The 144,179-nt window shown below is 38.1% G+C and overlaps 2 protein-coding genes, 1 long non-coding RNA gene and 1 pseudogene across 5 annotated transcripts; 3 read left to right on the top strand and 1 right to left on the bottom strand.

Moving 5' to 3' along the window:
- The first annotated feature begins 59,965 nt into the window (after positions 1–59,965).
- Prop1 (PROP paired-like homeobox 1) lies at positions 59,966–62,545 on the top strand. Its single transcript, XM_027953322.1, has 3 exons — positions 59,966–60,074; positions 61,245–61,477; positions 62,207–62,545. The coding sequence occupies exons 1-3, from the start codon at positions 59,966–59,968 to the stop codon at positions 62,543–62,545; spliced, it is 681 nt and encodes a 226-aa protein (XP_027809123.1).
- Positions 62,546–72,735: 10,190 nt separating this feature from the next.
- On the bottom strand, positions 72,736–116,594 carry LOC114106412 (uncharacterized). 2 transcript variants are annotated; one of them, XR_011707563.1, is made up of 3 exons: positions 116,393–116,594; positions 74,310–74,450; positions 72,736–73,116 (listed from the first exon to the last, which is right to left on the bottom strand). It is a non-coding gene; the product is annotated as an uncharacterized lncRNA (long non-coding RNA). The 2 variants fall into 2 exon arrangements; XR_003585186.2 differs by lacking the exon at positions 116,393–116,594 and adding an exon at positions 81,808–81,893.
- On the top strand, positions 81,809–141,959 carry LOC114106410 (zinc finger protein ZFP2). Of its 2 annotated transcripts, XM_027953327.3 has the most exons (6): positions 81,809–81,974; positions 82,714–82,796; positions 85,996–86,122; positions 87,003–87,098; positions 96,303–97,809; positions 140,074–141,959. In XM_027953327.3, exons 2-6 carry the CDS (start codon positions 82,764–82,766, stop codon positions 141,116–141,118), a joined length of 2,808 nt encoding a protein of 935 aa, XP_027809128.2. In that variant the 5' UTR covers positions 81,809–81,974; positions 82,714–82,763; the 3' UTR covers positions 141,119–141,959. The 2 variants fall into 2 exon arrangements, with proteins under 2 accessions (XP_027809128.2, XP_034491074.2); XM_034635183.2 differs by lacking the exons at positions 81,809–81,974; positions 82,714–82,796; positions 85,996–86,122; positions 87,003–87,098; positions 96,303–97,809 and adding an exon at positions 134,006–134,088 and having other exon boundaries at positions 139,668–141,959.
- Positions 102,328–103,670, top strand: LOC139705810 (small ribosomal subunit protein eS6 pseudogene; annotated as a pseudogene).
- Positions 141,960–144,179: the final 2,220 nt, after the last annotated feature.

Below are 144,179 nucleotides of genomic sequence, written 5' to 3'. Positions count from 1 at the left end.
ATCTATGTAATAAAACAAACTCTTCTCAATATTAAGAATCAAACAGATTCTTACATAATATAACATAATAATAATATAATAAAATAAAATAAATAATACTAGATGACTTCAACCCAACTTTTTCACCACTACATAGATCATCCAGGCTTCAAAACTAAAAAGTTCAATTAATCAAATGGATGTAGCAGACATCTATAGCCCATTTAATTAATCAATGACTGAATTCATTTTTTCAGCAGTGCATGAACTATTTAGTTGGTATTTTATGTAACAAAGTATATCTTAGATACAATAGATAATTCCTTGCATCCTATCAGATCATAATACAATAAAATTAGAAATGAATGACAGGATAAAAAATAGAATCCTCTCCAATATCTGAAGACTAATTCAAATTTGAATGACAAATGGATAATAGAAGAAATCTGGGGAGAAATTAAAACACTTCTATAAATAAATGAAAATAGTTATACAAATCTTAGGAACGTGATCTTTGCCTCTTTCTTAAATGTCATTCTACAAAGTTTGCATATGTTGTTCTCTGAGTCTATATGAATGTTAGCTAACATAATATAACATTACATTTAAAATATGAATCAAAGAAAGGCTGAGAGAGCTTTTAACTTTCCTTATGTGTGGAAAAGTGGCAAGAGCTTTCATGTGTCACAATATTAATCTTCTCATCACTCTCTGAATTTTGTAGCAGGTAAAACTGGATAATTACAGGAGATCATCTACTGCTTGATTCTTCCGTTGCAAGCTCTTATTGGTATTCTCAAGTGTGGGTGTGTTTGTGTGTTTACTTCATTACAATCGACCCCTACAAATTAATCTGCATGAGAAAATTCTGTCCTATTGACATAACTTTTAAATCACAATGAGTGCAAAATATCCCCAGAATATTCTCTCATTTTGTGGGTAGCAACCTTTATTAATATACAACCAAAATATCCCTCATCAATTCTGAAGAAAATAATAAAATGCACAATACAAAATTACTTTAATGTAGACTTTTTCTTTTGTGTGAGTTTATTTTTGTTTGTAATATCCAATAAAGTCTTTAATGATATCTGAAAACATGAAAATAGCAAATTTTAAAAAGCTTTGTTTTGAACAAAATATTTTTTGCTGGTGGTGGGAGTGGGGAGAGTTGGAGAAGATGTGGAAGTATAGAAATGGAACATGCTGCTGGTGATGCATCTGAGAAAAATTAGAAAAAAATTTTTGCATAAATACATTGATGATGAAATGAATCACATATATGCAGGCAGTGGTTCTCAGACTGTAGCATACATGAGAACTTCCTCACAAGAGATTGCTGGGCCTCATACCCAAAATGTGTGGTTCCGTAGGCTAGAGGTTTTGTCAGAAATTGGCATACTAATAAGTCTCTAGACAATTATTAATAAGTCTCTAGGTATATGATCACAATTTGAAAGTGAAAGGGTTGAGAAATGAAACTTAGGTTTCTCTTTAGCCAGAATAAGCCCTATGAATGAGATAGTTAAATTTCATTATGATATAGATGAGAAAATCAAGCCTCATGAAGTTAAATAATATATCTAATGTTTAATATCTAGAGAACAACAAATTGAAAGCTAGAACCTTTTCTTGTTGACATTATCATTTTGTTGAAATATTTCCATTTGTGTGGAGAGTGTTTTCTTTTATGGATCAACTGATTTTGGCATAATAGCCATATACTATAGAAATATATTGATAAAAATACAATAAGTGTGATCTGAGAGTTTAAAACAAATGCTCACTGGTATATTATGAGTAAACAGAACTGTATCTACTAAAACGTTGCTTCTTAATAAATAGTTGACAATGAAATGAGTGAAGAATGAACTGTTACTGTTTTTGCTGTTCATTCAACTCAAAATTGTTTTGTTTTGTTGGTACTAGGGATTGAACTCAGGGGTGCTCAAACACTGAGCTACATCCCCTTCCCTTTTTAATACTTTATTTTAGAGACAGGGTCTTGCTGAACTGCTTATGGCCTTGCTAAATTGCTGAGGCTGGCTTTGAATTCACAATCCTCCTGCCTCAGCCTCCCGAGCTGGGATTTTAAGCATGCACCACCATGCCTGACAACTCAAATATTCAAAGGCTTACTCTGGGCAAGAATTTATGCTATGAAGTAGATATGCCACTGATATAGCAAGAAACTGTCCCAGCGGGAACAAAGTTAACTTCAAACATGTCTATATAAAATGGATATTACCTCAGAATATCCCTTTCTACCCTCTATACTAAATTGTAGTGAGTTCATTTTACTGAACCTCTACTATGGTCTGAGAGATTTTATCTCCCTCAAATCCATTATGTTAAAATTCTAGCCACCAAGGTGATGGCATTAAGAGGTGAGAGCTTTGGGGAACTGATTAAGGAGTAAATGAGGAGCCTTCACAACTGGGTTTACTGCTCTTATCAAAGAGATCCAAGAGAAAACAAGTCCTCACTAGACACCAAAGCTTCCAGGTCCTTGATCTTGGACTCCAAGCCCCCATTATTTTGGGAAATAAATTCTGTTGTTTGTAAGTCAGTGGCATATTGTTATAGCCAAATGGACTAAAATAATCTCAGGTGTATGTTAGTTGGAAGGCTTTTTAATCCGTGTGACAGAAACTGAACCCTTGCTCCACTCAACAAAGAAATGTAAGGATAGAAACATTTTCAGAAGGAGACTCAACATGGCCGTGGGAGGGGAGGCAGCACATTCAGTACCTCCTCAGCCATGCAGACAGAGAGACACATCAGAATATTCGGATTCTATCTGCTGAGAAACTCCCAGCAAAATTCCGCTGAAGTGAGACCTAGCTGGGGAATTTGGGATTATTTCAGGTGACAGCTTGCCCCAGACAGGCGAATCTCGGCCACCCTGTGCGGAGGTCTGGGCTGCCGCTGCCTGGCGACCAGCACAGAAGGAGGCATTTCAGCTCTGCTGGATAACGTGTGAGGCGTAGAGACCCTATGAAGAGGTTGCTAACCAAGCCTTCATGAAACAGCGGACCAGAAATGAAACTGAGACTGGGACAGACCAGAGACAGGCAAGACCCACCCCTCCCATCCGACACTCCAGCAAGGAGTCTGGGGCCCGCCATAACAGAGAGCTGACGTCCCCAGAGTTCGTTGGACGGGATCCCTTCCCAGCAGAATCGGCTTTAGCAGGTGTGTGACTCCCATCCCCACCAGATACATACAGCTGGGAAACCTCAAAAATCTTGCCCCAGAGCTCTGTGGGCATGATTGTAGGGGCCAAGGGAAGCAGAGGGGACTCCCGACCCCTAACTCCCCCTACCATCAGCAGCATGGGCGAGACTGTAGAGGCCGAGGGAAGCAGAGGGGACTCCCGACCCCCAACTCCCCCTACCACCAGCAGCAAAACCCAAGGCCTTAGCTGCCAGTTCCTGGGGCGTGGCCACCGAAGGGGTCTGGACAAATTAAATTGACAGTGTGAGCGGGGCCTGGCTGGCTGGCTGGCAGGAGGAAGGGGGGGAGGGGCCGGAGAAGAGAAATGGCTCTGGACTAATGGGATTGGAGAGATGCCCAGTAGGGGAAGAGGAGCCGCCTTACAGGGATTGCTGCTGGCACATAGAGGGCAGAAGCTCAGCTCAGAGGGCACAGCTCTGCCTACTGGAATAGAAGAAAATAGAACTCTAAGACTTCATTTATCTTTTTTTTTCCCTTTTCAATATTTATTGTTGTTTCCATTTTCCTTTATTCTACCTATCTTTCTCTCCCTCTTTCTCTCTAAGGACTCCTTCCTTCCCCTTACCCCTAACTGTCATCCCAAGCATTACGACTTTCATTACATGTAATTTTCTAAATGTAAATAGGTGAATGTTCCAAGGCTGTCTATAGGGCTCCTAAGTACCTAGCTATTACCAAATACCCTGATTCATTCACCTGTTAATACCCCCCTTCAGAAGAGCAATCTTCCATAGTAGGCAAGACATACTAACCTTCATACCATCATAGCACCCAACCTAAATATAAAGTCCTAAGACCAAACAACAGATCACTTCATGCCTACAGAATCCATAAGCCATTTATGAATCAAATGAATCAGCTTTAAATTACAATAAAGCACAACATCTCTAGACATAGTCTCCCACCACAAAAGAGATACAACAGAGATATACAAAACCAAAACAAATTCATAGGAGAAAACAGAAACACAGCAATTAAACAGAGTTGTAAAGTAACATGAACACCATGAAAAAACAAGGGAAAAAAGTATTACAAACAATGCAGGACAAACTTAAATTTACAGGAGAACCTAGAGGCATCAGAAAAATGGACAGAGAAAGAACTCGAGAAATACCTGACTCAGATGGAATGGAATCTTAAAGAAGTCATTAGACAGCAAGTCAAAACAATGAAAGAATACTTTGAAAATGAATTACATAAGCAGATTCAAGAAGCAAAAAATGAACTCTACCAGGAGATAGAGATTTTAAAAAATCAAACAGTAAACCTAGAAATGCAGGAAACCATAAACCAAATCAAAAACTCAAATGAGAATATTACAAATAGACTAGATCAAATAGAAGTCAGAACATCAGATAATGAAGACAAAGTTTATCAACTCGAAAAGAGTACAGTCAACGCAGAAAGGCTGGTAAGAAACCACAAGCAAAACATCCAAGAGATATGGGATGTCATAAAAAAAACAAACTTAAGAGTCATTGGAATAGAAGAAGGTATAGAGGTCCAAACCAAAGGAATGGGCAATTTGTTGAATGAAAAAAATCTTAGAAAACTTTCCAGAAATGAAAGATGGAATGGATTGCCAAATTCTGGAAGCCTATAGGACCCCAAACATACAAAACTGTAATAGACCAACTCCAAGACACATTATTATGAAGCTATCCAATATACAGAACAAGGAGAGAATATTAAAAACTACAAGAGAAAGGAGGCAGATTACATTCAGTGGTAAACCAATTAGGTTAATGGCTGGTTTTTCATCACAGACGTTGAAAGAGAGAAGATCCTGGAACAACATATTTCAAACGCTGAAAAATAATGTATTCCAACCAAGAATATTGTATCCAGCAAAATTAAGCTTCAGGTTTGATAATGACATTAAAATATTTCACAATAAACAAAAGTTAAAAGAATTCGCAGCCAGAAAACCAGCACTGCAAAGCATTTTGAGCAAAACACTGCAAGAAGAGGAAATGAAAAACAGCACCCAAAACTAACAGTTGGAGGTAACTGAGTAAAGGGGGGGGGAATAACCAAAGAGGAAAAACTAGCCTAATTAAAATAAATAAATAAATAAACATGACTGGAAGTACAAACCATGTATCAATAGTAACCCTAAACGTTAATGGCTTAAACTCACCAATCAAGCCATATAGGCTAGTAACTTGGATTAAAAAAAACAGATCCAACAATATCCTGCCTTCAGGAGACTCATCTGACAGGAAAAGACATACACAGGCTGAAGGTGAAAGGTTGGGGAAAATCATACTACTCATATGGTCCTCAGAAGAAAGCAGGAGTAGCCATAATCATATCGAATAAAATCAACTTCAAATCTAAGTTAATCAAAAGGGATAAAGAAGGACACTATATACTGTTAAAAGGAACCATTCACCAACAAGACATAACAATTATCAATATGTATGCACCAAATAATGGTGCTGCAACATTCATAAAACAAACTCTCCTCAAGTTCAAGAATCAAATAGACCACAACACAATAATTATGGGTGACTTCAACACACCGCTCTCACCATTGGACAGATCCTCCAAACAAAAGTTGAATAAAGAAACTATAGAACTCAATAACACAATCAATAACCTAGACTTAACCAACATATATAGAATATATCAACCATCATCAAGTGGATATACGTTCTTCTCAGGAGCACATGGATCCTTCTCAAAGATAGACCATATATTATCCCATAGGGCAACTCTTAGTAAATATAAAGGTGTGGAGATAATACCATGCATATTATCTGATCATAATGGAATGAAACTGGAAACCAATGATAAAAGAAGGAAGGAAAAATCCTGCATCACCTGGAAAATGAACAATATGTTACTGAATGATCAATGGGTCACAGAAGACATAAAGGAGGAAATCAAAAAATTCTTAGAGATGAATGAAAATACAGACACAACATATTTGAATCTATGGGACACAATGAAAGAAGTTTTAAGAGGGAAATTCATTGCTTGGAGTTCATTCCTCAAAAAAAGAAAAAACAAACAAATAAATGAGCTCACACTTCATCTCAAAACCCTAGAAAAGGACGAGCAAAACAACAGCAAATGTAGCAGAAGGCAAGAAATAATTAAAATCAGAGCTGAAATCAATGAAATTGAAACAAAAGAAACCATGGAAAAAATTGACAAAACTAAAAGTTGGTTCTTTGAAAAAATAAAAAAGATCGACAGACCCTTAGCCATGCTAACGAAGAGAAGAAGAGAGAGAACTCAAATTACTAACATATGGGATGAAAAAGGCAATATCACAATGGACACTACAAAAATACAGAAGACAATTAGAAATTATTTTGAAACCCTATATTCCAATAAAATAGAAGATAGTGAAGATATCTATAAATTTCGTAAGTCATATGATTTGCCCAGATTGAGTCAGGAAGCTACACACAATTTAAACAGACCAATAACAAAGGAGGAAATAGAAGAAGCCATCAAAAGACTACCAACAAAGAAAAGCCCTGGACAGGATGTGTATACAGCAGAGTTTTACAAGACCTTTAAAGAAGAGTTAATACCAATACTTTTCAAGTTATTTCAGGAAACAGAAAAAGAAGGAGCTCTTCCAAATTCATTCTATGAGGCCAACATCACCCTTATCCCGAAACCAGACAAAGACACTTCAAAGAAAGAAAACTACAGACCAATATCTCTAATGAACCTAAATGCAAAAATCCACAATAAAATTCTGGCAAATTGGATACAAAAGCATATCAAAAAAAATTGTGCACCATGATCAAGTAGGATTCATCTCTGGGATGCAAGGCTGGTTCAATATACAGAAATCAATAAATGTTATTCACCACATCAATAGACTTAAAGATAAGAACCATATGATCATCTCAATAGACACAGAAAAAGCATTCGACAAAGTACAGCTTCCCTTTATGTTCAAAACACTAAAAAAAATAGGGATAACAGAAACTTACCTCAACATTGTAAAAGCTATCTATGCTAAGCCTCAGGATAGCATCATTCTAAATGGAGAAAAACTGAAGGCATTCCCTCTAAAATCTGGAACAAGACAGGAATGCCCTCTCTCACTACTTCTATTCAATATAGTTCTTGAAATACTGGCCGGAGCAATTAGACAGACAAAAGAAATTAATGGCATAAAAATAGGAAAAGAAGAACTTAAATTATCACTATTTGTAGAGGACATGATCCTATACCTAGAAGATCCAAAAGGGTCTACAAAGAAACTACTAGAGCTAATAAATGAATTCAGCAAAGTGACAGAATATAAAATCAACACAAATAAATCAAAGGCATTTCTGTATATCAGTGACAAATCTTCTGAAATGGAAATGAGGACAACCACCCCATTCACAATATCCTCAAAAAAAATAAAATACTTGGGAATCAACCTAACAAAAGAGGTGAAAATTTATACAATGAAAACTACAGAACCCTAAAGAGAGAAATAGAAGAAGATCTTAGAAGATGGAAAAATATACCCTGTTCATGGATAGGCAGAACTAACATCATCAAAATGGCAATTTTACCAAAAGTTCTCTATAGGTTTAATACAATGCCAATCAAAATCCCAACGGCATTTCTTGTAGAAATAGATAAAGCAAACATGAAATTCATATGGAAAAATAAAAGACCCAGAATAGCAAAAGCAATTCTAAGCAGGAAGAGTGAATCAGGCGGTATAGCGATACCAGACTTCAAACTATACTACAGAGAAATAGTAACAAAAACAGCATGGTACTGGTACCAAAACAGGCAGGTAGACCAATGGTACAGAATAGAAGACACAGAGACCAATCCACAAAATTACAACTATCTTATATTTGACAAAGGTACTAAAAGCATGCAATGGAGAAAGATAGCATCTTCAACAAATGGTGCTGGGAAAACTGGAAATCCATATGCAACAAAATGAATCTGAATCCCTTTCTCTTGCCATGCACAAAAGTTAACTCAAAATGGATCAAGAAGCTGGATATCAAAACAGAGACTCTGCGTCTGATAGAAGAAAAATTTGGCTCTGATCTACATACTGTGGGGTCAGGCTTCAAATTCCTTAATAAGACACCCATAGCACAAGAATTAAAAACAAGAATCAACAAATGGGACTCACTCAAACTAAAAAGTTTTTTCTCAGCAATAGAAACAATAAGAGAAGTAAATAGGGAGCCTACATCATGGGAACAAATTTTTACTCCTCACACTTCAGATAGAGCCATAATATCCAGAGTATTCAAAGAACTCAAAAAAATAAACAATAAGAAAACAAATAACCCAATCAATAAATGGGCCAAGGACCTGAACAGACACTTCTCAGAGGAGGACATACAAAAAATCAACAAGTACATGAAAAAATGCTCACCATCTCTAGCAGTCAGAGAAATGCAAATCAAAACCACCCTAAGATACCATCTCACTCCAGTAAGATTGGCAGCCATTATGAAGTCAAACAACAAGTGCTGGCGAGGATGTGGGGAAAAGGGTACACTTGTTCCTTGCTGGTGGGACTGCAAATTGGTGTGGCCAATTTGAAAAGCAGTATGGAGATTCCTTGGAAAGCTGTGAATGGAACCACCATTTGACCCAGCTATCCCCCTTCTCGGACTATTCCCTAAAGACCTTAAAAGAGCATACTATAGGGATACTGCTACATCGATGTTCATAGCAGCACAATTCACAATAGCTAGACTGTGGAACCAACCTAGATGCCCTTCAATAGATGAATGGTTAAAAAAAATGTAGCATTTATACACAATGGAGAATTACTCAGCACTAAAAAATGACAAAATCATGGCATTTGCAGGGAAATGGATGGTACTAGAGCAGATTACGCTAAGTGAAGCTAGCCAATCCCTAAAAAACAAATGCCAAATTCATCTTTGATATAAGGAGAGCAACTAAGAACACAGCAGGGAGGAAGAGCATGAGAAGAAGATTAACATTAAACAGGGACGAGAGGTGGGAGGGAAAGGGAGAGAGAAGGAAAATTTCATGGAAATGGAAGGAGACCCTCATCGTTATACAAAATTACATATAAGAGGAAGTGAGGGAAAGTGGAAAAAAAACAAGGGAGAAAAATGAAGTACAGTAGATGGGGTAGAGAGAGAAGATAGGAGGGGAGGGGAGATAATAGAGGATAGGAAAGGCAGCAGAATACAACAGAAACTAATATGGCAGTATGTAAAAACGTGGATGTGTAACTGATGTGATTCTGCAATCTGTATACGGGGGAAAAATGGGAATTCATAACCCACTTGAACCAAATGTATGAAATATGATATGTCAAGAGCTTTGTAATGTTTTGAACAACTAATAATAATAAAAAAAATTTTCAAGTACAATTTGGAGCCAGAAATTCTAGAACTATCAGAACTATTTTTTTCTCAGTATATCCCATCTCCTTTTTGAGGATTGAGCAGTTGAACCCTGGTCACTGGTGAGTGCAAGCTTACATTTTCACAACTTTGCAACTAGCAAAAAGGTGATCACAACAAGCAGCCAGGAGAGGATTTTGATTGACCTAGCATGGGTCATAGACATGCACTTCAGCCCATTACTGTGATGTGTTGGTAGGGTGAAAAGCTGCTGCTCTAGGTGTAATTTTTTTTTAATCATAGAGGCCATTTATTTTATATACCCTGATTTTCCAGAAGGTGGCAGTAGAATGATGTATTCTACCAAAATCAGCACATGATAATTCTCTGATAGATGGAAACACATTTTTAATAATTAACACCATTTTCAATATTTCACAGAGAAATATATCATATGAATTATCAGTGGTCCTATTTGGGTTCATAACCAATGATAAGGCAATGGAGTGATTCACCCCACTTGGATCAAATTTCCTACCCATGTGACCAGCTATTTCCCTAAAGAAGATATTTTCTCCTGAGAAAATAAAAACATTATATATTCACTGTGTAGTCTTTAGTTTGGATTATATGTCTTAATTTTGTGTCACACTCATAGATTGAATTTTGAAATTCTGTAAGCTATATTTGCTCAAGTTTTTAAATTGCCATTCAATGTATTCATGCCGAGTGCCAAAAATGCATTATCCATTTTAACCTTATGATCAAGTCCCCACTGTCAAGACCTCCTGCAGCTCAGTGTTCTGCTGAACTGCCTCACCACTTGTGCTTGCCATGCTCAATTACTCTCTTTCACTCAAATTTTGATTTCCCACTCTTGTTGAAATCCTGAGGCCCAATCCCAACATGGAAGTCCTGTACCTCTCATTTTGAACTATTGGAATAGGTGGTGAGTGAACCTTGGACTTTCAATATTGCAAGACTCTCAGATAATCAGCATGGCAGGGTAGACAAAAGCTGTATTTCTTGTTATTCTGTGACCTACGATTCTAGCAGTGGGAATATGGCTGTTCAGCAAGATGGGCATAAGAGAGATTTCACTAAAAATCAATATTGGAGAGTCAGAGTGCCTTAGGGACTTAGAAATTTGGGTTCTTTAAATGAAGGCAAAAGACAACATTGGAGTCACATTGGTAGTAGTCACAGTGGCAATAGCAGTAGCGATGATGCTACAACAGGAATTGAGGAAAACCACTGTTAAGCACAAAAGACAGACAATATCAAAAACCCTGAAATTGAAGGGACAGGCTGCACTAAGCTGATCCACAGACTGTTTTACACATAGAGAGTGCCCAGTGTTCCCAACTGTTTATGGAGAGTCAATGCAGGAGTCATCTTGAGGCAAGAATGCTTCAACGGCAACTATGGAATTGGGAGATCTGAACTGGGTCTAACACAAGGTCTGCCTGGCAGGCACCTGCCCTATGACCCAGACTGTATCTAACAAAATGAGAGCAAAACAGGCATGGAGAGTATTTTACCCAGGTGAATACAAGTCAGAGAGAGATGAAGGAAGACCAGCTCCCTTCCTCCTTTATGTCTGGTGGCTCACAGGACCAGCTGAAGTGGGCCAGGAATTTGAACATGTGGGTGTGATTACACTCAGGAACCAAGCCTGGGGAACCTGGAAAGCAAGTGTCCACAGGTAGTAGAAAGGAGTCAAAGATTTAATCCTACACCCCAAAAGTGGAACTTTGGGGAGACTCCTGGGGTATACTCTCCCAGTGGAGATGGGCAAATGCCAGACTGTACAGGTGTGTTGATCTAATCCCACCAAACAAAGCACCTGGGTTCTGACTAGACCTAAGCACCACCTACAGAAATTCCACCTACAGGAAATCCTCCCACAGAACTCTGCAGTGGCCCCACCCTAAAAGTGCATCAATCTAGTCTGTGCAAACAAAACTCCAAATTTTTTATCTCATCCTAACTCATACTGCCAAGAAAAGAAGCTGAAAATTTTTGAACTCCAACTGGCAACTGGGTGAGCAACATAAAAAGAGGAAGGTTTTAAAAACCCATGGCCTCTACTGTCATGATCAGTACATACCTCAAGAAGAAATTGAAAGAAAGATAGTTGGACATTGACAGTGAACATATATCCTTAGTGACTATCTTAACCATCTTGATGGAAAAAATTTCTTAATTTTTCATCAAGAATCTCCTTTTTTCTTATCTCTCCCTCTCCCACCCACCCCCCGTGTGTGTGTGTGTGTGTGTGTGCATGCGTGCGCGCATGCACGCACTTTTGATTAGTATATTTGGGTACATTTTGTATAGCTTTTCATTTCTGTTTCTCTTCCTTTTCTCTCTTTTCTTTTGCTATTAACCAAATTCTATTTTCTCTTTCACTCTTCCTTTAATTTCTTACTTCTATTTTCCTCTCCTCCCAAATAACCATCACATCCTACATCTCTTCTGCATTATTTCTATTCAAAACTTTTGAAATTGTAAACTCTTTTCTACAAACCTAGCTCACTTTTTTCTTAATTATCTCTATTCTTAACATCTTCTAGCATGAGTTAGTTTATATAACACCTGCCCCACCATTAACGCTGTTGCAAATATTTTTTTAAAGAGAGAGAATTTTTAATATTTATTTTTCAGTTTTCGGTGGACACAACATCATTGTTTGTATGTGGTGCTGAAGATCAAACCCAGGCGGCATGCATGCCAGGCGAGCACGCTACCACTTGAGCCACATCCCCAGCCCCAGCTGTTGCAAATATTAATACTGTGTCATTATGCCATAGATGACACCTATTGTTTGATTTAATGCCAAATAAAACACATAATGACTTACTGTTTTAACTGATGAAAATTTCTGACCCTACCATTTCTGTTTATTATGCCAATTATCATTGTAGATGTCATAGTAGGAACTAAGTATTTAATTTAATGCTGTATGTTGTTTGCACTGGTTGTAGCTATTATTTTTCTCCCCCTAATCTTAGAGGTACTGGAAATTTATGGGAACATTACAAGTCCATAGGGTAGAATCTCTGCTACTTCCAACACAAACTGGTAAATGTGTAGACACAGAAAAAATATGAAAAGGCAAGGGAACAATCCACCACAAACAGTCCATGAACACAAACTGACTTCATTGACACCACAGTGGAGGAAATGTCAGAGAAGGAATTTAGAAAGTTTATAGTTAAACTGTTCTATGCAGAAAAAGATGTTGTACAGAGTCATAGCAGAGATAAAATACAAAAAGTGAAATATCACTTCAATAAGGAGCTAGAAATCCTGAAAAAGAATCAATTTGAAATCCTCAAAAAATGAAGAAATAAGTAAACCAAGTTAAAAATTCCATGGAAAGCATCACCAACAGACTATAACATGTAGAAGGTAGATTTTCAGGCACTGAAGACAAAATGTATAATATTAAAAATAATGTTGACTATAGAGAAAAGATTTTTTAGAGACTATGAAAAGAATATTCAAGAAATATGGGATATCATTAAAAGGCCAAATCTGAGATTCATCAAGATAGATGAAGGCTCTGAACTACAAATTAAAGGAATGAACAAACTTTACAATGAAATACTATTAGAAAATTTTCCAAACTTTAAGAATCAAATGAAAACCAAATACTGGAGGCATGCAGGACTCCAAATATACAAAATTACAACAGAACATCATGGCAGAAGACTATGTTGGAAGAAAGCAGCTTGCATGATGATCAGAAAGGACAGAGAGAGAGAGACAGAGAGACAGAGAGAGAGAGATCTCCAGATACAAAATATACACCCCAAAATGTATGCTCCAATGATCCACCTCCTCCAGCCACACCCTACCCACCTTCAGTTACCACTCACTTAATGTCATCATGAGATTAATTCACTGATTAGGTTAAGACTCTGATAATCCAATCATTTTTCCTCTAAATGTTTTTAATTGCCTCACATATGAGCTTTTGGGGCCCATATAACATCCAAACCATAACATCTAGTGAGTACTTGAGAGCTCTATGTGATGCTAAAATGTGAGTTATCAGACACCCTATCAGTCTGAGTGGGTTGATCTTGATAAAGGCATGGTTTTTCACAATAATTCTACTATTCTATTGACATGTGGCTTGAACTTTGTATCCCTTTTTTATCAAAAGACCTTTCATCGTTCACCTCCTTGGAGTATCTAGCAATGATTTTCTCCCATTCTGTAGGTTTTCACCCACATTTTTAATTGTTTACTTTGCTGTGAAGAGGTGTTTTTAATTTCTGAGCTTTAGGCATTCTATGGAGAAAGTTGTTGCCTGTGTCTATATGCTGGAGTGTTGGCCCTGTTTTCTTCTAGGAGTAAATACTTTCTGGTCTAATTCCTAGGTCTTCAATACATGTTGAGTTGATTTTTGTGCAGAGTGAAATTATAGGGATCCAGTTTCATTCTTTTTCATATGCATTAGCAGTTTTTCTAGCACCATTTGTTTAAGAGGCTGTCTTTTCTCCAGTGTATGCTTTTGGCACTTTTGTCAAGGATCAAAAGACCCCATGGGTATGGATTTGTCTCTGTGACTTCTATTCTACACCATTACTCTACATGTCTGTTTTGGGATCATGCAATTTTTGTTAGTATAGCTCTGTAGTATAAATATAAATTCAGTAATTATGTTGCCTCCAACAAAAAAATAATCTGGTGAGGTTGGGCAGGTAGTGGGTCTGGCATGGCTGAGCTAATGGAAACTCAGATAAATAAAACTTTTTCTTGTTTTAATAAGAAGAAAGGAAAACAAATGCATTCATTAGGTCTCTTACAGTCTCTTCCTTAAAACATCAGAAACTTTTGCAATTTACCTATTATTAAGAAATGTGCTTACAAAAGGAGGTACTTGGCCAAAAATGAAAAACTATGCAAAATTTTCCAAACTTTTTTCACAGATTAATATTATTTTATTTTGCTCTTATCATGAACTAGTGATTTTGTATAACTAATACATATTAAAATTGAAATTCAAAAGTTATTAAAAACTAATAATTTGAAAATTTAATAGTGATTATTTTTAAAAATTTTTTGTTTTATGACAATAGATTGCATTCATGCACTTTGATATGTCATACATAGATGGGATATAATTGCATTTTTCTGAGTGTAATGTCTGTTTCATTCTATTATCTTTCCTATCCCCACATCTCTTCCCTTCCCCTCCCATCACTTCCCTCCACCTAATCTAAGGTAACACTATTCTTCCCTAGTGCCCCCACCTTATTGTGAGTTATCATTTGCATATTAGAGAAAATAGTTAACCTTTGGCTTTGTGGTATTGATTTATTTCTCTATTCTCAACATGAGTTAGATATTATCCCAGAGGAATATCATACTTCTCTTTGTCTATAAATAGAAGGCCAAATGGGTATCAGAATCAGACCCATTCAATATATACCTAAAATAAGTTGCTTTATTGAATAACAATTATACATCAATAAAGCTCATAAAGGTATCATGTGTTAAGAAGGAAAGATAAAAAGTGAAACAGAATTTATTCTTCAAAAATTAAATAATTACTAATTCCCACACTGTTGTACTTCTACCTGCATTCCAAGATGATTCTGGTCAAGGTTTCCCTGTGTTCTAACACTGAAATTTGGGTTTATTTTATTTCTTGACATTTACATTTATTTTTGAGTTGGCTATATTACATATTTAAGTTGTTAATATATTTTTTGTCAGAAGCTATAATTATTACTTTGTTGCATTCTTTGATTTTTCTTTTTAAAGATGTTTTCTTTGGCCAGGTGCAGTGGTGCATACCTGGAATTCCAGCTGCTTGAGAGTCTGAGGCAGGAGTTTCATGAGTTCAAAGCCAGCCTCAACAGCATGCTGAGGCCCTAAGCAATTTAGCAAGATCCGTCTCAAAATAAAACATGAAAGGGGCTAGAGATGTGGTTCAGTGGTTAAGCACCCCTGAGTTAAATTTCTGATACAAAAATGTGTCAAATTATATGTTTTTCTTTTCTTCAACTTACTTTATCTAAAATTATTTATCAAATGTTAAGATCTATGCTTCCTTATATTTCAGATTCTTATTAGGTTACTTATTCAGTTATGCACTTGTTTAGTATCTCTATTTTCCAGATCTACAAACTCTCCAAATTCTTTTATTCATGTTGACCAGTCATCCTGTCTTGCATTTATTCATTATTAAATTTGTTTACCTGAGTTTTTAGCATGAAACATTCTTTTGAAATTGCCGTTTCATTTCTTTTTTTTCTTTTTTTTATTAGTTGCTCAAAAAAATTACAATGATCTTGACATATCATACATTTGATTCAAATGGGGTACGTAATCTTATTTTTCCACATGTACAGATTGCAGGATCACATTGGTTATACAGGCCATGTTTATACATAGGGCCATACTAGTGTCTATTGTATTCTGCTACCCTTCCTATGCCCCCTCCCCTCCCCACCCCTCCCATCACCTGTTTCTACCCAATCTACTGTGACATGTTTCTCTCTATATATCTTTTTCCCCCTCACCCCATCTTATATGTAATTGTGCATAACAATGAGGGTCTCCTACCATCTTCCATGCAATTCCCCTTCTCTCTCCCATTCCCATGCACCTCTCATCCCTATTTAAAGGTAATCTTCTTCTCATGCTCTTCCTCCCTGCTCTGTTTTGAGTCACCCCCTTATATCAAAGAAGACACTTTGCATTTGTTGTTTAGGGATTGGCTAGCTTCACTTAGCATAATCTGCTCTAATGCCATCCATTTCCCTGCAAATGTCATAATTTTGTTATTTTTTAGTGCTGAGTAATATTCCATTGTGTATAAATGCCACATTTTTTTATCCATTCATCTATTGAAGGGCATCTGGGTTGGTTCCACAGTCTAGCTATTGTGAATTGTGCTGCTATGAACATTGATGTAGCTGTGTCCCTGTTGTATGCTCATTTTAGGTCTTTTGGGTATAGTCCAAGAAGGGGAAGAGCTGGGTCAAATGGTGGTTCCATTCCCAGCTTCCCAAGGAATCTCCATACTGCTTTCCAAATTGGCTGAACCAATTTGCAGTCCCACCAGCAATGTACAAGTGAACCCTTTTCCCCACATCCTCACCAGCTCTTGTTATTGTTTGACTTCATAATGGCTGCCATTCATACTGGAGTGAGATGGTATCTTAGAGTGGTTTTAATTTGCATTTCTCTGATTGCTAGAGATGGTGAGCATTTTTTAATGTATTTATTGATTGATTGTATATCCTCCTCTGAGAAGTGTCTGTTCAGATCCTTGGCCCATTTGTTGATTGGGTTATTTGTTTTCTTGTTGTTTAATTTTTTGAGTTCTTTGTATACTCTGAAGATTAGAGCTCTATCTGAAGTGTGAGGGGTAAATATTTGTTCCCAAGATGTAGGCTTCCTATTTGCCTCTCTTATTATTTCTCTTGCTGAGAAAAAACTTTTTAGTTTGAGTATGTCCCATTTGTTGATTCTTGATTTTAACTCTTGTGCTATAGGTGTTCTGTTAAGGAATTTGGAGCCTGACCCCATGAGATGGAGATTAGGGCCAACTTTTTCTTCTATTAGATGCAGAGTTTCTGGTTTGATTCCTAGCTCCTTGATCCATTTTGAGTTAACTTTTGTGCAAGGTGAGAGAAAGGGATTCAATTTCATTTTGTTGCATATGGATTTCCAGTTCTCCCAGCACCATTTGTTTAAGATGCTATCCTTTCTCCACTGCATGCATTTGGCATCTTTGTCTAATATAAGGTAGTTGTAATTTTGTGGATTGGCTCTGTGTCCTCTATTCTGTACCATTGGTCTACCTGCCTGTTTTGGTACCAGTACCATGATATTTTTGTTACTATTGCTCTGTAGTATAGTTTAAAATCTGGTATCGCTCTACTGCCTGTTTCACTCTTCCTGCTTAGAATTGCTTTTGCTATTCTGGGTCTTTTATTTTTCCAGATGAATTTCATGATTGCTTTTTCTATTTCTGTGAGGAATGCCATTGGGATTTTGATTGGCATTGCATTAAACCTATAGAGTACTTTTGGAAATATGGCCATTTTAATGATATTAGTTCTGCCTATCCAGGAACAAGGTATATTATGTCACAGAGCATCTCTTAGAAATTATAAAGGAGTAGAGATAATACCATGCATCTTATCTGATCATAATGGAATGAAACTGGAAAGAAGGAAGGAAAAATCCTAAATCCTGTATCATTTTTAGAATGAACAATATGTTACTGAATGATCAATGGGTTACAGAAGACATCAAGGAGGAAATTTAAAAATTCTTAGAGATAAATGAAAACACAGACACAACATATCAGAATCTATGGGACAAAATGAAAGCAGTTCTAAGAGGAAAATTCATTGCTTGGAGTTCATTCCTCAAAAAAAGAAAAAAACAACAAATAAATGACCTCACACTTCATCTCAAAACCCTAGAAAAAGAAGAGCAAAACAACAGCAAAAGTAGTAGAAGGCAAGAAATAATTAAAATCAGAGCTGAAATCAATGAAACTGAAACAAAAGAAACAATTGAAAAAATAGACAAAACTAAAAGTTGGTTCTTTGAAAAAATAAATAAGATAGACAGACCCTTAGCAATGCTAAAGAAGAGAAGAAGAGAGAGAACTCAAATTACTAGCATACGGGATGAAAAAGGCAATATCACAACAGACACAACAGAAATACAGAAGATAATTTGAAATTATTTTGAAACATTATACTCCAATAAAATAGAAGATAGTGAAGGCATTGATAAATTTCTTAAGTCATATGATCTGCCCAGATTGAGTCAGGAGGATATACACAACCTAAACAGACCAATATCAATTGAGGAAATAGAAAAAGCCATCAAAAGACTACCAACCAAGAAAAGCCCAGGACTGGATGGGTATACAGCAGAGTTTTACAAAACCTTTAAAGAAGAACTAATACCAATACTTTTCAAGCTATTTCAGGAAATAGAAAAAGAGAGAGAACTTCCAAATTCATTCTACGAGGCCAACATCACCCTGATTCCTAAACCAGACAAAGACACTTCAAAGAAAGAAAACTACAGACCAATATCTCTAATGAACATAGATGCAAAAATCCTCAATAAAATTCTGGCAAATCGGATACAAAAACATATCAAAAAGATCGTCCATCATGATCAAGTAGGATTCATCCCTGGGATGCAAGGCTGATTCAATATATGGAAATCAATAAATGTTATTCACCACATCAATAGACTTAAAGATAAGAACCATATGATCATCTCGATAGACGCAGAAAAAGCATTTGACAAAGTACAGCATCCCTTTATTTTCAAAACACTAGAAAAACTAGGGATAACAGGAACATACCTCAACATTGTAAAAGCTATCTATGATAAGCCTCAGGCTAGCATCATTCTTAATGGAGAAAAATTGAAGGCATTCCCTCTAAAATCTGGAACAAGACAGGGATGCCCTCTCTCACCATTTCTATTCAACATAGTTCTCGAAACACTGGCCAGAGCAATTAGACAGATGAAAGAAATTAAAGGCAGAAAGATAGGAAAAGAAGAACTTAAATTATCACTATTTGTGGATGACATGATCCTACACCTAGGAGACCCAAAAGGGTCTACCAAGTAACTATTAGACCTAGTAAATGAATTCAGCAAAGTGGCAGGATATAAAATCAACACGCATAAATCAAAGGTATTCCTGTATATCAGTGACAAATCCTCTGAAATGGTAATGAGAACAACCACCCCATTCACAATATCCTCAAAAAAAATAAAATAAAATACTTGGGAATCAACCTAAAAAAAGAGGTGAAAGAACTATACAACGAAAACTACAGAACCATTTCATTTCTTGTGATAATGTTTAAGTAACATTTTGTTTCTTTCATGCTGTTCTGTCCTAATCAATATGTGTTATCATTGCTGTGTAATTCATTCCAAATTTTTGCTCAATTTCAGGTTTCCACACTCATACTACTGTATTTTACTAAGCTGAATTCTCTCTGAAACTTTGTGATTTATTTTGGAAGAGCAGGATGAAGAAAGAACCCTTTCCTCTGACCATGCCCTTCCCCAAATGTAAGCCTATTAATCCCTGGAACCTATGAATATGTGACCTTGCAAAGACTTTGCAGATATAATGAAGTCAAGGATTTTGAATAGGAAGATTTTCCAGGATCATCTGGGTACAGTGAAGGTCATCATAATGGCCTTTATGACAGGCAGCTAAGAAAGTGTCTATCAGAGTGGAGCTGTGACCACAGAAGTGTATGTTGGACTGATGCCCGTTGAAGATGAAGAACATGAACAACAGCTAAGGATTGCGGCCAGCTCTGGAACCTACAATGGAAAATGGAAATATTATCAAGTTGAGCATCCAGACAGGATCAGTCCTGCTGACACCTTGATTTAAGTCCTCAAGCCCCTCAAGAAATTAGAATTTTGGATTTTGACCTCAAGAAATACAGGATAATACATATATGTTTTAAGCAAAAAGAATTGATAATTTTTTTATAAAAGCAGTAGGAAACTAACACAATAAGAACAACTGTTTCCCATGGACATAAGCATTAGTCATATTTGAGGTAAAATATTATTTTTTGCCCTGTTAAAAATTATAGATTATTGTGTTAATAATACCCTTAGTATTGTGTAGCAGCCTGTTCATGAAAAAACTTGGGATTATTTGATTGAGTTGTGCTTTCTTTTGATTCCTGATCACTGGTCCCTCCTGATGCTCCTTCATATGGCATATTTTACTCAGCTTTACATCTATAGTTAGTAATGAATTTCATTTCAGTTACCCACCAAATTTTTGTATTCATTCTTTTTAAAGTTGGAGGCTTAAAATACAAACCCCCCCAAAAAAAATAATAAAATAAAATACAAAACCCCCAAAGAAGAAGAATTCTAGGGATACCATCCTTGCAAATCTCCTGTTATAAACTGAGATTATAAAGTAGTGGGTTATTTTCTTGTTTCATAAAATGTTTCCATATCCTTCTCCAATATTGCCACATAAATCAACATTTTAGTTCAGACAGATTCCTTATTGGGTTTTATTCAAATAATCATTTGGTATAGTTTTACATTCCCATTTTTACCAATTTGATACATGCAAAATAGTATCTTATTTTAGCATTTACATTTTAAAATAGCTTAAAAAGCTGTAATATTACTGATAATTGTGCCTCTTATTCAGTGGTAAGTAGGAGAACTTCCATAGGAAGGAGACTAAGGAGGTAATGGAGGCTAGGCAATGGTAATTATTAATACTAAGGGTAAAAACATGGACTCTTAAAGACACAGGGCATTGCAAAATGGATGGGAGGTAAAATAGAGCTTCCTCAGAGCTCAAACACTATATAGAACTTTGATGTTTTCAGAAGACAGACTGGGTTCAAGGACAGAATCCTGTAGAATAAAAAATATGGGCTTGACAAGAATAGAATTCCTGACAAAGACTAGGTCTGGTGAAGCTGGTGTTGTCTTCTTCCTGCCAATGCAGAAGTGATGAGGAGAGTGGCAGAAGAATGAGTCTGGCTGAAAAGATAAAGGAGACTGTGCCAGCAGGAGGGGACATTCAATAACTGCTAGGGGTGTATGAATGGATGGAATGTTCTCAAACCCACACCTATATTCCAGCATGCTTATCACCTAGGATTCTACCTAATGTAAATAGTACTAATGAGATATAGCTTTCACTTTTTCAATGAATCAAGCATGGCAATAAGCCTGAATCTCTCTCACCATTGGGGAGATTAAGTAATGCAGTGTCTACAGCTGCAAAGAAGAATTTCATATTGTCTGTAATTTTGATATAAAGTGCAATCTATGAAAGGTCAATTTAATGATAAAATTTCCACTGTATAAAAAGTATCACCTTAGATGATGGCCTTTAACAATGCTGCAGTACTGTGAATACTGCATGGGTCATTGGACAGTGTGATGTCATCAATAGGTCATAATACACCATTGAGGCCTTAGTGATAACTGGTCTCATAACAGCCCTAATGCTGTACTGAGCAGTGCTCAGGACAGTAATTCAGTCTTGCTCCATTTTGTATTTGTTCTTCAGGTACAGATACGATTCTTTGTCATCATCAGCTAACTTTTGGAGAGTTGAGCTTCTGAGAGAAAGTTACCTGATCTGAGTTACCCCCCAAAGATTTGCACCATGAAGAAAAGGGAAATATCTGCAAAATGCATTCATCTCTCAGCCTGCAAAGAAGTCAAGGAGTATGTGTTGCATCTCTTGGCCTAATTATAACTGCAAACTGCCTTCTAAAAAGGAAGAAAGGAGGATTTCTAGTTAGGAGGAGAAGGGGGATGAGGGGAATAAAAAGAGCAAAAGAAGGTACTGAAGGATGGAGAAAGGGAGAAAGTGTGTTTTTCTGGTTTCTGAGATTTTCCAGAGGACCCAGGTTTTCTGGGAGTAAAGGAAATATGTAGATGATCCAAGTATTATCTCTGTGGTTTTGAGCCCAGGCCACCTAGACAGAGACACCATACACATCAATTTTCTTTCATTAGATTTCTTCCTAATTAAATTAGGGAAATAGTGTTTACATTTTTCTAATAGTAATTTTTCTTTTTAATGAGGATTAAAGTGGCTATTATAAATAAGGGAAATATTGAAAGAAAATTAAACACTTTAAAACTAGTTGTACGGGAATGCATATAAAGTCATATAGAATTTATATACTCAGGAGTAAAAATTGTTTTGTTTCAGACTATAAGATAGAAGTGTAGAGATTCTAAGTGAAATGTAAAGAGAAAATGACATAAACAAACTCTGTTTAACCATGATGACTAAAGTGAGATAAGATTTGACTATTTATAGGAAATGAGATAGTGGTGGCAAATATATAGATTGACTGTGAACAAATTGCTCCTATGGAATAGGACCATTTTTAGTGGTGGTAAGGGAAAAATAGGAACCAAAGCATAATTCCAAATTGTGGTTCATATTTCTAAGGACAACCTTATATTCTTAACAAAATTTTCTAAGGATAATCTGATATTTTTAATGAAGTTTTAGGTTTGTGTGTTTTCTTAATGGTCACTTGGAGAGACCTGGAGAGGGAAGTTGTAGTCAGAGATCTTCAATAAAATCAGTATGTATTCAAGATGCTACTGAGTACAATCTGAGACAAACCAAGCGCATACACCTATTTATATCTGTGTGTATAGTGGATACACACATATCAAACACATAAATAGGCTAGGAGAATATATATATTTACATCTACCATAATCATCCACTTATTGTATACCAAGTGAGATTATTTACCTCTCAAAAACATTTTACACTATGACTTCCTAAGAGCAGCCAGGTAATAGTAACTACTATGAGGAATATCCTTCTTATTTAAATAGTGATTCAGAGCATGAAGCAGGTGGAAATGATAACTGTCCTACATGGTATAATTTATCATTCATATACCAGGATGGAAGAAAACTTTTTCATCATGAGCGTAGAGCTTTCTAGGCAATCTTGGATAACCAACATCCCAGTCAGCTATAAAAGAAAGAGCAAGGAGAAATGTTGGATTCTATATGGCCATGCCTTGCCATGACACATGTGACTTCCACTCATTTCCAGTTGTAGAAAGCTCAATCATATGATCAGAGCTAAGTATAAGGAAGCTTGATAAATATAACACCATAGTATGCCCAGGTTGACAGAAGAAATATAGCAGTCTCTGTTCCAGAACAAATGACACATGCAAACACAGTCATCCATAGCATGCATTAACACAATGAATATTGCTCTATATTTAAAATATTTAGTAATAGGAATTGCCATGTTTCTGTTCTCTCAACTAAAAGGCTCAGGGGTCACCCCCAGTTGAACTGGGCTACTTGGTCTGCACAAAATAACCACACAAAAGACACAAATGCCTTTTTTATTGGGGTCTCTGTGATGGCTCCTCTGACCTTAAGGGTCCACAGGGGGGGAGAGAGAGAGAGAGAGAGAGAGAGAGAGAGAGAGAGAGAGAGAGCGAGCATGCGCTGACCCCTTTTATTGAGGAGAAGCTATTCAAAAGAGGCAAGGGGTCAGGTTTCAGGGGGCTGAGTCTATCTTTATGATGTCCACCATCAGCAGGTTGACATCTGGGTAGGCCACACCCAAGGGCACAGTAAGAGAAGGGGACACAAGGCACTTCCATGGAAGATTCTACCCTAAACAGGGCAAGGGGTTATATTACAAAGGAACAGGTGAGCATAGCTCCACCCATGGGGCTGTAGCAAGACACACCCAGACACAAAAACACAAATCACTCGAACCCTAGAAGAGTGGGGCAGTCTAGTAGCCCGGGTGCCTGATGCCACATCACCCAGCAGGGGAGTTAAGTTAGTTACATGCGAGGTTGGTCTCCCACAAGGAATCAGTTTGATATCCATGTACATGGAAACCATAAATGTTCAATGAGAATTTCACATAGTTGACTTTTACTGTATGCTTAAGGATAGATAAATAAACATGAACACCAAACAAGAACCACATTTCTTACATGTACATATTTTTTCAGGCATGTTGAATCTACAGAAAGTTGTTTGGAACTGTGGAGAAGAGGTGGACTAAAAAGACAAGATTAATATAAAAAACTATTAACATCTATGAACAATATGACAGCATGAGCCAGCAGAACAAATGTTGGATTGTTAGAAGGGTGTGAACAGTTTCAAACAGGCTCATAGTAGAAGGATCCTCAATAGCTGAACTTGACACACTCAATCCAAGAACACACCACATTCATGTATTTTCATAGATAATACCATCATGATTAATTCTTCGTAGTCCCATCTCCACTCCCTACCCTCATATCTCAACTTCCAACAAACTATCACATTCACATGAATTCTCAATGTTCAATTTTGGCTTCTATCCTAAATCCAAAAATAATTACTTTGATTTCTAAATGACCCTAAAGTTGTTGACTCTTTTGTTGTTGTTGTTGTTGTTGTTGTTTGCTTGTTTGTTTTTAATTTGTAAGAGAAATACAACATTTATACTTTGTTTCTGGTTCCTTTCACCCATTATATGTGAAAGCCTCATCCATGTCATGGTGAGTCTAACTTGTTCATTCTTATTACTACACATATTACATGAATAAAAATGAATGACTCATGTACTTCACATAGACCTGTGTTTTTTAAGCTAATGTGATTTGGTTACACGTTGGTTTTTACATCCTGATATTCTTTGTTCCCTTAGATATCAAAAATAATGTAGTGCAGGCTTTCTAGTTGTAAATTCTTTTAACTTTTGCTTATCATGGAAGGTTTTTATTTCATCATCAAATCCAAAGCTTAATTTTGCTGTATATAAGATTCTTGGTTGGCATCCATTTTCTTTCAAGGCTTGTTATATATTGTTTCACGATCTCCTGGCTTTGAGGGTCTATGTTGAAGAATCTGCTGAGATACGAATTGGTCTCCCCCTCTATGTAATCTGATTCCTCACTCTGTGGCTTTTAATATTTTCTCCTTATTCCTTATGCTAGGCATTTTCAATATAATGTGACTTGGTGTATATCTATTGTAATTTTGCACATTTGGTTTCTTGTTAAGCCTCTTTTATTTGGTTTTCAAATTCGTTCTTCATGCTTGAGAAATTTTCTGATATCATCTCATTGAAGAGATTGTGCATTCCTTTGGTTTGAAAATCTGTGCCTTCCTATCTATCCCAATAACCCTTATATTTGGTCTTTTGATGCTGTCCCATAATACTTGGATGTTCTGTTCATGGTTTCTAACTTGCTTCACTATGTGATCAACTTTATTTTCCAGATTGTATACTTTGTCTTCATTATCTGACATTCTTTCTCCAAAGTTATCTAGTCTGTTGGTTATGCTTTCTATTAAGTTTTTTATTTGATTTATTGTATCCTTCATTTCAAGGATTTCTAGGGATTTTTTCAGGGTCTCTATCTCTCTCTTGAAGTAATATTTTGCTACCTGTATTTGCTCTCTTATTTCATTGTTGGATAATCAATTTTTGCTTGTATTTGCTCATTTAGATCACTCTTTAATTCACAGATCATTTCAATTATGAACCTTCTCTGACATTTCATCAACTTCGCTGTCCATGGGTTCTGTTATTATAGTGTCCTGGTTTGTTTGGGGCACTTTCCTCCTTTGTTTTTTCATGTTGTCTATGTGTCTTCCTTTTTTGCAGCATGGATTTGAGATATTACAGTTTCTACCCTATATTCTTATAGTACCCATGCAGATTGTCTGTACTTCACCTTGATGTTGAGCTTCCAGGCCCTGCTGTCATCCCTCAATGAATGCTACTGCATCCTGGATCTGGGACCTGGATAAGGTGGAATGGGTGGATCTGGGCCACTGGACTTAACCTCCCTTGGTAGTCTGCTGGTTGGAAGGGGTGGTCCTGCACAAGAGTCTAGGCTCTGTTGGGTATCTTCCCCAATGTGAGGAGGAGTGGACTGGGCCTGCTGTGCACCTGGGTCCAGCACAGGCGGGTGTGGGTGGATCTGAGCTTGATCTTGGCTCCTGCAGTAGTCCACTGGTCAGAAGTGGTGAGTGTATGCCCTGCTGGGGAAGGGGTGAACAGGCCTGCTGTGTGTCTGGGCCCTACAGAGGACAGTGTGGGTGGACCTGGGCCTGACTTTAATATTTAAATATGATTTCTATAGCTGGGCATGGTGGCTCATGCCTATAATCCCAGAAGCTCAGGAGGCCGAAGCAGGAGAATCATGAGAAGAAAGCCATCCTTAGCAAATTAAGGAGGCTGTAGGCAACTCCTGAAGATCCCATCTCTAAATATAAAAAGTGCTGGGGATGGCCTCAGTAGTTAAGTACCTCTGGGTTCAATGCCTGTTATGAAAAATATGTATATTTCAAATAATATTTTGTCTCTTTTCTTCACCTCACTTTATCTAAATTTGTTTATCAAATATTAAATTTTACACTTCTATTTCTTTCAGATTCCAATTAGGTTATTTTTCATGATACATGACTAAAGTAGTCAGGGTTACTCCAGGTGAACTGGGCTCCCATGAAATAATGACACATAAGACATCCCTTTGGGTGTCATCCAGAATTATGGGACAGCATCAAAAGACCAAATATAAGAACCAAAAATCCCTTTGGGTTCTGTGATGGACCCTCTGACCCAGCTCCCACAAAGAAGGCAAGGCAGGCAAGAAAGAGAGGTAGCATGCCTTGAACTCAGGTTTTATTAATAGGGGGAGCTAATCCATGGAACATTTTATCCAAAAAAGGGCAAAAGGGTAGGATTATAACAAACAGATAGGTGTAATTCAACTCCATTGGGTTATGCCCACTCCCAGAGCTGCTCCTTTCTTATGGAGCAGAGGTAAAGTCCACTTGCATTTCAGGGTGCAATACCAGTCCAGTACCTTTTTACTCAGGACTTAAAGGTGTGTGCATAGCTCTTGTTCAGAGTGCCCCTGACAGTTTTTTATTCAGTTATGCACTTGTTAAGCATCTCTATTTTGCAGAGCTCCAAATTCTTTTATTCACATTGACCTGTCATCCTGTCTTGGAATTCTTCCTTAATGAATCTGTTTGCCTGAGTTTTATAGCAAAAAAACATTGTTTTGTAATGACCATTTCATTCCTTGTGTTAATGTTTAATTTTCAAGTGATATTTCTTTTATTCTGTTTGTTTTATACAATGTATTTATGTCATTGCTGTGTCAAGTCATTCCAACCTTTTGCTTAATTTCAGATTTCCACTCATACTACTATATTTTACTGTAGGTTAATTCTCTCTGAAACCTTGTAATTTTTATCTTGGTATACCAGGATGAAGAAGGAAACCTTCTCCTCTGAAACTACTCTCCAAATATAAACCTCCTAATTCCTGGAACATATGAATATATGACCTTACATGGAAAAAAAGACTGCAAATGAAGTCAAGTATTTTGAATGGGAAGATTTTCCTGGATCATCTGGGTCCAGTCAAGGTCTTCCTGATGGCTTTTATGAGAGGCAGTTAAGAAGGTACAATCAAGGGGGAGCTGCAACCATGGAAGCAGATGTTGGACTGATGCCTGTTGAAGATGAAGAATGTGAATGACAGCTAAAAATTGCAGCTAAAAATAGAAATATCCCCAGGTTGACCTTCCAGACAGGAACAGTCCTGCTAACACTCTTTAGACCTAAAGCCTCATAGTGGGTTTCTGACCTCAGGAACAAGAAGATGTTAAGTGATGAAATGTTGTTTACTTTCTATGAAATCAGTAAGAAACTAACACAATAAGAACAACCTTACCCATGGACCTGGGCCTATGTGAGTCATTTACTTCAAGGTCGAATTTTTTGTCCTGTTTTTAAAAAAAATTATAAATTATTGACTTAATAATACCCTTATTGTTATGTATCACCATGTTCATGAAGGCACTTATGATTATTTCACTGAGTTATACTCTCTTTTTGATTCCTGATCACTGGTCCCATCCTGATGATCATTTGCATGGCATATTTTACTCACCTTGAACTCTATCCTTACTAATAAATTCCAAAATTTTTTTCATTTTTTTAGTTGAAGGTTTAAAATCCAAAGCCCCAAAAGAAAACATAATGGTAGGGACATCATCCTATAAATCTCCCTTTATAAAGTGAGATTATAAAGTATTAGATTACTTACTTTTCTTCTTTTATGAAATGTTGCTTATTATTCTCCAATATGGCCACATAAGTTAATATTTTAGTTCATGAAGATTCCTCAGTAGGTTGTATCCAGATAATCATTTGATAGTTTTACCCTCCCATTTTTACCAATTTAATACATGCAAGATATTATCTGTTCTGTGCTTTTACATTTTAATAGCTTAAGAAGATGAAATTTTATTGATAAATGTGCCTTTAATTCAGTGGCCACGTTAAATAAAACATTCAGAGGAATGAGCCTGTTGAGGTAAAGGAGAATAAAGGAGGCTGGGCCATGGTAATTATCAACTAAGAGTAAAAACATATGAACAATAAAAGACAAGGCACATTCCAAAGTGGGTGGGAGATAAAGCAATGTTCCTCAGAACTCCAACTCTGTAGAAGACCTAGATGTTTGTAGAAGACAGACTGGACTCATGTACAGAATCCAGTAGAGTGAGAAATATGAGCTTGACCAGAAGAGAGTTCCTGACAAAGACTAAGCATGGTGAAGCTGGGGTTATCTTCTTCCTGCCAATGTGCACGTGGTGGGATAAAGTGGCAGAAGATATGAGCATGAGTCTGGCTGTGAAGATACCGGAGACTGTTGACAGCAGCAGAGAAAATTCAATAACCAGTAGGCATATATGAACATATGAGATGTTCTCAGACCCACACCTACATTCCAACATGCCTAGGCTCCTACATAATGTAAATAGTACTTATGAGATATAACTTTACATTTTCCATGAATCAAGCATGGTGCTAAGCCTGACCTTTGTGGTACTGCTATATCCTCACCACTGGGGAGATTGAGTAATGCCATGTCCATAGATATATAGAAGAATTTCCTTTATTTAATCCATATTGTCTCTAATTTTTGTATAAAGTCTAATTTTCAATAAAGTTTAATGCATGAAAGTTCAAGTTAACAATAGAATTTCATCTGTATAAAAGGTATCACTTTAGATGATGGCCTTTAGTGATGTTACAGTACTGTGAATATTGGCTGGGTCATTTGTGCTGATGTCATCAGTAGGTCATAATACCCTGCTGAGGCCTTAGTGATAACCAGTCTCACAACAATCCTGATGTGCTTAATTATCATCTACTAACTTTTGGAGAGTTGAACTTCTGCGAGAAAGTTACCTTACAACCCTTCAAACTGTTGTATCATGAAGAAAAGGCAAAACATGAAATATCTGGAAAATTCACTCATCTCTCAGCCTGAAAAGAAGTTAATGGTATGTATTGGTTGGTATCTTCTCTGGACCTAATCAACCAGAAACTGCCTTCTAAAAAGGAAGAAGGAAGGATTTATAATTATTGGAAAAGGAGGGGAAGAGACAGGAATAAAAAGAGCAAGAGAAGAGGGAGGAAGGGAGAAAAAGGTGTTTTTCTACTTCCTGAGGTCTTGCTGAGGGTTCAGGTTGACAGAGTAAAGAAAATATTCAGATGAATCAGGTCTTGTCTCTGAGGCTTTGGGCCCAGACCACCTACACAAAGTCAATGTGTATCTGTCCATTTCCTTTCATTATACTTCTTCCTAGATAAATTGGGGAAATAAATAATGTTATAAATTTTCTAATAGTGATATTTCCTTTAATCTGTATTAGAATAATATATATTACATGCTTGTATAATTATATCAAAATGGATTCTATTGTCATGTACAACTAAAAAGAATAAATAGTTTTAAAAAATGAGGATGAAAGTGGCTCCTAGAAGTGAATGAAGGAAACACTGAAAGAAAATTAAGCCTTTAAAACTGGTTGTACTGGGATGCATATGAAGTCATATAGAACTTATGTACTTTAGATAGAAATGTGGGGATCCTATGTAGAATATTAAAAAAAAAGACAAACACTGTTTAACTATGGTGACTAAATTTAGATAATATTTGGCTCTGTGAGAAATGAGGTAGTGATAGTAAACATAAAGATTAATAGTAGACAGATCCAAGATGGCAGAGTACAGGAGATACCCTTTCTGGCTGCTCTGTGCATGAATCTGAGAAAGCAGTCAAACAGCTTCTCCACAGGGTCTTGCCTTGACGAAATACAACATCTCAGAGCATGTGACAGGACCCCATACAGTGGATTTTCACAGAATCAATGAGAGTGGCAAATACCTCGCAGAATGCAGAGTCTTTGTCCACAGACAAGACTCCAGACTCCAGTCCCAAAGCCCACAGTTTGAACACTCATGTGGCTCTCAAGCCACAGAGCAGAAGCACCAAATCAGCACCTCTGCAAAGCTGCAGAACACCAGACTACACTCCGCTCCCATGCAGGGCACCAGACAGAGTTCTGGCCACAGCACAAGGAAATCTCAGCTCCCCCCACCTCATCAGACACCGCAACACGGGAAACAGATGGACTCCATCTTGGAAAACTTGTGGGCATGGCTATCAGCATGGATATGCGACTAAACAGGTACCTGGTTTCCAATTCCCCCTCCCCCCGCAGCTGTGATAACTCAGTGCAGTGTCTATCCAACACAAAAACAGCTCTCAGTTGAACAGGAGCACAGTGCGACCAGGGTGCTGCCCACCTGGAGTGAACCAAGGGCTGAGAGCAAAAGGTCCCGCATTTGAGACCTAATAAGCAAGAGAGGGGAGGGGGTTAAAAACCAGGAGCAACACAAAGAGACCAAGGTTAGGGAGGCTCCAGGCAGGAGCTCAAGCCTTCTCACACTGGTTACCTCCACCACCCTGAGGGCAGAGACTCAAGCTTGGAATAGACAACTCCACCTACTGGAAGAGAAGAAAACAGAATTCTAAGAGCATTTTTCTTTTTTGTTGTTTTGTTTTTGTTTTGTTTTGTTTGTCCTCTTTTCATCCATTTTATCCTCTTTCTTTCTCCTCAACCCTTCCCCCTCTGGTTCTCACAACCCCAACATATGTGAAACCAGTAAATTTGCATGAAATAGAACTTTAAGAACTGAGTCACCAGAATAATATTATATAGAGGAATTGCATAAGCCCCCCACACTTTTTTCTTTTTTTTACTTTTCTTTCTCTCTCTTTTTTCTCTTTTTATTTTTCTTTCTCCCTCTCTTCCTCTTTCAACCTCCTAATTTTTACTATTTTTACTTTGTGTAATTTTCTAAATACATATATGTGTTTGCTTTTATGCATTCTACTGTACTCCCACAAACTTGTCTATGCTAAATTACCTCCTTCTATTCTCCTACTAACCCTCTACATTAGAGTTCTCCTCCAAAGTTGCTAAGATATATTAACCCTATACCCTCACATCTTTCCACCTAAACATAATGTCCTACACCCAACCCCAAGTTCCTATCTGCCACCAGAAACTGTACACCTTTTATGAAACTACTGACATATTTTAAATAATAAATGAATCCAAAATTTCTAGACAGAGACTAACTATAAATGTCATAATAACAAAAATTTGCTCATAGGTGATGTATTGTTAATATTGAGAACTGTTAACATTGTCCTTCCCTACAAAGAAGAGATCTTGAAACTACACAAGAGCACTACAAATCTATAGGGTAAAAACAATAACACCTCAGTCCCACAGAGCTGGAAGGAAATATGAGCAACATGAAAAGACAAGGAAAGAAAGTACCACAAATAATTCAAGACAACATATCAGAAGAATGAACATCTACAGCAGAAAAAATGACAGATAAAGATTTCAGGATATACATGAATCAGACGTTTGGGAATCTCAAAGAGGACATTAGACAACAAATACAAACAGTGAAAGATCACTTTGACAATGAGTTACATAAACAAATCCAAGAAGCAAAAGATTACCTCTACAGGGAGATAGAGGTTAAAAAAAACCATAAATCCTTGAAGTGAAATAATAAACCAAATTAAAAGCTCAAATGAGAGTATCACCAGCAGAGTAGACTACATAGAAGATAGGACATCAGACAATGAGGACAAAGTATATCATCTTGAAAAGAACGTAGACAGCACAGCGAGACTGATAAGAAACCACAAGCAGAACATCCAAGAAATATGGGATAGCATAAAAAGACCAAATTTAAGAGTTATTGGGATAGAGGAAGGCATAGAGGTCCAAACCAAAGGAATGCACAAACTGTTCAATGAAATAATATCAGAAAACTCTCCAGAGATGAAGAATGAAATAGAAATCTAAATCCAAGAAGCCTAGAGATGCCAAATGTGCAAAATCACAACAGACCCACACCAAGACATATGATAATGAAAATGCCCAACATACAGAAAAAGGAGAGAATTTTAAAAGCCACAATAGAAAGAAATATTACATATATGGGTAAACCAATTAGGATAATGGCAGATTGTTCAACACAAACCCTGAAAGCTAGAAGATCCTGAAACAACATATTTCAAACTCTCAAAGATAATTGGTTCCAAAGAAGAATCTTGTATCCAGGAAAATTAAGCTTCAAATTCGAAGATTAAATTTAAAAAAAAAAAAAACCTTCCATGATAAATAAAAGTTAAAAGAATTTACAGCTAGAAAACTGACACAAAAACTTCCTTGGCAAAATATTTCATGAAGAGGAAATTATAAACAACAATGAAAACAAGCAGAGGGAGGTAGTACACTAAAAGAAAAACTAATCAAAGAGGAAAACCAAGTAAAGTTAAATAACAAAAATAAACAAATATGGCTGGAAATAAAAAACACATCTCAATAGTAACACTAAATGTTTTTTATTGCTTGTTCAAAATATTACAAAGCTCTTGACATATCATATTTCATACATTAGATTCAAGTGGGTTATGAACTCCCATTTTTACCCCAAATACAGATTGCAGAATCACATCGGTTACACATCCACATTTTTACATAATACCATATTAGTAACTGTTGTATTCTGCTACCTTTCCTATCCTCTACTATCCCCCCTCCCCTCCCCTCCCATCTTCTCTCTCTACCCGATCTGCTGTAATTTAATTCTCTCCCTTGTTTTTTTTTTCCCTTTCCCCTCACAACCTCTTATATGTAATTTTGTATAACACTGAGGGTCTCCTTCCATTTCCATGCAATTTCCCTTTTCTCTCCCTTTCCCTCCCACCTCATGTCTCTGTTTAATGTTAATCTTTTCCTCCTGCTCTTTCTCACTGCTCTGTTCTTAGTTGCTCTCATTATATCAAAGAAGACATTTGGCATGGAATGGCTAGCTTCACTTAGCATAATCTGCTCTAATGCCATCCATTTCCCTGCAAATTCCATGATTTTGTCATTTTTTAGTGCTGCGTAATACTTCATTGTGTATAAATGCCACATTTTTTAATCCATTCATCTATTGAGGGGCATCTAGGTTGGTTCCACAGTCTAGCTATTGTGAATTCTGCTGCTATGAACATTGATGTGGCAGTATCCCTATAGTACGCTCTTTTAAGGTCTTCAGGGAATAGTCCAAGAAGGGCGATAGCTGGGTCAAATGGTGGTTCCATTCCCATCTTTCCCAGGAATCTCCATACTGCTGTCCAAATTGGCCGCACCAATTTGCAGACCCATCAGCAATGTACAAGTATACCCTTTTCCCCACATCCTCGCCAGCACTTGTTGTTGTTTGACTTCATAATGGCTGCCAATCTTACTGGAGTGAGATGGTATCTTAGGGTGGTTTTGATTTGCATTTCTCTGACTGCTAGAGATGGTGAGCATTTTTTCATGTACTTGTTGATTGATTGTATGTCCTCCTCTGAGAAGTGTCTGTTCAGGTCCTTGGCCCATTTGTTGATGGGGTTATTTGTTATCTTATTATTTAATTTTTGAGTTTTTTGTATATTCTGGATATTAGGGCTCAATCTGAAGTGTGAGGAGTAAAAATTTGTTCCCATGATGTAGGCTCCCTATTTACTTCTCTTATTGTTTCTCTTGCTGAGAAAAAAACTTTTTAGTTTAAGTAAGTCCCGTTTGTTGATTCTTGTTATTAACTCTTGTGCTATGGGTGTCCTATTAAGGAATTTGGAGCCCGACCCCACAATATGTAGATCAGAGCCAACTTTTTCTTCTATCAGACGCAGAGTCTTTGATTTGATATCAAGCTCCTTGATCCATTTTGAGTTAACTTTTGTGCATGGTGAGAGAAGGGGATTCAGTTTCATTTTGTTGCATATGGATTTCCAGTTTTCCCAGCACCATTTGTTGAAGATGCTATCCTTCCTCCATTGCATGCTTTTAGCCCCTTTATCAAATATAAGATAGTTGTAACTTTGTGGATTGGTCTCTGTGTCCTCTATTCTGGACCATTGGTCCACCCGCCTGTTTTGATACCAGTACCATGCTGTTTTTGTTACTATTGCTCTGTAGTATAGTTTGAAATCTGGTATCGCTATACTGCCTGATTCACACTTCCTGCTTAGAGTTGCTTTTGCTATTCTGGGTCTTTTATTTTTCCATATGAATTTCATTATTGCTTTATCTATTTCTACAAGAAATGCCATTGGGATTTTGATTGGCATTGCATTAAACCTATAGAGAACTTTTGGTAATATCGTCATTTTGTTGATGTTAGTTCTGCCTATCCATGAACAGGGTATATTTTTCCATCTTCTAAGATCTTCTTCTATTTCTCTCTTTAAGGTTCTGTAGTTTTCATTGTATAAATCTTTCACCTCTTTTGTTAGGTTGATTCCCAAGTATTTTATTTTTTTTTGAGGATATTGTGAATGGGGTGTTTTTCCTCATTTCCGTTTCAGAAGTTTTGTCACTGATATACAGAAATGCCTTTGATTTATGCGTGTTCATTTTATATCCTGCCACTTTTCTGAATTCATTTATTAGTTCTAGTAGTTTCTTTGTAGACCCTTTTGGGTCTTCTAGGTATAGAATCTCATGTCATCCGCAAATAGTGATAATTTAAGTTCTTCTTTTCCTATTTTTATGCCTTTAATTTCTTTTGTCTGTCTAATTGCTCTGGCCAGAGTTTTGAGAACTATATTGAATAGAAGTGGTGATAGAGGGCATCCCTGTCTTGTTCCAGATTTTAGAGGGAATGCCTTCAGTTTTTCTCCATTTAGAATGATGCTAGCCTGAGGCTTAGCATATATAGCTTTTATAATGTTGAGGTAAGTTCCTGTTATCCCTAGTTTTTCTAGTGTTTTGAACATAAAGGGATGCTGTACTTTGTCGAATGCTTTTTCTGCATCTATCAAGATGATCATGTGGTTCTTATCATTAAGTCTATTGATGTGGTGAATAATATTTATTGATTTCCATACATTGAACCAGCCTTGCATCCCAGGGATGAATCCTACTTGATCATGGTGCACAATTTTTTTGATATGCTTTTGTATTCGTTTCGCCAGGATTTTATTGAGGATTTTTGCATCTAGGTTCATTAGAGATATTGGTCTGTAGTTTTCTTTCTTTGAAGTGTCTTTGTCTGGTTTCAGGATCAGGGTGATGTTGGCCTCATAGAATGAATTTGGAAGAGCTCCTTCTTTTTCTATTTCTTGAAATAACTTGAAAAGTATTGGTATTAATTCTTCTTTGAAGAATTAAAGAAGAGGAATTAAAATACAGCTCCCAAAACTCTGCTGTATAACCATCCGGTCCAGGGCTTTTCTTGGTTGGTAGTCTTTTGAGGGCTTCTTCTATTTCCTCCTTTGTTATTGGTCTGTTTAAATTGTGTGTAGCTTCCTGACTCAATCTGGGCAAATCATGTGACTTAAGAAATTTATTGATATCTTCACTATCTTCTATTTTATTGGAATATGGGGTTTCAAAATAATCTCTAATTATCTTCTGTATTTCTGTAGTGTCCATTGTGATTTTACCTTTTTCATCCCGTATGTTAGTAATTTGAGTTCTCTCTCTTCTTCTCTTCGTTAGCATGGCTAAGGGTCTGTCAATCTTATTTATTTTTTCAAAGAACCAACTTTTAGTTTTATCAATTTTTCAATGGTTTTTTTGTTTCAATTTCATTGATTTCTGCTCTGATTTTAATTATTTCTTGTCTTCTACTACATTTGCTGTTGTTTTGCTCTTCCTTTTCTAGGGTTTTGAGATGAAATGTGAGTTCATTTATTTGTTGGTTTTTCCTTTTTTTGAGGAATGAACTCCAGGAAATGAATTTCCCTCTTAAAACTGCTTTCATTGTGTCCCATAGATTCAAATATGTTGTGTCTGTATTGTTGTTTATCTCTAAGAATTTTTTGATTTCCTCCTTTATATCTTCTGTAACCCATTGATCATTCAGTAACATATTGTTCATTTTCCAGGTGATGCAGGATTTTTCCTTCCTTCTTTTATCATTGATTTCCAGTTTCATTCCATTATGATCAGATAAGATTCATGGTATTATCTCCACACCTTTGTATTTACTAAGAGTTGCCCTATGGCATAATATATGGTCTATCTTTGAGTAGGATCAATGTGTTGCTGAGAAGAACATGTATCCACTTGATGATGGTTGATATATTCTATATATGTCGGTTAAGTCTAGGTTATTGATTGTGTTATTGAGTTCTATAGTTTCTTTATTCAGCTTTTGTCTGGAGGATCTGTCTAATGGAGAGAGCAGTGTGTTGAAGTCACCCATAATTATTGTGTTGTGGTCTATTTGACTCTTGAACTTGAAGAGAGTTTGTTTTATGAACGTTGCAGCACCATTGTTTGGTTTATACATATTGATAATTGTTATGTCTTGTTGGTGAATGGTTCCTTTTAACAGTATATAGTGTCCTTCTTTATCCCTTTTGATTAACTTAGGTTTGAAGTTGATTTTATTCGATATGAGTGTGGTCACTCCTGCTTGCTTCCGAGGGCCATGTGAGTGGTATGATTTTTCCCAACCTTTCACCTTCAGCCTGTGTATGTCTTTTCCTATCATATGAGCCTCCTGGAGGCAGCATATTGTTGGATCTGTTTTTTTTAATCCAGGTTACTAGCCTATGTCTCTTGATTGGTGAATTTAAGCCATTAACATTTAGGGTTACTATTGATAAATAGTTTGTACTTCCAGTCATGTTTATTTATTTATTTATTTTATTTTGGCTAGTTTTTCCTCTTTGGTTATTTTTCTCCCCCTTTACTGAGATACCTCCCACTGTTAGTTTTGGGAGCTGTATTTCAATTCCTCTTCTTGTAGTATTTTTCTCAAAATGCCTTGCAGTGCTGGTTTTCTGGCTGCGAATTCTTTTAATTTTTGTTTATCCTGAAATATTTTAATTTCATTGTCAAATCTGAAGCTTAATTTTGCTGGATACAGTATTCTTGGTTGGAATCCTTTATTTTTCAGTGTTTGAAATACGTTGTTCCAGGATCTCCTCGCTTTCAAAGTCTGTGATGAAAAATCAGCCATTAACCTAATTGTTTTACCCCTGAATGTAATCTGCCTCCTTTCTCTTGTAGCTTTTAATATTCTCTTCTTGTTCTGTATGTTGGATATCTTCATAATTATGTGTCTTGGAGTTGGTCTATTACAGTTTTGTACATTTGGGGTCCTGTAGGCTTCCAGGATTTGGCAATCCATTCCATCTTTCATATCTTGGAAGTTTTCTAAGATTATTTCATTCAACAGATTGTTCATTCCTTTGGTTTGAATCTCTATACCTTCTTCTATCCCAATGACTCTCAACTTTGGTTTTTTTTATGACATCCCGTATGTCTTGTATGGATTGCTCATGATTTTTTAACATCTTTTCTGCATTGACTATATTCTTTTCGAGTTGATAAACTTTGTCTTCATTATCTGATGTTCTGACTTCTATTTGATCTAGTCTGTTTGTAATATTCTCATTTGAGTTTTTAATTTGGTTTATGGTTTCCTGCATTTCTAGGATTACTGTTTGATTTTTTTTTAATCTCTATCTCTTCGTAGAGTTCCTTCTTTGCAATTTGAATTTGCTTATGCAATTCGTTTTCAAAGTATTCTTTCATTATTTCGACTTGCTGTCTCATGACTTCTCTAAGATTCCATTCCATCTGAGTCAGGTATGCCTTGAGTTCTTTCTCTGTCCATTTTTCTGATGCCTCTAGGTTCTCCTGTAGATTTAAATTGTCCTGCATTGTTTGTATTCCTTTTTTGCCTTGTTTTTTCATGGTGTTCACGTTACTTTCTAACTCTGTTTAACTGCTGTGTTTCTGTTTTCTCCTATAAATTTGTTTTTGTTTTGTATATCTCTGTGGTCTCTCCTTTGTGGTGAGAGACTATACATAAAAATGTTGGGCTTTATTGTACTTTAAAGCTGCTTCATTCAATTCATACAAGGCTTCCAGGTTCTATATACATATAGTGATTTGTTGTTTGGTCTTAGGACTTTATGTTTAGGTTAGGTGCTATGATGGTATGAGGGTTAGTATGTCTTGGCTACTTTGGAAGGTTGCTCTACTGAAGGGGGATATTAACAGGCGATTGGATCAGGGTGTTTGGTAATAGCTAGTTATTTAGGAGCCCTATAGACAATCTCGAAACATTCACCTATTTGCATTTAGACAATTACACATAATGGAAGACGTAATGCTTGGGATGAAAGTTGGGGGATAGGTGAAGGAAGGTGCTCTTAAAAAGAAAGAAGGAGAGAGAGACAGATAGAATAGAGGAGAATGGAAAGAACAATAAAACTTGAAAAGGGAAAGAAAGAAAGAAGGAAAAGGGGAGAAAATAAAATTAAAAAATAAAAAATAAATTTTAAAAAAATGAGGTCTTAGAGATCCATTTTCTTCTCTTCCAGTAGGCGGAGCTGTGCCCTCCGAGCTGAGCTTCTGCAGTCTATGTGCCGACAGCAATCCCTGTAGGGCGGCTCCTGGGAGTCTCTGAATCCTGTTAGTCCAGAGCTGTTTCACTTCTCCGGCCCTTCCCCCCTTCCTCCTGCCAGCCAGCCAGGTCCTGCTCACCGGAGGCGGTTCCCCAAGGATCTGGTTACACTTGCAGCCCCACCACGTGCCCTATTTCCCAAACAACTGAGTACTCTCTCTGTCATTCATCTAAGCCCCAGTGCTGTGGAGCAGTGATCTGGGAACCAACAATTTAGTTTTTCCAGACCCCTTTGGTGGGCACGCCCTCGGAAACTGGCGGCTAAGACCTTGGGTATTGCCGCTGGTGGTAAGGGGAGTTGGGGATCGAGAATCCCCTCTGCTTCCCTCGGCCCCTACCGTCACATCCACGCCACTGGTGGTAGGGGGAGTTGGGGGTCAGAAGTGCCCTCTGCTTCCCTCTGCCCCTACCTTCACGCCCACTCCATTGGCAGTTGGGGGAGTTGGGGGTGGGGAGTCTTCTCTGCTTCCCTCTGCCTCTACAGTCACACCCATGGAGAGATTTTTGAGGTTTCCCAGCTGTTTGTATCTGGTGGTGGTGGGAGTCACACACCTGCTAAAGTGGATTCCGCTGGGAAGGAATCTCATCGGCCAAACTCTGGTGACGTCACCTCTCTGCTATGGCAGACCCCAGGCTCCTTGCCGGAGTGTCCGAAGGGAAGGGGTGGGGCTGGCTTGTCTCTGGTCTGACCCAATCTCCGTTGGTTTTGGTTCCCGGTTAGCTATTTCATGAAGTCTTGGTTAGAGTCCCTTCGCTGTGCCTGCTGAGCTGCGCCTCGGAGGCCATTCGCTGAGCTGCGTGGGTGGCAGTCGTTCGCAGAGCCGGGCAGGCGAAGTCAAGGATTTTGAATGGAAGTATTATCTGAGTTAGTCAAGGTTATCCCAATGGTCTTTGTGAGAGAAAGCTGAGAGGGTGCCAGTCAGAGTGGAGCTGTAACCACAAAAGCAGATATTGTACTGATGCTTTCTGAATATGAAAAAAGTGAACCATAGCTAACGACTGCACCTTCATTTTATGCTCTAAGCCCCACTCAGGACTTTTGACCTCCAGAACTATGAGATAATGCATTAATATTTTATGCCATGAAACTCTGTTAATTTTCTTGGGTTTTTTTATTGATTTAAAAAAATGACAGCAGAATACATTACAATTCTTATTACACATATACAGCACAATTTTTCATATCTCTGGTTGTAAATAAGTGTGTTGACACCAATTTGTGTCTTCATACATGTACTTTGGATAATGATGTCTATCACATTCCATGATCCTTGCTAACCCCCTGCCCCCTCCTTTTCCCTCCCACCCTTCTGCCCTACCTAGAGTTTGTCTATTCCTCCCATGCTCCCCCTCCCTACCCCACTATGAATCAGCCTCCTTATATCAGAGAAAACATTTGGCATTTGTTCTTTGGGGATTGGCTGACTTAGCATTATCTTCTCTAACACCATCCACTAACTTGCAAATGCCATGATTTTATTCTCTTTTATTGCTGAGTAAAATTCCATTGTGTATATATGCCACATTTTTTATTCATTCATCTACTAGAATTCATAATAGCTAATTCACAATAGCTAAACTGTGAAGCCAAACTAGAAGGGCATCTAGTTTGGCTCCACAGTTTAGCTATTGTGAATTGTGCTGCTATAAACATTGATGTGGCTGTGTTCCTGTAATATGCTGATTTTTAAGTCCTTTAGGTATAGACCGAGGAGAAGAATAGCTGGGTCAAATTGATGGTTCCATTCCCAGATTTCCAAGGAATCTTCATACTGCTCTCCATATTGGCCACACCAATTTGCAGTCCCACCAGCAATGTATGAGTGTACCTTTTTCCCCACATCCTCACCAACACTTATTGATGTTTCTCTTTATAATAGCTGCCATTCTGACTGGAGTGAGATAATATCTTACAATAGTTTTGATTTGCATTTCTCTAATTGCTAGAGATGATGAACATTTTTTCACATATTTGTTGACTGATTGTATAGCCTCTTCTGAGAAGTGTCTGTTCAGGTCCTTGGCCCATTTGTTGATTGGTTTTTTTTTTTTTTTTTTTTTTTTTTTTTTTTTTTTTTGGTGCTTAGCTTAATTCACAATAGCTAAACTGTGGAGCCAACTTAGATGCCCTTCACTAGATGAATGAATAAAAAAGTGTAGCATATATACACAATGGAATTTTAGTCAGCAATAAAAGAGAATAAAATCATGGCATTTGCAAGTAAGTGGATTGCGTTGGAAAAGACAATGTTAAGTGAAGTTAGCCAATCCCCCAAAAACAAATGCCACATGTTTTCTATAATATAAGGAGGCTGACTCATAGTGTGGTAGGGAGGGGGAGCATGGGAGGAATAGACAAACTCTATATAGGGCAGAGGGGTGGGAGGGAAAAGGAGAGGGAAGGGGATTAGCAAGGATGGTGGAATGTGGTAGACATCATTATCCAAAGTACATGTATGAAGACATGAACTGGTGTCAACATACTTTATATACACCCTGAGATATGAAAAATTATGCTGTATATGTGTAATAAGAATTGTAATGCATTCTGCTGTCATTTTTTTAAAATCAATTTTTAAAAAAGAATGTGATAATGAAGGAAATGGAAACTGGCCACTTCTCTTTTCTCCAATCTTTAGGTGAGAATCAAAGCAGAGTGACCTTGGTTGTAAGGCTTAAGAATGTACTCATAAAATATTTGAAAATATTTACCTGTGGAATGGGCATGCAACCTATCTTATATATTTCCCCTGCTTGTAGACATGGTGCAGTCCTCCATTGTATCCCAGCCTACCCCTGCTGAGGAGCACATGAGTAATAAAATGTCTCAAACTTCTCTATTGAGTTCTATAAGTTCTTTCCTTGGGATCAGTAAACAATATCCTTGGGGCATTTGCAGCCCTGGGGTTAAACATGGTGCAATCAGCTAGCCATACTGAAATGAACAAAATCTTAATATTCTGTGAATCAAATTAACCTTCAACTTTTCTGTGTTACCCCAGGATTCAAAGGTACCCTACCAAAGGTAGGCTTCCAGGTTGTGGAGCACTTTTTCAAGAGCTGTAATCTTAGCTGTATGTGTATTGTGTTACTGGAGATTGAACCCAAGCCCTCACACACACACTGGGCAAGTGCTGTATCACTGAGTTATATCTCCAACACTTTTTATTTATTATTTGAGACAGGGTCTCACTAGGCTAGCCTCAAACTTATGATCCTCATGCCTCAGCCTCCTAAGTAGCTGGGATTTATAGAAGTAACCTAGTTTTTTGACCCACTGCTAATTTGCCAAGACTTTGGTTCATTTCTGCCCCAGTACAGTCTCTACCCTTCAATAAAGCCTGGGTTTTGCCAGGTGCTATGGTTCATGCTTATAATCCCAGTGGCTTGGGAGGCTGAGGCTGGAGGATCACAAGTTCAAAGCCAGTCTCAGCAATTTAGCAAGGCCCTAAGCTACTTAGCAATACCCTGTCTCAAAACAAAATTCAAAAAATTAAAGGGTTAGGAATTGACTCAGTGGTTATACCCCACTAGGTTCAATTCCTGGTACCAAAAAAAAAAAAGAAAGAAGGAAAGCCAGCCTGGGTCATAATATCTACCTGCTTTTTGAGTCCTCACTGCCATGCTCCACTACTCTTGCCAGCCTACCTTCCTTTGGAAACCCTGTTGCTGACCATTAAAAATGATTAACCTGAATTCCCTTCCACACTTTTGACAGTTTGCCTGATTCTGCTCAATCTCCCAAAGCAAAACTGCCACAAGAGACTGTTCCTATATCAGGTCCTGATGCACCCTGGTCTTCCTCTGCTTCCTACCCCCTTAAGTATGTCTTATACCAATGTCACAGGAATAATATACCTGGACCCTTGCCTTGTGCCCAGAATGTACCTGAACCAAAATTGTGAGGCTAGAGAAATTGGCCCACAGAACTTCACAGCAACTTTGTTCTTCACCCTGACTTTTCTCCTGCCCTGACTGCCTTTTGTATAACCCTAAGCCTAAGATTAAGGTCTGATTTGCTAATGTTTGCTAAGAAAGTAATGTCTAAGAACAGAAACTTGATTCTGTTTTTTAATCTCTGTTATAGTTAATTCATTCTTGACATAGAAAACTGGAAAGTTCCTGGATGAGATGTTCTCATTTCTTTGTAATTCTTCCAAGGAAGCCGTAAAGATTAATTAATAATCCCTTTTCCCTCTAAAACACTTTTTAAAATAATGAAATATATTTTTAATTTTTGGAAGGCATCTCCAAAGTCTCTCCTAGACCCTTATGATATGTGTTATTCAGAGAGCTCAGTGTTTCAAGTAACTGCAGAGCAACACCAAAGCCTCAGATGGATAGATTGAACCCAGCTACATGGGAGGCTGAAGCAGATGCTGGAGTCTAGGAGTTCAAGGCCAGACTAGGCAACCTAGCAAGATCCTGACTCAAAAATAAAAGGAGAACCAAACCTTAATTATTAAGCTTCACTTCACATGGTCTTAGGGGATTGTGGGTCTGGGAACCTATTTCATTTTTTTCTGCCAAAGAATTATACAGAAGCTGATCAAATATTGACACCCCGGTAGCACAATGTGGGCTAGAAACTTATACTTTTGTAGTATCTATATGTCATTTGGAAATATTTAAGTTTTAACCCGAGGATTTAGATAAGCATTTTGAGGGGGAAAAAAACAGAAGACACATCACCTAGAGTTGCAGGCCTACCCACAGGTAGGGAATACTGAGTACAGGATGTGTATATTGTAATCTAAATATGTTGAATCTCTATACTATTGAGAATGGGTGTGAAAGTATATTGAAGTATCTATTTTGCGTCTTATATAAAACAAAAAAAATTAATATGAATTTTATTAAAACTTTAAAAAGAACACAAATATAGAATTGGGCAAATATGTGTTAGATAAAAGCAAAAATTAAAGAGTAAGAGTGGCACTATTAATTACAGATAAAGTCAAAATTAAATCAACGCAAAGCATTAATCACAGGTAAATATTTTACAATGTAATAAAAAGATTCATGGAACTTGATAACAGTTATGAAACCTTAAGCAAAAACAGAAACAATAAATTATGTATGACAAAGAATCACAAAGCATTTTTTAAAAACTTAATTAAATAAATGTCTTAATAGATATGAATATATACTTCTTAAAATTTAATAAAGTAGTTCATGATAAGTGTTTTGCTTAAATAATGAAAAATGAATACAATGAAATAATAAAAATGTATACAATGAAGAACTATATACATATAAATGTATATTTTCTTCCTTTTAAATAGAGAATACATCCTCTTTTATGCCCAAGGAACAATTACAAATATTGGCCATTTTCTTGGATTACAGCAAAGACTCAAAATTGATTTCATAGGGTTTATTTTCTCACAGCCTCTGATCACAAAGTCAAACATTAGAAATCCAAAACCTAAGTTGTAAAAAGAAATGTTCAGCTGATAAATTAAAAAGAATGTCCTTCATAATTACCATATCAAAGTTAAAATTGAAGCCAAATTATTTATAAATTAAAGAAAACAAATCCCTCCTCTCTTTGCCATTGATTCCTACTTCCCAATGCAAATGCAAGTTGAGCATCCCTAGTCTGAATTCCTAAATGCCCCAAAATCCAAAACATTTTGAGCATTGTTATGATGTCACAAGAAGAAACTACACAGCCATAAAACTTTGTTTATGCACAAAACCATTTAAAATATTGCTAAAAAATTAATCTTTGAGATAATTGGTAAAAATGCATGAAGCAAATTTGTGTTTAGATTTTGGGTCTTATCCACAAGATCTGTACATTCAAATATTCCAATATCCAAAAGAATATGAAGTCTGAAACACTTCTGATCCAAAACCTGTATCAATCATAATAAATAAATAGAAGAGGAATGGCTGAGTAGTTAATGTTTTAGGAAATTTACAAACTCTCCTCCAAGTTAGTCATATTGTATGTATTTCTTGGTGGGTTTCCTATCCAAATTTCTTGCCCCTTAAGAACTAAATAGTTTTCCTTAAAAGAAGAGAAAGTCAACAAATAAATGACCTCACATTACATCTCAAAGCCCTAGAAAAAGAAGAATAAATCAGCAGCAAAAACAGTAGAAGGCAAGAAATAATTAAAATTAGAGCTGAAATCAATGAAATAAACACAAAAGAAACAATTGAAAAAACTGACAAAACAAAAAGTTGGTTCTTTGAAAAAATAAATAAAATTGACTGACCCTTATCCACGCTAACAAAGAGAAGGAGAGAGAGAACTCAAATTACCAGCATACGTGATGAAAAAGGTAATATCAAAACAGACACTACAGAAATACACAGGATAATTAGAAATTATTTTGAAATCTGATACTCCAATAAAATTGAAGACATCAACAAATTTCTTAAGTCATACGATATGCCCAGATTGAGTCAGGAAGATATACACAATTTAAACAGATCAATATCAAGTGAGGAAATAGAAGATTCCATCAGAAGCTTACCAACCAAGAAAAGTCCAGGACCAGATGAATACAGCCAAGTTCTATGAGACTTTTAAAAAAGAACTGATACCCAATACTCTTCAATTTATTTCAGGAAATAGAAAAAGAGGCAGTAATTCCAAACTCATTCTATGAGGCCAATATCACCGTGATCCCAAAATCAGGCAAGACACATCAAAGAAAAAAACTTCAGACCAATATCTCCAATGAACATAGATGCAAAAATTCTCAATGAAACTCTGGCAGATCAAATACAAAAACATATCAAAAAATAGTGCATCATGATCAAATGGGATTTATTCCAGGGATACAAGTTTGGTTCAACATACAGAAATCAATAAAGGTAATTCATCACATCAATAGACTTAAAGATAAGAATCATATGATCTTCTCAATAGACACAGAAAAAGCATTTGACAAAATACAGCACCCCTTTATGTTCAAAACACTATACAATCTAGGGATAACAGGAACATATCTCAACATTGTAAAAGCTATCTATGCTAAGCCTCATGCCAATATCATTCTAAATACAGAAAAATCGAAGGCATTCCCTCTAAAAACTGTAACAAGACAGGGATGCCCTCTTTCACCACTTCTATTCAACATAGTTCTTGAAATACTGGCCAGAGCAATTAGACAGATGAAAGAAATTAAAGGAATAAGTATAGGAAAAGAAGAACTTAAATTAGCACTATTTGCTGATGATATGATTCTATACCTAGAAGACCCAAAAATATCAATCAGAAAACTTCTAGAACTAGTAAATGAATTCAGCAAAGTGGCAGGATATAAAATCAATACCCGTAAATCAAAGGCATTTCTGTATATCAGTGACAAATCCTCTGAGAAGGAAATGAGGAAAACTACCCCATTCACAATAACCTCAAAAAAAAGATACTTGGGAATCAACTTGATGAAAGAGGTGAAAGATCTATAAAATGAAAACTACAGAACCCTAAAGAGAGAAATCAAAGAAGACCTTAGAAGATGGAAAGCTCTGGGCTGGGGATGTGGCTCAAGCAGTAATGTGCTCACCTGGCATGCGCAGGGTGCTGGGTTTGATCCTCAGCACCACATAAACTAAAGATGTTATGTCCACTGAAAACTGAAAAATAAATATTAAAATTTCTCTCTTTCTCTCTCTCTCTTTCTCTCTCTCTCTCTCCTCTCTCTCTCTCTTTTAAAAAAAAGATGGAAAGCTCTACCTTGCTCTTGGATAGGCAGAATTAGTATTATCAAAATGACCATACTACCAAAAGCACTATACAGATTTAATGCAATTCCAATCAAAATCCCAATGGCATTCCTCATAGAAATAAAAAAATCAATCATGAAATTCATCTGGAAAAATAAGAGATCCAGAATAGCTAAAGCAATCCTTAAGAGGAAGGGTGAAGCAGGTAACATTGCTATACCAGATCTTAAACTATACTACAGAGCAATAGTTACAAGAACAGCATGGTATTGGCACAAAAACAGACTGGTAGACCAATGGTACTGAATAGAAGACACAGAGACTAACCCACAAAATTACAATTATCTTATCTTAGACAAAGGTGTCAAAAAATACACTGGAGAAAAGATAGCATCTTCAACAAATGGTGCTGGCAAAACTGGAAATCCATATGCAACAAAATAAAATTAAACTTCTCTCATCATGCACAAAACTCAACTCAAAGTGGATCAAGGACCTAGGAATTAAACCAGAGACTCTTTGTCTAATAGAAGAAAAAGTAGGCCCTAATCTTCATCATGTGGGATTAGGCCCCTACTTCCTTAATACGACTCCTATAGCACAAGAATTAAAACCAAGAATCAATAAATGGGATGGATTCAAACTAAAAAGTTTCTTCTCAGCAAAAGAAACAATCTGCAAAGTGAACAGAGAGCCTACATCCTGGGAGCAAATTTTTACCCCTCTCACATCAGATAGAACACTAATCTCTAGGGTATAAAAAGAACTTAAAAAGCTAAGCACCAGAATAAGTCAAATTTCTTTGAACTATTTTTTTAAATACTTTTTTCAAGACTGGTGGCTTTATTTATTCCTTATTAGACTGTGAATTTGATGGGGGAAGAGGGACTATATTATCTGTCATTGTTAATTACATGTCAACTTGGCTGGGCCACAGGGTACCCAGGTATTTGATCAAATATTATTCAGAGTGTATCTGTGAGAGTGTTTTTGGATGAGACTAACATTTTTCTAATTTTAATTATCTTTTGTACCAGGCATTGAATGCAGGGATGCTTAACCACTGAGCCCCATTCTCAGTCCCTTTTTATTTTTTATTTTGAGACAGGGTCTCATTTAGTTGCTTAGAGTCTCACTTACTTGCTGAGGCTGGCTTTAAGCTTGCAATCATCCTGCCTCAGCCTCCTGAGCCAACTGGTATTACAAGTGTGCACCACCACACCTGCCTGCTTCTTCTAAATTGAGGCATAAGAACTACATATTTTTGAGGTACCATGCAGTATTTTGATAGGTATTTACATTGAAATCAATGTTTGACTCAGCAGTAGACTGAGTAAAGCTGATTATCTTCCCAAATATGGGTGGGTCTTGTCCAATCAGTTGGAAGCCCTAATAGAACAAAAAACTGACCTTCCTTTTAGTAAAAAAGAGAACATCTCTTGCCTGGCTGCTCAAACTGGGTCATAATTTTTTCCTGCCTTTATATTTAAACTGAAACCTACAGTCCTCTTTTTTATTGTTCTTTTTAGATATACATGACAGTAGATTCCATTTTAGTATAATTAGACAAGTATGGAATATATCATTCTAATTAGGACCCCAGTCTATGGATGTACACAAATGTGAGATCCATTGTGGTATAGTCATGTATGTATAAAGGAAAGTTAAGTCTGATTCATTCCATTGTCTTTCCTATTCCTATCTTCCCTCTCTTTCCTTCATTCCCCTTTGTCTAATCCACTGAACTTCTGTTGTTCCCCTCTTATTGTGGGTTAGCTTTCACAAATTTTAAAAAAAAAATTCAACCTTTACTTTTTTGGGATTGGCTTATTTCACTTAGCACAAAATTCTCCAGATTTATCCTCTTACTGGCAAAGTCTTCTTAGGTCTCAAGTCTGCCAGCTTTAAGACTGGAATTCTTAGGTCTCCAGCTTGCTTACTGAAGTTCTTTGGGCTTCTCAGCCTCCATAAGTCAATTGACTATAATTACTCTCTTTATTACATATATCCTTTGAGTTTTTTTCACTAGAGAACCCTAAGACCTTATCTGTACAATTCTTTTTTTTTCCTAGTAACTCTCATTCTTAAAGGAGCTTTTCCATCTAGACAACTATTCATCCCTGTATGGTGTGAAGGAGACCAAAATTCAGGGGACATTTATCTAGATTATTGGATCCAAGATATAAGTTGGTTAACTATTGGACTTCAAGAAAAAAAAATCTGTAGAAAGCCAAAAAAAAATCCAGATCTTAATAAGGCCAAAAATCGAACTGGGGATGTTACTCAAGTGGTAGCGTGCTTGCCTGGCATGCATGCAGCCCGGGTTCGATCCTCAGCACCACATACAAAAAAAAAAGATGTTGTGTCTGCCGAAAACTAAAAAATAAATATTAAAAACTCTCTCTCTCTCTCTCTCTCTCTCTCTCTCTCTCTCTCTCTCTCTCTCTCTCCTTTTTAAAAAAATAAGGCCAAAAATCCAAATGGCCACAGATGTCTCCAAAGTAACATGAGATGTTCCTGAGGAGAAAGTGATCCAAAAAAAATGTTATATTCAGTTTAGATTTTAAGGCACAAAGACAACAGGTAAATATTTTCCTTTAGTCCTCAACATTGAAGCTGGACTTGGGAGCAGCCTTCTAGTCAGAGCCTTCCAAAGACAGCCTCTTTCTCCTGCACTATTATACTCACCCTTGTCTTATTGAACAAGTAACTTTTCTTTAAAACATCTTTTTAATTCATTGACTCAGAATAATCCCAATCAAAATTTCAGCATGTTTTGTGGACTTTAGAGTAATGAGGAAAGAAAAGTGTTTTTGAGCAGGGCATGGTAATGGGAGGCTGAGGTGAGAGGATCTTGAGAAGCCTGGGCAACATAGTGAGACCCCACCTGCCCAAAAGAAAAAGGAAAGTGTTTTCTTAACGCTGGGACAATGGAATATTCATCCCTCTGGGGGAAAAAATCACCTTCATCCCTATCTTACCAAGAATATCTCACCCAAAACCAAGAATATTTGACAATATTATTTTTAAGAAGTTTTATTAATGCATGAACCACCTTGGCCCTTCCTAGTCCACCTTGTGCTCTAGAATAAATAATATTTAAAGATGACAAATTTGAAGCTCTTAACATTAAGTAAAGGTAGCTTCTGGCCCCATTCTTGAAATTCATTCTATTTATTATCCTGAGATCAGAATGGGGCCCTGAGATCAGAATGGGGCACTACAGCAGACAGGTATTGTCCTTGCCTGCCCAGGTCTCAGAAGGAATGTCCTAGCTTTGTACTTTTATTAATCAGGTTACAGTCACCACAATTAAATACCTGAGACAATTAACTTTAAAAAGATAAAAAGATTTTTTTAACTCACAGTTTAGGAAATTCAAGTGTTAAGGTTGGGAAGCCCCATCGGTTTGACCTCTGGTATGGGCAGTGCATAATGGCAGGAGTATGTATAATAATGGTCACATCTTGAATCATAGAAGACAGAAAGCAAGAACATGTTGGGTCCCTTAATTTCTTAAAGGGTGCATCCGCAGTGACCTAAGGACCTCCCACTAGCCCTGCATCTTAAAGATCTGTGATACCTTCCAATATCACAATTGTGGGGACCAAGTTTATGTGTATGAACCTTTGGGAGAGGCTCATTCAAATCACAGCATTTTACAAATGAAGAAAATGAGGCTTGAAGTGACTAAGCAATTTACATCACAAAGGGTTAGTTCTAGAATCTTTATACAGGGAGTCAAACTCACAAGGTATCCTTCTAGGATCAGAGCATCCTTAAGAGACATAATTTCCTGGGTGTTCAGTAGATAACTTAAGATCATTCTGCAAGGTCACTGGGAACTCAATAGGCTGGATGTCCTTATAGGTTAGAGTTTCCTGAGGTATCAGATGTACTGGGAGGATCTAAGTCACTTTAGATGGCTAGACTGCCCTGGGAGTGATAGTGTCTTAGGACATTAAGATGTCTCTCTATGGTTGAATAAACTAGAAGGCAGAGTGTTTTATATTCAGAATAAACTAGGGTTTATGTTATCCAATACACCTTTATAGAGACTTGATTCACAGAGGATATCAGCTGGTCCTTACATAGTTAGAGTAGTATCCTGTGGGTTCACCTCATCTGAGGATAGTAAGCATGCCCAGGTAGCTTGCAGGTGTTTTGTATCATTATGATATTCTAAATGGTCAGAGTAACTGCATTCTTAGAGAAGCCAAGTAAGTTATAAAGGTCAGATGTAGCTGAAATAGGAAAGTCAGAGAGTCTGGCAGACTTGGAGCATCTTGCAAAGACAGGAAGACTGGAGAGATATGATGTCATGGTAGGCAGGTGTCCTGGGCCTTAAGAAATGTTTATCAAGCAGAAGAACACATTTTCCATAGCTTTACTGAGGTAAAATTAAAGTACAATAAAATGCCTAAGTATGCAATTTGATCAGTTTTGACAGGTATGTAACTAATACAATCAATATAAAAAGCATTTTCATTACTTTTTAAAATTTTAAATCATGCAGACTGTGTTTTCTGCATGATTTATTACATTAAAAATCAATCACCTTAAGAACACTACCCCAACATCAACTATTTCAAAAATCAAATGGCACACTTATAATATCTCTCAGGTTGAGGAAGAAAGCACAAGAAAAGTAAATAAGAAGTGTTTTAAGCTGATAATAAAGGCTTAAAATATCAGGATCTCTGGGATGAAACAGTACTCAGATGAATATTTGTAACTTAAAGTATTTGTTTCAGAAAGAAGCTGAGTAACAAATTATTTTCAAATTAAGTAGCAGGAAGAAAAGAATAAGATTATAGGAGCAGAAATATATGAAATAGTGAAGAAATAATACAGCTAAAATATGATAAAAATCAAACAAATGTAATCAAGAAAAAAGCAAGAACACAAAAATTAACATCAATGGAAAGGGATCTATCAGAATAACCCTACAAATGCTAAAAATATATTAAGGTGATATTGCAACTGTATGCCAACTTACGTGATAGCTTACATAACATGGTCTGTATTCAACAAAGATCTGTGTGCTGCTGAGAAGAAAATGTATTCAGTCATTGATGGATGAAATATTCTATATATGCTAAGTTTAAATTATTGATTATGTTATTTTGTTCTATAGTTTTTTTCCTTAGTTTTTATTTGGAAGATCTAGCCAGTAGTGAGAGAGGTGTGCTAAAGGTGCCAGTATTATTGTGCTGTGATCTATTTGATTTGATTCTTGAAGTTGAGAAAGGTTTGCTTGATGTACATAAATGCTTCATTGTTTGGGACATAAATATTTATGATTTTTATGTATGGTTGATGTACAATTCCCTTAAGCACCATGAAATGCCATAGTCTCTTCTGATTGACTTTGGCTTGAAGTCCACTTTATCTGATATGAGGATAGAAACCCTGCTTGTTTGTATGATCCATTTGAGTAATAGGTTTTTTCCCATCCTTTCATCTTCAGTCTGTGGATGTCTTTGCCTATGAGATGAGTCTGTGGAGACAGCATATTGTTGGGTCTTGTTTCAGAATCCAATCTACCAGTCTATGTCTTTTGACTGATGATGTTAGGCCATTAATGTTCAAGGTTATTATTGAGACAGGATTTGTGTCCCCAGTCATTTTGGTTTTTCTCTAGTTTTTAATTTGAATTAGTTTCTCCTTTGATTGACTGTTCCTTTAGCACAGTTCCTCTCTTCACTGGTTTTCACTTTTTTTCATCTTCATGGAATGTTTTGTTGAGAATATTCTGAAGTGCAGGCTTTCCAGTTGAGAATTCTTTTTAATTTTGTTTATCATGGAAGATTTTTATTTCATCTTCAAGTCTGAAGCTTAATTTTGCTGGATATAGAATTCTTGGTTGGCATCCATTTTCTTTCAAAACATGGTTTATGTTATTCCAGGACCTCCTAGCTTTGAGGGTCTGGATTGAGAAATCTGCTGAGATCCATTGTTTTCCCCCTATAGGTAACTGATACTTTTCTCTTGCAGCCTTTAAATTTCTATCTTTATTCTGTATGCTAGGCATTTTCATTATAATGTGCCTGATGTGGGTCTGTTGGAATTTTGCACATTTGGGGTCCTGTAAGCCTCTTGTATTTGATTTTCCATCATTATTTAGATTTGGGAAATTCTCTGTTATTATTTCTTTGCAAAGATTGTGCATTCCTTTGGTTTATATCTCTGCACCTTCATCTATCTCAATAAATCTTAAATTTGGTCTTTTCATGCTATCCCATAATTCTTGGAAGTTCTGTTCGTGGTTTCATAACATCTTTCCTCCATGGTCCACTCTATTTTCAAGATTATACATTGTCTTCATTACCCAAGATTCTGTCTTCCAAGTGGTCTAGTCTGTTGGTGATACTTTCTGTTGTATTTTTATTTGATTTCTTGTTTCTTTCATTCCAAGGAGTTTTCATTTATTTGTTTGTAATTTTTTCCAGAAGCTCTATCTCTTTATTGAAGTGATCTTTTGCTACTTGTATTTGCTGTATTACATCATCCTTTACTTCACAGATCATTTCAACTATGTATATTCTAAACTCTTTCTCCAACATTTCTTTCACTATGATGTCTATGGATTCTGTTCTTAGAGTATATTGGTTTGCTTTAGGCAATTTGTTCCCTTGTTTTATTCATGTTATTTGTGTCTACCCATTTAACAGTATGGATCTGAGGCAGTAGAGTTTTTACCCTGTGGACTTATACTGTCCCTGAAGGTGTCCAGTACCTCACTGTTTAGGGGAAGAAAAATAATAACACCAACCAATGCCAAATAACCATTAAGCAAAATAATTTATTCTATGATATATACAATATTAATTATCACAATAAACATAAATTATATGATCAATTATTGCCTATAATAAAAACAGCAAGTTTTCAAAAGGATTTTCCATTTTCAAAAGAGAGAAAAGAAGTAATATAGGATGTGATGATCATGATGGGGGAGGAGGAGAGAAGACAGAAAAAAATATTAAAGAAAGAGTGAAAGAGAGAACAATAGAGATTGGCTATTAGCAGAAGAAAAAAGGTAGGATAAATATATATATATATATATATATATATATATATATATATATATATATATATAATTTTTAAAAGAATACAAAATAAAAATGAAAACAAAAACATCCTAGTTCACAAAAACTAATACATGTAAAATAACTGGCTTCAAAAAATCTAGAGATGAGAAGGGAAAAAAAATAGGAGACTATATAAATGTCCATATACTATTAAGGTCACAATTAAACAGTGACAAAGAATTTTTTTTAAAGGAAAAGAAAAACATCTTGATGAAAAGTTAAAGAAGTTTTTCCATTCAAGTTCAAAGTAGTTTCAGCTTCTCTTCTCTGTGGTTTTAGGAGGGGTCTTCTGGAGTGTGATGCTCTAACCTCTGGATTGCTGGAGTGAAAGAGGTAATCCCATAGGCAGAGTTCCTGAAGCAGGGTTTTGGCTTAGGTGGGCTTTATGCTCTTCACTCAATGCTAACTGGTCTGGAGATTTTAAATCAGTGCACCTCCAGTGCCCAGTACTTGCTGATCCATGTTGAAAGACTTTACCCCAGGGATCTCTTCTGGGTCCACTTGTGTAGTGGAGGACCCATTTCTTAGTCCCCTACATCACCTGCAGACCGCATATTTCCTGGTCTTGGGTTCAGTCTCTAAACAATTTCTCCCACCCCTACTCTTCTGGGTTCCTGGCCAGATATGCAGAGCAGCTGCAAAATGGTTCTTTCCTTTGTCCTCCACACACCACCTGGATAGATGGCAGCTTCTTCCCCACATGTGGATATTGTGCAGGGGTGTCCTTCAGGTTTGCCAAGCAATGTCCTTGATCTCTAAATGCTCTGTACCCAGACACACCTTGGGTCTCCAAAATATGTGGGTCCTTTTAATTCCCTTATCCCTCCACTATGCTCATGGAGGAAGCTCTCTAGCTGGAGCTTCTGACATGGCTGTGGCAGTGGCTGTGCCATTGGGGATTTCTCCCTTATTTTATTATATCCAAACTCCTGAGTCCCTGATCTTCTTTGAATGTTCAGTTTAAAATTCTAGTAAAGTCTCCTTACTTTTTGTTGTTGTTGTTATTAACCGACCTTGCTGAGAAGCTGCTTGTCAGTTTTCTTGGTTTCATTCCACAGCGTGGCCAGGAGCACCACCTCCTCTATTCTGCCACCCAGAAGAACATTTTTATTAGTGCTTTATAATCATACATAATAGTGGGACTCACTATGCCATATTTGTACATGCAGAATATTCTTGAAGTGTCCTTATCTCAACTTTGATCTCAAAGTGTTCTAGAGGATCAAATTGTTTCTTAGAGTTGGAGTATTTCATAAATTGGGCCATCTGGGTGATTCAGAGACTCTTGGATGCTCTGGAAGCCTATAGTTGTCAAGGTCTTCATATAGTTCAACATACCCCTTTGGCATCTGAATGAATGAGAATTAGGTATTTTGAAGATATGGTGGTCCCTATGGATTTATAAAGATTCAAATAGATCTGCTATAAAGTGTCAAGGTGTGTTTGTACCACCAGAGTATCCACAGGAATCATAAAGTCCTGGATGAACAGAGCATGCTCAAGAAAGCTGAGAATGCCAAGAAAGTTAAGATATTTGAGGACATTATATATCTGTGTGATACATATAATGTTGTATGTTATATAAGAATGGTTTCCTTGAGAGGCCAAGATTTCTTGATGATTTAAGATAATTATTGTGTGGACTCATGGGGTTCCATGTGTCAAAAGCTGTTCTGGGCTGTCTGTGTGTCAGGAATAGGGAGAGTGTGGCAATGATTGTAGTACCTGTTGAGAAGTCTGGGACTGTGAGAGAATACACTGGACACAAATGTCCTGTCATCAAGACATTCTGTGTACTAAGGTACACTGAATGATCAGGTGTCTTAGAAAATAAGATTATGTCTTTATATGATCAAAATATCTTATGGAGCTGGACAAGGTGTGGCATACCTGTAATCCCAGCTACTATAGAGATCCAGGCAAGAGGATCTTAAGTTCAAGGCCAGCTTAGGAGACTTAGTGAGAACCTGTCTGAAAATTGAAAGGACTGGAGATGTAACTCAGGGGTAGAGAATTTGCTTACATGTATGAGGCGCTGGGTTCAGTCCCTAGCACCACACACACACACACACACACACACGCACACAGACCCATGGGCAGACCTTATAATCAGGGTATCTCCTAGACTGGGGTTGGGTATTGAGTGGTTTTTCAGTGGTGGTATATCTTGTACAAGAATAGTGTAGCTGGGAGTTCTAAATGGGCAAGAGGAATTTTGCTTTGATTGTCTGCCTTCTATCATGTCAAGGAATTTCTTATGGGGTCAAAAATTCCAACATCTCACCATGTCTTTGTGGTCTGTGTATCTTAGAGGGTCATGGAGTCATTCTGAGCTCAAACTTATGTGACCATAAGCAAATGAGGTCAAAGTTCCTTCCTCCTAAAATGAAAGCATCTTTTTTTGCCCTCAAAATTCAAGGATTTGACATGAACAGAATTATTCTTAGAGTTAGAATCCTTAGGAATTGTGGTGATGACGGTGATGATGGTGATGATGATGATGATGATAATTTTCAAGTTATAATTCTACATGCTTCCTTTTTATTAACTCAATCATCACAATTTCATGAGGTAAGTACACTCTACCTTCATTATTCATGGATTCCACATTTGTGAATTCACCTACTTACTAACATCTATTTGTGACTCCTAAATCCATTATTTTTTGCATTACTCTTTGGCATGTTGGTGGACATTTGCAGCCACATGCATGCCCAGAACACTGAAAACTGAATGGCCACATTCTTGTTTCAGTTCTCATAGGTTCTTTCCATGACATAGTTGGTGTCGTTTTTATATTTTTGTGCTCTCTGTTGGTGGTTTTGCAGTTTAAAATGGGCTCAAATGTGTTCTGAAATGCAGTCTACTGTTTTGAAGAGTAAGAAGGCTATGATGTGCCTTACAGAGAAAATGCAAGCATTAGATAAGCTTTGTTCAGGCATGATTTACAGTGCTGTTGACCATGAGTTTGATACTATCTTTCAAATATTGTTAATTCAAATAGAATTAAACATAATACAGAAACATATATAATACAAGGTTATATTTCAAACATAACACAGATTATAGCCTGACCCTCACTAAAGGGGGTATTCAATAATTCACATGGTGGCTTTGTGGAGCATAACTACTTCAGACAAAGAGAATTTACTAGATTGTTAACCACAGATGATGAAACTAGGACTTAGAAGTATTAGGCAATGAGTCCACAATCACATAAATCCTAGGCTGTATAGCTGGGATTTGAGCTCATGGCTCAAATCCACCATTCTACCTTATGTCAAATAAAAATATGCTGGGTTTCAGGTTTCCTTGCAAGTCAGGGTTGTGGATAGGAATATGGTGCCCTGGTATAACATATGCTTCTAAATTCTTGAGGAATTATGGTATCCTGTGATGTCCAGTCAAACATAGCATCTGGGTGTCCTTAGGGATCAAAGGTAGTAGTCAGAATTTCTTTGTAATACCAGAGTGTTCTGGAGCAACTGGTTGTCCTGGATGGTAGTCAGAGTGCTTGTGTAGGGTTAGGGTATCTTGAGGCACCAGAGTTCATTGTAATTTGGTGTTTTGTTGTGGGTCCAAGTTGATTGCATGCTACTGGGGTTTTGCAAGGGCTTCCATGGGGTTCAGGGTAGGAGATCTAATATACTTTATCTAGAACACAGTATATCCCAGGATATACTGGATGTTATGATTTGAATATGAAATATTCCCCCCAAAGGCTCATATGTTGAAGGCTTGTTCCCCAACAGAAATATTCACAGGTGAAGATATGTGGAAGTACTTGGATCATAAGGGTTCTGACCTCATCAATGGATTAATCCATCAAGAGATTTACAGCTAAATGGATTATTGGGAAGTAGTAGAAACTGTAGATGGTAGAACTTATTTGGCAGGAGTAGGTCCTTGGGAGCATGACCTTGGGGACTATATCTTGTCCCCAGTCCCTTCTTCTCCCTCTGCATTTCCCAACTGTCATGGGTTGAGCAGCTTTCCTCCACCATGCCATTCCACCATGATGTTCTGCCTCAATTCATGCCCAAAGCAATGCAGCCAGATAACTACAGACTAAGTCTATGAAGCCATGATCCAAAATATTCCTAGTCCAAAAAAATTCTTGTCCTCCTTTATTTTTTTACAGTATTTTGTTCACAATGTTGTGGAACTGAATATGCTAGGATATGGAAAGATGGGTTGGTGTCTTGGAGAAGGGCTTCTCGATTTTATTTTGTTATGTACTGAATGTTTGTGTCCCTCCCCCCCAAAAAAATAAGGGTGCACCTTAATTTGGTAGTATAATGATATTTGGAGGTGGAATTCTTTAGAGTTAATTAGATTTAGATGGGGTAATAAGGAGGAGGCCCCATGATGGCATTAGTTTCCTTCTGAGAAGAAGAAAGACTATAGCTGGTTCTCTCTCCACCAAGTAAAAACACAGTGAGAAATTAGCTATCTGCAAGCCAGGAAGAGAGACCTCAACTGGGGAACTAAACCGGCCATCTCCTTGATCTTGTACTTCTTCAGTCCCCAGAACTATGAGAAATAAATGTCTATTATTGAAGCTACCCAGTCTGTGGTATTTTGTTACAGCATCCCAACCTGCCTAAGACAAATATACATTCAGTTCTCCTGGGGATCTTGTTACAACACACATTCTGATTCAGTAGGTGGGACATGAGATTCTGCATTTCTAACAGGCTCCCATTTGCTGCTGATGATGATCTTTGGACCATATTATAAACATCAGGCTCTTAGAGGTTTATGATGTTTCCATTCTTGAATTGTCAAGAAGTTTTTAAAGGATGTGATTAAAGAGTTAGAGTGACCTTAGGGATCAAACCATAGGTACACAAGTTCCAAGAAAGTTAGTGTGTCATCAGGTCAATGTGTCCTAAGAGATCGGAACTTCATGTAACAGAGTGGGAATCACCTAGTAAAGGTGTAATGTCCTGGGTACAAGAGTGCCCTTAGGTTTCAGAGTGTCATGGAGGATCCTAAAGTCCTAGAATATCAGATTGTCCTTAAAGTATCAGGGTATACTGGGGATGACAGAATGTACTTCCAGGGTCTAAGCAACCTCAAGAGTCAGAGTACTATAGGGTTCAGGTGGTCCTGACTGCTCAGACATTTCAGCTATATCAGGGTTTCCTTAAAGACTCAGAATGCCAAAATTCATGGGAATCTGTTTATTGCAGAGTATCCTGAGGTTTGGGTAGGACAGAATGCTTCTGGAATTCACATGCGCTCAAGGATCAGTGTTTTTTTGAAAATCTCAGTGGCCTTGAAAGGTCTTGATGTCCTGAGATTTCTAGATGAATATGCAGGTGACTTTCAAAGGAAGAAATCAGAAAGTACATAAGAACATTGGTGCCCTGGAGATTTATCCTATGGATTGAGTTCAGATTGTTCTGAGAGGGTGGCCGGTATATTCTGGGATATTAGGGTACCAAGCATGCACTTGACTCTTCATTTTTTAGTTTCCTAGAAACAGGTCCTTGGGTATCACCTGCACACTGAGATGCCAGAGAGGCCCTGCCTCTTACCCCCTGGTTGTCCCCGCCTTCCTCCTCCCTCCCCACAGTGGGGTTCTGAGAAGGGGGACTTAGTAGGAATGTATTTTACCCTTCTTTCTCTGCCTGCTCCCAGGAGGGGATTTAACTGGACAAAAGATTCTGGTCCCCTGGGAATATGAGCTCTTGGCCCCAGTCCCTGGACCCTCCAACAGAACACCTTCCCTCATCCGGCTTGTGATCCTCCCCAGAGCAAGGGGGCTCTGGTGACCAGGTAATGATTGGATGGGCCCACAGGGGCCAGAAGGAGGTCACTCCTCCAAGACTCAAGGAGAGAGAGGTGGTGTGGGAAAATAGGCAGCTGAAAGAAGAGAGAGCAGCATCCTGGTGGAAAGAAGATCGAAAGAGAGAAAAAATAGAGAATCAGATGAAGGAGAGAGAGAGAGAGAGAGAGAGAGAGAGAGAGAGAGAGAGAGAGAAGGAGAGAGAGATGTGGGGAATGAGAATGAGGAATTAGAAAAAAAATAAAAGACAGTGAAGAGACATCTCTATATATACCTATATCTTTACACACACGCGCACGCACACACACACACACACACACACAGATCAGAGATTGTACAACAAAAGGAGGAGAGAGATCACGGACATAGAAGGGATCAACAGAAACGGAAAGACTGAGCTAGAATCAAAGATTCAGGGACACAGGAGACTGGACTGTCTTTGGTGTTGGTGGCTAATCATGGAAGCTGAAGGGAGGAGCCAGCAGGGGAAGCAAAGGAAGGGGCGAATTTGCAGCACCCTCTTACCTGAGAGATACCCAGCTGCAGGGACTCTGACCTCCACAGTGGGTGAGTGACTTCCCAGGCTGGGCTTGGGGCCCTGAGGTGGGCAACAGGTATGAGACTCATGTCTAGTCTCCTCTGAGGCAGTGGTTCACTATGGAGGAAGGCTGGGAGAAGAAATGAAAACCAGAATCCTAGCATATTAAAACCATGGGGTCCTTAAATAGAACTCCTTTGCTTCACAGGCAGAAATGAGGCCCTGGATTCTGGTGATGCAGAGGCATAGCTGGAGCCTATGCCTTCACTCCTAATCTCAGAGTTTGCCCCAGAACACTGCCTTCTGTAAGGGAGGGAGCTGGAGGGGCCGAGGCTTTGATCATGAGAGAGCAGTACAATACATGTAAGTCCCCAAGGGAGACAGTGAACACTGGGTGGGAGCCACACTTAGGTCCCCATGGGAATAGGTGTCTGCTCCAGACATCTCCTTTTCTCAGCCTGTACCTTCCCAGGTGTCTCCTCTTCCCTCTCTGTTCTCTCTTTCCCCGGCAGTTCTCAGACTAATTAATGTGGGGGCTTAGTGAGACTGCAGGGAGGAGAAGCGAGCCTTTCCCACGAGCTCAGGTTCCTGCAGCCTGGTGGCTGGGCCAGGGCAGGGGAAGGAGAAATGACAGAGAGTACATAAGTAAGGGGAGGGTATGCCTGAGTGACACAGTGGAGAATGCTTCATCTTCCCAGGCTGGGGTACAGGAGGATAAGAGCTGCATAAAGAAGTTTTAAGTTGAATGCAACTCATGAGAGCAGGAAACAAGCAAAGGGGACCTTCGATAGAGACCTAGAAAGTTGTTAGGGCATGAAAGCAAATAGAAGGCCCACAAGGTGTGCCCCAGGTGGGTGTGGAGTGTACTTGGAGGGGAAAGGCACAGGGAGGGGTAGTAACAGGGGGCTCAGATTGGGCATACAATGGAGTTGTCAGGTAGACAAAGTATGAATACCCAGGATGGAAAGTGGGTCTGAGAAGTAACCCTATGCAGACAACCCAGTCCCAGAAATATAGCAGCAACTGAGGCTAAGCTGGTCTAGGAATAGTGGTTATTAAAGAAGAAGGATTTCTGGTGTGAGCTGGGTTTCCCAAGGGGAATCAGCATAGGGGGCTTTGAGCAGAAAATAAGTGGTCCAGTGATGGATGGGTGATCCCACTCATAAGCAACGTCTCCCTCCTTTCTTCTCCCTCCTCAGACATGAGCACTCAGCCCTACAGAAGGCTCTCTGCCGTAGGAGTGGGGAGACCAAGACATTCTCCACAAGAAGGACAGAGGGGTCACTTGCACTCCCGGCGCCGCCACCGTACCACCTTCAGCCCAGCACAGTTGGAGCAGCTGGAATCAGCCTTTGGGAGGAATCAGTACCCAGACATCTGGGCCCGAGAGGGTCTCGCACGGGACACGGGCCTCAGTGAGGCCAGAATACAGGTGATACTTCAGGGTCCCTCCTACCTTGAGGAAAAAATGCAGATTCTCTTTAGTGCAGTGGGAGCTACCTGAGTATAGACAATCACTGGAACTAAACTTCACCCATCACTTAACACTTCCTCCTCTATACTGTGAATGTCACTCAAGTTTAACCCTAACTCTAAGATAATCTGACTTGAGTTACTACTCCCAACATTTAATAATGATGTGAACCCCAAAAGAAATGCAATTCTAACTGTTCACAGACATGCACAACCTTGTCCCTTATCCCTAACCACAACCTTGCGATTCATCCAGCCTGAGGATGAATACTAGTCACAGAGTTAATTAACCTTAAGTCTAAATCCTCCCCTAAACCCAATCTTGTCTATAACAATTATATTTATCAATAGTCTTCATCTCTAAACTGAACCCTATGGAAGATTTCCCCAATATCTGGAGAGAGAAAATGTCACTATGTAATATTTATCCCTTTCTTGTTGGAAGGTGATTGTTCTTACTCATCCAAAGTTGTACAAATTGAGCAAATTTAGAGACAGGTTAGAGTTAAAAGTACAGTTTGTCAGCAGACCTAGGTCAGCCATGCCTCTAGTAGAACTTTTCTTCCTCTGGTGATGTGGGAGATGCTTACTCCCTGTACCTGAACCTCCTGTCCTTGGAAGAAGGGGATCATATGTGACAGTGCCATCTATTTGAAATAGAAGCTCTGATTTGGCTATTCTTTCTCAGGTCTGGTTCCAGAACCGCAGAGCTAAGCAACGGAAGCAAGAAAGATCATTGCTCCAGCCACTGGCCCATCTCTCGCCTGCCACCTTCTCTGGATTCTTGCCAGAGTCCCCTGCTTGTCCCTATTCCTACACAACACCACCTCCAACAGTAACCTGCTTCCCTCACCCCTATAACCATGCCCTTCCCTCACAACCCTCCACAGGTGGTTCATTTTCTCTACCCCACCAGACTGAGGACTGGTATGCCACTTTGCACCCAACAGCCACTGGTCATCTGCCCTGTCCCCCACCTCCATCTGTGCTCCCTCTCAGCCTTGAGCCACCAAAGTCCTGGAACTAGAGTCAAACTAGTAAATAAGGTCATCTCTAGCCTATGGCCCTCATAAAACAGAAAATTGGGTGGCTTCCTTCCCTTCTAAGGGTGATACAAATCTGTGTATTTGTATATGTATATGATAAGGGGCAGCTCAGAGTTTGGAAATATTTTAAAATGGGAAATATTTCTGGGCATGGTGGAGTATACCTGTAATCCCAGTGATAGGAGGCTGAGGCAAGAGAATTGCAAGTTCAAAGCCAGCCTCAGCAACTTACCAAGGCCCTAAGCAACTTGGTGAAACGCTGTCTCAAAATAAAAGATAAAAAGGCCTGTGGATGTGGCTCAGTGATTAAATGCCCTGGTTTAATCTCCAGAACCAAAACAATTGTTTTTGATGAATTCTCACTCAGGTGATGAATTGAGAAAATTTGGGGAGGTGAACTTCCAAGAGATATAGGTTAAAAAGCTTCAGTGGAGGTGACTAGTGGAAGGGTGATATTGATGGAGAAAAATGGTTGCTGCTGTTGAATGGGGATGGTTGAACGAGGTAGAACTTGAGGGGCTTCATTCATTGAGGTCCTGATTGAAGAACTTCATCCAGCTGTCTCTAGCCGATTTTTTGGAGCAGGAGGCAGTACTGGGGATTGAACTAAGGGGCACTCAACCACTGAGCCACATCCCCAGCCCAATTTTGCATTTTTATTGAGAAGCAGAGTCTCACTGAGTTGCTAGCACCTCGCCATTGCTGAGGCTGGTTTTGAACTCACAATCCTCCTGCCTCAGCCTCCCAAGCTGCTGGGATTACAGGCAAAAGAGCCACTGCACCTGGCTCTAGCTGATTTTAATAAGCCTTTTGATTTAAATTCTACCTAGACCCCCCCTTCCCCATCACCATCACTCACGACCCCATTCACTTTGGTAGATTCTGTTCTAGAACTATCTCCTGAGTTGGTCCCTCTTCTTCCCATGCCAACAGACCCTCTGCTTTTCCTGGCACTGTATTTTGTGACTTCCCATCTTCATTGCTTCCTTCAGCTCCAGTCTTTCCCATCTCCAAGAGACCTTTGCAAATATGAACGTCAAGGAATGGCTCTCCAATATCTAATAAGAAATTCATTAATAAGATCTGACTAGCTTAGCCTACAGGAGCCTTCAACCTAATTTTTAAATCAGTTGCATGTTTTCACATATGTGGTTTGGATAGAGAAGAAGTACTCTGATTGAAGGCAAATTTGTCCAAGAACAAACCATCTGAGGCTCATACCATATCATTCCTAGGAAAGGACCTGCCAAAAAGTGCCTTGATCTGAGCTCCTCCCAAAAGAATCATGATGTAGCCTGGTTGGTCCTACAGTTTCTATACCATATTGCCTAAAATATACTTGTTTTTACTTGTAATTCACTTATTTATGTGTTGGCTTACCTCCCTTATTGGCAGGTCCACAGAAGGATATTTAGTAGTCAGGCTTCTAGTGATGGAAACTCATGTAGTTTGTAGTTTTTTTATATATGAGAAGTCTGAAATCAAAATTCCTATACTAAACATTTGCATTCTTTTCTAATTATCTCTTTGTGCCAGACGGCCTTCCAGAAAGATAGTACAGTCAGGTCTTTATATTTGTAGGTTCTGCATCCCAGAGTTAACCAACTGCAAATCAAAAATATTCCCCCCAAAATTGCATCTGTACTGAGCGTGTACCAACTTTTTATTGGCATTATTTCCTAAACAATACAGTATAACAAGTATTTACATAGCATTGCATTAGTTATTTAAAAGAATATAGAGATGATTTTATGTATACTGGGATGTATGCATAGACATATAACATTTTGTATCAGGGACTTGAGCATCCTTGGGTTTCAGTATCTGCAGAAGGTTGTTGAACGAGTCCCCCCCATCCTGAGGGATGGCTCTACTAGTTTTCATTCCACCAAAAGAACCTGGATGGTTAGTTTGGGTGCATCCTTGTTGACTTTTATGACTTCTGACAATTTGTTAACTGAGAGTGATGGCTCCTTGTTGCTTATTTTTAAATTTTCATTACTTGCTAGTGGGAGTTAAAATAGTTTTGTGTTTATTAGAAATGTATAAGTTTTCTTTTCTGCATTACCTCTGAATTATCTGTGGCTCTGTATATTAATGTAATCACCTTTTAGTCATGCTTGAGATATTGTGTATTAGGGGTATGAACATATGTTTGCGGGTGTTACAACTACCTTTCATGAATTGTCATTTGTTTTTAGCCTTTCTCAAAAAGAGTTTCCTTGAGAGAACTGAACCCCAATTCCTTAGACACTGTATTAATGCATTAACTTCTGCCTTAAATATATAGAATGATACCAATTTCATAGAATTTAGTCTTTCAGTTCATTTCTGTGTTCTATGGGTCATAAGACAGAACGAACATAGGAAGAAATAAAAAAATGTTGGGAGATTCTGGCTAAAGTGACCTACCGGGATTCTTACCAGATTGCTCAGATGTCACCTAGGGTATGGTACAGTATGAAAAACCATATTGGATATTGAGATCGGTCAGATATGAAGGATTGGGATTCTGGATAAACCAAGGATTTTTTAGAAGGATTCTTGCTAAAATTAGACAACACAGAGATGAAGGTGGAAATACAAAATTCAAGACCTGGTTAAAAAAGAAGAGTTCAGGGGAACCTGAGTTGAATTTGGTGGAGTGTAAAATCTTTGTCCCTTTAATATGTGATGTGATTTTCGCCTGCTAAAGGTTTTAGGATCCTCTCTTCTTTGATCCTGGTGTTTTGTTTTTCACAGTGACTGACAGTGTGAAAACACCTCTCTATATTCATTTCTGCCACTTAATGAATGGATTCTATCATTCCACTGATTCTTGAAGGATAGTAGAATATGCTGCCCCCAAATATGCCACTTCTGTATAAGGATTATTTTGAGCTGAAGGCAACTGAGATGAAGTAGACACAGAATAAGCTCTCTGCCCTCCCCAAACTTGCCAAAAAGGAGGACATGCATGACTAAGGCTGTCCTCCCTCCCCTCTGTACCAGAAAGGACAGAAATCAATCACTGTAGAAAATTCTAGGTCCTTATGAACCCAGACACAGAGCCATAGGAGTTTACATAACAAACCTGCTAACTAGATCTTCTTTCCCCTTGTTTCTTCATATGTTTGCCTTGTCCTTGGAAGAACAACACACAGTCCTTCAGTATTAATGTTAGCCTAGGATTTTTGTAGGTGTCCTTTGTCAATTTGAGGCAGCTGTCCTTCTTAACTTGTTGAAAGTTTGGTCCTAAATGGATGTCAGATTCTGTCAAATGCTTTTTCTGTGTCAATTAATATGATAGATTAAATTTTCCCCAAAATTGTTATTATTATGAGTTACATGGACTGATTTTCAAATGTTGAACCAAGATTACACACCTGCAATAAATCCAACTTGGGCATGATATATAATTCTTTTTATGCATTGCTGTTGTGAAGATGTTTGTTTCTAAGTTCAGGAAATATATTAGTCTAATATAAATATATTAGTCTATATATTAGTCTATATAGGTTTTCTTTTGTTGGGGTTTGTGTTGTTGTTGTTGTTCTTGGGTTTTGGTATCAGGACAATAATAGCCTTGTAAAATCTTTTGGTAAGTATCATTATTTTCCCTTCATTTGGTCTTGAGATCTCTTAGGAGAGTGGCTGTAAACTTTAATCTTGCCCTGATGGGACTCCAGGGTTGTTTACAGAAAACCTTTCATGGGATGCATCTTTTTCCTATTGGACAGCATTATGCCTAAGTGTCCTGACCAGGTATTCCTCTCACAGGAAACTGGTTTTATACTGGCAGATGCCCTTTGGCTCTTGTCAGACCTGTGTCCAGTTTATTCCTATCAAGACAGCCGCTGTCTAGGAGAGCCCTCACCAGGAGGGAACTTAGGTTTGGATGTGTTAATGGGTGAGACATACAACAGACAGCCGGACATTTGAAATAACAGAAGCAACATGTTATTTACAGATCCTAAAAATAGGATCACAACTTACAGGCCCAATAGGAAGTGAGGAGCCCTCTGGGACACACATACTGTACAATAGATTGGGAACAAGATAGAGAAAAGGACTTGTGGATTAAAGGCTTTATTGGAGTCCAGGGAATTACCCAAGCAGGTTTCCATCTGGAAATTCTAATTGGTGGATCTGCAACAAGCAGGCACAAGTCACACTGTGATTCCAGGTGGTCACTAGGAATGTGGGAGTTAGAGGAGAGAGTCAAGTGGGTTGTTTCTAATTGTTAGTTACATGGGGAGGTGGTCACCAGGGGTGAGGGTGGTTGTATAAGGGGGATATGCATATTGATCATGTTGAAAAACCAGGAGGAGGTAGAGAACTAGAACCTACATCAATGGTGACTAAGTGCTGCTTCTGAAATGATAAAGTCCAATTCATATTAAAACAGATGCCAAAGCAACATAAAATTATAAAGAGCTCACTAGTAGTGTTCCTACTTCTTATTTTTCTGAAATAGATTTTGTAACTTTGGTGTTAGATCTTTAATCACTTGTTATAACTCTGCAGTAAAACTATCTGGCCTCAGGATTTCCTTTTCAGAAGCTTTTTTCAATTATGAATTCAATTTATTACCTTTTTATAGACTATTCATATTACCTATTTAATCCTGATTAAGTCTTGGGAGTGTGTGGGTTTTAAGGAAATCATTCATTTCCTCTAAGCTGCTGATCTACAAGTATGAAGCTGATTGTGGTACATACTTCCTTGTTATTTTTCTAAATTGCTAAAGGGTCAGTATTGATATCTCCTATTTCTTTTCTGATGTCAGTGACTTCCGTCTTCTCTCTTTGTTTTGTCCATTCTAGAAATGTATCAATTTTGTTAATTTTGGAAAGAACCAGTTTTTTGTTTTGTTGGTTTTCTCTAATTTTCTATTTTTTTTTTACTTCATTGATTTTTGCTCTTCATTATTTCTTTCCTTTTTCTTGTTTTGGGCTTTATTTTGTTCATGTTTCACTAATTTTCTAGATAGAACTTAGAGAACTAATTTGCCATAGCTCTCTTTTAATTTCAGGTTGTCCATTTCTCTCACGCTGGTTTATTTACACCCCTCATATTGACTTTGTTAAATTTTTATTTTTATTCAGTTCTATGCATTTATACACTTCTAGACTTCTTCTTTAATCTAGGGATTATTTAGAAGTTCATTGAATTTCTCTTTAGAATCTTTTTTTAGCCTAATGGAACAGAAAAACAACCGTGGGGCTGTGGCACTATTAGCAGGGCTTCTGAGGTGTTAGAATTTTCCTTAACAGGTAAAGCTACATACCGCCTCCTCTCATAGAGGAGGTTTAAGTCATGGATGATGTGAGGCCCCTCAGGCCAGGCCATCATGAGGAGGGACCCTCAGATGCCAGCTGTAAGGGGGCTGGTTATCAGTGCTGCCCCCTTGTGGGAGAAATCTGGGACTGAAGAAGGTAGCCCTAAACCCAGCTCTGCGGGACATCTTCCACCTTGTGTTCCCCTGACACACCTAGGCATATGGGCACACCCTGAAGTGGGGGTAGGGAGGTTGTTGCGATGGACAGGGCAGGCTCACCAGTTTGGGCTCTCAACTGAGCTTAAGTAAAAGACCTCACTTCACTAATCCTCCATTTTCTTCACTAATAAGCTCGGAAGAATATGACATCAATTCTTAAAAAGTGCTGTGAAGATTAGAGATGTTCTGTAAAAGTGTCTCTCTCCTCACCTGAGACAGAAGTCCTGTGGCTTAAGGAGCAATTAGAGGGCTCACTATGAAGAGAAGAATGTGGAGACCAAGTGTCCCCTGTCAGACTGAGACTGACCTAGAAGTATCTGAATGAGGGAGGGGCCCGATTTCCTGTCCTCCTGAGCCACGGTGCTTATTACAGACGCTGAGTTCTCCTTTCTGTTCCTGGAGCAAGAGGGAGGGATCCCAACCACTGAAGATCCTGGGGAAAATCTGAGGGCCTCCTACTGTCTCCCAGGAAAGGAGCAGGGCAACGCTTCTCTCTAGTGTTCATTAAATAGAACTGCATCAAGCCAAGCTTCTGCCTCCCACTTCATTAGAAGTTGGCTGAAGTCAGGCACCTGGCCACGCACTGAACTTGCACTGACAGAAAAAAAGATCATATGTTCAAGTAACCAAAACGCCAAAAATAATGACAAAAGTGAAGAAAACAATCATAGCACAGAGAGAGCATCTTGGGAATTCATTGCAGATTCCAAGATCAGGGAAGGGGACGATAGCCAAGGTTAGACATCAGTTGATCTTGGGAACAGCCTGGGAAAAGGACCCTTAGTGAAGGAATCGTGTAGTTGTAAAGAAATCAAACAAGGTCACAGAGGCACCTGGGGAGTAGGGCAGTGGATGACTGAGAGCAAGGTTTGAGAGTTATAAAAATCTGCAATGTATGCTTATCATTGGGAAAACTTTTAAAAAGAGGTTAATGTGCAACTCCAAAGATTTTTCACCAGGATACAGCTTCAAAATCAGCATGGCAAGTCAGGCACAGTGGCACACACCTTAATCCCAGCAGCTTGGAAGGCTGTGACAGGAGGATCACAAGTTTGAAACCAGTCTGGACAACTTAGGGAGACTCTCAAAATAATAGCTGGGGATGTAGCTCAGTGATAGAGCACCTCTAGGTTCAAACTTCAATACCTCAGTGGTGTGGTGGGGGTGATCAGCAGGGTAAAAACTGATCTAACATTTTCTTCTGCCCTCTTCCCCTCACATCTTTCCTCCCCATCCCTCTCAGAAAATGACTACCACATGCTTCTGTTTACTCCACCAACGGGACAGTACACTTGACTTACAGGTAGGGTAAGGAGGGGTTCAAGCATAATCTACTGCTGCTGAACCCACAGCCAACATGCTTCTGCTATAGTCTGGATTTGGTCTGAGTTTATCCCTCAACACTTTATGTGTTGGAAGCTTAACATGACCATTGTGGTCATGTTAAGAGGTCCTTTAAGAGGTAGAGTCTAGTGGGTGGCTATTTGAAGGTGTTGTCCTTGGCAATAATTGATATCCTTCTCACCCTGTAGCCCCAAAAGCTTTTTAAGTCTTTACAAATGCAGACCTGTGATTCCTGATTTTTTCCTACATATTTTCCAGTCAAAGAGGAAGTATCAAAGCCCCAGCCTCAGTTATATGACTGGAATTCAAAGATGTTTCTTCATTCCAGAATCAAAACAGTTGAAGCTTTAATGGTCTTTTCCATGGATAACAGTAACAGCATTGTGTGTGTGTGTGTGTGTGTATTTTAAACAGTAGTACAAAGCACAAGCTTAATTTCCCCACACCAAATTAAAATAGAGCCCCATAGGGACAAAATTCATTTTCCAGGACATTTCTGATAGGAGAACATACTCCTACCTCGTGGTGGAGGTAACTTTATTCTTAAGCAGTTATTTTCACAGACCATAATCCCAAGTTACAAGTGCACACAAAAGGAAGTGGTCCTCACTTCATATGTGGGGCAATATGTTCTATAAATGCCAAAATCTTGGAGAAGCACAAAGGCAACCTACTCTTTAAAAACACCAAATTGTTGCAAGTAGAACTGACTATGCCTCCTTTCTCCCTTAATAAAAAGTAATGCTGTATCTGGCAACCAAATATGGTTTTTATGTCAACCATTTGCAATGCCATTCCCCCTGTGACACATGTCTTTGGGACTGAAAATAGTTGCCCATTCACTTTGAAGAGATACATGTTTATTCTTTCCTCCTCTTTTCATTTTCATGCCCCTATTCCTTGTGACAGCTGCTACATAAGGATCTCTTCAAGCCACAGTGCTATTTGGCTGCTTCTAAAAATTTATCCAAACAAAAGAGATTCTCCACAAACCAAACTGAAATCATCCTTCTCAGCCTCTCTGCCTATGACCCCCAAGAAAACAATTGCTATTTGGAACAAATCAGTAGGTTTTTATTCTTGCTCTTAGTTCATCTCTATAAAAGGTTTTTTGCTAGATTGTCACCGGGCCCATAAATTCTCTGGGCCATTTCTTTACCACCTCTACAAACTTGATCATAAACATGGTAAAGGTCATGTTCTTCACTTGCAGATCCATTGTTCATCCATTGGGTGAAAAAGAAAAGAGGCTGCTAGTACCTTATTGCCTGAAGATTTCTCTTGTCCTTAAGTTACTTTTTCTTCCTTCACTGCCATAGGATTTCTGACAATTTCAGTCAAGTGTCATCTAATTTTTTAAAAAGAAAGGTATTTTAGTGAGGTAATTACTTTATTAATGCCTCATGTGTAGATCTGTTCAATCAGGGAAATTGCAGTATTCAAGATAACTATCTAACATTCTTTCTGCTGTAAACTAAGCTGCAATGTGTATGTCATTATGAAGTCACAGAGAATCAAGCTCAGTCCCATATGAGTAACCAAGAATTTATTTCAAAGTAAATTCAGAACTTTGACTTCTGCCTATGATGAGATAACAAGAATCAGACTCCCTGCAGCATCCATAAATAAAAATGCAGATAAAATGCAGGAACAAAATGTTTTCAGACACTGGAAGTATCTAAAAAGAACACAGGCAGTGACCTGGAGGCAGGAACCCATGGAGGGAACCCCATGGAAGCCCCAGTTCAGAGTCTGCAAGGCTCAAAAGACGCAGGCAGGGAGGAGGGATCCAGGTGAGTATGGAGGTCCCTGAGTTAAGGAAACTGTGGAGAATTTGAGGGGGCACAGGCAACTGGGTATCACAGAACTAAGTACTAGAGAGAAGAGAGGAGTGGCTGAAGTAAAGGGTAAGATTGAAGAGCAGAGGACGGAGGAGACATGGAACATGCTTATGTGTAAGGATAGATACGAATCAAAAATGAAGGGGCTGGGTTGTGGCTCAGCCATAGAGCGCTTGCATCACTCGTGTGAGGCATGGGGTTCGATCTTCAGCAACACATAAAAATAAATAAACAAAATAAAGGTATTATGTCCATTTACAACTAAAAAGAATTTTTTAAATGAAGAAACAATTAATTTTCTCCTGTGTGAAAATGAAAAGAACCCTCTCATTTTTCTTTTAGAGTACTCTTAAAAAATCATTTGTGCTGGGCATGGTGACACACACCTGAAATCCCAGCTACTTGGGAAGTAGGAAGAATGCGAGTTCAAGGCCAACCTGGGCAATTTAATGAAATTCTGTCTCAATATACAAAATAAAAAGGATTAGAAATGTAACTCAGTGGTAAAGCACTTGCCTAGCCTGCATGAAGCCTTGGGTTCAATCCCCAGTACCAAAAATAATAATAACTTGTCAATGCAATTTTTTTCTTTTTCCCTTCCAGATGTATGTAAATTGCTAAGGTAAACAAGTCTCTTTTCAAATTTCCAATCTAAGGATGACTTTCTCAAGGACCTGGGAGTCATCTTTATGATATGGAATCATCAAGAGAGATAGTATCTTTGTCTCCCAGTGTCCATGGGAGGACAGGAACCATAAAATAGGAGGCATATTTTTTCCTTTGGTAAATGTAATTAGCAAACAAGTGGCTACCCCATTTATTTAAAGTGAATTTAAAATAAATTTTATTTTAAAGAAACGCAAAATAAAAATGGTGTTGTGATCTCTCTTACTTGAGAACGAGTTATTTTCTATCTTGAGAATGCTACAACTGTAACTGCCTGGTTCTGTACAAGCAGGAGATGTGCCTCTGTCTTTACAATCTCTCCAGTGGATCTCTCTTTTATGTATCACAAATTGTGGTTGAATACTTCTTCAAGAATAAATCTGTTTTCTTTCTCTTCTACTTTGGTGTAGGGTATGCCCCACTTCAGGCAGTGAATATCACAGTGCTAGAAGTAGCCCAAGACCTGAAGGGCAGGGTCCCTGCACCCTCCCTCCAGCTGCAGAGGTGACAGCCTGGGGTGGAGTCTCAGCTGAAGCCTAGAGACCTGCCTTCCCCCTTCTCTCTTCCTGGATATTTTCCTCTTCCCAATGCTCCATGGCAGTTTTCCTGGACCTTTCATGCAGACTGATTAGTTCTTAAGATAGAAAGATCCATTTTATGTTACTCATAATTAGAAATATATAAATAAATGAAGAATATATAAATAATGGAGAATAAAATGGGTGGTAAAGAAACAGAAAATAAAGAAGACATGCACTTAAAGATAAAATTGCATTCATACTACAAAGTTCATTGGGAGCAATCAGTAAATTTACTGAAAATTTAAGATTCATAGGTAAATGCAAGAATGTGGATAGGATTAAAATAGCAGAAAAATAAGTGACAGCTCACAAAGTGGTAAACTTTGCAATCAATTCATGGACTAGACATCAATGTACATATTTACAGGGAAAATGTTTCTGCAAAGACTTGTATACACTTTCCTTCTGTAAGAATGTTTCATTCATGAAACTATATATACCATAGTAAAATCTATAGAAAGAAGATGCCTGGTTTTTGTTGCAGCATGAGTGGATGCCACCTATGGAGGCACAGAAAGAAAACAACCAGAGACAGAACTAAGATGTTTGATGAGGATAAATGAGTCTGAGTCCCAGTACTGTCATTTACTGCATGATCTTGAGTATTTTAGGTCTTCCTTTGAGTTCCAACAAGAACTTTCCTGGAAAAGGGGAGGAGATTAAATGTGAGACACAAAAGGAGAGTAAAGAACACTGTTCTCTCTGAAAGGTCCACAAGAATTGCTATAAAGCACATCAGGCAGAGGCATTTCTTGGCTTCTGTGCCAAGGCGGCTCACTATTTATGGGGACACAACCCTTTTCCACCACCAAGTCCTCTATATACATGTGCTGGTTAGAACATGAGTTTTTTTTTTCCCCCTGGTATCCAGAAACTAGAAAAGGCACAAGAAAAACTGAATGCACCCAGGAGAACAGGGTTACTTTTGCAGTTTAATTCTTCCAGGCTGTGACTAGAGAGGGAGCGGACTTCTGCCCCTAATAAGGAGCACTTCTCCAATCACTGCAGAAATATGTTTCTCAAATTTGCTGTCTGGTACATATTTTCCATAAAAACAATATTCCTAGCAGCCCAGGAGACAGAGGTAGAAAGACCACAAGTTCAAAGCCAGACTTAGCAACTCAGAAAGGCCCTAAGCAACTTAGCAAGATGATCTCAAAGTAAAATATAAAAAGGGCTGGGGATGTAGCTCAGTGGTTAAGTAACCCTAGTTCAATCCCCTGTACCAATCATGTGTGTGTGTGTGTGTGTGTGTGTGTGTGTGTGTGTGTGTACGAAATACAATAAAAGATAATGAATATAGTAAACATTTATTAAAAACTTATTCTGTACCAAGGACTTTCTTAAGCATGCTATTTATTTTAACTCACTACACTCTAGGGACAATACTATTTAGTATCCTAATTGATAGAAAGAAAATAGGATTACAATAAAAAATCACTCAGACTATTTTTGTGTTTTAATCACAGCTTCATTTCTCATGGCTTTTCATCTTAAGGATGATATCTGCCACTCAGCTGTCTATCTCATGTGTTCCTCATTCACCAGGAGAGACCTTCTCCTCACCATTACTTCTTCCCTCATCCCAATCTTACAATTTTTTCATTTGCATGGTCTACATGCAGTTTTTCACCAGTAAATTCATTGTAATGAATCACTTGTTGCTAAGTTGGATCCCCAGCACTGGGGACATCAGATATCATTTAGAAGTCCCTATGTTTCTGCTTGCTAGCACTGACCCTAATGAATCACCATATATAGGACCAAATTCAAAGGTCATCATCATTGAGTCCTCTTTTTCTGGTCCCAGTGATATGACCAAGCTCACACCTACCTTTCTCCACTTCTTCACTAGCTCTCCTCTTCATCTGGAGGAGACTGCTTCAGTATTAGATCTACCAAGAAATCTTCCCTGATACATCTGGTCCCAGCAAATGTCTCTATTCTGGGCTCCCATTCATCATCTATACACCACCTACAAAATAAAATACATCATATTTTTGTAAATAGATTGTATATCTTTTCTTCCCTTATCATAAAATGTGATATCTTTAAAGTATACACCATGCTTCTTATATATTCACTCAACAGAAGTATATTGCTCTCCTGGCACTAGGCATTATGCTAAACACTAGAATGAAGAAAGTAGACAGAGATTCCACCCTCAGTGTGCAGTCTGGATGGGAAGGCATCTGGAGATAAACATAACCCACAGACATATGTAGTTGCCATTGTAGAAACATTGAAGGAGGTGTAATTTGCTTAATGCATATGTGGGGAAAATTTAATATGGAGATGTACATTCACATCGATCATCTCCTTCCAGGAGACATGGAAAATGAGACCTGAGATTCAGCATCCATGTCCCTTATATGTGCATATCTTTAGCACCAATGTCAACATGACAAAATGAAGGCTCATGATAAATCAGGTGATCCAACAAAAATGAAAAGAGGGAGATATGGGGCAGAATTACAGCTCAGTGGTACCTGAATCCCAGCAGCAGACTCCTCATAGAAACAAGAGTGAATAATTCAAACCCGAGTTAGGAAAGTATGCTCAGAGCCAAGAAGTTCCCCTTTCCCTGTTTTGTTTTGTAATGACCATTAACCTCAGATAGAGAGCAGAAATAATCAATAGCCATTATTTAGTTTCAACATTTATTTAGATAACAGGGAATTTAATGGACTTCTGGACAGGAAGACTGGTCAATAGAATTTGGAACTATAATATATTCTCTCAAGTGGATTTGAGCCTAGTGTGAAACCTGCATGATGATTCTGCACCTGTTTCAGAGTGGGTGAGGACCGAGCACTCCGGTGCTGCTGAGAGGTGAGGACTGACAGAAGAGACCAGTGTGGAGATGGCCACAGATAATTCATCCTGGTGCCTGGGTGTCCTCAGTGTACTTCTTCAGTAAAAAGGCACACAGCAGCCTCTCAGGGGGAAATGCACGGGCCTGGCTGGGAACTGGCACTTGGGAAGAGGGAGAGCCAGGAAAGCAAGAAGGGAACATCAGAGCTGGTGTGGGAGAAGACATGAGGAAGAATGAACTAGGTCGGCACAAGCCTTCTCCCTGCCTTTCATTTCACTTAGACAAGGAGTCAAGCCCACTCTGGATGTGTCCCAGAGCAAAGAATCATCATCTTCAGCCCCTATAGTTGGGGAGAAAGTGCAGACAAGAGGCAGGAGGGAAGCCATAGTCCCCTTCAGAACAGGGCAGGTTCCATACCAAATCATGTGCTATGGTGAAAGGAGAACGTATCAGCAGAGGATGTTCAGAGAATTCTCTTCTCAGCTCAAGGATGGGTTCGCTCAATCCCTCCCTTAAAGATAGGGTTTCTCCCGTTTCAGCATTTGATCCAAATAATAACTTGTGAAGGGCTGCCTAGGGCATCAGGTTTAGCTGCACCTCCAGCGTCTAGCCACAAGGTGGCAGTAGCTTCCCTTCAATCAAGAAGGGAAGGGGGGGCGGATCCAGAAACAATAACAAAAAAATCAGCTCCAGAAAAATGCTAAATGTTTCCTGGATTGTAGAATCACACCCAATGAGAAACACTGCATTAGGTTTAGTTAAGAAAACACCAAGGCACTCCTGAAAGGAGATGATTGAGGATATGCCTTTTGCTCCCTCTCCCTGCATCCCAGGTCTCGGGGTGCAAGGAGGTGACACCCTCTTGAGTACCTATAGATGTTGGCAGCCCTGAATTCACATAAGCTTTTGCAGAGAATCCCAGAGTCCCATTCATTGTCTTCTTCTGGCATTCTGGGGGCTCCCAGGGCATCTTTTTGAGGGCTTGAAAGAAGGACCTTTGGAATCCTGTGCTGACCTTCCTGGAGATGCCCTTCACCCCACATACTCTGAGAGCATCTCCTCCCTGGTCTCCATGGATCTCAGACCAACATCGCTGCCAGGATTCTTTGTATAGACGCTGTCACAGAGATGTCTCCCTGACCCCAGGCTCCTGTGTCAACCCTGCTCCAGCTCCTGTGGCCCTACTTTCTTGCTTCATGTGGGTCACATCCCCCCACACACACACTCAGTTCTGTCCATTCTCAGTTTCCCACCCTAAGCCAGGCCCAGCCTACTTAACCCGGGACTGAGATAAGATAGAAGAAATTTTAAAATAGGAATAAAGGTGGCATAAAGGAAGGACAAGAATGTATATTCAATCTGAGTTTCTACATACTTTTCCAGGCCTGTCACTCCCTGAGCCAGTCTGTCTCCCAGGTCTGTCATTCTCAAATGTTTGGGAAATCTGTAAAGCTTAGAGGTACCATTAAATCATTCATTTATTATAATAACCTTACATACTGTTAATTAACTCACCAACAAATTGATTAAGTAAATAGAGACAGGGCATTTTAAGAAATCTATAAGGTAGGGAACTTTCCAGCATTATCTCTGTATCAGATAATGAAGATCACATCATCCCAAAGATCCTAAGAATGTCCAGACCACCATAAGCCCTCTTGTGATCGCCAAACTATTGTCATTTTTACATACTTTCTCATACCCAGTCCTCACCCGGTTTCCTTTAAAAGAAGATCTAGGAACCCCCAAAATGCATCTCTCATTCTCCAGATGGCCTACATTCTCCCTTCACTGTGTATTCTTTGCTTTCCAAAATAAATCCCTGTGCCTTTCCTGACATGTGAGGAAATGCTTTTTCACTATATTTATCAAAGACTCCCACTGGTCCAGAGTTCAATTCCCCCCTTCCAAGGATAGTAGATCTGGATGGGACTCCATTTCCAGGAAAATTTCAAGGAACTCGGGGGACTCATACCAGGCCCTGATAGGAATATTTCCACCCAAACTTGAAGTGCCAAAACTTCTGACTTTGTATAACAAACTGGAGTTTGCAGTTTTTTCTTCATTCTGAATTACAATAACACGGTCATTAAAGGGGCTTTCTCATAGACAGCAGTATCACCATCTATCCAAGCTGGCGGCCTAATGCTGGGTTCACAAAATCTGACTATTCCAATAACTTGAGAAAATGGCAAAGAAAGCATGCAAACACACAGAAGTACCTTTTCAAAATCCAGGGTTGGCTCTGTGACCTTAGGGATCCGTGGAAAGAGAGAGAGCCACTGGAATTCTTTATTCTTATATAGGGGACACACAAGGGGAGGTTCCATGGAACATTTTATCCCCAAAAGGGCAAAGGGGTAGGGTTACAAAGGAACAGGTGGGTGTAATTCAACCGCATGGGTGACGCCCACTCCTGGAGCCACACTTTCCTTATCAGCGGAGGTAAAGCCCAATGTATTGTGGGGTGTAATAACTGTTCAGTACCCCTTTACTCAGGACTTAAAGGTGTCCAGAGTGGCTCCTGACACAACAGCAATAGTATTTGTTTTGTTCTAAATGTTTTTACTTGAATGAATAGCTGCACCAAACAAGAACTTACTTTACCCACCCCAGATTAAAATAGCATGATAGGTGCACAAGTCATTTGCCAGGACAGTTCTAATATGTGAATATTCTCCTATTCCTGGTGGTTGGGGTAACTTTACATAAGCAGTTGTTTTTACACACTCTATTAATCCACAGATGCTAAAATCACACCAAAGGAAGTGGGAGTCTTCCTTACAAGTATGGGGCAGTACGTTCTATAAATAAGAAAGGGGAGAGAAGCACTGATGCTACCCACTCTGAAAATGCCAAACAGTTGAGAGTAGAATTTTCTATTCCTCCTTTCTCCCTTGACAACAGGCAGTAAGGGCTCTGGCACCAAGAACCAGTTTTTATACTGACTGTTTACAAAATGTTTCCACATATGACATTCATCCTTGGGGTTACAAATAACAGTCCATTCACTTTGAAGAGACATGTGTCTACTCCTTCCTGCTCCCTCTTGCCTCATGCCCCTATCCCTGTCCAGGCTTGATCATTAGCAGTGTAAAGGTCTTCTCTCCAGCTGCTGATCTACAGTCCCTAGCCCAGGTTGGTTGAAAAGCCTTTGTCCACACTGAGCTCCACTGGATGTCTGAGGATTAGGCACAACATGACATCACTGATCTGGAGATTCTTCTGCTTCCATGTTGTTCTTGCATATTCATATATTACCCTTTACCAGATGTATAGGTAGCAAATGACTATAGCTGTCACTATTGTCCTCAGGATCATGTGGCTCAGGAAGGAAGGGCTGGGTGGCCCAGGTGCAGGGTCAGCTGTCTTCCAGATCTATGGGATAACTGGTTCTGCTGCCACCTGGTCCTGGCTGGTGTATCCATTCATGTCTCTCTTAAACACAAATAAGACCAGAAAGCCAGGACCTACTGACAAAGGAGACTTTACTCCACTGACAGCTCTCCATCTTTATCCTTTGAGTCCTCTTCCAGGATAGCAGTGGGGTTGGGCCAAAGTATCTGGAAATGTCGGGTAGAATCAGAACACAGTCTGAGGCAGAATTTTCCTAACTTTCTCCTGCAAGGCCATCACCTCCCTCTCCATCTTCTCCACCCGCTTCTGCTATTCCCACTGGATGGACAGGCAGCTGTTCGCATAGGCCAGCCATGGGCTCCTGCAGGGCTTCCAGCATATCTGCCTGCAGCCTAGAGTCCTGGCTTCATTCTCCAGCACTCTCTGAAGGTTCTTCAGCAGCATGTTATCCTTCTCTTCTCTGGAGACAAAGACTAATTAATATCTTGCCTCACAAGAGAATTTATCTAACCTACCTGACTTAAATGGATAGGCTCATCCAGCATCCAGGACTTCTGCCCTGTTGAGTAATTTAAGGGTTTAGGACTTAATTATATCTGCCTAATTCCTTTCACAAGCAACTACAAATTTATCTTTTGACTGGATCATTAGTAGCAGGTTTCCTTTGATTGGATCATCTAATGCTGGGTTTTCCAAAGGATTCTGAGCCCAACAAAATTGCAAAATGAGAATTTTTTGAGTCTCTACAAATGTGCACTTATGAGTTCTGAATATTTTGTCTACTTCTCCAAATAGGAGAGCTGAAATCCAGCCTCTACTTAACTGTGCAATTAGTGAATTTTCCTTCATTTTGAAATTTAAATAGTTCAGGGTTAAGGGACATCTGTATGAACAACAGTGAAAACTTGCTGTTTTAAGAATTCCACAATTCAAGAATAAGAGGGAGTTTTCTTACTCCAATTAAGGGTATTAAAAATTCTACAACAAACATCACTCTTTTTTCTTTAAATAAGGAATTGAACCCAGCAGCACTTAACCACTGAGCAACATCCCCAGCCCTTTTTATATGTTTGCTTGTTTGTTGTTGTTGGGTTTTTTTTTTTTTTTTTTTTTTTTTTTTTTTTTTTTTTGGTTGTTTGTTTGTTTTAGTTGCTGTTTTGAGACAAAGTTTCACTAAGTTGCTGAGGCTGGCTTTGAACTCATGATACTCCTGCCTCAACTTCCCAAGTCACTGGAATTACAGGCCTGAGCACTATACCCAGCTACAAACATTTTTCTTAATGATAAAATGTGGAAAGCTGAGATTGGTATTGAGACCAGAATGTCCTGTGTCACCACTTATATTCAACATTCAATACAAACTATACAATAAGACAAAGAAATATATAAAATCCAGAATTGGAAAGGAAGAAACAAATTATCATTATTCACAGACAATATCAACAAATAGATACGATAATAGAGTTTAATAATGATACTGATTAGATAGAATATTAAGTGCCAATTTCGTATCCAAAGGTCAATTGCATTTCTGCATGCTAACAGAATTCACTAAGAAAAAGAGACTATTCACAGAACAACAAAACCATAAGGATGTAAAACCAAATCTTATTTTTTAAATGTTAAAATTGTAACACTTAATGGTACATAATCACAAAAGATTCCATCAATGGAGACATGTATGCATTTGTTCACATAAAGACCTGATGTTACAAATATCCAATCTCACTAGTTCTGTTTTTAAAACTATAATGCTACCATAGCTGAAAGCTCAGTCCTTGTCCCCAAAGCCAATCCAATAAGGAGGACATAGTTTTGAGAAAAAGGAAAAAAAAGTTTTATTGCTTTGATAGCAAAGGAGAAACTCAGGGAACTGCTGTCCCAGAGGCTCTGATTCTACCCATCAACAGGAACAGGGGCCTTTTAAAGAGATGATACATAGGCTACATTCCACGTGTTCTCTGTTGGAGTTGTAATTCACTTGTTAACTTGGGAAATAGTCATTTCTGAGATCCATCCCCAGAGTCTGGATTACTTCACTTTCAGGTAGGTGAGTGCTCAAGGACAGATATTCCTGTCTAGGATGGGGAAGAAAGGTAATCCTTTTTCCCCTGAGATTGGGGAGGGGGACACATTAGGGAAGAGGAAGAGAAAGAAACATGTCCATTTTAAAAATCAGTTGCAGTGGAAGAGCAGCAATATTCAAAGCACAAGGTGATCCACTGTTGCAAATAGAAGAGGCAAAAATAACCATTCTTATTTTGTTCCTGATTTTAGAGAAAGCCTTCGTTTTTTATCACTGAGTGTGATGTTAACTGTGCGTCTTTCATATGTGGCATTTATTATGTTAAAAAAGGTTCATCGTTTGGTTTTTTTGATCATGAAAAGGTGTTGGATTTCGACAACTGATTTTACTACATTAGCTGAAACGATGATGTAGGGACTTTTCCCCTTTATTCTATTAATGTGGTATATTACATTGATTTCCCAATGTTGAACTATTCTTCATTCTGGAAAGAAGTCTCACAGATTAAGGTGTTTAACCTGTTTTAAATGCTGAATTGAGTTTGCAGCTATCTTGTTGATTTTTGCATTTAAATTGATAAGGGATATTGGCCTGTTCTTCGTTTGCTTTTTCCCCATAACATTTTTCCTCTTAAATGCTATATAATCGTGTTCATGGCTTATTGTCTGCTTTCTATACCCTTAAGAAAATTCTCCAGGGCAATAAACTTCCTTTTGTTTGCTGAGTATTTTAAACCACTTCCTGTAGTGCTTGGTACATAGCAGGTGTTCTGTACTCATTCACAGAATAACTCCATTGGAAATGGGTCTGGTTCTGACTGTTGTCTAGTGTCCTCACCATCATTTAGGCAGATACATACCTACAAGATAACGCCCACAGGGAACCTGCTTCCCTTCTGGAAGAACTTTGTACCCAGGGTCCAGAAGCTCACGGAGAGTGTAAACACACCCAGAAGCGCTAGAGGGAGCTCTGTTGGGGCCTGAGCACCCTACTGCAGAGCCCCTCAGCGCAGGCAAATGCAGAAAACTACACTTCCCAGAATCCTCGCGTGCAACTACATTTCCCAGAAGCGTTAGCGGCCGGCCTTTCCTCCCCACCCACCCCCCCGCCCCGCCCCGCCTCGCCCTCCTGGACCTTCGGAGCCGCGGAGTGTCTGCCGCCAGGTTTCCGGCTGTAGAGCTGAGATCGCTGGCGGCCGGGGTCCCGACGCCAGGTTGCGGCGAGCGGGGCGGTTCCGGAGCATCCCGCATGCGGAGCGCGGCCTGGCGAGGCATCACCCCGGGAGCCCCGAGCCCGAGGAGGTGAGCGGCAGAGGGCGGACCCGGGCCTCCGAGGATGCGGCGCCCGAGTGAGGGGAACAGGCCCGCAAGGTGCTTGGAGAATCCTTTGTGGGACGAGCGACACCCTGGCGCTTATTGCCTGCCTCAGCCAGCCGTTCCGTGACGTCGCCCCAGGCGCGTCAGGTGGGGCACTTGGCCCAGGTTTTCGGCAGTCCCACCTCCGGCTTCCGCAGATCCGTCCACAGCGCGTTCCCTGCCCTGGCCCGGCGTTAAAACTCTGGAAATTGATTTCTTGACAGGGGATAGAGAAACTGGGAAAAGCTTGTGGAGGAAAATTGCCGGTGAGATTAGAGCGAATGTACAGAGCTTGGAATCCTGGTCCCATCCTCACTGGCTTGTGGGGAACTGGAGCAATTGACCCCGCTCTGTTCTTAGTTTTCTGATCCATAAAATGGGATGCTAGCAATGCTACCTGATGATGTGGGACTAAATAGTGTAAAGCTAATGGTGCCTGGCACTTGGTGAGGCTCAGTGAGTCCCTGCTGTGATGGAATCCAGTCCCCTTCTCCCAGTCTTGCTTCTGGAAATTCTCAGAACCATGAAGAGTCAAGCCCTGGCCTAGGACGCCAGCCCATGTCTCTGATTCTGTCCACTCCTAGCTCCTTCTGACATTCCCCTACAGACATGTGGAGTCAGAACTGCTGGTTCTGAGGGGTGGAAAACTGAAGGTCTTCCTCATGGTATCTTTTTCTTCTTTTAGATCTCCTGGAGACTGCACCCATCCTGGGGAGAAGAGCCCAAAAAGAGAACATGGCTCCTGAGCAAAGGGAATCAAGGTCTCAGGTGAGCTCATTGCCTTATCAGTTCTTAGTGGATGGATTTGGTGGTGGTGATGGTGGCTGGATGGTTTTATCCCTCTTAACTGAAGTTCTATAGCAATACAAACCTCATTAGGATTTGGAGCCTAAGTCCTGTGAATTTAGGGGAGCCGGTCCACCTTTACAAGTGGTAGATTTCTGTAGGGAATACTCCCCGCACATATGAACACATGTCCAGTGTTCATTCTTAATCCACTGTGTGATCACTAATTTGACAGGTAAGATGTCACATAACTTTATATCACTAGGGACAGAATAAACATACACAACATGATAAAATTCCTCTCTGGCCCTGCATCTTTCATTCATTCTTGTCTTCCTCCCTGCCCTTGACAAAATGCTTTTCTTTTTATAGTCACCCCTGAGCATCCTCATGATACCTCCTCCAGATTTCTCCATCCCATAGTTTTTAATTTTTTCTCCCTCTCTATTCTAAAGATCAAGTGCTTTGCCTGTACTCTTCTCCTGAAAACTAATCTCAACCTGCCATTTTCAACCCTGGGCTGGGAAAATGGGGGAGGTAACATGACCTGTGAGCAAAGGATAGCCATGTTGCAGGGGACACAGGTGGAGGGATCTCTTTCTCTGAGGGCAAAGAGGAGACTCCTCAGGAAACATAAGGAGGGTTCTATGAGGTATTGGTGGTAGAGAAATAGAACACGCAGTGGTTAGAAAGTTGGACTTTCGAGCCACACAGCCAGGTTTTAACTGTTGTTACTGTTGGTGGGCCTTGGGCAAAAATAATTCCACTTCTCGGTGCCTCAGTTTCCTCACCAGTAAAAGAAATAGCAACATGCCTATCTCCTCAGTAGGTGAGAGGATGACATGAGTTAGTGCATAGGAAGTGTTTAGATGGGGGGGGGGGGAGCACACAGTGACAGCTAATTGTGTATGGTTATTGTGGTAGCTGAAAGATACAATATTAATAAAAATATTAATGTTAATAGATAGAAAGTGCTATACAGTATTTCCAGGACGCAGAAAATACTGCCCTTTCTCTACTCATCTTCATCTGTCATTAACAGTTGTTATTTATTGAGTGTCCAGCATGTTGAGGAATGTGAGGGGGCTTTGAGTTTGTTATTATTTTCACAATAGTACAGCAGTTAGTATTCCTGTTTTACATATATATGAGGAAACCAAGGTTGAAAAAAGTCAACCCAAGTTTATGACCACCAGCCATGTGTTACCAGGGCACTTTAGCAATACGGGATCATCTTTGGACCCACAAGCATGGTGGGATTTGATTTTTCAGGCAACAACCAGTACCTGCCATTGTGTGTTTGAGCTGTTCTGTTTTCTTTAAGCTTTTCCCATTCCATTCCCAGAGAGCAAGGTTGCTCTCCTGCTCAGAACCTTCTCTATCCACATGTGTCAGTGAATCCCCTACCACATCTTATTCCTGCCTGCTGCCCAGGTGTCAGTACCACACTATTTGTAAAGGATCAGAGAAGGTACTGGGTTCATAGTTGGAAACTTTAGTTCGGGTCTTGCTGTTGCCACTAGAAACGCATGAGACCTGGGGTTTTGGCTGCCCTGAACCTTATTCTCCTTGTTTCTAAAGTGCAGATTGAACTAGGAGATGGCATATGATCCCACTACACAGCTTTTTTTTTTCATTATGCAAACTATTTCATGCATTTTCCTTATCTGCTGATTGTATTATTGAATTCTTTGAGGGTGAAGATTCTTTATTGTATTCCTTCCATATACCGTTAAATTATCTTTCTTATCATATATGTATTGCATGCTCATCAGGAAAAGCTCAAATAATAAATATGTGTATGAGCATTAAAACTCTTTTTCATATGCTATAATCTCACCACACCATTCAGATACCAAGAGTGTGGGAGTTTTTCTTCACTCACCAAGTAAGGAGTGCTGCAATGGTGAACCCCAACTGAGCATCCTCTAATTCAGTACAGTTCTGACATTGTCTACCTGGAGGTAATGTCAGACCCCACAAAACTTTCTCCCACTTCAGATCCCATTTGCAAGTCTGGGTCTCCAGTACTTGACCAACTGGCTACACATTGAGGTTCCCACGACCTCCTTCCTTTGGCTTGATTAATTTGTTAGAGCGGCTCACAGAACCCAGGGAAACACATTTATCTGTTTATTGTAAAAGGTATTAAAAAGGATTACAAATGTAGAGGTGCATAGTGTAAAGTATGGGACAAGGGATATAGAGCTTCCACATCCCTTCTGGGTGTACTAGTCTCCAAAAACCTCCATATGTTCAATTTTCAGACTCTAAATCCTGCCAGTTTGGGTTTTATGGAGACTTTGTGTAGGCACATTGATTAAATTATTGACCCACTTAACCTTGAGCCCCTATCCTGATGATATCCAGAAGCCTCCTACCACGGTCAACTTATCACCGGAACTAGGAGCAGGACTAAAGATGGAGTCAGGTTAAAGTTGTACACTTCAGTGTTTTTTCTAGGGCTTGCACATTGCCCTCCTATCATGTTACTCACTGTGGGCAAGAACATGGGATATGAACCAAGGGCCAAGGGAGCACACTTATCCTCTCTGTACCTTTGTTTTTTCTTATATATAATGGGGTCAATGATAGTTCCTTCTTCATAGGATTTTGGTGAACATCAAATAGATTATACACAGAAGATTAACATAAAGCTCTCAGAGCAGTTATTGGCCCATAGAAAGCATTTAATAACTGGAAGCTATTTTAATTTTCATAATTACTATCCTCAAGCTTGACGCAACAGATACTACCTTATTTTACCTAGTCTGTATCAGCATTTAAGTTATTTCCAACATGATAAATATCCTTATGCATGCAGTTTGTGTATTCTTCTTTACAGTCCAAATATGGTAATTGGTAAGTAAGAAGATATCCATTTCTAAGCTTTTTAAAAGGTATTATCAGATCTCCATCAGAAGGATTATTCTAATTAACTCCTTTGCTGATTACATTAATCCTCTATATGCCTCTCATAGTGGTTAACACAAGACCAGTTCCTACCTCCTGCTGCTCTGTTTTTGTCATTGGATGAATATCCATTAAACGAATGAGTGGCCTCTTGAGAACCTTGAATAGTATCAGCAGGATTTCATGGTAGCCTGTTTAACTCCATTTCCTCCATCTACATGCTGTGGAGGGTTGGTTCTGGGTGAGCTGGAGTGTCTTGTTCTTACAGGTATCGGTAACATTTGAGGATGTGGCTGTGCTCTTTACTCGGGATGAGTGGAGAAAGCTGGATCCTTCCCAGAGAAGCTTGTACCGGGAGGTGATGCTGGAGAACTATAGTAACCTGGCCTCACTGGGTAAGGAAATCCCTTTTAGACACAGTTCAGAAATGGGGAGATCTCAGCACCTGCTTCCCTGAATAAAAGCTGGGGGTCATCAAAAAAAGTTTAGCTGAGCTTTGCCTTAGGATTATACAAATCAGATATCTATAAATATTGAGAATTGAGGTGTAGAATTGCCCCATGTATGGGAATGAAGGGGGTTGGTGTTGATTATTACCCCCTCCATCAACACAGTTTCACATTTGAAATTCCTTCACAGTTGAGGCAACATTTTCCTATGATTTTTTTTTTAATTTTTTTAGTTTTAGATGGACATGATACCTTTATTTTATTTATTCATTCTTTTATGTGGTGCTGAGGATCAAACACAATGCCTCACATGCTAGGCAAGTGCTCCGCCACTGAGCTACAACCCCAACCCTTTCCTATAATTTTTGTTTGTTCTGCTCATCCCTGAGCAGAGGCATACCTTAGCCTTCCTGACTAACCTACCACTTCCCTTCTCTACTTCTCTTTTCCAGCCAGATGAACACTGTTAACTCTGTCTCTGAAAAGAGATCATAGACTGTTTTTTTTAATTTAAACAAGAGACTTGGTACATAATCTTCCCCAAAGATACCTGCTTAAAGTTTTACACATTTGACATTTTCTACAGAAAGATAAGTCTTCCTGTTTATCATATTTCCCTCATATACAATGAATTTTACCAAAATCATGTTCTATAAATCACTTACCTTTTACTTAATACAACCTTTACATCTTTGGAGTACATCCTAAGCATCCCACAGAAGATCTTTGTATCATCCTCAGATGTGAGATACTATGATTCAAAATATGACCAAGTCTTTTTTACTTATGTGTATATTTATTTATTTTTTATTTTGCCTATGAGCAGGACCCCCATTCACCAAACCAAAGGTGATCTCCCTGTTGCAACAAGGAGAAGATCCCTGGAAGGTAGAGAAAGAAAGTCCCGGAGACTCTTCTCTCGGTGAGTGGGCAAGCTTCAGGTATCTAGGAATCACTGTAGGCTGCGTAAGAAGAGGGTGCAACTTGGAGTATTGATTGGGAAACTTCCTTTAGGGTTCTCAGGCCTCAAGAAATGGTGGGGAAGAAAATGACCTTACAAATGGAATCCAAAAAGAAGCTCCCCTTCTAACAGCAGTTAAAAGTGACTTCTTCAGAGGGAGGAGTGAATAAGAATATCAGTCAATGGTCAGTCTTATTCACACACAGGAACCACACTAGAAGGCTAACTGTAGGCATATTAATGAGCATCATCAAGGCCTATTTCAGTTGGAAAAAACCTTGAGACTCACCTGGGGGAACACTTCAGCCAACTCCTTTGTCTCAGAGGTAGAAAACCTGAAGATGGGGGTAAACCCTAAAGGAAGTTATAGGTCAACCCAGATGGAAAGGAAGACAAAGAGCCTTGATACTTTGTTAGTGCCTATTTTACATACATTTTGCTCCATGTTCTGCCCAGAACCATATATAAACTCCTAAGCTGGCACACCAAAATGGGTTTTTCTGCAACTGAGCCTCCTTCCCACTGTGGGACTCCTTTAACTTAAATAAATCCTGCTCTATTTACTCTTAGAAAAAAAAAAAGTGATGGGGAAGGGAAAACCCAGGCTCCTAGACGCAATCTTCCTCTTTTTATTCAACCTGTTATTTCTAATAAGGGCTATGTTTTCATGTATTCCTTCAACTCCCCCTCCTCAGCTCTGAACAACTGCCCTGAAGGAAAATTATTAGTAGATTACTGAGTAAAGGAGGGTTGGCTGCTAGAGTTGTTTTCTGCTCCATTTCTCTTGAGGGATGGCCCTCCTTCCTTTCCTCAAAGGTGTATGTCAGGTGGGAGTTCTAGGGGAGCTGTGGGTGCAGCTGTGCTGTCACCTGCCCGGACTCTAGTAACCTCGGAATAGCCCTTCCTGCACACCCCCGGAGCACAGTTGAAAGACCTGGAGATCTACCTGTTCTTGGAAGTACCTCAGATTATTAACTGAGGACCAGAACTAAAATCCTAACCCTTGAACATCCAGTAGCAGAAAGCTCATGCTCCCGGGGCAGAACTCCCTAGATCATCCAGTTCACAAAATATACTTTTACAAAGTTATTTTCACTTCAGAACTATTCACAAAGAGGTAAAAAGCAAAGCAAACCTACAAGAAAAACAACTTCCATCATCCCTGGGTTTGTTAGTTTTACGCTGACAATGGAAGGACATGGCTTAGAGGGTCTTCATCTTTTATTTGGCTTTGTTCTTTATGAAATGAGCCCAAAGCATAAGCATTTGAGTTGTATTTTTCTGGAATAGATGTACTAAGAAAAATGGGGTTAAACCGACTTGTACATCTCTTAAGTTTGGTTCATGCCTAAATGTGAAAATGTCTCAGAAATTTAAAAATTTTTAATACAATTCCTTCCAATGAAAAACTGATGTCCTCTGTGAAATTTTCTGGGGCAGCATCTTCATGAAGGAAGCATGCGTTTTCCCAATTTCTACAAGGTGTCAGAGGACTTAGTAGCAACCCCAGTGAAATAGCCTGTAATGGTTTTTAAAAGTCGGCCAAAGTGAGTACATAGTATTCAGCACCCCTGTTTTTGTTTGTTTGTTTGTTTTGTTTTGTTTTGGTTTTGGTTTTTTTAAAAGATAAAGAGAGGAGAGAGAGAGAGAAAGATAATTTTTTTAATATTTATTTTTTAGTTTTCGGCGGACATAACATCTTTGTTTGTATGTGGTGCTGAGGATCGAACCCGGGTTGCACGCATGCCAGGCGAGCGCGCTACCGCTTGAGCCACATCCCCAGCCCACCCCTGTTTAATTTGTATGAGTGTTGTTCCTATCTCCCTGCTCTCTCCAACAAAGACCAGTAAACGGGCCCTGCACTTCCCTTACTACCACCACATCGTCTCCTTTTAGCTGCCAGAAGCATCTATTTAAAAGGAAAACCATGCTGTATTGTTCTCGTGCATAAAATCCCTATTGGCTTCCACCAAGGAGCACAATCCAGAGTCCTCATCACAGCCTTCAGAGATCTACTTGTTCTAGCCCCAGCTACCTCTTCACCTTTAATCTGCTCTCACCCTGCCCTTTATTTGAGGACTCTAACCAGGCTACTGCCACCTCAGGGCCTCTGCATTTGCTTTCCTTTTGGCGACCATTCTTTCTGTTGACCACAAATACACATAACTTTCTCCTTTGTGTTGCAGAGATTTCTTGAATAGACAGTGCATCTAAAACAGCCCTCTATTTCTCCACGTTTTTATCTCCTTAGCATGCTTTTTTTTCCTTCAGCATGCTATTAATATTAGTATTATTAATGATCTTTCTCTTCCTTTGCATCATAGGCTACCTTATGCAGTGTTTCCTGTTTTGTTCATTCCCTTTTCCCCAACACAACACCTCAATGGCTGGCCATTGTAGGTTTCCACTTACATAGTGAATGCAGGAGTGACTTGGACTAGGTTAGTGGTGATGGGAGACCAATCCAGAAACAGTTGGGAGATAAAAGCACATCTTGGATTATATATGGAAAACAGAAGAAATGGAGTTGTGAGGGATTCTTGCTAGGTTTCTGGCTTTTTTGGGGATAGACAGTGACATCATTCAAGGAGTTGATAATATCTAGAAGGAGGACTAATTTGGAAGATGGTGGAAATTTGTGCTGTTTTTTTTTTTTTTTTGGGGGGGGGGTCTCATTTTACTTTTTTTTTTAAGTGTTTATTTTGCCAGGCGTGGTGGTGCCCAGCTATAATATCAGTAGTTCGGGAGGCTGAGCAGGAGGATAGCAAGTTTAAAGCCAACCTCAGCAAAAGTGAGGTGCCAAGCAACTCAATGAGACTCTTGTCTCTAAATAAAATACAAAACAGGGCTGGGGATGTGGCTCAGTGGTTGAGTACCTCTGAGTTCAACCCCCGGTACCCCTCTCTCCCCAAAAAGTGTTTATTTTGAGACAGTTGATTTATATGCAATTATAAGAAGTGGTACAGAGGGATTCCATGTCCCATGTGCCCAATTCTAAAAACATAGTATAATACTGTATCACAACCAAGATATTGACACTGATACAATGAAGAAATGAAGAATTCCTCAGTCTGTACAAGGATGCCTCCTGATACCCTTTTTTAGACGCACCTATTTCCTTCCTTGTTTATTGTCCCTATACCCCACCTTCCCTCAACCTTAATCCTTGGTAACCACTATGTGTTTTCTATTTGTATAATTTTGTCCTTTCAAGACTGCTATATAGGGATATAACTCAGTGGTAGAGTACTTGCCTAGCATGCATGAGGCCCTAGGTTCAATCCCCAATACCACAAAAAAAGAAGAAAAGCTATATAAATAAGATAATACAGTGTTTACAGCCTCTTTTAGAATTGGCTCCCCACGCACACATGCACTTAGCATCATTCTCTGGAGGTTCATCCAGGTGATATATGCATCAGTACTTCATTCCTTCTGATTGCTGCATTGTATACCACGGAATGGCTTTGTCACAATTTATAGAACTATTCCCTTGTTGAAGGACATCCGGATTGTTTCCAGTTTGGAGCAGTTACTAATGAAGCTGCTGTAAACATTCATATACAAGTTTTACACAAAAATACATAAGTTTTTATTTTTTGTCTAAGAGTGCAATTGCTAGGTCATCATGGTAGTTGAATGTTTAGTTTTGAAGACAAGTAAATTGTGTTTTAGAATGACTGTCCCATTTTACCATTTTATGTTGCACTAGCAATGTGTGAGTAATCCAGTGTTGCTGCATACTTGCTGACATTTTACCACATCACTACTTTTTATTTTAGCCATTCTGATGGATATATGATCAAATACATAGTGATTTTCATTTGCATGTTCCTAGTGTCTGTTGATGTTGGACTCAACATATTTCCATATGCTTATTTACCATTTGTATGTCTTCTTTGTATAAAAGATACATGTGTTTTCTTGTATATCTTTCTGTATAAAAATATCTGTTTATGTTTTTTGTTCATTTTCTACTTAAATTGTTTTGGGGTTTTGTTTAGTTGTTTTACTGTTGAGTTTGAGAATTCTTATTTTCTTAATAGTAGTAATTTTTCAGATGTGTTTTGCAAATATTTTCTCTAAGTCTGTAATTTGCCTTTTCATCCTGTTAACTGGGTCTTTTATAGAGCAAAAGTGTTAATCTTGATGAGGTCCAATTTATCAGTGTTTCCTTTTACGGTTTGTCTGTTTGGTATCAAGTGGAAAAACTCTGCCTATTCTTACATCTTAAAGATTTTCTTCTGTTCCCGCCCCCCAAAAGTGTTAAAATTTTACATTTATGTACATGACCCTTCTTAAGTTTTCTTAAATTATTATTAGATGTGAAATTGTGTTAAGGTTCATTTTTTTGCTGTGTATATTCAATTGTTCCTCCGTTGTTTGTTGAAGAAGCTATTTTTCTTCCACAGAATTCTTTAGTACCTTTGTCAAAAAGCAGTTGAACATAGTTGTTAGGATGTCTGTTTCTGGGTTTTCTTTTCTGTCCAGTTGATCTATGTCTGTTCCTCTGCCAATACCAGTGTTGATCACTATAACTGTACATAGGCCTTAATTTATGTATATAGTGGTTACTCTCAGTATTTTTCCAAAATTGTTTTAAGCTATTCTAGTTCCTTTGCTTTTTCATACAAATTGTAGAATAATGACCACAAAAAAAAAAAAAAAAACATTTGCTTGGATTTTGATAGGAATGACAGTAAACCTGTATATTCATTTGAGGATAGTTGAGATCTTTATTATGGTCAATGTTCTAATCCACATGGCATGTCTGTTTCTTTAGCTTTTTAAATTTTTCAATGGTGTTTTGTAATTTTTATGTGAGTGCTGCATGTATTTTGTTAGATTCACTTGCAAGTATTTTTGAGCAATTGTAAATGGCATTATAGTTTTAATTTTAGTGCTCACTGTTCAATGCTATTATGTAGAAATATAATTAATTTTTCTAAGTTAATATTGTTCCTGTAACCTTCCTTCTATGTAATGTATTACAGATTTCTTAGGATTTTTAACATACTGTTACCTACAAGTAGGGACAGTTTCTTCCTTTCTGATATACACACACACACACACGTGTGTGTATGAGTATGCGTGTTTTATTTTCTTTCCAGTTGCACTGACTAAACCATGCTGAATAAGAATGGTAAAAGCAAGCCAGGACTATTGGCACATGCTTATAATCCCAGTGATACAGGAGCCTGAGGCAAGATGATCACAAGTTTGAGGCCATCCTGGCCCTGTCTCAAAATAAAAATAGCTAGGGATGTAGCTGTGTGGTAGAGTACCCCTGGGTTCAATCCCCAGTAACTCCTCCTCTCCCACCCCCACAAAAAAAAAAATGTGGTTACAGCAGACATTCTTACCTTGGTCCCAGTTTTGGGGGAAAGCATTCAGTGTTTCCCCAGTAAATATATTAGCTGTCAAGTGTTTTTAGATATCATTAATTTAAGAAACTTCTCCTTATTTTTGGTGATTTTATATTTGTATATCATGAATGGTAGCTGATTTTGTCAAACTTTTTTTTTTTTTTTTTTTGGGGGGGGTCATTGTTGTTGTTATTGTTACTGGGGATTGAACCCAGGGGTGCTTAACCTCTGAGCCACATCCCCAACCCTTTTAATATTTTATTTAGAGACAGGATCTTGCTGAGTTGTTTAAGGCCTCAATCGATTGCTGAGGCTGGCTTTGAACTGGATATCCTCCGGCCTCAGCCTCCGGATCCTCTGGGATTGTAGGCATACACTACCATACCCAGCTGGATTTTGTCAGATTTTTTATATTAATAGAATAATATTATTTTGGTTTTTTGCCCATTAATATTGTTGAATACTTTAATTTTTTTTTAATGTTGAACCTGCCACACAACACTGGAATTAACACACATAATCATGATGTATAATTCCTTTTATGTATTGCTGGGTTATATTTACTAATATTTTGTTAAGGACTTTTACATTTATATTCATGAGAGAAATGGGTCTGTGGATATATTTTTTAAAATTTATTTTGTAGATGTAGATGGACAGCATGCCTTTATTTTATTTGTTTATTTTTGTGGTGCTGAGGATTGAGCCCAGTGCCTCATACATGCTAGGCAAGCGCTCTGCAACTGAGCTACAGCCCCAGCCCCATGAATATATTTTATTATACTGTAATTATCATATCAAGGTAATGTTCACTTCATAAAATTAATTAGGAGGTGTTTCCTGTGCTGATATACCTGTGACACAGTACTTCACTCATAACAGTGTAAATTCTAGATGTATAAAAACAGAATACTTAAGGCAGGCTCCAGGGATCATGCCTATAATCCCATTTGTTTAGGAGGTTGAGGAAGGAGGATTGTGAGTTCAAAGCCAACCTCAGCAACTTAGGCCCTAAGCAACTCAGTGAGACCCTGTCTCTAAATAAAATATAAAAAGAGAATATTTAAAAATCAGACTTATCCCAACTGTCCCTTAGTGAAACTGTGTTGGTATATCAACACAGGAAATTCTATGCAACAGTAAGAAAAGAAATAAGAGATAACCTCTGTAAATTTCCCTAGGAGAATCTGGATCCCTAGAATCTCCATCTCCAGAATATATAATGAAGGGGATAGATACATTATGAATATGTTATGAAGGAGGAAATGCAGAACAGTGTGTATCACACCTTTATATAAGAAACAAGAATGATACACATCTCTGATTAATTATAAGGTGAAGACAAAAAAAGAGGATAAGGATAGATTTTTTTTCTGAAGGCACCTTGTTTATAGTTTTTAAATTGAAAGTATGAAAATTCTGATGTGATTATGAAACAAGATTAAATAATAAAGAAATCCTCAAAAATGGAGAACAAAATGAAACAAATGAACCTCATTGTGTTTCAACTTTGGCTTAAATAGAGAAGAATCACTTCAGTGTCTTTAAAACACTGCACTTCAACTGAATTTCCTAGTGGAATAATAGCCTAAAGACAAAAAGAATTGCCAACAAATGTTAAATTGTTCTTTTGTTTGTTTTGTTTTGGGGTTTTTGGTTTTGGTTTTCGGTTTTGGGGTTTTTGTTTTGTTTTGTTTTGTTTTGGGTTTTTTTGGTACTGGGGATTGAACTCAGGAGTACTTGACCACTGAGCCACATCCCCAGCCCTATTTTGTATTTTATTTATTTAGAGGCAGGGTCTCATGAGTTGCTTAGCACCTCACCATTGCTGAGACTGGCTTTGAACTCACAATCCTCCGGCCTCAATCTCCCAAGCCACTGGGATTATAGGTGTGCACCACCATGCCCAGCTTACATTGTTCTTAATTCTCATATTTTTAGCAATAATACTGTTATGTTATTTTGAAATTACAATGTAGATTATAAGAAAAACAAATGAATAATTTTGTTTATATTAGAATCCCATTTTTAACACAAGAAAAAAGGGATGAGAATATAAAATAAGATAAGTTGCAAGGCCTATAATGCTAAGTTTGAATTGAAAATATAGAAGAAACTTACTCCTATTGCAAGGAAAGATAGAAAAGTGTAAGAAGGCTTAATTTTTAATTTGAATGTGGGAAATTTCAAGCATATGTAAAAGTAAGGAGATAGTATACTGAATCTCCATTTGTCCATCATTCATATCAACAGTTATCAACTCATGGTCATTTTTCTTCCATTGATACCAGTGGTTCTGTACTAGGTGCTCTTTTGTCATTTGCCAGTGTCATGAAAGATTTTTGCTTATGATAACCTGGATGGGAGTGTTCTATCAGGAAGGTACTAGTGGCATCTAGTCATGCTAAATTAGTGTGTCAATTTCAAATGCTTCTACTTCACTGAATAAGTTTTATCATTAATTCTCTGGGATTTGGGGGGCTTAGTGCTATACCATCAACAATTGGAGGTAGTTTCACTTACCTTTTACTCATCCCTATATCTATAATTGATTTCTTATGTCTGATTGCATTAATACTTCTACAGCATTGAATAGTAGGAGAAATAATGGATGTTCTCACCTTGGTTTTCATTATATTGGAAATACACCTAGTGTTTCTTTACTATGTAAGGTACTAGCTGTAGGGCTAAAGTATGTGTGAATTTTACCATAATGTGGAAATATCCCCCAGTTTCCTGTTTCTGTGCGTGTTTATATTATCTGTAATGCAAGATTTTTTTAAAGCTTTTTTGATATCTCTAGATATATATTTTTCCATTAAATACACATATAATAATAGAGTTGTGTACCATTTAATGATGTTTTTGGTCAACGATGGACCATAACATTGGTTCCATAAGATTACAAAAGAGTAGGAAATTTCCTACTTAGTAACATCATAGCCATTGTACCCTTTTTTTTTTTTTTTTTTTAATTTTTTATTTGGCAGTACTGAGGTCTGAAACCAGGGAGCTGCACCTGGCTAAGAGTACTTACTGAGCTGTATGTACTCTTAGCCCTTTTTATTTAGTTATTTATTTTGTGACAGGGTCTTGCTAAGGTACAAAGGCTGTCCTTCAATTTTCAATCCTGCATCAGCCTCCCAAGTCCTGGGATTGCACGTGCTCCACTCCCAGCTTTGTATTGTTATTTTACCGTGTGTTTTACTTGTGAAAATAGATAAGTTTAAGTAGGCTGTGTTACCCTGGCAGCAGCCTCATCCATCTTGTGTTTACCACATCAACGGGTCACATCAAGTGATTAATCTATACCATCTAGGTTATGACACATAATTGCACACTGTTTATAATAAAGAAAAGGCATGGATTGTTGAAGCTTAGTGTTATGAAAAGGTGTAAGAGGAGTTAACATTCACACTGAATCTGACAGTTCCAGAGGGGTTTTAACATATAGGAAAGGGAATCAAGACTTTGAAGATTAGAAATAATTTCAGAAGTAAGGTGATATACAGATCCATCACAGACTTTAGATACCACACTACATTTCCCAACTCATATGCCTCTTCTAGTTCATTTTCTCCATTCCATTTTGTCAAGCATGCCCTCTGTAAACAAGCTTACACTTTGCTTTTGTTTTTATCTAATACATCTGCCACCATTCATTTTCCTATTTTTACCTTTTGCTAGTGTCTTTTAGACATGTAGCAAACCCTTATTTAGATATCACTAATATTTCCTGTATAAATTTAGTCTCAATCACATTAATCATTGGCAACTTCTTTCTTTTCTTTTCTTTCAGGATATAAGAGCAGTCTTCAAACCACAAAGTCAACTCAAACTAAAGACTTCACATTTCAAGGGCTGAGGAGGAAAAGACTAAAAAGGGATGAACTCTGGGACGTTATATCAGAAAAACCCTGTATATCTGAAAACAGGTTAAAAAGACAGCAAGACAAAAATGAAAGCTTAAAAATATTTTCAGTTACCCATAAGAAAATTCTTACTATAGACAAAAGCCATAAAAATTTTGAATTTGGCCAAAACGTCAGCCTAAAATCAGTCATATTTAAGAAACAAAGGATTTCTAGAGAAAGAACACCCTTAACGTATGAAATACAAAGAAATAATTTCAAACAGAATGCAAATTTACTTAACCAACCAAAAATCAAGACAGCAGAGAAACGCTATAAATGTAATAGATGTGAAAAAGCTTTCATTCACAATTCATCCCTTCGTAAACATCTGAAAAATCACACTGGAGAGAAATTATTTAAATGTAAAGAATGTTTGAAAGCTTTCAGCCAAAGTTCTGGTCTTATTCAACATCAAAGAACTCATACTGGCGAGAAACCCTACATATGTAAAGAATGTGGGAAAGCCTTTAGCCATAGTGCATCTCTTTGTAAGCACTTAAGAACCCATACTGTGGAGAAATCCTATAGATGTAAAGAATGTGGTAAATCCTTTAGCAGAAGATCTGGCCTTTTTATGCATCAAAAAATTCATGCTCGAGAAAATCCCAATAGATATAATCCAGGTAGGAAGCCATCCACATCTCTTCCAGGGTGTCAGAGAATTCATTCCAGAAAGAAGTCCTATTTGTGTAATGAATGTGGCAACACCTTTAAGTCTAGTTCATCTCTTCGTTATCATCAGAGAATTCACACCGGAGAGAAACCTTTCAAATGTGGTGAATGTGGGAGAGCCTTCAGTCAGAGTGCATCACTTATTCAACATGAACGAATTCACACTGGAGAAAAGCCCTATAGATGTAATCAGTGTGGAAAAGGTTTCACTTCTATTTCACGACTCAATAGACATCGAATAATTCATACTGGAGAGAAATTATATAATTGTAATGAATGTGGCAAGGCCTTAAGTTCCCATTCAACACTTATCATTCATGAAAGAATTCACACTGGAGAGAAACCTTGTAAATGTAAAGTGTGTGGGAAAGCCTTCAGGCAGAGTTCAGCTCTCATTCAGCATCAGAGAATGCACACTGGAGAAAGACCCTACAAATGCAGTGAGTGTGGGAAAACATTCAGGTGTAACTCATCCCTTAGTAATCATCAGAGAATCCATACTGGAGAGAAACCCTATCAATGTGGGGAATGTGGGATGTCATTTGGCCAAAGTGCAGCTCTTATTCAACATCAGAGGATTCATACAGGAGAAAAACCCTTTAAATGTAACACATGTGGGAAAACTTTTAGACAAAGCTCCTCACTTATTGCACATCAAAGAATTCATACTGGAGAGAAACCTTATGAGTGTAATGCATGTGGGAAACTCTTTAGCCAGAGGTCATCCCTTACAAATCATTTTAAAATTCATATAGAAGAGGGCTCCTTGAAAGCAGATTTGCATGTTTAAAAGCCTTAAACCAAAGCTTATCAGAGATTATGTACTTAAGATTGATTTATTGAACATTAGGAATATCAAGAAACTATTTTGATAGAGTCTTCATTAGATATAAATTCCAAGGATTAAACTTTGGCCATGTAATCATATGAGAAAAATTTTCATACCTGTCATTCGCTTTTTCTTTTTCTTTTTCTTTTTTTTTTTTTAGCCATACTGGGGATTGAACCAAGGGTTGCTCTACTATTTTTTGAGAAGGTTTCACTATGTTGCCCAGTCTAGTTTTGAATTTGGCAGTCATTCTGCCTCAGCCTCCCAAGTTGCTGGAATTACAAATGTACACCACTGAGCCATTTGTCATTTACTCTTTAAAATGTCCTGCATAGACACTTCACAGTTGCTGACATGATAGTAGCCATTTGTAAGATAAAAGATGGGCTTTTTTTAACCCTGTCTTTTTCAGCATTATACAGTGTGCAACATGTAAATATGGGGGGAAAACATCTGGGTTCAGGGGTGCTGAATTTCTCACTAGAAAAGCAACTGTATAAACTACTAGCATATTTATTACAACTAACACTTTTATAAGAAAGGAAAGAATTGATCTTAAAAATATGTGCATTTTTAGAGCAAAGGACCAAATAAAAGAAGAAAACAAACTATGAGCTACCTCTGAGTGTCTGTAATTCACCTTTTCCTAATGTACTGTCAAAGTGGCATGGTTATCATTTAAAAAAAGAAAAGAAAAATATATGTTCCTTTTTGGTTCCGGTAACTTTATAAACTACACCTAAAAGGCTCTTAAATTTCTACACAATTCCTAATTTTGTTTTCAGAATAATTTTTCTTAGTTGCTTTGAGGTCGTATTTATTATTAAGCCATACTTGCTATGCTCTGAACAGTGATACTGGATAATTTAAATAGAACTTTAGTTTGTTTTGGCAATCATGTCAAGATTAAAGCTATACCAGGCATGGTGGTGCATGCCTGTAATCCCAGCAACTTGGGAGGCTGAGGCAGGAGAATCTCAAGTTCAAAGCCAGCCTCAGCAAAAGTGAAGCACTAAGCAACTCAGTGAGACCCTGTCTCTAAATAAAATACAAAATAGGACTGGGGATGTGGCTCCATGGCTGAGTGCCCCTGAGTTCAATCCTCAATACTCACTCCCTCCCCCCCCCAAAAAAAAGATTAAAACTATATTTCTCAGTTGGAAAAAAAAAAATTCCAGTATTTGGGAGAAACTATAACCAGTGGGAAAGTCTTGAAAAGGAATCACTTCATGAAGTAAAAGTTTATTTTTTCACTTGAGGTCTTCTAGTTTTTACAATTTCAGACTGCAAAAGAAAAAAAAAAAAAAAACATGAACTTTGGAAGTGGTTTACATTTGTTTATGCCTAGGCTTAGGCCAAGGACTATCCTGGGCACTAGAAATTGTATGGCTGAAAGAAACAGGCTCTCTTCAAGAAGTCATTAATTTGTGTAGGAAATTGGAAGTTAAAGGAAACGGCAAATGAAAAATTGTAAGTGATTTTTCACAGAGAACTAGGTAATTTGTGATGATATTATGTTGCAGAACAAATAGAGGTTTACAGGAGGATGCAGAATAAAGGAATGAAGACTAACCAAGGGAGCTTGGAGAGACCAGAGATGATGTCTCAGAAACAGTTATACCTGTGCCCAGATTTGGAAGAATAGTAGGGATTCTTTGGAAGGTGAAATGAGTGTTCTAAATAGGGGAAACCACATATGCAAAGTTGTGGCATGGCACAGTTATAGAAAGTCTGTTAAAAGAAGTGATGAGACTGAATCTTGAGAAGAAAGCAGAAATGAGATAGCAAAACATCTTATTTGTCATAATAAGGAGTTTAAATTTTACCCTGAGTTTTATGGCACAAATTTTAAGTAAGGGAGACATTTATGGCGACAAAAGGATGAATTTAGAATGTTGAACACAGCTGAACAAGTTTAGTCACATAGGCCATTACAGTCATTTGATAGGTAAATGAGTCTCCAAACACAAGACAGTGAGGTAAAGAATATGTGACAATATTAATACTGTATAGAATAGATAAGGCATAGTCCTTGCAATTGAATAATAGTGTTTGGTGAGTAAAAAGAAGGGTAAGTTAGGTTTGTTACCCAGGTGGATGATGGTACAATGCACCAAGACAGGCAATTTGAAAGTTATCAAGATTGATTTTGTACTTTAAATTTGGCACACAATTTTAGGAAATGTGAGTTTGAAAACTAGAATTATGAGTAAAATATAGTAGGTAGTGAAAATCATGGTGCATGAAATTGGCCAGGAGAGTGAACAGATTAAAGTGAGAAACAGAGATGGATAAAACTATGTAAAAAATATAGAAGTTGATGGAGGTGTGTTGGGTGGGAATGGGAGGAGTTGAGCTAAGATCAAAAGGAGCAGTCCTATATAAGTAGGAGAAATGCCATAAGATTGAGGACATGTATCCAAAAAAGAACTGAATCACAGTTCATGTGTTGATCCTAAAGTCAAGTAATAAGGAAAGAATAAATTGGTAACTAAGCAGATCACTGGAGATGTTGGCAAGTACAATATCAGTAGAGTGAACAGAAGCCAGATTATTATATGAAGGAGGAACTAATAGCATGTTAAAGACTTTCAGGAAGTTTAAATGAAGGGAAAAGAATGATTTAGGGAATATGTCTATTTTAATGACTTAGGCAATACGATTTACACACATTGGGAGTGGATTAAAGAAGATATTACTAGGTAGGCTGGGTGTGGTGGCACATGCCTATAATCCCAGCAGCTCTGGAGGCTGATGCAGGAAGATTGCGAGTTCAAAGCCAGCCTCAGCAAAAGCAAGGCACTTAGCAACTCAGTGAGACCCTCTCTGTAAATAAAGTACAAAATAGGGCTGGGGATGTGTCTCAGTGGCTGAGTCCTCCTGAGTTAAATCCCCGGTATTAAAAAAAAAAAACATTACTGGGTAGAACACATTTTTGAAATGTTATGAGGGAATTCTGCAAAAAGGTGAAGAAATTAATTTTATGAAAGGGGGAAGTCTACAGAGAGATGGGAATGTAAATCAGTTTGATTGGAGGTAAAGGAATTTCTGGTTGCTGATGTATTTTCACTAAGATAGGGAAAAGGTCTCGATTTTTAAGGTGCAGTTAACAAGCCAGATGCAATGGTGCACACCTGTATTCCCAGCAATTCAGGAGCCTGAGGCAGGAGGAACATAAGTTCAAAGCCAGCATCTTAGCAAGGTCCCAATCAATTCAGCAAGACCCTGTCTCTAAATAAATATGAAAAAGGACTGGGTGTGTGGCTCAGTGGTTAAGCACCACTGGGTTCAATCCCTAGTACCAAAAAAAAAAAAAAAAAAAAGATGCAGTTAACAGCCCTTTCTATTCAGGTGACAAAAACTTAATCATAGTGGCTTCAAATCTTTGCTTCTGGAATTGTTTTTTTTGTTTGTTTGTTTGTTTTGTTTTTGTTTTTGTTTTTTTCTTTTTAAGGAAAGCAGGAGTTAATTCCTTATTGTTTCATTAAGAATTCTTCACTTTTATCAGTTTTACATATTTGAAATCTGTTACTTTAGCTTTTTTAAGGAAAGGATTTGCTGATGAATTAAACTTTGAGAACTACTCAAGGACAGAGAGAAAGAACATTTTTAATAGAGTGAAAAGTCTCAAATGAGACTGGAAAGAAATGTAGGATTGGAACAGGTATATGAAGGTAGAAGGAAATAAGTAAGGAAAAAAGCATACACTGTGGCAAGAAGGCATGAGAGGACATAACGTGCTCTCTGTACTACTATAAGTAGTATTTTTCAACTTCATTCTCTGTTTTTTTACTAGTGTGTAGAAATACAACTGACTTGTATATTGGCCTCGTATCTTGCAATTTTGCTCCGTTTACTTATTTTTAGTAGTTTTGTTATCCAACCATGTTATCTGTACATGATTACCACGTTATATTTTTCTTTTCCAATTATAACACCTTTTATTTATTTTTTTACACTGCAGTGCTACATAGCATGGTTCAATAGAACATTGAATAGAAATAATATTCAGTATTTCTCCATTTAATATATTAGCAAACAAATTGAAATTTATGTATATCTGTTATGAAAAGGGACATTCTCTTGTTATGAAAAAGGACATTACTCCTGTGTGCTGAGTTTTTATCATAAAAGGGAATAGTATTTTTGTCATATGCATCTTTTGCATTGATTGAAATGATCATATTGTTTTTCTCTTCATTATTTTAATAGAGAATTACATTGTCCTAATTTTGATGTTCTATTCCTGAGATAAATCCTTTTGCGTTATGATGTATCATCATGTAATGTATGTGTGTGTGTGTGTATTGATCAGGTTTCTTCCCTAGTAGTAACCTGATTGAAGTTACCAGGAATGTCTTCCAAAAACTTAAGAGCAGAAATAAATTTTTACCATCCAATTATGAAGGATGGGTGAAATAGCAATACCCACAGAGGAAGGGGAAAGCAAGGCCAAGAGTACTGCAGTGGTGAGAGGCTCAGGAAGAGTGAATCCAGCATCTGTAGGGACCCACATGGCTGGAATAGAGTGCTCCTGATAAGAGAAAAATGCTATTTGATATGAAAGCCAAAATTAGGCTGTCAGAGATATTTTGAATGGTTTTTCTTTAGTCTAAAAATGAAAGAGTTTGACATAATCCTAGGGGAAATATTAATTGACTCTATTTCTGGGGAGCAAATGTTTTAAGGAGAATTTCTGATGGGTCAGTCATTTCAAAGATAATTTGTTCAATCTGGCTTGAGAAATTTATGGAAGAATTGCTTCTTGGAGGAGTTTGGGAGTCTTTAAAAAATGTTCTCAGAAGAAAAGATACAGTTCTGTTCCTAGTGACAATTGTCTGGCATTTTGCCAAACCCCAAGCTGGTAAAATTCTTAATTAAAGCTCATATGATAATTATTTTTTCAAAATCAATATGTAATCATCTTTCAAAACCTAGGATAAAATTTGGTATCTGAAGCTGTACCAAGATGAAGCTGACTATCTTTCCAAGCCACTGGCTACCAGAAACTCATTGAAGTGGAGGGTGGACACAAATTTCATACTTTAAGAAGCTTATGGCCAAGAAGTTGCTGCTAACACTCTGGGTGAAGCATAGAAGGGTTATGTGATTCAAATCAGTGATGAGACTGACAAGCAAGGTTTCCCCATGAAGCAGGGTATCTCTTGACTCATGGCTGTGTTCACCTGCTGCTGAGTAAGGGGCATTCCTGTTATAGACCAAAGTAAACTGGAGAGAGAAAGCACAAATCTGTTCAAGGTTGTATTGTGGATGCCAATCTGAGCATTCTCAACTTGGTTATTGTAAAAAGTAATAATAGTAATAAGAGAGAGAAAAGGATATTCCTGGACTTACTAATACTACTGTGCCTCATCAACTGAATCCCAAAAGAGCTAATAAATTCTGCAAACTTTTCAGTCTAAGGAAGATGATGTCCACCGATATGTTGTCAGAAAAACCCTTAAACAAGGGAGATAAAAAACCCAGGACCAAAGCACAGAAGATTCATCATCTCATTACTCTACAACACCAACATTGAAGAAACAGTGTACTAAGAAGAATAAGAAAAAGACTGCAGAATATGCCAAACATTTGGCCAAGAGAGTGAAAGAAGCCAAAGAAAAATGCCAGGAACAGATTTCCAAGAGATGCAGGCTGTCCTCTCTGAGAGCTTCCACTTCTGAATCTGAGTCCAGTCAAAAGTAAGAATTTTTACAAGTAACAAATAAATAAAATCAGACCTTCAAAACAATTCAGTATCTGTTATGGTTGAGATCTGGATTCCCTCAAAGGTTCATGTTCAGAGGTAGGGCTTTTGGGAGTGATTTGATCATGAGAGCTCTGATCTCACCAATGAATTAATCTACTTATAGATTCATTGCTGAATGGACTAATAATGAAAAGGAGGTGATGAAAGTTGTATGGGGTGGAACTAGTTAAAGAGAGTAATTCCTTGTGGGCATTCCCTGGGGGACTGTATAGTGTTTTTGGCCTCTTCCTCCCACTCCTCTGCTACTTGCTTATGTGAGGTGAACAGATTCACTCCACAACTTGCTCCCTGCCATGACATGGTGCCTCACCTTAAGCCCACAGTGATGGAACTAAGCAACTATGACCTGAAACCTCTAGCTGTGAACCAAACTGAATCTCCTTTCAGCTGATTTTCTCAGGTATTTTATCAGTGATGAAAAGCTCACTAGAGTATCATGTATGTCAGTCTGTCTCAAGTTGTTAAAATCGACTTTTACATAACAACATTTCCCATAGAAAATGAAAGGGTTTTTTTTTATTTTGAAATAACTTTCTGAGCTGGGTGCAGTGGAGCACACCTGTAATCCCAGAAGCTCAGGAGGCTGAGGCAGGAGGATCGAAAGTTCAAAGCCACCCTCTGCAAAAGTGAGGCACTAAGCAACTCAGTGAGACCCTGTCTCTAAATATAATACAAAATAGAGCTAGGAATGTAGCTCAGTGGCTGAGTGCCCTTGAGTTCAATCCCTAGTACCAAAAAAAAAAAAAAATCTTGAGAAATAATTTTCTGTGAGAGAGCAATGAACAGAATCAAGAGAACTGTGTATTTTCTAGCCTGAATTCTGTTTCAAGTTACATAATTTCTGTCTTCTTCAACTTCAAAAATTCCATAGTGGTGTTTGGTATCCTGCTTTATGGATTTAATGATATGGGTAAACTCAAAATTTTAGATGTTTATATGCATTTTTGTATAAGACCACCAAGGTGAGTAGTACAAAACAAAGAACTATAAAGAAATAGTACTACTTCTATGTTATTGTTGCTAACATTATTGTGTATTGTTGGATTCAAATAACTAAATTATGCTCTATGAAATAAATTTCCACCCTAATTATTAAACTATTTTAGGAAGATGGTGATGGACTAAACAGATGATGTGCTTCTTGCTATTTCTACTACTAAATATATCTTTTTTAAAAACCCTGTACTTCATATATAATATAAGCATAAAAAGATTTTGGTGATTCTTTTTGCCTCATCTATATCAGATATTAAGCTGAAAAAACAGGGATCCCAGAAACACCAAGAAAAGAGAAAAAAATAGCAAGCTTCAGTAAAGCTTCTTTTTTCTATCTAGAGACCAAGAAAGGTGCATCTAGCGAGACCAGAAACTTTTAGACAATAACCACTCTTTTAGGCAAACAATACACAGGTGATCCCATCATTCCACACACCAGCAAAGGCCAAGTCCAGAGCATAGACTTCCACTCCTACAAGGCTATAAAGATGGGCCATAAAACCCCAATTGCATAGTGTCAGAGCAGACCAAGACCAGACCACACTGGCTAGTAATGGGCACCTGGCCCATGCTGCTAATAATTGTGGAGACCCTGTGGGGGACCTGGATTTCTACCCCAACCAGTAAGAATAAGCCCCCACTACTTCCCAGCTAGAATAGTGTCAGCGGAGGCTACTGTACAGTCAAAACTTTTACTAGTGTCCACATTTCAACCCCATGGTGTCACCAGAAGCAAAATAGGAATCAGTAAAAAGGCATTCTTTCCCCCTCTGAACTATGGTAATATCAGTAAAGGCCTAGTGAGGAGCTTGAACTCCCACTCACACCAAGCAATAAACAGGAGATTCTTACCTCAGGTGTCTAGAGGACAAGTGGGAGATGTGGGCTTCTATTTCACCTGGTTATAATGAGGTAGTACCTATTCTTCCTGCTGCAGCAGCATCAAAGCAAACCAGATGAAAGCAAAAGTTCACATAAGATCCTGAGTTTCATAATGTAATACTAAAAATGTTAAGGTTAAAAAGACACTCATTACACCAAGAACCAGAAGTATCACTCAAATTAAAAAGGTAATCAGCAGACACTGACAATTTGATGACAGAGATGTTAAAATTATCTGACAAAAACAAAGGTGATAAAGTATGAAAATATTTCAATGAGCAATTATTGATATATTAGAAACAAAAGTCTGAGCAAAGAAATTGAAGGTCTCAGAAGAGATAAAGACAAATACATGGAAATTTTTTACCTGAAGAAATATAGGTATCATATTCTGTTTTAAACCCATTGCAGAACAGTAGACAGAGGAAAGCATCATTGTATTCCATTGTAGAACAATAGGAATTAATTAAACTTAAATACAGAGAAATAACAAATTTGGGGGGGGGGCAGGTTCAGGAACCTGTGGGAGTGTAACAAAAAAAATTTATATTTTTATCATTAGTTCAGAAGGAAGAGGGAAAAGAATAAATTAGTTTGGAATACTAATGGATAAAATTCCTCAAGTTTAGCAAAAGACATACAGCTACAGGTTTAGAACACTGAGCAAGCTCACAGATCATAAATCCAAAGACATCCACACCAAAACACCTCAAAGTAAAACTTCTGATAACCAAAGTCAAAGGAAAAATCTGGAAGGAGGAAAGAGAGAAAAATGACACCTTTTCTAAAGTGACTTTTTCTTTAAAAAAAGGAAGCAGATTTCTCATCAGAAATCATTAAGCCACAACAGTTTTCAAGTGCTGAAATAAAATAATTCCCAGCTCAGAGGAATAAAATCAGCAAGATGAGGGAATAAGAAGCCCCACACCTTCATTCTCCCATGGAGACATTGACTAAATATTAAAATGTGAACCAAATTGCTTTTGTAAGAATGCCAGAAACTAGTTAAGGGGTTGCAGCACCTCAGGTAAGAAACACAGTGAAGTGGGTAGGAAAAATGTTCACATTTTACACACCCTAACCACTCCACTGAGCCAGAAAAGCAAGGAAGGAATAAATGTGGGAATGTGAGGTTGGTTCTATATATAAAACTCAATGAAGGTCATATATATACCACATTAACAGAAAGAAGATCAAAAACCACACAGTTATTTTGATTGATGCAGAAAAATCAGTTGACAAAATTTAACACCATTTCATTAAACAGCAACACTAAAAAAAAAAAAAAAAAAAACCTAGGCAAAGAAGGCAACTGCCTCAACATAATTCAGGCCATGTATGAAAAACTGACAGCAAAAGACAAGATTGTAAAAGACTGAAGCCTTTCTTGCAAGATCGGGAACAAGGAAAGAATACCCACTCTTGCCACTTCTAGTCAACAGTACTGAGAGTTCTAGCCAGAGCAAGAAAAAATAAATAAATAAAAGCCATATTGGAAAGGAAGAAGTAAAAGTATCTGTCACACCTGACATGTTATATATTGAAAATGCCAAAGATTTCACCCCCCAAAAAAAACATTTTAGAACTAGTAAACCTTTACTAAGTGATATGTTATATCCCCTGTTTATTCTGAGATCATAGTAGTCTTTACAACAAAAATTGAATGTTGGAACACAACTTTAAATGAGCTGAAGTCTAGCCTATTTTGGAGCCATTCTAACATGGAGTAAGGTGGAAAGATGAGCCTTATCTCAAGTAAGGTGGGTCTCCTCACAAATAATACAACATTACTTCTGAAACATGAATCAAAGGCCAAGAGAACTTTTCACTGTCTTTTTGTGGAAGAAGTGGCAAAATTCTTTCATGTTTTACAATGTCACCTTTAAACAGATCAGGTTCTCCTTATTACCTTCCAAAAATACATTTAAATTCCAATTTCAGTGTGAAAAGTAACACAAAATTGTATATATAACTTATTGACAACAGGTTACTTTATCCAGCTATAAAACATCAAATGACATGAATAAATACCAACCAAATTTGTTATTTCTATATAAATCCTAGACTGTTGCTACAGAAAATTTTAGTTTGGAGAACTTGGCAAAATGCTTCCCTTAACCTTTACATTTAACTAAGTTTAATTTTTAAAGTACAATTTAGAACCCATACTGTACAGTAGCAATAATCACAAGTCTGCATGGGTTAACAAAAATCAAAAAATAGTCTTAAAACTCTTATACATTTAGGAAACAGTGTTAATGATCAGAAGTGGACTTAGTCAAGGCAAACAGATATAAGACAGGTCTTCAGTTGAGAGTGTGACCTTTCTATGTCAGATATCATGTATAAAAGACAGCATTTATTGATTATCTTGCTGGTAAACCTACACAAACTTTCAATTTATTAACTTGTACATAACACTTATATAAGGCTTAGATAGATATAGTTTTCAGATGCATACACTTACCTAGTCACACATATTGATGGTGTCGATTATATTGTTATAACCTAATTATATTGTTATAATAGTTGTTCATTTAACCATTTACAGAGTAATTATTTAAGACTTTAAAACAGGTACAAACCCTAATTTCTTTAAGACATAGTTTCCCCAAGTAATAAAACCTAATAAAAAATTATCTTGACAGATAAAAGCCAATTAATGTTTCAGCTTTTGCTTCATATCAGTACATTAAAGTCCAAATAACTTTAACTGACTGTGCTAATTTAATCACAAACACACACTTTTTGATATTTACCTTCCACAAATTTTCTGTGACTTAAACATTCACAACTTCTTTACATCCTTAGTTTTGTCCTCTTTCATCTTGAACTTTAACATAAGAATTTTACTTTTCCAGACAAAATACTTTCTCATCTGAAAACATTTATTTTACCCTCTAATTTTCCATACTAAAAGGTTTCCATAACTATACCTTTCTTTTATCTTTTTTAGTTTCAGACCCTTTGTTAAATTCATATTCTTAAACAATCCTTGTGAATTTTATCTATGCATGTAATTTTCACAACAAATTTTATCCCAGGAGAATGATCAAACAATATGGCATATACTAACATTGTGCCTTTATCTTTTTCTCTCCCAGGTGGCATTCAAAGGGTTGGAGCACAGGATATTTTTGAGCCTGACCTGCCTGCCGTATATTATCATGATGGCATCAACTTTAAGTGAGTTCCCCACTGTCAATTGTACCCAGAGTCTCCTTTTGGGCCTTTTTCTTATACTGGGAATATTTTTTTTTTCTCTTCTTTATTTTTATTTTTTTATTTTTTTTTATTGGTTGTTCAAAACATTACAAAGCTCTTGACATATCATATTTCATACATTAGATTCAAGTGGGTTATGAACTGCCATTTTTACCCCAACTACAGATTGCAGATTCACATCGGTTACACATCCACATTTTTCCATAATGCCCTATTAGTAACTGGGAATATTGATATGCAGTGGAGGAGTCACTTTCCTTCCTTTTCTTTAGGCTTCCTTGAAGATCCCTTTGCAGAGGCTACCTTCAAAACATGGCTTGGCCTTAGTTTCTTTTTCTTTTCTGGGTGCATTATTTATTCTGTTGGTTTCCCTAGGCACTTAATTTAAGGGGATACTGTTATAACAAGAATTTTTTTTGCACTGGTGATGGATAGCCAGCCCCTGGCCAAATGGGGTGCCTATTTGTGTCCCCAGTGCTGAAACCTTATGCCACATCCTTTGTGGCAGCAGCCTCAATCCTCCTTGGGCAAAAGGGGCTGGAAGGCAGGGTTGGGGCCAGGTTTTCTGCCAGTTTAGTGCTAGTATCCTTAACCACAGTGGGATGATCTGTGGCTTCCTGGGGCCAGGCTGAGAAACAGTGCTAGGAGTATCTGTAATGGCACCCCCTCCTCCACAGAAAATCTTAATTAAGCTTCTCCAGAAATCTTCAGCATAATTGATCGTATCAGCAAAACAATCTCTACAAAAGAGTTCAATGTAGTTAAGCTTCCTATTTCCTGTTGTTCTATCTTACTTAGCCACAGCCTGAATGATATCAGCACTCCAGGTACTGAACACTCTTTTACTAGTTTTTTACAACATTTATGGATTATCTAGTATTGGAACAGTATATAATAGTTTGTAAAAGTTTTCAAGCAAGTGTGTTTGCAAATGCAAAGTGTGATAAGAGAGACAGATTCTTTAACAAGGACCCTGGCCTTGGGCTGGAGCTTCACAGAGATGTGTACATAAGAGATAAGAGAAGATGTTACTTTCAAAGATAAGAGAAGATTTTACTAATTGGACTCCATGGTAACAGCTGGCAGGGGGAGCTGTCCCCTTTTCAGGCGCTGTCCTTGAAGGGTTAACTTGCCCAGAACAGTGAAAGAAAAAGCTACTTTTGTGTGAATTTCTGCAGATTGTGAACTTCTGAGCCCTCCCACTACACACTGCGTATAAAGTTCTGAAACTACCTGAAGTTGGAGTTCAGGGGGATTAATAAATTACAGTGAAAGCTTTTCCTTCTGAACCTGGCTGCAGCCAAATAAATTCTTTGGTGTCTGATCTCATCTGTTCCAACTAATGCCAGACATGGGTTTAAAAGATTTAAGTCTTTTTAACCCTTTTTTCTCATGTCCTACTGTCTTTGCACACCAGAGATTGTGCCTTTTGGCCCCTTCAGTTCCTGATGGTTCAGACCCCTTATCATGCAACTACATAAATGCATGCAAATACAGAATCTCTTTCATATACTTGACCCCTGAAAGACCAACTTTGATGTCAAGATTGTTTAATAATCCAGAAAAACTATTCAAAAGTCAGATTTTGTTATAGTAGATTGTCTTTCTCTTAGACAGGTCTCTGTGCTCAGCCAAGGTCTCTGTGTTCAAGAGACTACTGGTAAGATCAATGCAGCATGGCCCATATCTTAAAGGGCCAGTAACAGTCACAAAAACAAAAAACAGACAAGAGAGGATCACCACCAGGTGAAGTGATGCATGCCTGTAATCCCAGTAGCTCAGGAGGCTGAGGCAGGAGTTCAAAGCCAGTCTCAGCAATGGTGAGGCACTAAGCAACTCAGTGATACCTTGTCTCTAAATAAAATACAAAATAGGTCTAGGAATGTGGCTTAGTGGTTGAGTGCCCCTGAGTTTACTTCCTGGTACCAAAAAAAAAAAAAAATCACCAAAACTAGGGCTGACAGATGGGAACTTTTACAGCAGACAGATGTACACATACAAATTTCTTGCACTTACTTTTGACACTTTTTTCTTATACTTAACCTTTGACAGACCAACTCCACCTTCAAAATTGTATAATAATACAAAAAACTATTGAAAAGCCATATTGTTAAAGTAAAACATTATCTTAGGCAGGTTTATACCTGTTTTTGAGTAAGACTGAGCCTTGATATTCTTATTCAAAATGTCAAAACCTCATAATGGAGATGTGACAAGATGTCCAACAATTGGTATTTATTGAAAACATTGTATAATATGCAAAATAATGAGGTGCCTTTATATTGCATCTATAAAAATTAAGTAAAATTGGATCAAGTAGGGCTGGGGTTGTAGCTCAGTGGTAGAGAGCTTGCCTAGCACATGTGAGGCACTAGGTTCAATCCTCATCACCACATAAAAATAAACAAATCAAATAAAGGTATTGTGTCTATCTATAACTAAAAAGGATTTTTAAAAAATGGAGGGCTGGGGACATGGCTCAGTGGTTAAGCACCCCTGTATTCAACCCCTGATACCAAAAAAAATTTTTTTTTTAACTGGACTAAGTTCATAAAAAGAAGACCTGACTTCAAAATCTACAGAAGAAAACATGGACAAAAGGTTCATAATATTAGATTTAGTAATCATTTCTTGGATGCAACACCAAAAGCACAGACAACAAGCATAAAACTAGACAAATGGAACTATATGTATTTTAATGCCACCCCTCATCTTGGGTTCCAGGACTGGTATTGTACCTGGTATTTGTATTTCTATGTCAGATTTCTGAACGTGTAAAATCAGATTGCCACTTATCTCTCTTATTCTGACTGGAGATTTTTCAGGTATGCCAAGAAAATAGCATCCATTTACCAAAATGTTGGTGGTGGTATTTGTTAGCCCCAAAAGACTGGGCTAGATGCAAACTTCATGGATTGGCTGTTTATTCAGGGACCAAGTTTTATGCAGGAATGAGGTGATGCTGGTGGAGCCATTTTTCTGCTGGAAAAGGAGCCACTGGACAAGGAAAGGGATTGGGCTTATATGGGTTATACTGAGAGGTGACTTAATTAATGGGCTTGTCAGTTTGGGGCACTTAGGAATCCAGGGTCTGTCTAATTTGATGAAATGAGAGGGAGTCTGTGGTCAGTGGTCAGTTTTAAGCACTTAGGAAACTGGTTGGTGAGAATTTGAAAATTTGTTTTTACTGAGCAATATTTTAAAGAGCAGGGGCTGCTTTTGGGTCCCATCTGGGGTGCCAGATTTGTTGCTGAAAGCTCAGTCCTTTTCCCTGATGCCAATCCAATAAGGAGGACACCATTTTGAGAAAAAGGAAAAAAGAAGGTTCATTGCTTTGAAGAAGAATGGAGGGTCTGGGGTCAGCATTCATAGCTTATCTCTTTCTCTTCAGGGTCCCATTGTACTGGCACTGAGAAAGGATCTATTTGGGGAAGGATCGATACTTTGGCTTCCTTTCTAGGGATTGTTCTGTCACTGGGAAAGAATCAATGTGCTGCTTTTCTCTTCATTCCCAATTCCCAGGCTATATTATTTTGGTGTTTGTCATTTACATGGATAATAGTCTTGACAGGAAAGCAGCTCAAACTTCAAACATCCCAACAAAAGAAAATATAAAGTAAGACACATCTCATACGTGAGAACCTTATGATCTGATTCAGGGGAAAGTCAGAAATTCCTTCTTGCGTTTTATGACCTGCTTCAGGGGAGAAGGTGTGAGTGCCTTCTTGATTTTGATGTTTTCACAAATACCAAGGTACCATATTTTGAAGTAGTGTGTCCTGAACTTCCACAGTGGGCAATGGGAGGAAACAAAATAGATGAGTGTTTTATCCAACCTGCTTTATTTTCTTTAATGTAATACTTCGAAAGCTCCATAGTTTCCTCTAAATATTCCCTTTATTTGTTTCTAGTCTTTTTAAAAATGCCTAACTTATTTGCATTGTTGTCAAAAAAACATGGCCTATATGGTACCAGTTCTTTGAAATATGTTTGGGTTACCTTTGAACTATTATGAGATCATTTTTTATAAATATGTGCTTAAAATATGACTTTTCAAATTTTGAAATGGAATAGTCTACATCATTACTACATCAAGTTTGATAATTTGCTCTTCCAATATCCCATATCTTCAGTGATTTTTTTTTTTAATACCAGGAATTGAAAGAAAAGAATCTTGCTAGATTGATTAGGGCCTTGCTAACTTGCTAAGGCTGGCTTTGAACTCATGATCCTCCTGCCTCAGCCTCCTGAGCCACTGGGTTTACAGGAGTGTACCACCTCTCCTGGCCAATGATCATTCTTTTATCATCTTTTCTGTCAAATAATGAGAAAGATAGGTTTAAAATAACTCTGTTATATTTGTTAGTTCTCTTTGTAGTTCTACCAACTTTTTCTTTGAAGTTACATTATTAAATGTATAAAAGTTTATGAATATTTTCATTCCCTGGTAAATTAATCTTTTTAACATTTTTAATTTCCTTCTCTACCTCTAGAAATATTTTGTCTTACTTTGAATTAAATGTAGCTATATAACTTTCCATGTTAATATTTGGCATATCTTTTTCCTACCCTTGACTTTTTCCCTCCACATTTATTTTATGGTGCATTAAAGTTGTACATAATGGGTGGAATTCATTGTTACAAATTCATACATGCACACAATATAACAATATAATTTGGCCAGTATCCTTCTTAAGCACTTCATCCTCCCTCCCCTTTTCCCACCCCTGTCCCTTTCCTCTATTCTATTAATTTCCCTTTGTTTTCCAATTATGTGCGATCATCCCACCTTTCTTATCCTTTTTCCTCTCTAGCATCCACATATGAGAGAAAGCATATGACCTTTGATCGTCTGAGTTTGGTTTATTTTGCTTAACACAATGGTCTCAAGTTCCATCCATTTTCTTGAAGATGGCATAATTTCATTTTTTCTTTATGGTGGAATAAAACTCCACTGTGTATAGATACCACATTTTCTTCATCCATTAATCTGTGGATGGCACCTAGACTGTTTCCATGGTTTGGCTATAATGAATTATGCTGCTATAAACATGAGTATGCAAGTATTGATGCAGTACGCAGACTTTAATTCTTTATAATTAATATTGAAGAGTGGTTATAACTTGGAGATTCCATGTCTAGTCTTTTTTTTATAAGAATTTTACCTTTATTTTATTTATTTGTTTTCATGTGGTGCTAAAGATCAAACCCAGTGCCTCATCCATGCTACCCATGCCTAGTCTTGAGAATCTGACCTTTGACTTTCAAGATTTGTGTATCCTTACTGGAGCTAGAGTTTTAAAAATATTATCTGACAATATTTTTCTTTTAACTGGTAAGTTCATTCTATGTGAATATCTAATAATTATTGATAGATTTGGATTTATTATGGAAATCGTGCTTAGCTAGAGACCAAGCACCACTGAAAGGATTGGAGAACTCTGGGGGACCCAGAAAGGTAGTGCTCTGAAATTCTGGGCCCTGAGCTAGGGTTACAGGGGGCTCTTTATAGTAAATTTGACATCATTCCTTAACCATTACAACTTGAACTTCATGACCAAGGACCATGTACAGAAATTTTATAAATAGGTCACAGGTGCAGAACAAAGACAATAAAACACTTGCAAGTGTTATCATGAAGTGTCCTTTTCCAAGGCAGCAGTAGCTCAAAATGACTTGAGTTTATCTCCCTAAGAGGTATATGTCTAAGAATTAAGCCTACGAGGTTATAGTTAATTGGCATAGTGACCTAAAATTTATACTAGCAATTAAGTGATGTAGCTATATTCCTATACATTTTACAAAATAAAAGAAGAAACTTCACAGGCATCTGTTGCATCTCTAGTCTTGAAGTCTGTCACAGAGATGTTTACATATCAAGAGAGAGTTGTCAGACTTCCTAGAGACAGCTATTTACACCCCTATAGATAGGGATCCATGGTTAATTAGATTCCAGGAAGAGAGGCTGGCAGAGGGGAAGGGGAGAAATTAACCCTTTCCCAAGGCACTGATTCTCTATCATAAAGTTCTTATATTCATTTTATAATCAGGCCTGGTATTTCCACCACATCATTACTATTATTTTCTAACATACTTTCTATTTTTCCCAATTTTTCTGTTTCTGATTTGTTTGTACTTGTTTGGAAATTGCACATTCTACGTTGTCAAGTTTTACCAAGAGCCACAGAAAAACTGTGTTGAATATATCCATATAGCTTCTATGTTGTAATCCTGGAGAAATACTGTCCCGATGCAGGGACAGGTTTTTTTATTTGGTAAAATTGCTTGATGCTAAGTTACCTTAGTTTGTATGAATTGTGAAATTTTTCATATTTTTCCATGTTTTGAAATAATTCAAACAACTGTGAAAGAGAAGAGCTAGACATTAATAAAATGCAGTAAAGCCAGATTTTATTCTGTACTATTGCAATGGGGGAGAGCAGCTTCAGTAAATCAGAGCTGAACTCTGAATACAACACAGACAGCTGCAGATTTTTGGCCAACAAGCAGGGTGAGAGTGTCAGTGGATGAAAAATTACTAAGAGGAAACATCAAGTGGTAGATTCTTGCTAAAGGCAGGCCAATGACTTAATACATTAAGGGTAGTGGATGAGGAACTTGATCAGCTATCCTGAAGTGGCACCCCCTCTTCACCATGGCTGATTTTAGGACTATCAGCAAAAGAGTCCATTGTAGATAAACTTCCTATTTTCATGTCACCCTGCTTACTTGGCCACTGGCCGAGAAGATACCAGCACTCCAGGTGCTGGACACCCCCTTACTAGTTTTTCACAAAGGTATCCAGTATAGTACTTTGAAGAAATGTGCAAACAAGGCCTCTGGCCTTGAGCTGGGCTTCACAGGGATGTCTACATTTTTGAGATAAGTTACAAATGGGCCCATGGTAACAGCTGGCAGGGGGAAAAAAGAAAGGGGAGATGAAGCTCTCCCCTTCTCAGGTGTTGTCCTTGAAGAGTTAACATGCCCAGAACAGTGAAAGAAAAAAGCTGCTTTTACCTGAACTTCTGCAGACTGTGAACTTCTGAGCCCCTCCCCTTACATGCTGGGTATAAAACTCCGAAACTCCCTGAACTCGGGGTTCAGGGGATTGATTGATTACAGCAAAGGCTATACCCTCTGAACCTGGCTGCAGCCAAATAAAACTGTTTCCTGCTATCTTCGGTGCCTTGCCTCCTTTGTCCCTACAACAGTCCAGGGTGGGAGACTTAAGAGGATTCTTGCTAAAACTGGGCTTGGCAGTCCCAAGAGACCTAGTCAAAAGAGGGCTCTAGAAGACTGGGTAAAGTTTGATTCAAGACATGGGCTTTGTCTCAGCAAAGAGGCAGAAGAAATTAACAGTTATTTTTGGAAAACCAAATTTTACAAATTAAGGTGTCATTTTTCTGCACCAAAAATGCCAAACACTTCAGCAAATTCCAAAGGGGCAGATCTGATGAAACTACCTCAACGCAGGGCACACATTTAACTGAAGGATTTTACCGGATTTTTACACAGCGATAATGTTGAAATTCTCAGAGAAGCTCCTGACACTGAACTAGAGAACCGGATATAGTAGTGTTTATGGAGTATCCACCACGTACCTGGTGTGTCACTACTTTACTCCTTTGCAAAGGGTCCTCTAGGTTCCTCTCATTTCCAAGAAGGAAAAATCAGGCTTAGCCAAGGATGTCTGTCCTCACTACCATCCGACAGGATCTAAGAAGAGTTTCTTTGGGGAAGCAGGGATAAAGACATAATGCACATCCATTTCTTTCTGGGCAACCCCAACAGGCACAGGTGCCACCCTCCGTCCGCCGCACAAAGGTGGCCCCGCGCCTGCGCACTCTGACGCTAGCGTCATGGCCCGGCAGCCTTGTGGGAAATGTAGTACAACGCTTCGGGCGGGGCTGCGTCCATCGGCTGGCCGCTCCGGCTTGTTCTGCGAGAGGGTGAATGCAGTGCACCGGCGGCGGGCCTCAGAGGATCTCGAAGGAGGAGCCCAGAACTGCAGGGGGAGGCCTCTGCGGCCCGCGGGGCGGAGCCGGCAGCGGCTGGGCTCGGGGAGAGTCCTCTCCTCCACCGGGCCACTGAGCTGCAGGTGCGCCCCCTCAGGTACCCAGCAGCCAGGCCGTGGTGAGAACCCCCAGAGCTAGGAATATCCCTGACACAGACCTTCCACCTGTCCGAGGAGGGCGCCGAGGCTGGATCACAGCCCGGGAGCGGCGGGGGCGGGAGACTTGGCATGGCGTTCTGGGGTTCGAAGGGTCATTGGGGGCCTAAGGCATGGCCAGTAGCTCGGACCCCGGGTCTCTTCTCCAGGGCTTCTCCGGGCCCCGCGCATCCTAGTCCTGGAACTCGTCGCCAAGGTGAAGGGGATCTGCCCCTGGGAAGTCTCGAGGGATGCTGAACAACAGTCCGGGGTCTCCCACTCCAGCCCTTTGTGTAAACCGCAACTCAGAACACACGCAGTGGTTTCCTGATTCCAAAAAAGGGCGTAGGCGTGGGCTCCCCTTGACCCATCTCTTCAAAAGAAACTGGAAGCCAGATTTCTACTTCAGGATTTTTTTTTTTTTTTTTTTTTTTTTGAAGAATTTTTCCTGTTAAAACTTAACTGTAGGTCAACTAGAAAATTCAGATGAGCAAAAATCATTTGAGAGTTCTCAAAATCTGTACATGTGTATAAGTATATTATCACTTTGTTTTTAGAAGGAAATATGAATATTAGTATCACTTCTCCATTTACCCATTAAAAGTGAGTTATGAAATGCATTTGGCAAGGTTAAAGTGCAGGAATCTTAAGCTCCATCACTTTTTGGGTAACTGCCACTCAATGGAGATAAAGAATAAACTTTTTTAAAAAACATGCTGAAAACGTTTACTTATACCAATTTTAAAAACAGCTGAAGCTCATCGACATTTAATGAGTGTGAGGGAAAGTATGGCTGTGTCCTTAATTTTCTTTGCATCCCAATTTTTTTTAAATATATATAAGTATATTTTTATATAAATACATATAGACAATCTGGCTAGGTACGGTTTTACATTGTTGTCGCAGTCTATCAGTCTCTTCAAGTGGATATTTCTAGGTCAGTGGCACAATGTCTTTTAATACTACCTGTCTTCTTACTCTTTAACTTTCTGAGAGGTGCTAATGATAAGCTGTTTAAGTTGCATTTTGAACATTTAGGAGAATTTTTATGCAGTTTGCTTTTTTTTTTTTTTTTTTTTTTTTTTTGGTACCAGGGATTTAAACCACGGGTGCTGTACCCAGGCCTTTTTATATTTTATTTTGAGTTTTTGAGTCAGGTTCTAGCTAAGTTGCTTGGGGCCTCCCTAAGTTGTTCTGGCTGACTTCAAACTAAGTATACTCCTGCTTCAGCCTTCCCAACTGCTAGGATTACAGGCATTCACTATTTTTTGTTGTTGTTTTTGATGCTGGGCATGTAACCCAGGTCTTTACACATACTAGGCAAGCACTTTACCACTGATCTATATATCCCAAGCCTTTGTTTTATTTTTAAATTTTCTGATATACAAGCACATATTTCCTAACTGAGCAGAGATGTTACATATTCATATCAAACATAAAACAATTCCTTCATGTTTGGGTCTTTAACATCATTATTAGGGAGCCTCATCTGTACTTTGTTCTAATACTTTTGTGTCATTACACATGTACATCTTAAGTTTTTCCCAAATGGAAAGTCCTTTTGAATAATTTTCTTCACTAATGTGAAATGCCACATTTTTCATATCCTGAATTTTTTATGGTGCTCTACCACTGAGTTATACTTTCAGCCCCTGAATTCTTATGTGTACATTTTTTACGAATCATCTATATTGGAAAGACTTCAAATTGTTCCATTGGTCCTTTCCCCTGTTAGATAATAATATTCATTAGGGCACAGAGTTTATCTATTTTACGTACAGTTGTTCTCACAGCTTAAAATGGTGAGCCCCTTATACAGTTGATAGTTTGGTGAATGAGTGTTCTGCCTATTTGGTAATACTGTGTTCCAATAACTAAAAGTTCTGGTTGGGCAAACTGTCATCAGTGTTCTATTTTATTTTAAAATATTTAATTGACTATATGAGGTTCAGGTGAAGTGTACAGTCAGTACATGTATACAGTGTACAATGATCAAATCAGAATAATTAGCATATCCATGACCTCAAATACATATCAAAAATTTGTGTTGGGAACACTTAAAATCCTTTCTTGTAGGTATTTTGGAGTATATGTCAAATTATTATTAACTCTAGTCACCATACTGTACTATAGAATATTAAAACATATTCCTCCTGTGTAACTGTATTTTTATACCTTATAGTCAACCTGTCTCTGTTCTTTTCTCCCCTCCTCTCTTCTGTACTTCTGTGAGACCAACTTACTTAGTCTCCACATATGAATGTGAACATGAGGAATTTGTCTTTGTGTTAGCTTTTTGTCAGTGTGACAAATACCTGAGAAAAACAACTTTGAGGAGGAAAACTTTATTTTGGCTCTCAATTTCATAGGTCCATGGTCAGCCCCATTGCTTTGAACCTAAATGGAAGTAGAAACCTTGGGAGAAGGACATAGCAGAGGAAAGCTGCCACCTGGTGGCAGCCAGGAAACAAGAAGAAAGGAGGAAGGGACCGGGGACAAGATACACTCTGCCAGGGCACATCCTCAGTGACCTACTTCTTACAACTAGCCCCCATTCCTACAGTTTCTACCACCTCCCAATAATGCCATCAAATTATTAATCCACTAATCCATTGATGAGATTAGGGCCCTCTTGATCCAGTCACCTCCCAAGAGCCCTATCTCTGAACACTGCTGTACTGAGGGCCATGCCTTCAACACAGGAGCTTTGGGGAATATTTCATATCCAAACCATAATAGTGTTTATCAGTATTTTTTTGTTGTTGTTTTGGTACTAGGAATTGAATCCAGGTGTGTGCATAACCACTGAGCTATATCCCCAGCACTTTTTTTTTTTTTTTTTAGAGACAGGGTCTTGCTAAGTTGCTTAGGGCCTTGCTAAATTGCTGAGGCTGGCTTTGAACTCATGATCCTCCTGTTTCAAGCTGGATTACAGGCATGTGCCACACTATGCACCCGGCTTCATCAGTATTCTTTTTAAAATATTTTTCTTTCTGTTGTACAAAACAATTTGCATAATTAACTTCAAAATATTGTTACTCCATTTTAGCTTAATTAGGAGTATAAGTTCAAAAATTCATTTCATGGAAGTGACAACTTAGAATACTGTGACATCCTATCCAGGAATTCAGTATGTATATCTATGTTCATCTTTCTTTATATATCTAAATAAACTTAATAGAGCAAACTACAAATAAAAATTGTAATTTTCTCTATGTAGATTCCTTACACTCCTATTTATCTGTAGGTACTTTGTTTGTTGTTGCAGGAGTACAGTTTCTCATGATTTCCTGTCCTTCCCTCAGCTCCACATTCCCTAGGAAGGACCCCACAGGAAGGAAGAAGGCGATGGCTGCAGGGCCTCTGCCTTTGGAAGCTCAGGTGACACATCTTTTTCTCTCAAATCTCTTCCTTATTCTCATACTGTGTGTGGGATTCATTACACAGGACAAAGCTATTGCCGATCAGAATGTTGAGGAGTTTTTGCAAAGCCTCCCTCAGTGTCCCTCTGTTCTCAGGCCACTGATACCCTGGCCTGCTGGGTTCTTGATGGTGTTCAAGGATCAGAAAAGGAACAAAAATCATAGAGAAATGGTCCTTGTGTTTATAGGGCTTATGGGCTCTCAGGTATTATAAAAGAGGACACATCTGTACAGGATACAATTATAAGGATTAAACATGAAAATAATGATAAGATCAAGTATGGTTATGTTCCCAGATTATTGGTGTTCCAGAGTCTGGAGAAGAGAAATATCAGGGTAGAGATTAGGAGAAGTAGGGGGTGTTTGCCCATCTAAAGGGTTGAAAATGGATAAATGTTGAGGATTTGCTATATAACGGAGTTGGAGTGTCCAATATTAAATCCTGACCCTACTATTTAATATCTGCATTGCCTTAGGCAAGTGACTTGACTTCCTTAAAGCATCACTTCTTCATATTGATGACAGAAATAACAGCATTAACTGAATTTCTGCCATACATCTGGCATTGTTAAGAATTACCTATGGCTCATCTCATTTACTTCATCGGTTTTCTCAAAGCTCAAATAAGATAATGCAAGTGAAAAGAGCCTTAGCTTGGTTCCTGTAATGTTGAAGGTATTTGGTAATTGCTAGGCATCCTTAGTATTAGTCCAGCCAAGAACTTGGTAGTTTAGAGTTTCACTGGTGGGGTGAGGGTAGCAGTCACTGATAGTGAGACATGCTTGACTGGCATAGAGGGAATCCAATGCCCTATTTGGAGTCAAGTGGAAAGAGGAGCTTGCATGTATGTTGACCTGGCAGGCCTGGGGATGGAAGAGGTACCTGGGAGATCAGTCTGAGGAATTTTGTTAAGAGACTTGGCATGATAAAAGTTTTTCTAGCCAGGCGAGGTGGTGCATGCCTATAAATCCAACAGCTTGGGAGGCTCAGGCAGGAGGATCGTGAATTCGGAGCCAGCCTCAGCAACTTAACGAGGTCTTAAAGCAACTCAGTGAGACCCCATCTCTAAATAAAAAATAAAAAAGGGTTGGGGAAGTGCTCACTGGTTAAGCACCACTGGGTTCAATCTTTGATACCAAAAAAAATAAAAATAAAAATGAAAAATTTTGTAGGAAAAAAAGCAGTGTTAATCAGAAAGAGGAAACCATGAAATTGAAATCAGAAGTGAGGAGCCCTGACTTATTACTTGAAATTAGAACCTGCTAGTTTTCCTGGAATCTGTAGTTGTTGCTTTTGTGGTAGAGCACTTGCCTAGCCCATGTGCAAGGCCCTGGGTTCAATCCCCAGCACCATGGAAAACAAACAAAAACCATAAAGCAATAATGAATATTAGAGAAGGGAGTTTTCTAGAAGAGGGGAATGTTTATGTGGGTCATCTGGAAGATTCTGGTTAATGAAGATTGTAATTTGGTTATCAGTAGCCTGGATTTGATTTGCTGTTTAATGTTAATTAAGGGTGGCACACGCTTGTAGTTCCAGCAGCTTAGGAAGCTGAGACAGGAAGATGCTGAGTTCAAAGCCATCCTCAGCAACTTAGCAAGGCCCTGAGCAACTCAGCAATAAAATATAAAAAATGGCTGGGAATGTTGCTCAGTGATTAAGCAACCCTGGGTTCAATCCCTGCTACCAAAATAATAGTAGTAGTAATAATAATAATGTTACTTGAAATTTTTCAGTGTTAAAATTTTAAATCCACTTTTTTGAGATATAATGAATATAAAATAACCCACTTAAAGCATTAAATTATTTGGCTGCGACAAATATATGTACTAACATAACCACTATCCCAATCAAGATGTAGAACATTTTCATTGCCCCAGAAAGTATACTCATGTCCCCTTCTGGTTGTGAAGCTTTCAAGACTAAGAGGTCTCTGAAAATAAAGTATTTGAGCTATACAGATTCTAGCCAAAAGGTGAAGGATGGGTCCTGGGACAATCCTAGGCCACCAGCAGCATGGCCAGATATCAGGTAGAAGAATGTCCATTTCATTTATAATGAAATTTTTGGGAGAAGAAACATAAATCATTTACATCGAGCCTATAGTAAATAGAGCCCTATATGAGGGGGTGGCAAAGTCCTGGGATAGGTTAGTCCATAAAGAGAAGTTTTTGCTATTTCTCGTTTGGTTGGTTTCAAAAGCAGAATGAGGTATAGCCTTGATGGGTAATTTTCAGCATATAGTCAAGGAATGTGGAGCATTTGTTGTTCTTTTGTTGTTGTTGTTGTTGTTGTTGACTTACCTTGAAGCTATGGGTTGGTGTAGCCTTATCTTATCTTATTCTTCCCTCTATTAGGTCTGTAACTTAATTTAGAACATGTCAGAACTCTTCTCTTATCATAGTCCATATCACCCATCCCAGGAAACCACTGCTTGATTTCTATTATTATAGTTTAGTCATGTCTTTTCTAGAACTTCACACAAATGAAACCATACCAGGAGATACACTTTTGTGCTGGCTTTTTTTGCTTAACACACTGTTTTTCAGATATATCCACACATACTGTTGTGTGTAGCAGTAGTTCCTTCCTTTTTATATCTAATAGTTTATTGAATGTACCAAATTTTGTTCATCCATTCACTCATCATAAACATTTTGTTTTCTGTTTTTAGTTATTATGAATAAAGCTATAACAAGCACTCATGTATAAGTCTTTGTGTGACTATATGCTTTCATTTCTCTTAGATAAATACATGGATACATGGAGTGAAATTGCTGGCTCAAGTGTATGTTTGACTTTATAGGAGTCAGTTGTTTTCCAAAGTGTATGTACCATTTTAAATATTCACAAGCAGGATCTGAGAATTCTAGTTGCTCAGCATCCTCTGCCATGCTTGATATATCATATTCCTGGGCCTCCTGTAACAAAGCACTACAAACTGGTGGTTCAAAACAACAGAAATTGATTGTCTCACAGTTTTGGAGGCCAGAAGTCCAAAATCAAGGCAATTTCAGGGCTATACCCTTTCTCTGAAAACTGTGGGAATATCCTTCCTTGCCCTTTCCTAACTTCCTTCTGATGGTTTGCTGCAGTCATTGTGTTCATTGGCTTATAGCTACATAACTCCAGTCTTTACCTTCTTTGTCACATGGTATTCTCCTTGCGTGTTGATGTCTTCAAATGACATTTTCTCATAAGGACACCAGTCATATTGGAGTAGGGGCCCACCCTTCTCCATTATGACCACATCTTAACTAGTTAAATTTGCAGTGACCTTATTTTCACATAGGGTCACATTCTGAGGTACTAAGAATTAGGACTTTAATTTATCTTTTATGAAGGATGCAGTTCAACCTGTAACACATTGTATTTTAGCTATTCCCAAGGATAGAAAATGCTATCTCATTTTTGTTTGTGTGGGTTTTTTTTTTATTTTAATTTTTGTTTTTGAAGCAGGTTTTTTAATGTAGCCTAGGCTGGCCTCAAACTCAGTGGGTTCAAGTGTTCCACCTATCTCTGCCTCTTAAGTAGCTGGGATTTCAGGTGCACACCACTATGTCCAACTTTATCTCACGGTTTAAAAAAAAGGAACCTTTTATTTTGAAACTTTTCAGATGGGAAAACTTGTTGCAAAAATAATAAAAATAATTTTTAGGATAACTTTCACCTGGACTAACATTTTACCATATTTGTTTTCATTCTCTCTCTTCCCTTATATGAGTGTGTGTGTGTGTGTATGTGTGTGTGTTTCTGAACCATTTGAGAAAAAGTCATAGACATGATTTAACTCCAAAGTATTTCACTATGTGTTTCCTAAAACTAAGGCCATTATCTTACATAATAAAAATACACTTATCAAAATCAGGAAACTTACACTGATTACAACATTATTAGCTAATCTGCAAACATTACTGTATTTTGCCACCTTTCCCAAAATATTCTTTACCTAGGCCAGAATCACAAATTGCATTAGATTGTCATATCTCCTTAATTTTCCTTAATTTGGAATAGTCTTTGTACTTGATGACGCCTTTTTTTTGGTATTGGGGATTGAACTCAGGGGCACTAAACCACTGAGCCACATCACCAGCCCTATTTTTGTATTTTATTTAGAGACAGAGTCTCACTGAATTGCTTAGTGCCTTGCTTTTGCAGATGCTGGTTTTGACTCATGACCCTTCTATCTCAGCCACCTGAGCCCCTGGGATTGCAAGCATCTGCCACTACACCCAGCAACTTTGACACTTTTCAAGAATACATGCCAATTATTTTGTAGAATGCTTCTCAGTTTGGGTTTATTTTATATTTGCTCATGATTTCAGATTTTAGGTTTTTTTAATTGAAATCTGAATGGCTGATATATTCACATGTATATTCAGATGTTGAAAAATGTAAGTTAGCCAGGCATGGTAGCCTAGGCCTATAATCCTAGCCACTCAGGAGGTTGAGGCAGAAGGATTACAAGTTCAAGACAAGCCTGGGCAATTTAGTGAGACTCTGTTTCAAAATAAAATTAGAATGGCTGGGTTTATTAGCTCAGTGCTTTTATACATGTATGAGGCCCTTGATTCAATCCTTAGTACCACACAAAGAAAAAAACCAATATATATTAATGAGCACTTAAAAAAAATCTCTGCTTTCTCCCCTTGATCTGAGCCTCCTAGGGATCCCTTCTTGTACAAAGGCAATGATGATAATTTCTTATGGAGGCTTCCAGAAGAAACAACAAAAATCCATATGTATATATACTTTCCCTAATTTTTTATACAGTTGATAAAAGTTAATATTTACTCAGGATTCTACACCCCATGTCTTATTTTTTGTTTTTGTACTTTACAATATATCTTGGAAATTGTCCGTATCAATATGTAAAGGGCTTCTGTCTTCCATTGTGCAAGTGAATCATAGTTTACTTAATCAGCTTCCATTAATGGACATTGGCCTAGATTCTTAATATCAACTGGCTATAGGTAGTTCTTCACTTTTGCTACTCCTTCTCTGAATGACTAATGACTTGGAGCTATACAGGAGATAATGGGAAATGAGTGATTAAAATGCCAAGAAATAAAAAGTGTCAACTAGCTATTATTATAGATACCACACACTTGGTTATGTGTTCCTTCATTTAATAGGTATTAAATATTTACAGTGTTTTAGTTCCTCTATTAAGGGATAGAGAATAGAGAACAAGGCTGCAATGGACTTACAAATTTGAAATGCCTTTTTCAATTGAAGCTGGTCTCTATAAGATAAACAATTCACATTCTAGGTCAATCCTGTTGCACATAATTTCCTCTAATAAGTGGGATTCCCAATGTATTGTAAGGCCAGCACACTCTCTTGACATCTTTAGGTCTCATGGTCTGGGGAGTTAGGCCATGAGACCCAGTGGCAAGTTTCCCTGCTCTCACCATATATGCCTTCACTCAGCAGGAAAGGCTGTCTTCCAATTATCTCCACCATCAGCTTGACCAGATGTATTCTGCCTAGTGCTCCACCTAACCATTTTACCTCCCTGTCAGCCTGTGAAATTGTTCAGATAAGCCAGTCATATCATTCCACAGTAACCATGGGTTACTTCTTGTCACTACAAAGCCTGCTTCTCACAGTCCTGCTGGTTCACTCTGTTTCTGAGTGAAACCCTTGTGTGACCCTGCATAGTGTGTGAGGTCTTCCTTCCTGGTCTATGACTCGATGTGATAAATAAATTATTGTACATCTCATGTATCTAATGTCATATGTTTCGTTATCTTGTAATGAATAGGGCAGGAAATCCTTTCTTCACCAATGATCTAAATAGGAAGTGATCAGAACGTCATCACCTCTTCTCCAGTAGAAATCTAGAGCAGCTTTTACTACCTTTCCCTGTATTAGTCTGCTTTCTGTTACTATAACAAAATAAACATGGTTGGGTCTTTATTAACAAAAGAGGCTTATTTAGTTAATAGGTTTAGAGATTCAGAGGCATGACACTGGCTTCTAGTTGATTCTGGTAAAGGCTTAATGGCAGATGGTATCACAGAGGTGAAAGGGCATGGAAAAGGAGATCATGTGGCAATATAGGAAGTCAAGAGAGTAGGGAGGTACTAGTAACAACCTCCCACTATGCCCCACCCCACAAATGCTCACCCTCTTAATGCTGCCATCCTGGGGACCAAGTTTCTTACACAATCTTTGGAGACACACCCCCTCCAAGTCCAAACCTTAGCATTCTATTATACCAACTCTTCCTGTTCTTGACTCACAAACCACTTTCTATGTTATATTTATCTCTGATAATATCTCGTAATAATATCTGTTTTCATTGCAGATGTTGTTTTAATGTCAGAAGGTAGCATGTTTTTCTCACACAGATCTCTATCGTAGCCCTTTTCCTCCTAGTGTACTTGGTATTTCATGGCCCTCAGAGGGTTTTACTGGCATAATCCCTTGTTGAGGAGGAATTTATAGTTTCAGGAATCAGTGACATTCAAGGATGTGTCTGTGGATTTCACTTGGGAGGAGTGGATGCACCTAGATTCTGCTCAGAGGAACTTGTATGGGAAGGTGATGCTGGAGAACTACAGGAACCTGGTCTCACTGGGTAAGGACTTCTCCTTGTAATTCAAGACCTACCTCTTGACACCTTTTCCCCCCAATCCTGTACAACGTCTGAAATTTGTGAATTTGGACTGGAAATCCTAGCTTTTATAGGGCATTGTCTTAGGATATTTGCTCGGTGTCCCCTCTTTCAAGGTGAACGGTCTTTTCTATAGAGAGTGGAAAATGGGAAATTTCATAAGCTACATCTTCCTTTGTTTCAGAAATGTTGACAAGGAAGGGATCAGAACAATACTGGGATTGGTTTTTAGACTCAGTTCAAAACCCAAACTTGTTCTCTTTCCTCCCTTGCAGGGCATCAGCTTTCCAAACCTCTTGTGATCTCCCAGCTGGAACAAGAAGAGTTGAATCTGAAGAACAAAGAACTCCCAGGGTGTGCTTCTCCAGGTAAGTGTCAGGGTTTATTATGTGAGACATACCTGAGTGTATTTCAATGGGGAGAAATCACTTCAGGGAGCCTTGGGTCTGGAGAGGCTAGTGGCAATTGATATATATTCTGAGGACACCTCGGATTACTGATGGGGCACATTCTTCTAGCTCTTGCCTGCATCCTTATATTGGAGGGAAGTCATACATTACAAGGATTAAACGAGTCACTACATTTGTATAACTTGTTCATCTCCTAGAACAAACTAAGTATTCAGTAAATGTTAGAAGTCTCTTCTATCTTCATCTGGACTTTGAATTGAATCTCTATCATTCTATCTCCTCTGAATAATGTGTCTCCTCTTATTGTCTTTCATGAATTTTTCTTCCAAGTTGTAACTTATATCCCTAAATTCCCTTCCCTTACTATTTAACATTTGGAAGCTTTATTCACATTTAAAGGTATCCAACATTCTTCTTCCTCTACCTCAGATAGGTGTTTTTTAGTCTATGTTTAAAACATGAAAAATGACTGTAGCTTCATTTTAATTTTTATCAGTCTTCCATTGTATATATTTTGGTTTTCATTCCTGAATTTTTTTAATATTTATTTTTTTAGTTGTAGTTTGACACAATACCTTTATTTTATTTATTCATATTTATGTGGTGCTGAGGATCGAACCCAGGGTTTCGCACATGCTAGGCTAGTGCTCTACCACTGACAGCCACAACCCTCATTCCCCAATATTTTAATCTGCATTCACTACCCATCCAATTGCATTTTCCTTTTAATGTTTAATGCTTCTTAATCTTTATTTCCTGGTCATATCACCAAAAGTTCTTTTTTTAGATTTCATCACTGGCTTATTTCTGCAGAAATGCATTTCAGATCTTTATTTTCCTTATGTTATGTAAAAGTATCTTATCTTTTCTTTTTTTGGTCATGATGTTGAGGATTGAACCAAAGCCTCAGAACCCTGCATGCTAGTGATACCTGTCCAGTGTAGATTGGGAACCTGCTATTGACGATTAAATACCTGAGGAATGCCAAGGCAAGCATAGAAAGCAAGTTTTATTTAAGAAAGTGATAGAGGACAGACTTCCCCGATGAGGAGGGGGCTTCAGAGCTGAAAACCTGTGGGAGGGGGTACAACTTGTTTTCTTAATTATTGTCTTTAATTATTGTCTTCTCTTTTTTCCCCATATATGTGAAAACAGGAGCAGGAGGTGGGAAGTTAATTGTTAGCAACTCAGAGTACCAGGGAGCACAATAGTGGAAGTTAACATTTAGCAACCCATTGATAACCAGTTGTCACCCTCCCAACCCCCATCATTCATTACCTACACTGATTGCCTATCCTTTACCCCTGCCTCCATTTGCTGAGGAATGTGACATATCCTGTCCACTTAGGCTAGGAAGGGCTGCATGCAAATTGTGTTTTTAGCAAAGAAAGAATGTGGCAGGGTCAGCACTGTGGGCCCATTTTATAGAATTATTCTCTTAACCTGGTGTTCTCACCATTGTCATTTTTCTGGCATTAGACAGGTCCTCCACTGCTGAGCTGCATCCCCAATCGAATCATATCTTTTTATATTTTTTTAATATTAAAGAGCTAGTAAATATTTATATGCTCTCTGGATAGTATAAGTCTATCAAAGTAAAAAGAATAATCAAAAATAACCAACATGGTTTTGACATCATAATGAAAATACAAATAACTGGGACAGAAGCAGACCTCAAACAGATCAGCAAGCTTTCCTTTATTTTGCCCCAGAGTCAATCATCAGGCATAGGAGGACTCATTTTCTGGATACGGAAATGGTCTCCAGGTTGTAGAAGGAGCCTCAGTTTTACAGTTTACAGTGAGGGTAAATTAGTCGTTGGAGACGATGGATGTGCGATTCAAATAGTCAGGGACCTAGCTATACAGGTGAAAATTTCAACTCAGGAAAGCAGTTGTAAAATTTGTCACTGAGAAAAGCTCAGAACTGGTTGTTCTTCCTTCCTCTTCGACCCATTGTTATCTAGAGCTTCACTATTTGTTTTTCTCTTTCCAGGACTCATTGGCAATGGGAAATGATAAAAGTCCAGGGCCCAGAGTTTCAGTATCTGCTTTCTCCCTTCAGAACCCACTGTGGTTAAGAAAGGGTGAATGTTTGCTTTTGGTGGAGGTGCTGGGGATGAACCCAGGAAGGGATGAAAGTTTGCTTTTCCCTCAGGGCTCACTGTCACTGTGAAAGGATGTACTGGGAGAGGTTTAATGTTTGGCTAATTTCCCGCTCTCCTCTGAAGCCACACTATTTTTCTGGGGGGCTGTCTTGTAGGAATATTATTTTCTTTTTGTTATTTATATATGACAGCAGAATGCATTACAATTCTTTTTTTTTTGAGAATTTTTTAATATTTATTTTTTAGTTTTCGGTGGACATAACATCTTTGTGTGTATGTGGTGCTGAGGATCGAACCCGGGTCACACGCATGCCAGGCGAGCATGCTACCACTTGAGCCACATCCCCAGCCCTACAATTCTTATTACACATATAGAACACAATTTTTTCATATCTCTGATTGTATACAAAGTATATTTACACCAATTCGTGTCTTCATACATGTACTTTGGATAATAATGATCATCACATTCCACCATCATTTCTAACCCCATGCCCCATCCCTTGCCCTCCCACCCTTCTGCCCTATCTAGAGTTCATCTACTCCTCCCATGCTCCCTCTCCCTATCCCACTATGAATCAGCCTCCTTATATCAAAGAAAACATTTGGCATTTGATTTTTTGGGATTGGCTAACTTCACTTAGCATTATCTTCTCTAACTCTATCCATTTACCTGCAAATGCCATGATTTTATTCTCTTTTATTGCTGAGTAATATTCCATTGTGTATATATGCCACATTTTTTTTTATCCATTCATCTACTGAAGGACATCTAGCTTGGTTCCACAGTTTAGCTATTGTGAATTGTGCTACTATAAACATTGATGTGGCTATGTCCCTGTAGTATTCTGTTTTTAAGGCCTTTGGGTATAGACCAAGAAGAGGGATAGATGAGTCAAATGGTGGTTCCATTCCCAATTTTCCAAGAAATCTCCATACTGCTTTCCATATTGGCTGTACCAATTTGCAGTCCCACCAGCAATGTATGAGTGTGCCTTTTTCCTCACATCCTCACCAACACTTATTGTTGTTTGTCTTCATAATAGCTGCCATAATAGTGACCCTTCATAAAGAGATTTTAAAAAAATTATAAAAGTATCCATGCAAAGTAACAACTGTACCTTGAAGGAAATCAGAAAACAGTTTGAGCCAAACAAGGCTCAGCCCAGGAGCACAGATTCAAGTTCTCTTGAATGAATGTTTCAAAAAAAAAAATAGTAGGTGTTACAACTTATTACCTAAAACAAAGGTTAATTGATACATTGAATAGATAACAAATCTGGGGACATTACATAGGCAATTAAGATAGAGTGGTAAAATTTGACCACTGGACTGAATGGTATCGTAGTGATACAGGAGATCTTGTTTTGTTCTTGCTCTTATGCTCTGCAATGATAAAATTTCAGAAAGATATGAGACTTAGTAATAATATAGCAAAGTTTATTAGAAGGGAAACAAAACAGTCTCAGGGAAGATTGACAATGAGCCCCCTTTGTTTCCCAGTTTTATTGGAGATCTTAGGAAATTTTCTAGAGTGTTCTGCCTAGTTACCACCTTTCAACTTTTGACTGACAGTAGGATTGCATCAGATTTTTAAGTCCCTACTGCGCATGATCTTACCCACACCACAGGTACCCAAGCAAAACTTACTGGGGGGAGGAGGGAATTTTACTGTTAAAAGGACATGTTAAATTTAGATCTAAAAGCAAATCTAGGTTACCTCAGCGGGTACTTATTGGTTCCAATTGGAACTTGTTCTTACAGATTTTATGGTCATTGACCTTTGTTTGTAATTATCCTATCTTCCTGAGTCCTGGAATTTTTGGTATATATAAAGGTCTCCCTTTTAGGGTAACTTATATTCTCCTTCTTGATGGAGATAGTAGCTTTGCAGATAACAGGTTGTTTGCTGAGGAATATAACATATCCTATTGACTTAAACCAGGGTAGGGTAGGAGTAACCTTAGGGAAATTGCTTTTTTAAAGAAATTCTGGGGGGTGGGCAGTTTCCCCTCAATTCCATATGCTCATATCTGTCTGCTACCTATTATTACTATATTCTTAGTGAGAAAATTGGTCAAGGCAGGAGTCTGTTCTTTGTCAAGCTATGGTTGGTCAATTAAGTCTAACATTAAAACAGGTTCATCTAATAGATACAAAAGTCAGAAGGAATGGAATGTTTTCTAAAGGCTGAAATAGCCCCTATAATCCTCTAGTGTCCTCCATTGCAGGACTTCAGTAAGCCTGCCCATGTTTACAGTTCCCTGTGGAAGAAGTTATTCATCTGGTGCTTGCCTGAAGAAATTCTATCACAGTAGTTTCTTCAAGAATGTTCAATTTTACAACAGGGGAAAAAAATAACTTTAGGACCATCACTGCTGGTTTCCAGTAAACTCTGAAGAATCAGATTCTAGGAGTGGAGTTATAGGTCAAAGAGTATATTACATCTTAATGGGTCTTGCTACATATTCTGTAACTTTGGAAACTATTTTATGTTTTTAATGCTAATTTATTTGGCAAAACAGGATCTTTTAGGGGAGCTTTAATCACTTTTATTATAGCTGTCTTTTACTCTGGCTTTGATTACTGTTGCTATTGGTGTTTATTCATATGTAAATGACTTATTCACTACACAAATGTCTGCTGAATACTAGGCCCTGTTACTAGCTGTGGGAATATAGTAGTAAGAAAAACAGGCAGCTGCCGTGAGGTACTTACATTCTAGTGGAGGACACCATAAACTAAGAATGAAAGAAGGAAGGGAGGAAAGGAAGACAAGATATAGAATAAGAAAAAAAGAAAGAAAGCTAATGATTATAATATGGTTGTAGGTGCTGCATGGAAAAATAAAGCAGGATAAAGGGACTAAGTTAGTTAACAGGACTTTGTTTATAGGGGTGGTCAGGGAACAGGTGACTTTTGAACAGATGCTCAAATAAATTGATGGGCCATATGGGAGGACATTCTGACTATAGGAGATAGCATGTGCAAAGACCTGAGGTAGAAGAAGAGGAGAGTGCCTATTTCTTTTTATTTCTTCTGTGTTAAAAAAAATGTTTCTATCAGATTTTTTTATTTCCGTGAGCTGCTTTCTTGTTCTCTAAATGTTTCTTCTTTTTGAAGGAGAGGGGGTACCAAGGATTGAATTCAGGAGCATTCAACCACTGAGCTACATCACCAGCCCAATTTTGTATTTTATTTAGAGACAGGGTCTCACTGAATTGCTTAGCACCTCGCCGTTGGTGAGGTTGGCTTTGAACTTGATATTCTCCTGTCTCAGCCTTCTGAACCACTGGGATTATAGGCATGCACCACCATGCCTGGCTCCTCCTCTTTTTGATAGCAGTCTTTTTAATTAACCTTTCTTGTTTGTATGAAGATATTTAAGATTATTTATTTATTTTTTGGTTGTTTGGGGGGTTGTTGGTATATATACATGCAAGATTTTTCCCTCATTCCCTATATTATTTTAGTGAGTTTATTTAGGACTACGTTGTAATTTTACTGGGCATTCAGTAACAGCAGAAGAAAATACATTTTTGATATAGTGTTTTCCTCTCTCACTCCTTTACCCCCATCAGGCTTCTCTGTTGGGTTGGATCCTAAAGATTATTCATTTATTATTGTATTTCACCCAGTATTTTACTTGTCTCTTTGAATATCTATTTGCATACTAGCACTGAATTGCCTTATTGAGCATATATTTCTTTGTACCTCCTGCCTATTCCATTACCTACCAGACTAAATACTTAATGTATTTATTTAGTGAATGTTGAATGACATCAAGTAAAATTTTTAGAAATCAAGTGAAAAATGTGACTTCGGCAGTCGTAACCATATTTGTGAAATTCATATTAATGAAAAATGGTTAATTATCAGAGAGAGTGTGTGAGAATATTTCAGAAGCACCCAGATAGAACCCCGAGGCTGGGGTAACATTTGGCCGGGGGCCAAAGATGCTCTCATAAAGGTGACAGAAAGAATGTGAGAGGAGAACAGTGTTGCCAGGAGAGCTGGGTCAAGGAAAGAGAGAAAAGCAGAGGGAAAGCAACAGGGTTGAGAAAGAAATGAAAAAAATGCCTCTGGACTTGGTCTAAGTCCACTCTGAGAAGAGCCCTGTTAGTGCTGAGGCAAGTATTCTTTGGGGGGGAAAGTGACAGAGAAACAAACAAGAAAATACAATAATGAGCAGGTGAAGGAGAAGCACATGAGTACAGTCTACCATTTCAACAAGGTTGGCTCTGAAGGAAAAGGAAGGAAGAACAAGAACTGAAAGAAGCCAGACAGAGGTATAATGCCTCTGGTATGTTTTTTAATAAGAGAAAGACTTGACTGTAGCTCTAAGGACAGAAGTATCCAATAGAGAAGGAGAAACTATCTGTCAAGAATGAGACCCAGAGAACATGATGACTTACAAACTCCAGTTCTTGTTCTTTCCAGATTTTCTTGGATATTACTGCCAGACTAATCTACTATTTAGTCCTCTTAGTATCCTGTCCAAGCCAAGAAGAGAAAGAATCGACTAAGTACTGTGCTCGGCTCCTCCCCAGTCATCACCTAATCCACTCATCATAACAAACCTACAGGGTAGGTATTATTAGCCCCTTTTATAGTGGAAGAAATGGACTCAGAATGAAATAACATGCCAGAATTCAACATAGGTGTTTTGGTCTCCAAGTTTAATTCTTAAAAAAAAAAATCGTAACTTGATTTTCTTGCCTTGCTGTGGCTTCCTATTATTTCCTAATATAACTAGTAAACTAGTAAAACTAGAAAACTAGAGCTTCTAATTTTCCTTTTGATTCATCTTTTTCTGTAGTAAAGTATTATTTATATAGTTATCGAGTGCTTTGTTAGATTTTGTATGAAAAAAGATGAGTAGCAAATGGAAAGAGAAATGCTGTTCCTGATGCCAATATTAATGCTAGCCAGCTTGTTATTGTTTAAATGAAGAAAAATTATTAGTAATATAGAAAGCAGTGAATTTTAATTTAATCAGTGGTCATTAGACTTAAATCAGTTCATATTTAGTTATTAAGGAAACAAAAATTAACATTATGTACAAAGTTTTAGTTAATATATATATATAAAGTATTAGAAATTTATTATTAAGACTGGGCCTAAAACTGGACCTAGCAATTGTGGAGGCTGAGGCAGGAGGATTGAAAGTTTGAGGCCAAACAGCAATTTAGTGAAGTTCCTGTGTCCAAATAAAAAAGGACTGGGGATGTAGCTCAGTGGTAAAATGCCCCTGGGTTAAATCCCTAGTACCAAAAATAAGTAAGTAAATAAATAAATAAATAAGTTTTAAATTTTTTTGTAAAAATTAAAAATATAGTTGGGGATTCTATATTTTGTGCTCTCCAGGAAGCTACCCCTAACTACTCCTAAATGTGGAAGCTTATTGCCTGTGGTTTATATGTGATTTTAAATTATTTTTATAGATGTCCTGGGTAACTCTGTGTGTGTGTGTGTGTGTGTGTGTGTGTGTGTAAATATATGCATACACACATACACACATACCAAGAATTATATACTGTTACAGAGTCCCTATCTGCCTTCATATCAACATGAACATCATTATGTTAATAAATACACATCTTTGTTTCTCACCTACAGAATATTTTAAATGTAGAAGTACTCCAAAAGCATGTTCATTCTTAACAGGACAGGCCCACTGCTATCTCAGGACAGCAGCACTAGCCTCTTTCTGGGTTGCTCTCCCTTAGATATTTCTGTGACTTCCTCTCAGCCCCTTGAAGTCTTGAATTAAATGTCATTTTCTCTTCCTGTGTTCATATGTGAAACAACCACAAAATGTACAACCACAAAAATGGGATCCTAATTAGAATAAGTTATACTCTATATATGTATAATATGTCAAAATACAGTCTATTGTCATGTGTATCTTAAATAATGAAATAATAGTAATAGTAATTCTAAAAATAAAAATTTGCCAAAAAAGTCACTTTCTCCATGAAGTCTGTCCTAATGACCCTATTTAAAATTGAAAACCTTACTTCTCATATTCCCTATTTCCATTTTGTTGCTTTTATTGTTATTCCATAAGGCATACTGCTTAAATACTAGGTGTTTTACTTTTTATATTGATTGTTCTCCTTCCTGTCACTAAAGTATGAGTGCCATAAGGACAGAATTTTGTGTTTTTCATTGCTCATCCTAAGCACTTTTAAGTGTCTGGCTCAATAAATAAATAGTGAATGATGATTTATCATGCTTAACAGATCTGGCTGCTGTGTGGAGACTGTATTGTAGGATTGCAAGTATATACATAGGAAATTCAGTCAGGTGGGTACTGAAATAGTTGTTTTGTTATGAGTTCTTTAACTATTACAAAGAATGTGGAAGAAATATAAAAGAAAAAAACTTGCCCTCGGCTGCTACCCAACCCTCCTATCTCTACCCCAATACTATGTAAGCTCTTGGTATCTGCTATGGCCTATTCTATTCATAAATACTGAAGATCTGTGCTTGGTTATGGAGACTCTTGTTCATGTCCCAATGAGTCCCCAAATTATAGAAATCTTATAAGTTAACCAGGAAAGGCTGAAAAAGCATTCTAAGACAATAAAGGAATATAAGTTATCACTAAAATCTCCTATTTAAGAAAAAAGGAATACAGAACTTCCTATTACTTAATATAAAACAATAACGGTAATGATAAAAGCTTATAATCATTGAACCCTTAGAGTGGTAGAGCTAGAGCATAATGCTGTGTGCTTTATAAAGTCCCTATTTAATGACATAGCAAAGTGTCAAGAGACTGAAACATTGTTCAGTCCTTGACCCTTAAAACTAAACTTCATTAATTTTTAGTAAAGCCATTCTAACAATCTGTCATTTTGTGGATAGATCATAATTAGGGAAGAATGAGAATTCCTCTCTTCTCAATTGCCTAGTTGTATTGGTCAATTGTGGAATGACATTTAATAGAAGTAGTAATAAATAGTAAGAACCCTTTCCTTGATCTTGTCAGTGAGAATTCTTCTAGATATTTGTTTTTATGCTTAGTGCAATGCTAACTTTTCTTGCAAATCAGAAGTGAGTGTTGAGTATTATCTAATACTTTTGAAGTATCTATATATGTCCTTTATATTATGAACTATCAATATAATACTAATTTTAGGTGTTATTTTACTGTAACTAGTATATGTGTATATGGTACAACATGCATAGCAGAAAATTACAATTTTAGCCATTTTTAATGGTTAGTTTGGAGGCGTTTAAATACATTCACATTGTTATGCAGCAGCCACTGCCATCCAATCTTCAGAACTTTCTCATCTTCCCCAGCTGACACTCTGCCAATTAAACACTTCCCCCAATCTCTGGCAACCATTCTACTTTATGACTCTGAATTTGGCCACTGTAGGTATGTCATTTAAGTTCAATCACACAGTATTTATTATTTTGTGACTGGTTTTTTTCACCTAGAATAACGTCTTCAGGTTCCATCCATGTTATAGAATTTCCTTTTTTGACTGAATAATATTTCATCAATGCATTTGCCATACTTTGTTTATTCATTTATCCATTGATGTACGTTTTATTTCTTCCTCCTTTGGGCTATTATGAACATTGCTGCTTTGAGCATTGGTGCACCCTTTCAGTTATATACCATGAAGTGGAATTTGCTGGATTAAATGGTAATTCTGTTTTTAATTTTTTGAGGAACTGCTATACTGTTCTCCACAATGGTTGTGCTATTTTATATTCCCACCAGGCCTGAAAAACCTCAGCATAATACAAGCCATATATGAATAAACTGACAGCATCATATTCATGGTGAAAGACTACAAGCCATTCTTGAAAGATCAGGAACAGGGGAATGATACCCACTCTCTCCACTTCTAATCATCATCACTTTTGTCAGTTGTATAAATATTGGACAGTTTAGTTTCCCATTCTCTTGTTGATGGAGATTTGGGTTTTTCTCAATTTTCTTCTGTTGTGCATAATGTTACTCAAAGCATTATGGATCTTGTATACCTTTGTAAGGCAGATTTACCTAAGTACTTTTATCAACTAGATTTGCTAAATCACAATCTGTTTATTCTCAGTTGTACTAAACTGTTTTCACAATACTTTTAGCAAATATCACTCCCACTAGCCAGCCACATGTGAAAGTTCTCATTACCATACTTTTTAACAAAATATGAAACTATTTGAATTTTTACATTTTGTTATGCAGAGAGATGTGTTAATGGTATCTCTTTACACCTGTATTTTGCCTTCCTCTGTATACCACCGAGATTGGGCATCTTTATTTATGTTTACAAACCATTCACATTTACTTTTAATAAGTACTTGTACAAGGTTTTGCCCATTTTTCTAATGGGCTTAGCTGTTTCATAGACATTGTTTTATAAGTCCAGGACAAGTTCTTTATGGGTCCTGTGTTGTACATATCATCTCCTGGTCTATAGCATCTGTTTTCTGTTTGTTTTGTGTTTGGTGGGGGGGTGGTATCATGGATTGAACTCAGGGGCACTAGACCACTGAGCCACATCCCCAGCCCAATTTTGTATTTTATTTAGAGACAGGGTCTCACTGAATTGCTTAGTTCCTAGCCATTGTTGAAGCTGGCTTTGCACTTGTGACCTCCTGCCTCAGTCTCCTAAGCCACTGGAATTATAGGCATGTGCCACTCTACCCAGCTATTTTTACTTTCTTCATGTCTTTGGTAACTGGAAACATTTAATTATCTCAACATTTATTCACCCTTTTGGTTTTTATGCTACTTCTTTTGTTCTTATTCTCCTCTTATTATAATTTTAAAAATTTATTTCCTGAATCTCTAGATACTTTACAAACTCAATATTTTCTGTGTATCATGATATCATGTATCTTTCAATGGAGGCAATTCTTTCTAGACTTTATTATTATCTAACCTTGTGAATGGATTCTGCTTTGCTTTCTGGGTAGAATTTTATTCCCAAAGAACTTGAATTGGATAGCTGGATATGACCATAGTCAAGTGGAGCGAGATACTGCTGTCATTTCATCATATGTTGCTGCAAATATTTTCATATTTAATTGCATAGATCTCCTCTCTCAGGGTACTTTGTGGGGTCTTGATTTCTTTTAGCTTTTCCCTTTTTATGTTTTTTATATAAACAGGTCAGGTTGGAGGGGAACCCATTTAATGCATCTCTTGCTTCAGTCAGGCCTGTGCTCACAGCCTTTAGATCATTGATTTATTGTCTTATCTCTGCTCTCTTGACTTGGATAAGCAACTATAATCCTGAGATTATAGTTTTCTATTCTCTCCCCCCCCCCCATTGTCTATGGGATCTGAGAAAATAAAGTCTGAGTGACTCCAATTTCCTTCCTTTAGGCCCTCTCTCCAGCAGCTCAACAGTTCTCCTTTGCCTGCCCCTGCCATGCCACTAGTTCTCACCTTCCTGGAGAAGATATTTAGGAAAGTGTAGAACTCTTTAGGATTCTCTTAACTCTGTGAGCCTACTTAAAGTTGAAGGAGAAAAAGCCTGTGGATCACATCAGTTTCAAGTATGTCCGGATATTTTTGTTGCAAACAAGTCTGTTGCCCAAGGGTAGTTTGTGTACAATATCTTACCTACTCCTTATAAGATTTTCTTTACTTGTAATTTAAATCAGTGAAAAATCAGACCAAGAGAAATAAGGAAAAAGTGTTAAAAGTCATGGTTTGAACCCATTTTTCTGACTCTAGGATCAACGGTCTTTTTACTATGTCACATTGTGATGCTTTATGAAGATTATTTGGTACATAATTCTAAGCAGCCTTATGGGAGTAAAAGAAACTGCTGGTAGGAATATCAAGTATGAGGTAGCAGGACTTTCTGTCATCTTCCACCAATCCTAGGTCTTCTGAATATTTTCCCTTTGTTCATCTTCATTGTTTGTCCATCACTCCTTAATGAACTCACTCCTTTCTCTGCTTGCCCAGTAGATCTTCTATCCCTGTCTTCTAGTTCCCCTGTTTTCCATCAACTGGTTCACTGTTTTTTCCTTCCTTTCCAATTTCTCTATGTTATTGTAAAGGTATCTTTGAAAGTTCTAAAACATATCTAATAGTTATTCTAGTTTAATTTCTCATTACTACCTTATACAATTTTTTGTCTCCTAGCATACAAACTAATATACCTTTGAATTTTTTTTTCCAGATTGGGAAAACAAACAGTCAGCTCCAAAACCCAGCAATACTGAAGATTTATCCCATGGGGTCATAATGGAAAGGGAACATGTCTGGCATTCAACCTTAGGGGAAACCTGGGAACCTGGAAATTGGTTAGAGGGGCAACAGGAGAAACATCTAGGCCAAATGGCATTTACCCACGAGGAAACCCTCACAGAGAGAAGGGTATGTAGAGGGGATGAATTTGAAAGATTTTCCAATCAGGGTTCAGTCCTTGATACACCACAAAGCATTTCCATGGCAAAAAGATCCTGTAATTGGATTTCACAAGGAAAAGACTCCAAACAAAATTCTGAATTAATGAAAAATCAAAGAATGTTTGTAGGAAAGAAAATCTATGAATGTAATGAATGCAGGAAAACCTTCAGCCAGAGCTCATCACTTCTTAAGCACCAGAGGATCCATACTGGGGAGAAACCATATAGATGCAATGTATGTGGCAAGCATTTTATTGAACGCTCATCTCTTACTGTACACCAAAGAATTCATACTGGAGAGAAACCTTACAAATGTAGTGAGTGTGGGAAAGCCTTCAGTCAGAGCATGAATCTTACCGTTCATCAAAGAACTCATACTGGAGAGAAACCTTATCAGTGCAAAGAGTGTGGGAAAGCCTTCCGCAAGAATTCATCCCTTATTCAACATGAAAGAATTCATACTGGAGAGAAACCCTATAAATGTAATGAATGTGGGAAAGCCTTTACACAAAGCATGAATCTTACTGTGCATCAGAGAACTCATACAGGAGAAAAACCCTATGAATGTAATGAATGTGGAAAAGCCTTCAGTCAAAGCATGCATCTTATTGTTCATCAGAGAAGTCACACTGGAGAAAAACCTTATGAGTGTAGTGAATGTGGAAAAGCCTTTAGTAAGAGTTCAACTCTTACCCTACATCAGCGAAATCACACTGGAGAAAAACCTTACAAATGTAACAAATGTGGGAAATCCTTTAGCCAAAGTACATACCTTATAGAACATCAGAGACTGCACTCTGGAGTAAAACCTTTTGAATGCAATCAGTGTGGAAAAGCTTTCAGTAAGAATTCATCACTTACTCAACATCGGAGAATTCATACTGGAGAGAAGCCTTATGAGTGTATGGTATGTGGCAAACATTTCACTGGGCGATCATCCCTTACTGTACATCAGGTTATTCACACTGGAGAGAAACCTTATGAATGCAATGAATGTGGAAAAGCCTTCAGCCAGAGTGCATATCTTATTGAGCATCAAAGAATTCATACTGGTGAGAAACCCTATGAATGTGATCAGTGTGGGAAAGCTTTCATTAAGAATTCATCCCTTATAGTACATCAGAGAACTCATACAGGAGAGAAACCCTATCAGTGTACTGAATGTGGAAAAGCCTTCAGTCGGAGTACAAACCTTACAAGACATCAAAGAACTCACACCTAAGGACAGTGTTTACTGTCCCCTTCATCATGATTAACTCTTCAGTAATCAGATAAAGTCATGTTGAGGTAGACACCTAATAAAGGTAACAGTTGTGGGTAATTTTTAGTTGACATACAATCTACCATATTGGATAACATAGACCACAGCAGAGAAATCATATGGAAGTGAAGAAATCTGGATTCAAAAGATAAAATGTACTTTTTAACAGAAGGTTTGAGAAAGTAATGTATAAACAGTGAACATTCATGCTCAAGGTAAGTTCTATTGTATCATACTGCAAATTCTCCTTGGGACATCTGAGAATTCACACTGGAGAGAAAATGTGTCAGTGCTTAACTGGATAGCCCAAAGACCTGGTTTGTAGTCCTGACCTGCCGCTAACTTGGACAAGTTACTCACTTTTAGCAGGTCACAATTTTCTTACCTAGTAAATGAGAGATTTTGGATGTAAAAGGTCTGGGGGATCCCTATTAGCTAAAATGTTACAAACCATGATGCCAGGAAATCTTTTGCCTTTTACTCTGTTATGTATGTTGTCTAGGTGCTTCTTTTCCACAGTAAGGTTTCCTTGGATGTTTCGAGTCAAAATTTTCTACCTCTACCAATTTCTAATGCCCTTCCATGTCCTTCTCTCTTTCCCTGCATTACTTTCTACCTTAAAATGTAGGCTGATTTCTACCAGATAATAGAATAATTGTACAAATCTTAATGTAATAGCATGCTATTTTGAGTTCTTCATAGTCTTAAACTGTTGTTAAATTAGCTGATTATTTAGAAAACAACATAATTTAATATTGTATTTAAGCACAGAAGAATCAAATAAATACATATCTTTATGTCATATTCAGCTATCAGAATGATAGTTGATACCAGGGATTGAGCTCAGGGACATTGACTGAAGGCATGAACACTAAGAAATATGGAAATTTAGCATATTAACACAATATTTGCAACTCAAAACATTCAGAACAATCATAGGGATATTTTATAGATCTGTTATGATGATAGTAGTTTAATTTCATTTCTTTCACACAAATTTGCCAAGTCCTAAATATGGGCTAGACATGATTAGTCAAAATGATTTAAGATTCATTCTTTATTTTTAAAGGATAAACTAAGAAAGTGGCAGTATAATGGGATAGGAAAAGAAAAGTCAAGCAATAATTTATAATTTGGCACAATCTAAAAAAAGCTGTAACTGATTAGGTATGGCTATTTGAAATAGAAGGATGACTTAAATTTCCTATTTGTGTAGATTGGGATTCCATAATTAAAACCCCATAAATTAGCCATCTTTGTGCAACAATGATGTGTTCTGTTTGAAGGCATTTTGATGTGTCTCTGGAACATCCAAGAAAAGAGTCCTGAGAAGAAGTAGAATAAGAAAAGTGGTACAGGGCACACTGGGAGTACTGTCACTGGTGAGGAAAGTGAAGCAAAAGAGGAATCAGTAAAAGCTGAGAGGAATGAACTATCAAAAGAAAAATATAAACAGGAAAATCAGGAAGCAATGAAACCACAGAAGTAAAAGGAAATTTTTAACAGAGATGGGAATAGTTAATATCAAATGCTTCAGAATAAAGTACTTTAATTTTTTTATGGTTCTGGGGATTGAGCCCAGAGCCTTGTGCATGAGGCAAGCACTCTACCAAATGAGCTGTATCCCCAGCCCTGTACTTTGCTTTTTTGGGTGGGGGAGTAATGAAGATTGGGTTCAGGGACACTCAGCCATTGAGCCACATCCCTGGCCCTATTTTGTATTTTATTTAAAGACAGGTCTCACTGAGTTGCTTAGCGCCTTGCCATTGCTGAGGCTGGCTTTGAACTTGTGATCCTTCTGCCTCAGCCTCCTGAGCTGCTGGGATTACAGGCTCATGCCATCGTGCCTGGCTCTAACCTTTGTTTTTGATTATCAATTTAAAACACATAAATTTTAATGTGTTTGAAGAGTGAGTTAAATGTTGAAAATGACTTAGTAGCTTTACTGATATGGGAGAGATTTAGAAAGATGACCAAGGAAATGAGGGCTGAGAAGGGATTTACCTATTAGAAGACCTTTGGCTACAGATATTCAGAATCCTTCTTAACAATGTTTTAGGCAAGTAGGGGTGTTTTTCTCAAATGACAAATGTGGAGGTGGTCAGCATTGATCCACAGATAAGATAATTGAATGATTTACATTTCAAGGGATTTCCATCCTGGTTGCATGATGGCATCCATAGCTTCAGGTAAAATGTCTGCATTCAAATCAGGAAGAAAGGGTTTGAGAAGGACCAGCAACATCTGTGCCTTTTATCAGAAAAGATTTCCCAGAAGCTCTTTAGCACACACCTGCTTGCATCTTATGGGCCACAACTGTTACATGACCACTCCTAGCAGCAAGGGAGGCTAAAAAAAGGAGAGCCTAGCCCTTTCAGCCTTTGTAGTAGAGGTAGGCCAATTAAGGGGTTAGAGAATGGGGCTGATTTAGCCATCCATCTACCAGGGAGCGTTTGCATGATATAAGATAGGATGATTATGTTTACAACTGAAAAGAGGCATGAGAGAGTCGGGAGACAGCAATGAGTAGATGTACAGCTCAGACGAGGAAAATAAGATTTGGCACACAGAGGCTTTAGGAATACTTTCAACAAGAGGAGGGAAACTTTCCAATAAGAGTGGTTGGAATAAATAAATCGTGGGTCCAGAAAATGTGGGCAATAGTGGAGTAAGTGCCTATGATCTCTCATTGTTTAGCTCCTAAGCAGTCCAGAGTCTCTGGGCAATCACTACTCAGGGTTAAAATCTTACTGACTTCAACTCATTGCCATACAAAGCTTCAGCACCTTCATTACTTTCTCTCCCCCTTGTTTTATGCCTTCCTTTTGAACCTTTATTTTTCTGCTGTCTTCGTCATTTTAATTTCTTTTCTACCCATCCCTTCTCTGCCCCCCTTCTTCTTAATTCATTTCTTTCTCTTGAGATCAGGTGGAATACAAACATATGAAGGGAAAGGAGTAGAATGGATATAAGAAAGAGTAATTATTGAAAATCTAAGTTTTGGGGGATACAATTAGTTCAG

This window comes from Marmota flaviventris, chromosome 5, assembly GCF_047511675.1.
Source record: "Marmota flaviventris isolate mMarFla1 chromosome 5, mMarFla1.hap1, whole genome shotgun sequence".
NCBI classification, from domain to species: Eukaryota; Metazoa; Chordata; class Mammalia; order Rodentia; family Sciuridae; genus Marmota; species Marmota flaviventris.
Note: the sequence above shows the minus strand (reverse complement) of the source record. Positions and strands in the feature narration are given on the sequence as shown.

Excerpts from the sequence above, each read along its gene's own strand:
- Prop1 (XM_027953322.1), top strand. The coding sequence starts at position 59,966 with ATGGAAGCTGAAGGGAGGAGCCAGCAGGGGAAGCAAAGGAAGGGGCGA. Across the intron at positions 60,075-61,244 it reads GACTCTGACCTCCACAGTGG|ACATGAGCACTCAGCCCTAC; the intron begins GTGAGTGACTTC and ends CTCCCTCCTCAG. Across the intron at positions 61,478-62,206 it reads TCAGTGAGGCCAGAATACAG|GTCTGGTTCCAGAACCGCAG; the intron begins GTGATACTTCAG and ends ATTCTTTCTCAG.
- LOC114106410 (XM_027953327.3), top strand. The coding sequence starts at position 82,764 with ATGGCTCCTGAGCAAAGGGAATCAAGGTCTCAG. Across the intron at positions 82,797-85,995 it reads AAAGGGAATCAAGGTCTCAG|GTATCGGTAACATTTGAGGA; the intron begins GTGAGCTCATTG and ends TTGTTCTTACAG. Across the intron at positions 87,099-96,302 it reads TCCCGGAGACTCTTCTCTCG|GATATAAGAGCAGTCTTCAA; the intron begins GTGAGTGGGCAA and ends CTTTTCTTTCAG.